Here is a 143,195-nt window from a genome sequence, read left to right as displayed (position 1 = left end):
ACGCACGCGTCCCATGCTGAGCTCCAAGGTGGTGCTGAATATTCTCTTTTTTAGAACCACTGAAAATGGCACAGGAAACTCCAGCCTCAAAGTTTGCATCTCCCCAGAGCAGCCCGTCTTACAACTTTCTCAAGGACAAGGGAGAACCGGTGAAGGAGTGTCGGCAAAGCAGCCTGCGAGTGACTTGTTTCTGACAGCAAGGAGGGGAGCAAGCGGGCACTCCTCGGCATCAGCGAGCATATGCTGCACTAGGTTAAGACTAGGTTGATCAGCCATTGATCACACCGTTGCTATCTCCACATGGCAAAGTGGGTGGGCAGGTCACAGGTCAACACATGCTGTCACTCATGCCCCTGACAATCAGACCAGCTCAGATTCAACACACCCCAAGAGACATTTCTAAGTATGTCCAAGACGGGGGGTATGGGCAAAACCCTACAGCTCCACACACAAAAAGCCAGCAAGGTAGATCTGCCCTGGGAAGGTAACAACTCGCAGCATCTGAGGGGAGAAGGTGTAAAGGAAATGCCATGCTGGTGGAGGGTGGCTCGTGGCCCTGGTCTGAAAGGGTCACTGTCAGGGAGATGATGGGAGCCGGGGTCCAAGCCAGTTCAGTTCTTGGCCTGTCTGCTAAGGTGGACAGCAAGGGGGCTCCCTCCAACAAGATCCTCTCATGAGGGTGCATTTTGTGAGGCAAGCGTCTGCCTAGCAGGAACTGCACTGAGACCCACCAACTCATTTCACTGGGAATGAGTGGCCTCAAGGTGAACGCTCCTGAGCCCCCCATTCCCGATCTCTGCTCCTGTTTCACCACTTAGGGGATGCCTACATCGCATTCCAAGGTGTGATTGAAGCACGTGTAGACGTACCCAAACTGGCTTTGATCTAGCCAGCATGAGTACCAATAGCAGTAAAGCCACAGCAGCATGGGCTAGCTACCCATACGCATACCCTGGGTCCCTGGTGGGCTTGTACAGCCCGTGCTGCAGTCCATGCTGCCGCAGCTTCACTGCTCTTGATACCCGAGCTAGCCAGACTACATCTACACATGCTGCAATCACACCTCTGATTGGAGTGCAGACTTAGTCTGGGATTATTCAAAGTGGGACCGTGGGGCTTATTCCTTAGATTACAACTCTGTTGCTTCGAGAGGCAAATGTTTAATCTTCACTCTCAGTGAAACCTCAGCCAGGTAAGAAATGACATTTCTGTTACCCCTCTGTGTGATGCAGAGAAAAGAATGACCCAAATGCTCTCCCTTAAAAAGAGGGGTGGGGAGAGAGAGAGACAGAAATCATGAGCTATAATGCCGGGCAGAGATTCCATGCTAGAGATGCCTGGCTCATCACTAGAGTAAACAGGATGTCAGTGGGATAATGCATGGGGAATAGGAATGTCTGTCTGAGAGGCTACTTTTCCCTGTTCTGCCTCTCACTTTCCTTTCTTCCTCTCGCTCTTTTTCTTTCCCTTTCTCTCCTGTTCTTTGTCCCACATTCTCTCCCTCCCTGAGCCCTCCTCTCCTGCTTTAAAGCATTCATTGGCGCATTCCCTCTAGAATGTCATTTATTTTAAACACCTGAACAGAGCCCTTCCTCTGTGTCACAAATCCGTGAGCCTTTTCTTTTCCTTTTGTATGGCCTCACCTGCTACTGAACTCATCAAACCCGTTAGAACAGAGATGAACCTAGCGAGATGCCACCTCTCCCACCAAGGCTGATGCAGGTATTTCCCTTGTCGCTGCCCTGCCTTTGTTTCCTTTAGGGTTTCTCTCCCTGCCATGCCAGCCTCAGCCATTCATGTGCCATGGTACTAGCACCTCGCAGATCTTTCCCCACTGTTCCTCCCCCACCCGCTTCCCATCTTCTCCTGGAGGGAGCCAGGATGCTAAAGGCCTTTCCTTCTCCCATGCCCCAATTCCAACCAGGGTTCACGTTTTGGGGTTACTGTCTCCCCAATGCAGTGACGTGGCTGATCAGAGGGTAGCAGAGCTCACATCCCTGACTCCTTGGGTTCCAGGCCCTTGCTCACCCCACCCAGATCACCCGGGAGACACTTTGTATAAACATGACCCTCTCAAGGCAGAGGGGGAGAGACCTCCACGGTGGGTCCCAGAGAACAAGCCAGCAAATCACTCATGCCACCACTCACTTAGGAGACAGAAGTGTCAGTTCTTCACCTCCGTAGGCAGCACATGTATCTGCCCACACTGGAAATCTATGCACCAGGGAAGCTGGGGAGGGAAATAGGGACACAGCTTTTAAGTGCACTGCAGTACAGGAGAGCAGGACAGTGTTTCAGGGGCATGGAGCGGGAAGGAGACTGTCTCTCCTAAACAGAGAAGCCGGCATGCTTGGCAATGCTTGAGTCCAGATCTGCCCCTCCTGAATCTGGGGTCTCCCATGGCTTAGCTACAAGTCCACAGGGGATATTTATCTCTGTGCCCCATTCCACAAAGGACTCTGGAGACAATAATCCACCAGTCAATGAGCCCGGCTACCACAACGCAAACCCTCACTGGATCATCGACAACACATTATTTTTGTATTTACACATTTGTGAGCAGATTTCTTGGGTCACAGAAGAAAACAAACAGAGATCAAATCCCAGCCCCAGAGGAGGCAGCCAGAAGGCCTTCTGAACCCCTTAACTGGGAGGGGCAGGGGAGACATCACATGGGCATCTGCAGTAGCACAGGGGACCTATTTGTGACTCAACCCTTCACGCGTCATTGGCCATCAAAGTTATTAGATTTTCAGTCAACAACCAATGCAGAGATTCACAATTTCTTCTTTTACAGTACAGTGCTCTACTCCTGTCTCACCTCCTTCAGCATTCCCTGCCCCTGCCCCCAGCTCCCTCAATGATCACAACTTTCAAGCAGTGTCGGGGTTCGTTGTGAAGCTGGAAGGGGGACAAGCTCGAGGGGACCCAACGGCAGTGTTTGACGGGATGAGGGCCCCACTGAGAACCAATCAGCAGCGCCTTTTCACCCTCCCCCATCACGCAAGCACAAAGGGAGAGCACGAGGCACTGGGAAATGATCAAAGGAAAAGCTGTACTCACTTTATGCAGAGTACTGCCAGCATATGGAACTCACTGCTGCAGGAGGCCACCGGGGCAGGCAGTCTGGCCGGGAGTTTATAAGGGGAGGTTGTAATGCTCTGTAATAGTATCTACTCCCTCTGGTAAGGGATGCTGGAACCTAGCACTTGAGGGTAGAAGCCTGTGGGGCTCAGTAAGGATTTTCCCCTGGCTGCATTAGTGGGGAGTGGGGGGAGAGTGGGAGGGGTTCACTGTCCTCTGAAGGACCAGAGCTGGTTCTTGCTAGACTTGGTCCTCTGGACTACATGAGTCAGTGGCTTGCTCCAAGATGGTGACTCCACTATTACCAGGAGAACTTCAGCACTACCCCAGCGTCCGCTGGCAGGGACTGTTCAGATCTGAGGGTTTCAGGTACTTGGACTTACTCGACAGGGCTTCTGAGGAGAGCTGCACAGTCCCACCTCTTCCAATTCCCCACCCTCCAACTCCAGTTGCCATGGTGATGTTACTGACAATTTCAATGCATAAACCCAAATTTACATTTTAATGGGACACAATTAGAATGCTGCGATAAACGAGTCTTCCTTTCTAAAAGGTAACACACACACACACACACCAGATCACAGAAATATGCCATGCAACTGAGCACCACACATACATACTCACATCCATCTTTGGGTCACCTAAGTTTGGAAGTTGCTTCCCGTTCAGTTCCCCCTCACTGAAAGTTGTACGCCTTCCTGACAGTAAAAGATAGCACCATAACACAGTTCTGCAGTGCACCCAGGGCAAGCTGTATGCATGCCCTCTCAGGGTCTTGTCATGCTGTGCACCCCCACTATCCATCATGGTCCGGCCACTCCGTGAGCTTCCTCACTCCAATGCTGCAGCTTGGTTCACCCATGGCATGAACTTCCTCCCCTGCTGCCCCGCCACAGCTCACCATGGCATGGATTTCCTCCTTGCGGCTCCCATCATGGCTTAGCCATGGCGTGAGCTTCCTCACCGCCCCAGTGGAATGGCACGGCTCAGCCACAGCGTGAGCTTCCTTCTCCGGGTGCATCCAAATGGTCTAATCATGGTGCACTTTATCACCCACGTGCCCATCACGGCTCCGACACAGCATAAAGTTCCTCAACCACCCAGCACCCAACTCACAGCATGAGCTCCCCCTCCCCCAGAACATGCCCCAGCTCAGCCGCAAAGTGCACTTCCAGCCCAGCATCAAATTCACACCAGGAGATCCCTCACCTCTGTGCCCCACAAGGAGCTAGACATGTGGAATGATCCTCTGCAAACTGTGAGCTTCCTAACACTACCACTCCCTGCTCGGACACTCGGTGGCCCAATTTATTGTCACTGGGTTCCCCTGAACTGCTGGGACGAGGAAGAGACACTGGGTAGTGATCACCAGATGTTTTCAGCAGTGGGGCAAGTAGTTAAGAAAGAGCAGGATGAGGTGAGAAAAAGCACACATCTCCACAGCACCTCCATTTACTTCTGCAGTAGGAAAAAAAACCCCACTGTATAAAACACTGTATAAAATAGAAAAGAGGAAAATGAATTTCTCCTGCCCTTGGTGCAAACTAAATTCAAAGCAGGCAGGTGGCTGGAGTGAAAAGACAGAGAGAGAGAGAGAAATAAATTAAAAATAAAAAAAATGGGAGAGAGACAGAAAGGGAGGAAAACAAACAAGTGAATCATAAAGGCTGCAAACCGCCTGGAAATTTCATTTGGCTTTTCAATTGGAAAGTGACAGGACGCCTAGGTGGGCGAGGGAGATCGAATCGGAGAGAGGAGAGAATGCCCAGGCTGAGAAAGGGATGGCCCAGAACACAAGTGCAGCCTCATCCACCCCCATGGTGAACCCCAACATCTGCAAAACCTCCTCCCCACCTCACCCGCAAGGGACGGCAGGAAGGAGGAGGGTGGATGGTAACCAGTGTGCAAGCTGGCTATTCGTGCCTGGCTGGGATGTCCCAGCAAAGCCCTCGACACTAGCTGACCTGTTAACTATTCCCCTGAGAGGCAAGTGCCACAGCCAGGCAATGCTGGAAGGAAACAGCTTGTTTAGTGGGCACAGGGAAGGAGCAGAACAACCCGGCGGGGGGGGGAGGCTGGGACTCAGCAAGAGTGAAATATTCAGGATTTTGTTAGCCCAAAGAGATGCCCAAGCAAGGCAAGACACCCACAACAGGCACGGGGGGCGCTGTGCCAATGGGGTGTTAAACGCGGGTGCCTGGGTGGCCCAGACAAGGCCCTGCTGTGAGGAAGCTCATGCTGCTCAGCTGGCACTGATGGGGCATCGCTGCAAGGAGCTGTTTCTGTTTATATGCCACACGCACGCACACGCTGAGTAGATGAAGCATTCGCAGCTCCCCAGCCCAGGACACTTTCCCTCTGGATCCGTGCCCTCTCCCTTATTCCTACAGAACTCTTCCCAAAAGGCTCATAAACCATTTCAACCACTGTCCTACCAGTTGCAGCTCTCTGTCTGCCCAAGGCGCCTGACCGTTTGCTAAACGGCAATGCCCACTCTGCCAATTAGCTCTGCATCGTCGGCTCTAGACGGCCCCGCAGGGCTCATCCCGCCGCCGCCTCCTCTGTGCCGGCTGCTCTCCCCTTCCCCTTGACACTCATTACAATCCCCAAAGCGATGCTGTCGTGTGTCCCCCTTCCCGAGCCCCTCAACTCAGGCCCGCTTGGAAGGGGTGAGAGGCTCTGGACCCTGTCCCCAGAGCAGTCTAGTCTCGGGTTTGTCTGTGTCAACAAAGCACTAGTGCAGACCATTTAGGGACGTTTCCATGGCAGCACGGCTTACCGAGGGGAGAGTCTTAAGCAGCTGCAGGTTCCCCCTAGGTAAGGTTTCAAGTGTTACCCATCTGGGCTGTGCAGAGACAGCCTCCCTCCACCACCTGCCCAGCTGCTGACCCCATTCAACGCCTCTGCCCTCCTTCATTTGCTGGAATCCGGCATTAACTGTGCCGCACTGTGACAGAGCGAACGTTAATGCGCCCTGGCACTTGATCAAGCAGAGTCGTATTCTGTCTCCCACCTGGCACTCTCCCAGAACTGCGCAGCCCAGCACAAGTGACAGGAGCAGCCGCAACCCTGGGATCTGCAGGGCACAGGAACTTTGATGGTGCTCTTCCCCAGTCACGTGGGCCGGCCAAGACACAGGTGGCCACCACAGAGTGCTGGAGGTTCACTTCCCACCCCTTCCATACCTCTCTCCTTCCTTGATGTACACACATGCACACACATACAGCCACATGCAAACAGATACATGTGCAGACAAGACACACGCACACCCTCAGATATACACGCGGACACCAACAACCCCTCAGACTCCACCCAGGGCCGTGTACAAAGTCAACACTGACGCACACTGAGGTCCATGCAAAGCCATACATTCTGATCCACACCCCTATCAATGTGCAAACACATGGGCACGGAGACTCTACTCCTAAGCAAGCATGTTCCTTCACACACAGGCTAGGTCTATACTGTCTATGATCTGGGGTGTGACTGCAGCTCAAGCAGACAGACTGGAGCTAGCTTTCGTCTAGCTAGCTTGGGTATTGAAGCGGGGAAGCCACCGCAACATGCACTTCAGCTTGGGCTAGCCCTGCGAGTAATTACCCAGGGCCTTGCAGGGACTCATAGAGCCCAGGCTGAAAGGTCCACTGCTGTGGCTTCACTGCTCTGGTACATGAGCTAGCTAGATTACAGCTAGTTAGCTAGCTCAGGTATGTCTCCGCAAGCTGAGACTGTGGTATAGACCTAGCCACACTGGAGCTTGCTTGTGCTCTTACACTGCTGTAAATCAGGACAAAGACAACCGAGATGGATGGAGTTACGCTTAGTGAGATAAGGACTAGGCTCACGATCCCTCGCTGGGTTGGTGGTTTTGTGAACATCTCTCTCTTTCCTTTGTTCCTGGCTTCCAAGGGAACAAACCAGCAACAGAATCACATTAGCCCCCATGTGACCACTTTCATTCTCCAAGTCTCCTGCCAGAACAGCGTATTGCTGATTCACAGCTTCTTGGTCATCCTATTTCTGCCCCTACAGCATGGCCAACAGGCGCTTGGAGCTGGAGATCCCTCTGAGCAGGGGAAAGTGGCCATGGGGGTCCATCTCCAATCTGGGGCAGAGGGAAACAAAACGAGGGATGTGTAGAGACAGGGAACTCAAGGTTAGAACAAGAGGCATCCCAGTCAGAGAGGGCAAGGGCAGAGACAGCATCTCCACTCTCCTACTTCCCTTCTGCAGAACCTATCCGTCTTTCCTTTATGTAGGAAGAGAGAAGGTCAGAGTGTGCCACAGGGCAGTAACACACTGCTAAGGATGGGGGAGGGGAAGAAAGACACAGAGGGAAAGCAAGAGAAAGAGAGGCAAGGCTGGCCTTAGGATCTGTGACGATTCCAGCTGCTGGAAGGGTAGACCAAGTGATGAATTTTCTCCTTCTCCAGTTCAGATACCAGAGGAGAAAGGTCAGGCCAGGCTGTGAGCTGCAGAATGAATGCAAGATCCCAGCTCACTCCCTTCCCCTCAAAAAAAGCAAGAGACTCCAAGCAGTTTGTGCTGAAGGCCAACCCCAGTGGAAGGAACGAGAGGCAGAGAGATGACAGATCAGGAGAGAGGGAATCAGAAAAGGATAAAGGGGCAGGGCGATGTAGAGAGATGGACAGAGAGAGGGGATGAAGAATGGAGAGAATGAAAAACACAAAGGGAAGGAAAAGGAATGGCAAAAACAGATAGGCAGGGAGGTTACACACTGTGTTCGGGAACTGGGAAGTGAGACATACAGATGTGGGGTACGCCACGTATCTGCACCGGCTTCTGCCCCTCATTGCAGGCAGCCCATTGTCCGTTTAATTGGATGTCCTCCTTAGTGTGCGCGCACAACAGACTCTAAATGGGTGTTTGGGTCCGCGTGCTTGATCTCGCTAATCACACTGTTGGTTTGGTAATGGAGACAGAGCACAATGTTTATGACTTGGCTCCGTTTCCAGCTAATGATTCCAGAAATGCAGCAGGATAGGAGAGTAGTTTGCACAGATCAGGCCCAACTCTCCCAAGCACGGACATGCCCCACTCATCCCGCAGTTCTTCTGCTCCCGTCCCAGCACTCTGCCCTAGCACTAGGGCTCCCTGGAGGTCTCACAAAGCCCGGGAGAGCGGGGCAATGCACTGCTGCCTTTTGCAATAGGTGTAGCATGCTGTATGTGTGTGTGGGAGGGGCGATCCATGTGAGTCCACTGTACAGAGATGGGAGCAGTAATCCAGGGCTGAGTGCTAGCTAGGGACTCCAGGCAGGAACTGATATTGTAGTTGGTATGCAATGGGCACTGCTGAGAGGAAGCTCGCACCATCGCACTCCAGGGCGGGCACTGCTGAGAGGAAGCTGGTGCTGCAGGGGTGCTGGCTGGTTCAAGACCCCGCTGGCCATCAGACAATATTCTGAGGTGTTTACAAAAGGCAGGATCTGGTCACAGGAAACCACAGGCAGCCAAGATCACATGCCTCCCTCCCTGCAATGCCTTATTGACGACACACGCAACACCGAGGTGGAAGGAGCAAAATCCAGAAGAGGCCAACCCTGCTCCTGCTCTCCCCCTCCATTCCCAGCAAGACCCTGGCTTGAGGTGGGCCCTCCGCTCTAAGCGCAGCAGCCCGGCTCACCTGAAAATCCTGCCTCACAGCGACATCTAGTGATGAAGGGGTAGCAGCTCCACACACAAGTCCAGCTCAAAAGTTTCCAGCTTGGGGTTTTTCTCCCCACTTTAATCCATCATTTCTTTCTTCACCTTCAGAGAAAACAGATGGGGGAAGTTACAGCTCCCGACAGCCAGCTTCAGCTGTCCCTAGCGAGGAGAATAAGGCAGCAGGGGGGGCATTATTGGGACGAATTAGCTCAGATCTCCAGCATCCGAACCCTTGTCCAGGACAACGCTACCCATGGAGCCAACAGGGATCTTAACTGCCAGGGGCTGACAAATGATACTCCCTTGTTACACCCCTTGGGCAAGCCTGTCAGTGAGCCATGGGACAATCTCAGTGGGTGGGGCTGGGGTAAACATCACCCCTAAGCATACAGCCCTGCCTCCCCCTTCAACCCCATGACCCAGAGAGTCTCCCCCAGTGCTACTGACTGTTGTCTTTTTGGCAGGGGCACAGCTGGTCTGCTACCCTGCCCTCCCGCAGGGCTTAAAGTGTAGGGGGGGAGCTGCAAGGGGCCCCAGACCTGGCAATAATTGAGTGGGCCTCAGGGGCTGAAACAATTTGTATAGTGAGGGTGTGGAGAGCCGTTGAACCAAACTGTAAACCCTGGATATGATGGAAACCACTTCAAGCCAGACGGGGTGGCAGCTCTCCCAGCACCCCTAGTCCCAGCACCTAAGGGTGGGTTGCTGCTGAGGGGTGCACTTGAAGCACTGTCTTAGCAAAACTGCTGATCCCAGGTTATGCTAAACCCCCACTTCATTCAGACCACTGTAAGCACTGCCGGCCCCTCTGCAGCGCATGCAGGGGAAGGCCTGTCCCCACCCTGCAGCTACCTCCAGGGCCATCTTCACTGGGCTGGAGGGGACTCCCCTCGCACCCCCAACTGATTGTCTCCAGGCAGCTCTCCCGAGTGCCAAGCCTGGCAGGGGGAGACATGACCCCCCTTCAGTCACTGCAGCAGCACTATGGGGAGGACAGGCCACTGCCAGCACTGCACTAGCTCCACCCCACTTGTACCAGCTCTGCTCTGCACTGAAACAGCTGGGACCTCAGCAAGGAGAAGGGTCTGGGGCAGCCAGAGATGGGAGCAATGGCTGCCCCCTCACACCCTGCTCTGCACAGTGGCCCCTAGAGGTCGAAGAGCAGCATTGGAGCTGCAGCAGCTTCACGACTGCAAACCCCTGGACTTGTTTGTAAAGGCTAGTCTAGTCCAGGCCTATGGAGCATCCAAATGGGCACAGGGGCTAGGAACTAGCTACAGAGCCTGCAACTGGTTTGAAAGTGGTGCAATAACTGACAATAACAATAACTGACCTCGCACCATTTAAGAAAAGCACGTGTAGAGCATATTACTCAGCCCTACCATAGCACATTTCATCTCTACATGTCAAAGCACTCTCCATAAGAAGATAAGGATCATTATCTCCATTAAGATAAAGCCATCCCTGAGCCGACCAGACTCTGGTTCTATTATCAGAAGCCAAGTAATCCCAAAGCTAAGTGCCAGGGCAGGCTTTCAGCAAATTTCTCTTGCAAAAGAATCTACCATTAAATGCAGTCAGTCCCCTCTCTGGAAGTCCCTGCTTTCTCTGGCACTCATCAGCATGTCCCCAACCCAGAACACTTTCAGAGGTGAGTCTGTCTCAGACTGTGACAGCATTGTCCAGAGTCCTGAACAAGAGAATGTGGAAAGCCAGGGAAATAAAGTCAAACAAATTAAAGGAAAGAAGGAGAAGGTTAAGTCAAAAGTCGCAGATGAGTGGAAGGAAACGGGCCAAATCCAAAGCCAAAGAGACTAGTCAAAAGGGAAAGGGCAAGCCTAAAGCCAGAGGGAAGAAAAGGAGAAAGGACAGTCTGAAATCCAAAGAAGAAAGAAGGCCAAGGCCTAGAAGGTAAAGGGTAAAATCCTGACCCCACTGAAGTCAATGGCTAAACTCCTGTTGACTTCAGTGCGGTCAGGATTTCACCCAAAGAAAAGAAGTTCAGGGTGTTAACAGAGATCCAGACGACTAGGAGGCAGAATAACCACCTCAGCAAGATTCAAGCAGTCTGCCCAGTTACCCATTAAAGTGAAAAAAGTTAGGCCTCCTTGGGCTTTTCAATACTGATAAGTGTTTCTGAAGTTCAGAGTTTGAGATGCTCTGGAAGGCACTTTCAGAGTGAAGTCTAGAGGTTCCATTACACTTGGAAGTAGTGCTGACTCTGTATCACTTCTGGGATATTACTGACACAGCACTTAGCTCTGGTGTAACTATGCAGGACCTTTCTGTGCTCCCAGTATCTACCAACACCGCAGCACTTAGAGAGAGAGAATGATCCTGAGTTCAAGGCCAGTGCTGTAAACCACATGAGCACTGGCTTCTGTTCCTAACTCTGTCACCAACACCCTGGATGAGTCGCTTAATCTCTGTTCCTCCTCAAATGGGGATAAAAATACTCCCTTACTCCTACCCTTGCTCTCTTCAGACTGCACGCTCTTCAGGGCAGGGACTGTCTTTTATTACATGTATGTACAGCATCCGGCACCATAGGAAACTGATTTAATCTTAACCTGAGCCACAGAGATTTGTAGAAGCAATTATATAAGTGACATGCAGACTCAGTGGCTTGGTACAGAATGGGTAGCATGTAGTGCAGGTGGTAAAATAGAAATGAAGTAAAACAAAATAGAAATGAAGTAAAACAAAATAATCCAAACCAGAATAAAAGGTTTTCTGACCAGCAGAACTCCCTGTGCCCTAGATGTGTTCATGAACACGAACCAAAGAATTGACTGGCATTTGTTCATATTCAGGGGAGGAAAGCTCATTTTTCAAATACGTGTCACACAGTTAAAAGGCCAGAATGCCTGTACACTTGGAGAATAGCAACGCAGTGATCCATAGCTCTTTGGAGGTAGAGTGACTTCAGCACAAACTGCTTCGGGTTGGCAAATACACCTAAATATTAATAAGGGCAGAGTTGGCTGTAGGCTCATAAAGCCACGTTATTCCAATGGAATGGCGTAATACTGTAGTTAATGAAATGGTGCTGCTATTTAAAGCAAAGCATATTTCATATTCTGCACATAATGTACCAGTGCCTATTGTAAGTACCTATTACATATTGATTTAAACATCCATGTCTCTCATTTTCCAAAGAACAGGTTTCAGAGTAACAGCCGTGTTAGTCTGTATTCGCAAAAAGAAAAGGAGTACTTGTGGCACCTTAGAGACTAACCAATTTATTTGAGCATAAGCTTTCGTGAGCTACAGCTCACTTCATCGGATGCATACTGTGGAAATTGTAGAAGATCTTTTTATATACACACAAAGCTCACAAAAGCTTATGCTCAAATAAATTGGTTAGTCTCTAAGGTGCCACAAGTACTCCTTTTCTTTTTCCAAAGAACAAATGTCAATATACCCACCAGTATTGCCAACCCCATTTATTCAAAACTCATGAGTCGAGCCTTCAAAACACCATAAGATTGGCTTTAAACAATTAATTTTAAAAAATAATAAATTGCAGGGTCTTTTTATTTGCCTTTGTTTTTTCACTTGGGCCACATCTGCTTTTCTCCACAACCATTAGGGCTAGAAACTGACTTTTTAAAAAAAATGAAAGCTGAGATTCTCATGTAATCATCTAACTCCAGGGGCTGGGGCTTTAACAAAAACACCAAAATATCATGAGACCTGCTATAAAATTATGGGAGTTAGCAACATTGACACCCTGCTATACAGTTAAAAACCTATGTTGGGTGAAAGTTACTAAAAAGATGCTTACTATAAATGGAACAGAATCACATAGAGGGCACAGGCAGCATAATAGGAAAATTCTCAAATGCCTTCCAAGACCTAGATTAACTGGATGGAAAGTACCACATTAAGATAGACAAATCTGAAATTTCAGTAATCTATCCAGGAAGGAAACTTTCCATTTGCCCTCAGAAATGAAGCAGAAAATTAACCTGATAACATGGAAAAGCTGGGAACTATTGGAAAGTTAGAGCAACCTATCCGGTGGGACAATTCCAACCTTGCAACTGAAAGAGCCAAATAAAGTATGGATGTGCTGTCAAGGTTCCTTCCCCACTCTGAACTCTAGGGTGCAGATGTGGGGACCTGCATGAAAGACCCCCTAAGTTTATTCTTACCAACTTAGGTTAAAAACTTCTCCAAGGTACATACTTTGCCTTGTCCTTGAACAGTATGCTGCCACCACCAAGCGTTTTAAACAAAGAACAGGGAAAGAGACCACTTGGAGACATCTTCCCCCAAAATATTCCCCCCCCCCAACAAGCCCTACACCCCCTTTCCTAGGAAAGGCTTAATAATAATCCTCACCAATTGGTACAGAGGAACACAGACCTAAACCCTTGGATCTTAAGAACAATGAAAAATCAATCAGGCTCTTAAAAGAAGAATTTTAATTAAAGAAAAGGTAAAAGAATCACCTCTGTAAAATCAGGATGGTAAATACCTTACAGGGTAATCAGATGCAAAACATAGAGAATCCCTCTAGGCAAAACCTTAAGTTACAGAAAGACACAAAAACAGGAGGAATATACATTCCATTCAGCACAACTTATTTTATCAGCCATTTAAACAAAACAGAATCTAACACATATCTAACTAGATTGCTTCAAAAACTCTTTACAGGAGTTCTGACCTGCATTCCTGCTCTGGTCCCGGCAAAAGCATCACACAGACAGAGAGAACCTTTGTTTCATCCCCCCCGCCAGCTTTGAAAAGACAGTCTCAGTATGAGATGCAGGACATGCATTTTTTGCTGTAAAGTTAGATGAGTCGAGCTATAAACTAGTGACTTATTTGGAAGTTGTACATTTAAATGAGTACCATTCTGTTTTCATTCCACCCCAGAAGCATTTCAAAGAGCAATTGCACAGACTTTTGAAAGGTTGACAAAGTGCTGAATTATACTGGATGAAATTCTAATATGAGCTGGGGAACGTAAAGAACATAATTAAATACTGAGCAATTTTTGTAAATACCAAGACAAAGAGACCTAACACCAAACTTTAAAAAGTAAACTGCTGGTCCAACAGAAACTATCTACTATCTAACTATCTAAACTGTACAAAGGTGGCTTAACTGCTGATTTGGATAAAACAAAATAACAGTTCCAATACAGGCACCACAGAGAACTAAGGCATACATTTTTGTCAGTGCGGGCGAGTAATCATCAGAACATACTCCTGAGGGCAGTGGTGGATTCTCAATCTCTTGATGTCCTCAGATCGAGACTGGATGCCTTTCTGGAAGATATGTTTTAGTCAAATACAAATTATTGGGCTCAATACAGGGGTAACTGGGTGAAATTCTATGGCCTGTGATCAGACTAGATGATCTAAGGGTCCCTTGTGGTCTTAAAATCTATGACTCTGTGGGTACATCTACACTGCAATAAAAAACAGCGGCACTGAGTCTTAGAGTCAGGGTCAATTGACTTGGGCTTATGGGGTTTGGGCTGCGGGGCTAAAACTTGCAGTGCAGACGTTCGGGGCTTGGGCTGGAGCCCAGGCTCTGACACTCAACCTCCTAACAGGGCTTCAGTCCCTGGCTCCAGCCCAAGCCCAAATGCCTATAATGTAATGTTTAGCTCCACAGTCCGAACCCTGTGAGCTCGTCAGCTGATCTTGGCCAGCCGCAGCTGTGCTGCAGGCCTTTTATTGCAGTGCAGATGTACCCTATGAATGAACAGTGATTTAAGGGGATGATAAACAAGCAAAATGAATTTAAAATGTACAGATGATCAATACACTTTTAAGGGAACTGCTGAAAAAATTATATTACTTGGCATTTGGGAAAATAGACAAAAACTGGATTCCTCGAGGAACAGAAAAGGTCATGAGAAAATCTGTGTCAGTGAGTGCAGAAGCATGACAGGAACCATTGTAGAATCATTACAGACACCAGCATTGCTAAGGCTGACAAGTCCAGGCACCTATGAAGGGAAGTCAGAATACAGTCAAGAGGAACTTTAACAGTCATGCCTGGAGAAAAATCTCCCAGACACTAACAGGACTGAAATACACTACAATGAATTAATGACACGACTTTGGAAAATGTTACATCTACTGACCATGCTGATAGCTTACTTCTATGTTGTTTTAGGGGGATTTAAAGATAGATCTCACATGGGGCTGACTGTGCTAATGGGAAGCCTCTCAGCATGCCCATTATGTTCTAAAAAGTTCGAGAAGTATAATGAAAGTGCTGTGCCTTCTTTTCAGCCAGGCTGACTCCTGAATGCTCATTACACAAGCCATAACAGTGGGAACAATGCTCTCAGCCTCTGGTGGTTCAGAGAAGAAAAGTGGAAGTGCTTTGCATTGCTCACTAGGGCTTTGTCTACAGTAGCACTTTTGTTAGTAAAATATTTTTGCCATGAAAAATAATGGAAGCAAACTTCAAGTGTATCTTTTTTTCCCCATTGGGCCTTAAGAGCACACTTGTCAAGGGAGCATAAACCCCTCCCCTTCTTCTCTCATGTCATCTTGTTGCGTTAGCATTGGCTAAAATCAAATAATTCTGTGACCACCTATTCAAATGATGACTGAACTTAGAAGACAATAACATTGTCTCTGTCAGGGGGGTAATATAAATAAGTAAAATACTAACGAATAATAAATGTAATTTTTGACCAGGTTAAATTCTGTGCCTCAGGAGTCAGACTGGGATGGTTTTGGGGCTTGATCTGGAAAATCACGATACCAGGGTATTATTTTTGTTTTACTTATTATTTCCCCTGTGGCAGCACCTACAGGCCTCTAGCCCCATTGTGATGGCTATATACAAAGAAATCAGCCATGGCCCCTGCCCTGAAGAGTTTGCAATCCCAGTATGAGACTCGCGGGGTAGGAGAGACAAGGTGGGTGAGGGAATATCTTTTATTGGCCCAACTTGGGCAGGTGAGCGAGACAGGCAGAGCTGGCAGGAGAAGCGCCAGGTAAGGATGCTGTGACTGAGATCAGGGCCCGCATGGTGCAGCCAGGCGCAGAGAGGCTCCCAGGGAGCCCCAATCCCGAGCAGGGGTCACCTGCGTGCAGCAGGCTGCTCCCCCCACAAAGCTGGGGGCGGGGGAAGGAGAACCCGGGGTGGCATCTCGGTGGGGGGAGCGGGGTTTCCTGCCCTTGGGCCTCCCCTCACGCTGCTGTGGGGGGAGGGGGCAGCCACCGCCCCGCGCTCTCCCTCCCCAGAACCACTGTGAGAGCCTCCCCTCCACCCACCAGGGGCCCAGCGCGCCCTCCGCGCATGTGCGGGACGGGCGGGGCGGGGAGTGCCGATGACTGTCCCGAGCGCCTGTGCCCGAGCCGCTAGCGGAAGTGGCGTGCCAGAAGACCGGAAGTGTGGCGAGGCTGAAGTAGGAGGCGGTGTATCCTCAGGCTGGAAGTGTGGCCGGGCTGCTGGCGGAAGCGGCGCGGCGGAGGACCGGAAGTGTGGCGGGGCTGCCGGCGGAAGCGGCGCGGCGGAGGACCGGAAGTGTGGCAGGGCCGAAGGAGGAGGCGGCGCATCCGTAGGCGGAAGGCGGCTCCACGTGGGGAGAATGTCGGCTTCCCTGCTGAGGAAGGGGCTGGAGCTGCTGGAGACGGAGACGACGGCGGGTGAGTGGGCGGGTGGGGCCAGGCCTGAGCGGGGCTCAGATCCGTCACCTGCGCGGTCACGTTAACGTCTCTCTCCCCGTCCCCGCAGGGCACCAGCCCGGGCTCAGCAGCCCCCAGCAGCGGCCGCGCACAGCCCCGAAGAGGAGGAAGGCGGCTCGGGGGCCTGGCAGGAACAAGACCACGGCCAAGGGCAAAGTCACCAAGTCGGCGATAGGTGACGGAGACCCTCCCCGCCGCCACTACCCCTTGCTGGTGGGAGGGGGCTGGGCACAGAAACCGGGGACTAACTGGAGGAGAACCCGCTGTTCTGAAACACCCCGGCCCCGGGGCCCCGAGGAGCCGGGGGGGGGGGTGCTATCACCCCAGACCATCTTGGAGTAGGAGGGCAGCTCTCTCGGGGCTGCCAGCTTTGTGGGGGGAGCAGCCTGTTGCATGCAGGTGACCCTACCTCCTAGGCCTGCTTGCTCGTGACTGGGGCTCCATAGGAACCTCTTTATGCCTGGCTGCACCACGGGGGCCCTGATCACAATCCTATCCTGGTTACCTTGTGTGTCTCCTGCTGGATATCCTGTCCCCATGACTCCTCAAACAAAGTTTTGATGCACAGGGAGACACCCCCCAGCAATAGTGTCATAGCCTGGCTGCGATACCCCCATCTGGCTCCCTGTACTCGTCAGCTAGTTGTTATACAGTACACACTTACAGAGATGTTTTGTTGCTCTCTGCCCTTTACCAGAGGAGTATCGGAAGCACCAGGCTGTGGATCACTTAAAGAAGAACTTGCAGTACATGACGAAGGGCCGATTCACTGTGGACAAAACCATCACGCAGCAGGCAAGGGAGTCCTGTTTTTGTTCCCTAGAATACCGCAAAAGGGGAAGTGGCTCCCACGAGTCATTCACCTTGGAGACTGGTGAACACCTGAGGCACGGGTCAATGCTAAAAATGAGTTTGGGTGGTAGCTAATGTTGGCCTTAGTATTTTTGGGTGTGTTTACAAAATAACTTACTGCACTACCACCCTGAGGTCCCAAAATGATCTATAATGATCACACAACTATGCCCAGGGCCAGCCTTAGGATTTCTGGGGAGATCCAGCAAGATGATTTTATAAGGCCTCTTTCCCAAAACATAACTAATTGTACAGAAAAATGTGCATTTTGGGTTATCCAATAGAATCTTCTGTTTTATAAGTGCAGTCAATAATTCTGGGTTATTTTCATTTTTCTCCCCTTAATAATAGAATTCAGGGTAGTTGGCAACATTAATATAATCATGTAACCTTACTCTCTGCATTAAAATTTACCTCTCTCTGACCCATTTCTTCCCCACAGTCCTTTTCCCCTTATTCAAACCTGTATTTCATTGTGTGTCTACAGTCATAGAATCATAGAATATCAGGGTTGGAAGGGACCTCAGGAGGTCATCTAGTCCAACCCCCTGCTCAAAGCAGGACCAATCCCCAATTAAATCCCCAGTCCTCCATATCTCTCTTTAATAAAACCAATGAGTGTATGTCAAGTTGACAATTTTAAAAAAAGTTAATAATTCCAGTTGCTACATGTGGTGCCCCTTGTGTTTTTTGTTGTTTGTTTTTTATTTTGTTTTCCTATCACTTAAAATGTTTCTTTCCCCTGTTGATTTTTAAAGACCCATACAACTGGGGAAGCTAATGAAACCGACTACTGTCTGTCAGGTGTAAAAAGTAAACTGGGGGAAAAAGGAAATGTTTTGCTCTGTTTCCTTTATATCTGCATGACAGGTTTGGAAAAAGTACAAACGTGTATTAAGTAGCTGGCATTTATTTAATAGCTCAGCATATATAGTGTCATATGTACTAGTCACACAACTCCCCTACAGAGGGAGGTGGTATCCCCATGTTCCAGAGGGAGAAACTAAGGCTTTACCAAAGCTGTGCAGGGCATTGGTGTCGGAGCCAGGTTGAGAACACAGAACTAACTTTCTCTGTCCTGTGCATAGCCCACTAGACCATGCTTCCCCCTCTCCCTGTTGAGTTGTCCTAGACACTACAATGACTGCTCAGCAGGGAAACCTGTTCTGCTGTGAGCAGCTCGCCAGTAACTGAGAAGCAGTTCCCAGCACCTTGGGTAGTACTTCCCACCTGCCTGGGAATATGTTTTGTTGTTTGTCTTCAGATAAATGCCTGTGGGTTTCAACGAAACCAAAAGCAAGAGAACTAAGCAGTCGAAAGGGATGCTGTAAATCTCCCGTTCTTCTTAACAAAGTTTGTGATAAGCTTTCAGCCCTAGCAGTTGGTTTTGGCTTCAAGGCCCTCAGCAGCAAAAGAGCTGAGACCATCTTTGACATTAGTCCCAAAAACCCAAGTGGAGTCTGCTGCTGCCCCAAACACAAGCTTTTGTTAACCCTAGTAAACATCTGTCTTAATTCTCTGCATTGCCAGGACTGGAATAGCAGGGGATTACTGGCACAGTAGTTTATACTGTGTCTGGGGCTGGATTAGCAAAGGCTGTAATAATCTTTCCTTCCTATTATTTGAAGGTTCTCAACCAGAATAGGGGCAGGAAATCTAGAGACCGCCCCCCAAAGAAGCCAAAGAAGAAATCTGAAGGCACTGTCTTCACGGAGGAAGACTTCCAGAAGTTTGAGAGAGAATACTTTGGGCGAGCTGGAGCAGTGTGATGAGAACTCTTGCAGCTCCAGGCTTTCCAAAACTGAGTGTTCAGAGCATGGGACTGACTGTGTCCTCCTGTTTGGGATGGGAGACCAGGGGAGTGGGATGATACCTCTTGCCAGCATATGTTTAGATGTCACGTCCAATGCAAGACTTCACACACATGTACAGAATTTGTTAGTTACTAGCATGGGATGTGATGCTGTAGACTCAAAAGCATCCAGGGAGATCATGTTGTTAGGGTGCATCATGGGTCTACTGCCCACTTCCAGCCAGCACGTCACTCATGTTCTCCTGGAGTAGAGCAGACTCTTCATTCAAGCCAGATGCAAATTCTGCTCCTCTGAGACAGGATCCTTCTGTCCATCTGTTTTGGAAAAGACAGCTTAAAGTGGCAGGTTTCATTACGGGAAACACAGGAGACTATTTAGAGCTGAATTGTGGAGCAGCCGGAACAAATTATCAGAAAAAGGAAGGATGCTCTAGGAAGGAGAAGATGTGAGTACTATTCAAACCTCTGTTTAGGTTATGATCTCCATCAGGCAAGGACCTTCACTTTTTTCTCCTTGTGTAATGCCATGTAGGCTTATGGTGCTTGAACAGTAGTCACTATGGCAGAGAATGTACTTGCGTACCTCTGTGGTAGAATAATTATTCCAATAGGGTGGGGTTGGCAGAGGTGAAACAGGTCATTCAGGCACAATTCTTTTTAGACTGTTTTAGGGCTGTGTGAAAGGTCTCTGTGCTCCATGTTAATATATGGATATTTTCTACTTTCCTTCATTGGACTGCTGAGTGGAAGTGAAATAACCCTTCTGTACTGGACTCCTCCCAGCCTTCGCTCCCACAAATCTCCTTATACAGCTGGTAGTTTACACTCAAGCCCATTAAATCAGGGTACTAAACACATGGGGGTAGTGTTGCTGCATAGTACAGCTGGCCCTAGTATTAACCCACATATCAGCTCCTCTGTCCCAAACCTGCTAAGTGTGGCTATCTGTCACTTCCCCTGAGAATACCCACCCCTCCCTGCCTTGCAAACACCAGCTGGTGAAGGTGAAGGCAGTTTACTGTTGAGAACTTTTGGCTGGTGATTGTGATGCTGGGTCAAGAGAGGCAATTCTCTCCTACCCAAATACTAATGCTAAATGCTTTGGATGTTGTAACATGTAGTTTGGCCAGCAGATGGGGAAGTTGTCCATTGTGCAACCCCTATACAATGTGTTTCTGGAGGGTTGGTGGCTACTTTGCCATCTGTTATACTCCCCAGAAAGTAGGACCTTTGTTCTCCACTTGAAAACAAAGGGGTAAAAAGAATGAGTGTCCCCTCCCCTCCCTCCCCCTCAAAAAAAGTAGCCCAAATATTAATTATGTGAATCATTGCCTCTGTGTAAAATAGGCTGGCTGAGCTTCAATGTCGAGCAGCCCTGTACACTCTCTTCCTTTCATTCTCATTGCAATCCCCAAATTTGTTCCTGTTGCTCCTCTTTCCTCACTGGTGTGTTCTACACCCACTTACCTGCAATACACAGTGACCAGATGGAGAGTGGGGGAGGATTTCTCAGAAATGCAAGGTTTGGGAAGCCAAGATATTATTGAAACAGGAAGCTGTAGTGACCAAATACAGCTAATTCTGGGTATTAGTGTTCCTTATTGTACATGTTGCTTGGAACTTCTTGTGTAAGAGGATGGAAAGGGGATTTCTCAATTACTCATTTCTCTCTTCTGCAGACAGACTAGAGCAGTGCAAAGACCAGTTCCCTTCTTTTGTACATGTTCTTGGTGCAGAAACAGAAAAATGTATATGGCAATGAGTAGCTTTTCCTGGTGGTTTTTTTTTAACTGTACTTTGAATTTGTTTCCAGTTGGCTAGAGTAAGTTTAGAGAGAGCCATTTTTCGTTTGCCATCTTGTTTAAAATAAAGGTGTCATACATACTGTGGTGGTGGTGGTGCTGCTCTGTAAGGTATGCATATGTATGTTGCCATGGTTACTGGGGTGTTTACTGTATGAAGATTGGTTTAATAGGGGCTGGAAGGAAAAACAAGCAGGAAGTGAAAGAACACCTTGAAATAAGCCACCCTTCCATAGGGCTGAGTCCCCTGAGGGGATGCAGCTACTCTGGGCTGGAGGCAGTGGCACTGTCTCAGGTTAGGAAGGAAGGCTGGGGGTCAAGGGGGCTTAAAAATTAGGCCTGGGCAGCCCTCTACCCCTCAGCAAGCAAACCCTTAACTATTTGGGCATGGTCCCGTCACAGCCCAGATCTGTGAGGGCTTTAGAGGATTTCCTTTCCAGCCAACTTGCAAAACTAGCTTTGTCCAGAGGGGCCCAAGTCTGAGAATGAAGAACAAGAAGTTGGGCAGTTTAAAAAGGGGCTTCCTCACAAGAGAGGAGGTGGTTGGGTAGGGGCACCAGACTGACCCAGGTACCCATGGGGGAGGCTGAAGAAGTTAGGTTTTCTTAGGCTGCTACTGGGAGACCGGAAAGTGATATGCAGGGAGACAGCTGTTTTTTGAAGTCCTCTAAATTATTTGTTCCTACTGTTAACCTTCTTAACAACAATACTTTAGTTTTATTTGGTCAGTGTGTATGCTGCTGGTCACAGACTCCAGAAGGAAAGAACCATATGAGCTGAATCCAGTTGGACCTGCTGGGTAAGAACAGGTGATCCACTCCTAGACCTGGCCCTGTGTGAGAACTGTGGAATTGCTCCCCAGGAGAGGTGAAGTCACAAGGCCTGACACCTGAGGGAGTACACTCAGACCAGGAAGAGAACAGACGTGTAGCTAGCCCTGTAACCATGAGACATGCTAAGAACAATTTAAACATGTATTTACACATTCCAACTAATTCTGCTGTTTCTGCCTGTATTAACTTATCTCGATCCTACAACAAGTGTGAAGGCCTCTTCAGGCTTGCTTCTGTCCATCAAGTGGAAGAGCATAGCCCAGCCACGTGTGATGCTTGGACTGAGCAGGCCAGTGAGTCCTCTTCCCCATCCCTACAAGCCACTGCTCACTAAATATAAGCTGAAGGAACAGCATTTTGGACAGAGGAGTGTAGAACCACAGCAGACTTCATAATATAAAATATATTCAATGTGCAAATGCTAGTGAATGACCATTGTGGGGCATTGAGAAAGCGGGGTTAGAAGAGCCTCTTGCTTCACTCAGCCATCACCTACAGGCCAAGCTGTGCCCCACAAGAAATAGGGAGGAAGGCTTTTAGTGTGCAAGGAGTGGCCTGGGTGCTTTTACTTTTACATAGCTCCTATTTCCCCTTGGCTTCCATTGACAGAAGCTCTTCAGCCTGGAAGAGCTGATCCTGTCAGAGTGCATTCGGTTTTAGCTGTGTGCTCCCACACTTGATTTCTTCCTACTGCTGTGGGGTGAGTACTGAGTTGGATGAGCTCACTGTGGCTAGACTCTGGGCTCTGGTCCCAGATCTGCACCACTGGCTGAGTATGCTGCAGCAGAAAATAAAGATAGCTAAAGCTAGGGGGTTGCCATCTTATGTATAACTTTTCCCCCCCACAGGGAGGAGAAAGGCAGCAGCATCTCTAATATAAATGTAAATAACATGTGAGTCTGGTAGTGGTCTACTTCTGGCAGAGGAATTACAGGGCAAAGCATCCCTGGGAGTTTAGTATTGGACTAGCCCAGGGGTGGGCAAACTTTCTGGCCCAAGGGCCACATCAGGGTTGTGAAACTGTATGGAGGGCTGGGTAGGGAAGGCTGGGCCTCCCCAAACAGCCTGGCCCCCCAAACAGCCTGGCCCCCACCCCCTATCTACCCCCTGACTGCCCCCCTCAGAACCCTTGACCCATCCAAACCCCCCCTGCCCCTTGTCCCCTGACCACCCCCTCCCAGGACCCCCCTGCTCCCTGTCCACACCCTTGCCCCATGACAGGCCTCCCTGGGACTCTCATGCCTATCCAACCCCTCCTTTTCCCCCCCCCTCCAACCTTCCTCCACCCTACCCAACTGCTCCCTATCCCCTGATTGCCTCCCAGGACCTACTGCCCCTTATCCAACCCACTCCCTGCCCCCTTACCATGCTGCTCAGAGCAGCAGGAGCTCGCAGCCAGCTATGCTGGCAGAATGGTGACGTGAGGCTGCGGGGGAGCAGGGACTGCAGGGGAGGGGCTGTGGGCTAGCCTCCCCAGGGCCAGGCAGGACAGTCCCACGGGCAATAGTTTGCCCACCTCTGGGCTAGCCTATTATGAATCGGGTCCATAAAGCCAGGGTGTGGCTGACACTCCTCCTACAACACGAATGGAAAGCAAACTGGTAGAGTCAATGTTGACATGCACTCAGAGTTAATACAAGCTTTGTTGGTACAAAAGAGGAAGCATATACTAGATCCAAGGACCCGCCCCACACTGGAAGTTGAATTTAGAGAGTGCCTCTAAGCCCTGGTCTACACTAGGACTTTAGGTCGAATTTAGCAGCGTTAAATCGATTTAAACCTGCACCCGTCCACACAATGAACCCCTTTATTTCGACTTAAAAGGCTCTTAAAATCGATTTCCTTACTCCACCCCTGACAAGTGGATTAGCGCTTAAATTTGGGGTACTGTGGACACAATTCGATGGTATTGGCCTCCGGGAGCTATCCCAGAGTGCTCCATTCTGACCGCTCTGGACAGCACTCTCAACTCAGATGCACTGGCCAGGTAGACAGGAAAAGAACCGCGAACTTTTGAATCTCATTTCCTGTTTGGCCAGCGTGGCAAGCTGCAGGTGACCATGCAGAGCTCATCAGCACAGGTGACCATGATGGAGTCCCAGAATCGCAAAAGAGCTCCAGCATGGACCGAACGGGAGGTACGGGATCTGATCGCTGTTTGGGGAGAGGAATCCGTGCTATCAGAACTCCGTTCCAGTTTTCGAAATGCCAAAACCTTTGTCAAAATCTCCCAGGGCATGAAGGACAGAGGCCATAACAGGGACCCGAAGCAGTGCCGCGTGAAACTGAAGGAGCTGAGGCAAGCCTACCAGAAAACCAGAGAGGCGAACAGCCGCTCTGGGTCAGAGCCCCAAACATGCCGCTTCTATGATGAGCTGCATGCCATTTTAGGGGGTTCAGCCACCACTACCCCAGCCGTGTTGTTTGACTCCTTCAATGGAGATGGAGGCAATACGGAAGTAGGTTTTGGGGACGAAGAAGATGAGGAGGAGGAGGAGGTTGTAGATAGCTCACAGCAAGCAAGCGGAGAAACCGGTTTTCCCGACAGCCAGGAACTGTTTCTCACCCTAGACCTGGAGCCAGTACCCCCCGAACCCACCCAAGGCTGCCTCCTGGACCCAGCAGGTGGAGAAGGGACCTCTGGTGAGTGTATCTTTCAAAATGCTATACATGGTTTAAAAGCAAGCATGTGAAAGGATTACTTTGCCCTGGCATTTGCGGTTCTCCTAGATGTAGTCCTAAAGCCTTTGCAAAAGGTTTCTGGGGAGGGCAGCCTTATTTCGTCCTTCATGGTAGGACACTTTACCACTCCAGGCCAGTAACTCGTACTCGGGAATCACTGTAGAACAAAGCATTGCAGTGTATGTTTGCTGGCATTCAACCAAAATCCGTTCTTTATCTCTGTGTTATCCTCAGGAGAGTGAGATATAATTCATGGTCACCTGGTTGAAATAGAGTGCTTTTCTTCAGGGGACACTCAGAGGAGCCCATTCCTGCTGGGCTGTTTGCCTGTGGCTAAACAGAAATGTTCCCCGCTGTTAGCCACAGGGAGGGGGGAAGGTTGAGGGGGTAGTCATGCGGTGGGAGGAGGCAAAATACGACCTTGTAACGAAAGCACATGTGCTATGTATGTAATGTTAACAGCAAGGTTTACCCTGAAAGAGTGTAGCCACTGTTTTATAAAATGTCTTTTTAAATACCGCTGTCCCTTTTTTTTCTCCACCAGCTGCATGTGTTTCAATGATCACAGGATCTTCTCCTTCCCAGAGGCTAGTGAAGCTTAGAAAGAAAAAAAAACGCACTCGCGATGAAATGTTCTCCGAGCTCATGCTGTCCTCCCACACTGACAGAGCACAGACGAATGCGTGGAGGCAAATAATGTCAGAGTGCAGGAAAGCACAAAATGACCGGGAGGAGAAGTGGCGGGCTGAAGAGAGTAAGTGGCGGGCTGAAGAGAGGGCTGAAGCTCAAATGTGGCGGCAGCGTGATGAGAGGAGGCAGGATTCAATGCTGAGGCTGCTGGAGGACCAAACCAGTATGCTCCAGTGTATGGTTGAGCTGCAGCAAAGGCAGCTGGAGCACAGACTGCCACTGCTGCCCCTCTGTAACCAACCGCCCTCCTCCCCAAGTTCCATAGCCTCCACACCCAGACGCCCAAGAATGCGGTGGGGGGGGCCTCCGGCCAACCAGCCACTCCACCACAGAGGATTGCCCCAAAAAAAGAAGGCTGTCATTCAATAAATTTTAAAGTTGTAAACTTTTAAAGTGCAGTGTGGCATTTTCCTTCCCTCCTCCACCACCCCTCCTGGGATACCTGGGTAGTCATCTCCCTATTTGTGTGATGAATGAATAACAAATGAATGACTGTGAAGCAGTAATGATGTTATTGCCTCTGCAAGCGGTGATTAAAGGGAGGAGGGGAGGGTGGTTAGCTTACAGGGAAGGAGAGTGAACCAAGGGGCAGGGGGGGTTCACCGAGGAGAAACAAACAGAACTTTCACACCGTAGCCTGGCCAGTCATGAAACTGGTTTTCAAACCTTCTCTGATGCGTACCGCGCCCTCCTGTGCTCTTCTAACCGCCCTGGTGTCTGGCTGCGTGTAACCAGCAGCTAGGCGATTTGCCTCAACCTCCCACCCCGCCATAAACGTCTCCCCCTTACTCTCACAGATATTGTGGAGCACACAGCAAGCAGTAATAACAGTGGGAATATTGGTTTCGCTGAGGTCTAAGCGAGTCAGTAAACTGCGCCAGCGCACCTTTAAACGTCCAAATGCACATTCTACCACCATTCTGTACTTGCTCAGCCTGTAGTTGAACAGCTCCTGACTACTGTCCAGGCTGCCTGTGTACGGCTTCATGAGCCGTGGCATTAAGGGGTAGGCTGGGTCCCCAAGGATACATATAGGCATTTCAACATCCCCAACAGTTTTTTTTCTGGTCTGGGAATAAAGTCCCTTCCTGCAGCTTTTGAAACAGACCAGAGTTCCTGAAGATGCGAGCATCATGCACCTTTCCCGGCCATCCCACGTTGATGTTGGTGAAACGTCCCTTGTGATCCACCAGAGCTTGCAGCACTATAGAAAAGTACCCCTTGCGGTTTATGTACTCGGCGGCTTGGTGCTCCGGTGTCAAGATAGGGATATGGGTTCCGTCTATGGCCCCACCACAGTTAGGGAATCCCATTGCAGCAAAGCCATCCACTATGACCTGCACATTTCCCAGGGTCACTACCCTTGATATCAGCAGATCTTTGATTGCGTGAGCTACTTGCATCACAGCAGCCCCCACAGTAGATTTGCCAACTCCAAATTGATTCCCAACTGACCGGTAGCTGTCTGGCATTGCAAGCTTCCACAGGGCTATTGCCACTCGCTTCTCAACTGTGAGGGCTGCTCTCATCTTGGTATTCATGCGCTTCAGGGCAGGGGAAAGCAAGTCACAAAGTTCCATGAAAGTGCCCCTACGCATGCGAAAGTTTCGCAGCCACTGGGAATCGTCCCAGACCTGCAACACTATGCGGTCCCACCAGTCTGTGCTTGGTTCCTGAGCCCAGAATCGGCGTTCCACAGCATGAACCTGCCCCATTAGCACCATGATGCATGCATTGTCATGGCCCATGCTTTCAGAGAAATGTGTCCATGTCCTGATCACTCACGGGACCGCGCTGACGTCGCCTCCTCGCCCGGTATCGCGTTGCCATGTTCTGGTGCTGCATATACTGCTGGATAATGCGTGTGGTGGTTAATGTGCTCCTAATTGCCAAAATGAGCTCAGCAGCCTCCATGCTTGCCTTGGTATGGCGTCCGCACAGAAAAAAGGCGCGGAACGATTGTCTGCCCTTGCTCTGATGGAGGGAGGGGCGACTGACGACACGGCTTACAGGGTTGGCTTCAGGGAGCTAAAATCAACAAAGGGTGTGCCTGTACATCAAGGAGTATTTCAGGCAGGACTGCACGGAGGGTTCCAATAAGAAATGGTGCACCTAAGTTATCGTTGTTATTGGAACAAGGAGGTTAGCCTGGCCTCTGATTGATACATGGCTAGATTTACCTCGCTGCACCTTCTCTGTGAGTGACTGCAGTGTGATCTAGACAGGGGAGGAGGCAAATGAGTACAAAACAAATCTGGTCTATTTCTTGTTCTGACCCACTCCATCTATCTTTTACATCTTTGGCTGGCAGCAGACGGTGCAGAAGGACTGCATGCCATCCTCATCTCTTGCCTGCCTGGCAGAAGATGGTACAGTATGACTGCTAGCAATCCTCATCTCTTGCCTGCCTGGCAGAAGATGGTACAGTACGACTGCTAGCAGTCCATATCGCCTGCCCGCTCACCATAAGACGGTTCAATAGGACTGACTGCAGGACTAAAGAGAATGACCTGGTCAAGTCACTCCAAATTTAGTCCCTGCGCCCATGTCTGCCCAGGCGCTCCCAGCCGACGTGGCCAGGAGCACCTCGGACACGATGAGGACGACTACCAATCGTATTGCACCGTCTGCTGCCAGAAGGCAATGGGTTGCTGCTACTGTGCAGCAAAGCCGTACCGCGTCTGCCAGCACCCAGGAGATATAGGGTGACGGTTACCTGAGCGGGCTCCATGCTTGCCGTGGTATGGCGTCTGCACAGGTAACTCATGAAAAAAGGCGCGAAATGATTGTCTGCCCTTGCTTTCACGGAGGGAGGGAGGGAACGGGGGCCTGACGACACGTACCCAGAACCACCCGCGACAATGTTTTAGCCCCATCAGAGTGCTCCATTGTGACTGCTCTGGACAGCACTCTCAGATGCCCGATTGTTTGCCATTGCTCTGACGCTGGGAGGGGCGCTTACGGGGTTGGCTTCAGGGAGCTAAAATCAACAAAGGGGGTGGCTTTACATCAAGGAGTATTTCAGGCAGGACTTCACGGAGGGTTCCAATAAGAAATGGTGCACCTACGTTATTGTCCTTATTGGAACAAGGTGGTTAGCCTGGCCTCTGATTGATACATGGCTAGATTTACCTCGCTGCACCTTCTCTGTAAGTGACTGCAGTGTGATCTAGAAGAATGAGTCCCCTAGACAGGGGAGGGGAGGAGGCAAATGAGTACAAAACAAATCTGGTCTATTTCTTGTTTTGATCCACTCCATCTATCTTTTACATCTTTGGCTGGCAGCAGACGGTGCAGAAGGACTGCATGCCATCCTCATCTCTTGCCTGCCTGGCAGAAGATGGTACAGTATGACTGCTAGCAATCCTCATCTCTTGCCTGCCTGGCAGAAGATGGTACAGTACGACTGCTAGCAGTCCATATCGCCTGCCCGCTCACCATAAGACGGTTCAATAGGACTGACTGCAGGACTAAAGAGAATGACCTGGTCAAGTCACTCCAAATTTAGTCCCTGCGCCCATGTCTGCCCAGGCGCTCCTGATCGACCTCACAGAGGCGACCAGGAGCACCTCGGACATGACGATGACGGCTACCAGTCGTACTGTACCGTCTGCTGCTACAAGGCAAGGGGTTGCTGCTACTGTGTAGCAATGCCGTACCGCGTCTGCCAGCACCCAGGAGACATAGGGTGACGGTTACCTGAGCGGGCTCCATTCTTGCCGTGCCATGGCGTCTGCACAGGTAACTCAGGAAAAAAGGTGTGAAATGATTGTCTGCCCTTGCTTTCACGGGGGGAGGGAGGGAACGGGGGCCTGACGATATGTACCCAGAACCACCCGCGACAATGTTTTAGCCCCATCAGGCATTGGGATCTCAACCCAGAATTCCAATGGGCAGCGGAGACTGCGGGAACTGTGAGATAGCTACCCACAGTGCAACGCTCCGGAAGTCGACGCTTGCCTCGGTACTGTGGAAGCGCTCCGCCGAGTTAATGCACTTAGAGCATTTTCTGTGGGGACACACACACTCGAATATATAAAACCGATTTCTAAAAAAACGACTTCTATAAATTCGACCTAATTTCGTAGTGTAGACATACCCTAAGTGGCTCTCTACTGAAAGTATGATGCAGAAGGAGAGAGGAGGTCTCCAAGGTAGCCAGAACCCAGACACCTTTAATGGCTAAAAAATTGGCACAAATTGGAAAATAGTTACTCTGTACATATTCAATGCAGATGTTACCAGGTCTGGAGGATTAAGTGATATGGGAAAAATAAAAGGAATGAGGTTTATTCTCTCTGGAAGATAAATGTTGCCCCCAAAAAGGCTTTCAGAGTTAAAGAAGTTGATAATCAGTAGCAGAATTGTTACATAGGGGTTAGGGGAAAGGAGGGACAGTCTCGAAAGGAAGGTGGTGAGGGGAAACCAGGAATTTAGGCAGAACCAAATCACATAGTGGAATAAGACACCAGGAAACACAAGAGAGGCAAAGGATCTGTTTGCTCAAGAGGCACCTTGACTGCTTTCTGGAGAGTAGACTGAAGGTTGTGCTGGGATGAGAGAGGGGGAAGGGGTTGGGCTGCCAGGCTATGGCTTTTGCCTGAAATAGTCTGACCAGAATATCCTGCCTTATCCTGCTGGTTAATGCAGTTCAATGGCACTAAGAGGGAGTGCTCATCTCCCAAAGGGCAGTCTGTCCTTGCTGCTATTTCTGGGCTTCTTGCCAAGAGAGGTTAATCGGATTTTATCACCCTGACTTTCACTCTGCAAAGCTGCAGTGGGGATTCGGGCTTGCACACGAGGTACAGGAGTGCAGCTGTTTTCTCAGGACAGCAAAGGAGACGGATGGCTTCTTTAGGGGTGGTTTGCTTTTCTATTCGTATTTACAGAGAACTAGTACAAGCACCTGGATCTAAAAATAGATTGAAGAGGAAGTTATCGGCACGCAACAGTAGCAGAAATAAAGTGGTGGGAAAGAGGGCACACATGGTCAGAACAGCTTTGCAGAAGACTGCAGCCTGCCTGTATTGTCACAAAAATAAAGGGAAGGGTAGCCACCTTTCTGTATACAGTGCTGTAAAATCCCTCCCGGCCAGAGGCAAAATCCTTTCACTTTTAAAGGGTTAAGAAGCTAAGGTAACCTCACTGATACCTGACCCAAAATGACCAATGAGGGGACAAGATACTTTCAAATCTGAAAGGGGGGAAAAAGGCTTTTACCTATCTGTGTGATGCTTTTGCTGGGAACAGATCAAGGATGCAAGTTCTCCAACTCCTGTAACGTTAGTAAGTAATTTAGCTAAAAAATGTGTTAGGTTTTCTTTGTTTGGCTTGTAAATTCGCTGTGCTGGAGGAAATGTGTATTCCTGTTTTTGTGTCTTTTTGTAATGTAAGGTTTTGCCTGGAGGGATTCTCTATGTTTTGAATCTGACTGCCTGTAAAATTATCTTCCATTCTGATCTTACAGAGTTATTCTCTTATCTTTTTTTGTTCTTCTAATAAAGTTCTGGTTTTTTTTTTTTTTTAGAGAATCTGATTTGGGTTTTTTGGGTCTTAAAAATCCAAGGCTGGTCTGTGCTCATCTTGTTTATTCTCACACCTCCCCAGGAAAGGGGGTGTAGGGCTTGGGGGGATATTTGGGGGGGAAGACGTCTCCAAATGGGCTCTTTCCCTGGTCTTTGTCTAAGACGCTTGGTGGGGGCAGCATACGGTTCAAGGCCAAGGCAAAGTTTGTGCCTTGGAGAAGTTTTTAACCTAAGCTGGTAAGAATAAGCGTAGGGGGTCTTGCATGCAGGTCCCCACACCAGTACCCCAGAGTTCAGAGTGGGGGAGGGACCCTGATACGAGTTATATATATGAACACATGACTTATACTCAGCCAATAGAACAGGAGTGGAATATGCTGGGATGCATCATGCCTAGCTTGAGGCGCATGAGGAGAGTTGTGTGAAGCCTGCATCTGCCCACACTGTACCTCCCTTGAGTCAGCTGTGCCATTACCACCCCCCCCCCCACACACACACACACACCCTCGCTGAAACCCAGAAATACTCAAAGCCAGCACACACACACACACACACACCCAGAATTCAAAATGGTCTTAATTAAACTGCCAACTATATGCAGGGACTGGTAGTCTCAGAGTGCAACAGATAAAGTGTATTTAACTTGCTCCATTTCCCTACTTCTCTCTATTGCTGGGCAGAGGAACTGCCCTTTTTGTAAACAGAGAAGAACCAATTTAAACAAGTATGATCTGAGATAAGGCGATGAGACAAAATGTCATGAATCCTGACAAAATATAAAACAAATTAGCACATGAAGAGCTATCAGTTGTCCAGTCGGTCTCTAAGGAAGTCTAAGACTACATCTTCCTCCCCTTTTAAAAATGGTTTTCTTCCTTTGGCTCATCACAGAATGGTATTCACTGTGCATACAAATAGTGCAAAGAAAGGGATTAAAGGAAAGTTTCTCTAGCAGAGGGGGTATAACAATTCAATGGCTGGAAGTTGAAGCTAGATGAATTCAGAATGGAAATAAGGCATACATTTTTAACAGTGAGAGTTATTAAAGATTGGAACAATATACCCAAGGTTGTGGTAGATTCTCCATCACTGATAATTTGTAAATCAAGATTGGATATTCTTCTAAAAGATCTGCTCTAGGAATTATTTTGGGGAAGTTCTATGGCCGGTGTTATTCAAGAGGTCAGACTAGATGATCATAATATACTCCTCGGGGAATACTGCAACAAAACTTTAAAATTCTGCACATATTTTAAAATTCTGCACATTTTATTTGCCAAAACACAATATAATCACGGCAGTTTCAATTTTGGCAATTTATTTCAAAATACCTGTCAGCAAGTATGTCTAACAATACAGCCAACAAAAAAAGATTCAGGAAATGTTTTTTGACAAATAGATTCCTTACTAGGCATATTAATACAGAACTTGATGTATCTTTGTTAACAGTTATCTTCTCTTTCAGTGAAATTAAATATTTAATTTAAACAAAGTCATTATACAAACATATTGTAATGACCTGGCCTAAGAGGGCACTAGCATTCTTAAGTACTGTTTTGTGTGTTTGTCATGTGTTGTCCAAGTTCAAGCTTGTGTGTGTATCGTAAGGTTTTTGGATCATGCCACTAGCGGAAATGGAGTTGGTGAGTTAGCAATAGTTTAGTTGTAGGATAGTGGATGGTTAGCATGGGGGAAGGGAGACCCAGGGTAGAGTGTGTGTGTGTGGGGGGGGGGGGGGTTATGTTTTGTCAGCCAAAACCCCTTTGTCTCCGGAGGTGGTATGCACACCCCTGTGCCAGGCGCAGGTGGGAACGCTGGGTGTGTGTGCGCACGCAGTGATAGGTGGGTTCAGGCTGGCAGGGAATATAAAAGGGAGGGTCACAAACACAAGTCACGACCAATTTAATTTAACAGTACCCTATAAGGTTTTTACATTGAGCCTCGCTGCTCACACAGCCAAAGTGCTCATGTGTGCGCAAAGACACTATGTGTATATGTAACTAATAATTTGAAACAAGCAAAACTGGAAAAAGGAAGCATTTTGGTGGAAATCTCAAAATCTGCATGAAAAATAAAATTCTCCAGGAAACATTAATTCTGCATTACACAGAGGTGCAGAATTCCAGCAGGAGTAAAAAAGTGTCCCTTCTGGCCCTGGAATTTATGAAAATTACAATGGAAGAATAAAGTTTCCAATCTACAGATACTGTTTAAAAGCATGACTAAATGACTAAGAATTATTTATTGAAAGTTACATATGTAATTGAAATATGGGCCCATGAGGCAGCCTTAGCATCAGTTTGATGACCTGTCTGAAGACAAGATGATCAAAGCTGCAGTCAGACACAGAAAGCAGCAGGGTTTTTTTCCCCCCACACCTCTTTTAAAGTAAAAGTAGTTTTCCTGAAAGAAGCAGGGGGAGAAATAGAAATTACTTTAAAAGAGCTGTGGAAGTGTTGTGCTGTTCCCTGTTTGTCTGCAGCTCTGATCTCCCTACCCCTGGATGATTGTATTTCAGTGGTAGGAGATTGGGATGTTTGTATTCTATCTGGGTTCTTGTATTACACTCATCCTTTTGAGTAAAACATCTAGTTTTGCTCTAGGAGAGTGCTATGGGAACACAGAAGGTTTATTCACATGCCATGACAGAGTTTGACTCCCTCTCTTTGGTGGGTTTACTCTAAGGAAGGTGAAACAAAAACATTTTACAGACCAACTTACCAGCTAATGTGTTTTCTGTGGCTCAGTTGAGATTGTGCAGACTTTGGATCTTCCCTTGCTCTGAGACAAGATACTGACTAGTCGGCATCCAGGATTTTCCCACTCATTGGGGCTCCTTCTGCTTCTCCAGTTTGAGTCCCTATCTGAAGAAAATGTATTAGCCTGGTCTACCTCCCAGAGGAGAGTCTCTCATCAAAGCCTGCCAGCATGGCGATCTGTGTGGTCTCCATCGAGCCATGGAAAGAAAATTAGAAGGTAAAATTGGGAGTAGGATTTATCTTTCAGTGGCTTGGCTGACACAGCAGTGGCTGGGCTCTGTATAACTGTACACCCTATAGAAAGACACCCAAGGAAGGGAGGTAAGAGAGTTGCTGAAGGAGAAGAGGAAGCTGCTGGCTGCGGGAGGAGGGAGAAAGAGAACCTGACCCCTTCTGAGTGCAGAGCTTTTCACATGGAAACCCTACCCTAAGCAACTGTACTCAAGGGCAGTGAACCTAGCCAATAGTGTCTAGTGAAAGAGTACAGGAAACACCAGGTGGCAGCTATGGACGCTTCCCGTCTCTGGCCTAGGAGGTAACTCCAGTGTCATGGACTCTAAGTCTCACTGGCAGGGAACTTTTGTGGCCTCATAAGCCTCCTGGTTACCAGACCTGATCCACTTGACCAGGATGTATCTGAACATGATGAGGTCTTTCCCCAAACCCTGGAAGAGATGGAAATGGGGGATCCATTTCACCTGAAGGCTTCTCGTCTGTCTAATTACCCTTGAGGGCCCTGCTGAGGCCCAAGGTGTGCCAGGCATTTTCCTTCCTGGGTCAGGACAAGACAGATACTTTGGTGCATGGATCAGATGAGAGGAGGATTGGACTTTTGGCAAAAACAAGAACACATGCAAAGGACATCTTGGTCATTAGGGAATATCAAATAGGGAAGACTACAGGCAAGTGCAGGTAGCTCTTCCATTCTGTTCTTCTCCCCAGAGTTATTGTTACTCAGGAACTTTCAGGATGAGGGACTGCAGAGCTGTGAAGCGGAGAGGTTTGTATAATCTGAGAACAAGTATTAGATTCCTCAAAGACACTGGGCAGCTAACTGAAGAGTGGACTTCAGTAATACTGATACCAGATAAGAGGATCTCTTGATCCCCAAACAGACTCCTGAACACAGTGGCAAGAACCCTGAGCAGGGTCAGAGACTAGGCCTTTGATAGAAACCTTCTTCAGGAAATCAAAGATGGCTGTCACTCTGGTCCATCTAGCTGGGGGGGGCGGGGAAACCCTCTTTCCTGCATCATCTGGAACAGAACCATCCACACAATAGACAACAAAAGATGTCATCATTTTTGCTGTCGGTACAGCAGTGTCTGGACCACCCTATCAAAAATGTACAACTCCTTTAAGAGCGTCTTACTGCAAACCAGGCCGAGAAATGTGAGTGTCAGGGCCTGAGAACATTACTGGGCCCTGCTGACAAAGGTCTTAGCCTAGGAACAGAGGACTTCTAATCTCTTGGAAAAGCATCAGCAGGTCCATGTAGCAAGCCTGCCAGTCTCAGGCAACTAGGATTAAGGGAGTCCTTACGACAAGCAGGAAACCTCCATATGAGCACTGGGAAGAGGGAAAGCACATGCCAAGAGGAACATTCCAAGGAAAAGCAAACATGGACTAGACTAGTATTGCTAGTCTGGGTACCTGCTGCCAAAAAAGCGAACATTTGTTGGTAAGAGGGCAATTACAGCAAGGATTCCCCATTTCTTAGAATGGGTAGACTAGTGGGGAATTCTGTAAAACACATCACCAACCCATGCCCAAACAAGCGTTCCAAACTTTCTTGAGACTCTTTTAGAGGAATCTAGGGCTCAGCTTTCTAAGTGAGATTGCCTCTCCCCTCTACTGAAATGTGGGCAACTGGAAAAGTCACACAAACTTGAAGAATCACTAGCTAATCGGAGATCTTTTTACTAAGAAGGTTATGCTTGGGACCTAAATAAGTCTCTAGATCAGGGGTGGTCAAACTTTTTGGCCCAAGGGCCACATCTAGGAATGGAAATGGTATGGCGGGCCATGAATACTCACAACATTGGGGTTGGGGTGCAAGAGGGGGTGAGGGCTCTGGTTGGGGGTGTGGGCTCTGGGGTGGCACCAAAAATGAGTTCAGGGTGCAGGAGGGGGCTCCAGGCTGGGGTGCAGGGGAGTTGAGGGCTCCAGCTGGGGGTGCAGATGAGGAGTCTGGGGTGTAGAAGGGTGCTCCAGGCTGGGACTGAGGGGTTCAGAGGGCCAGAAGGGGATCAGGACTGGGGCAGGAGGTAGGGGTGCGGAAAGGGGTGCAGGCACCAGCTGGGGGTGTGGGCTCTGGGGTGGGGCTGAGGAGTTTGGGGTGCAGGAAGGTGCTCCGGGCTGGGATCGAGAAATCCGGAGGGCGGGAGAGGGATCAGGGCTGGGGCAGGGTTTTGGGGCATGGGGAAAGGCTCCAGACGGTGCTTACATCAAGCAGCTCCCGGAAGCAGCGGCATGTCCCTTCTCTGGCTCCTATGCAGAGGCGCAGCCAGGCAGCTCTGTGCATTGCCCTGTCCGCAGGCATCGCTCCTTTAGCTCCCATTGGCTGCCGTTCCCGGGGTAGGGGCAGCATGCAAAACAGAACCCCCTGGCTGCCCCTGCGCATAGAAGCTGGAGAAGGGCCATGCTGCTGCTTCCGGGAGCCACATGGAGTGGTCCAAGACCCTGCTCCCCGCCTGGAGCACTGGAGCAGGGCAAGCCCCAGACCCTGCTCCTCAGTGGAAGCTCAAGGGCCGTAGTTTGCCCACGCCAGCTCTAGACAGTGAAAAAGTCCCCAAGTAAATCCCTAGGTGGCCTTTTAAAGTCTTTTTAGGTAACTCCTGGAGGTCAAAGGCTCCTGGTAAGATAAAGCAGCCAGGGAGTACCCACTGACCCACTCACAGGACAAAAAGAAACGGAGTACTTGTGGCACCTTAGAGACTAACCAATTTATTTGAGCATAAGCTTTTGTGAGCTACAGCTCACTTCATCCACTGAATGCATCCGATGAAGTGAGCTGTAGCTCACAAAAGCTTATGCTCAAATAAATCAGTTAGTCTCTAAGGTGCCACAAGTCCTCCTTTTCTTTTTGCGAATACAGACTAACACGGCTGCTACTCTGAAACTCACAGGACAGAGAACACAAGGGTGGTTGTGATGGGGTTGGTGTCCCTGTCCCTCAAACTGTCCTTTACCTTGAGTTGGTAAGACCTAAGGGCTAAAATCGAGAGGGTAACTCTGATTCTCAGGGCAGTGGGGCCTAGTGGCCAAAGCCAATAGAATTACCCTGGTACGCAGGGAGGTGAGGCCTAGCATCCAGAGTTAATATAGTTATCCTGATTGGCAGGGCAATGAGATCTAGTGGCTGGAGTCAAAGGGGTTCACCTTGATTCACAGGGCAGCACAGCCTAGCAGCCAGAGTCAATGGAGCTGCCTTGAATCGCAGGGCAGTATGGCCTACTGACGAGACTCGATGGGCCACCACCTGGGGAAGGTGTTGCAGCAGGCATAGGGGGACCCAGGCCCACCCTGCTCCAGCTGGTCCCAGCCCAGGACCCCAACAGTACGGTTAGTGTGTCGTTCCCCGCCCCCCTCCCAGGCCACTTCCTACCATACCTTTTGGAGCTGTAGTTGAGGTCTCGGTGCTATTTGCTGCATGCATTTACAAGTGACTCGGATCCCTCTTGGACATCCACAGGCACTTGGGTGTCAGTCTGGGTCTCCGTGGCTCCAGCTTCCACAGTCAGGAGGGTTCCAGCTGTTCCCAGGCTGGAGCCAGTAAGGAGGGTGGGTCCTTCCTCCCCAGCGATCCACCCAGACTGAGCTGAGCTGCATCTGGAGCATGCCCAGCAGGAACATGGCTTCCTCAGCTCAGTGAAAAGTTAATCCTACCCCATCACATAGCCCTAGACACCTCTCTAAAGAAGCAAAGATGGCTGGTTTTGTGTATCAAGGGCCCCAGATGGGAAGCGGTGATCTAGAAGTAAAAGTTCTGTAAGTTTTAGAAGTTCCCTCCACACACATTTACTAATGCTTTTTCATGAACATAGGTTACAGCAAAATTTTGTTCATGAAGTGGGTCACTTCTTGTATATTTAATTGCTTGTGAATTTTAGGCTAATATAAGGATTCATTTTTCTTTTCACCCACTCTAGGAAATCATCTAAGTTGTACCAGCCATGCACTGGAAAGTATAAATTTAAATTTGGTTTGAGGGCTCTCCCACCCCTCTCCTTCTCAAAGAAATTTACCATTCAGTCTACCCATTCCAATCTGAGGTAAGCCTCCACCGTAGGCCTTCTTGAAAAATACTAGAAGCAATTATGGCGTAAAGATTCCACTTGAAAAGGGCATGAACAGATATACCTAAAACATAGACAGTACCAAGTAATGCCATCCTCTAGGTTTCCCCAAAGTTTACTGTGAGATTTTAAGCTTTTCAGGGCATGGACTGTCTTGTTGCTGTGCCTAGTACGTAGTCATAAAACCTTTTATTCTGCATAAAGACCAGTAATTTTAACTATGTTTTGGTTTAAATGCAGCAGGAATTGCTGGGCCAGCAATACAGTATGGTAGCTTTCATATGAACATAATTTTTGGCAGCCAATTACCAATCTGGAATTTAGCCAGAACACTTTACTGCCATCCCTCTTGAAGAGTACCACAGGTTGTTTAAAATTAGCTCTAAGAGTTTAAATAAGTTTAAAAGTGGTTTGAAAGGGATCATTCAAGCTCAAAAGCTAATTCAGTATTCAAGTATGTCATGAAGGCAAAATTAGCAGGTAGTAAATGCCCATGACAAAAATGCTGTAAACCAGTGCTTCCTTAACTTTTCACAGTCCCATCTCTCCCCCAACCCCTCCTGCCCACCCCACTCCTGGGTGGGGCTCAACAGGGGTAAGGGGAACCAAGGCTGGGGATAGATCTGGGTCCAGGAGTGGATCCACAGCTGGAGCAGAGCTGGGGGTGGAGTGGGGCTGGGTGGCACTCCCACTCTTCCCACATGGGCTGGCCCAGGCCCGAATGTTCCTCCGCATCCCCGTTTGGGGACCTCTGCTGTAGCCAGGGTGTTCATCACAAGAAACAGGAAGCAGGGAGCAAAAGCACTATCCTGCTATTTTTGTTACACTATGAAGTGGATACAACTGCTTCTATGACCACAGTAAAAAAAATGGGTAAGAATCCTACTGCCAATGTAGTAAAAGTTGTACAGTAGAACCCGAGTTACAAACATTAGTTACAAACTGACCAGTCAACCATACACCCCATTTGGAACCAGAGGTTCACAATCAGAAGTTCAGTTACAACTTCCATTCCTGAAGTATTTGTAATTCAGGTTCTACTGTCCATCCAGTCAGACTCAAACCAGTATTTTCCATTTTAGCCTTTCAGTCAAGTGGGACAGAATTCATCTCCATGCCTCTACCAGGACTTGTTTTCCAGTTTAATCCCCTCCCCCCATATGCAATTTGTATCCACAGCTATATGCTAATACAACAGAAAAGTAGAGTAACCACCATTTAAGCTACTGCCAATGATTAGTGATTCCTCAAATGCCAGTAACAGAAAATACACCACAGCTGTTCTGAATACAAACATTTGAGTGTTTTCAGTTGACTAGCATGAAGATTAATCACGGTCACATCAGTGACAGCCTGATGAATATGTATAAATCAACTTCACTTCTGATCAGTCTAATTTAGCTTAAATTGGGGCTTTAGAAATGGACATGTCTAAAGCTATTCCAAGTAGTAACAGATCCCCTTAATTCCAAAAATAAATGTATCAAGTTGTGCTATTTTAAATGGATAGCATCAACTTGGAAAATCACTTGTCTGCAAGTTTTATAGCTAGTACACCTCTAAATAGGAGACTAAGTTAGGGGAACCACATTTTCTGTTGCTACAAAAGCAAACATGAAAAGAAAAAGTGTACTAGTTTCAAGAAAGTGCTTTTTTTTATGTTCACCTTGCCCCTTTAAGGACCTAGTAAGTACATTTTTCAGATACTTCAACATTGCAGTTGTGTTCTAGCTCTCATGAGGCTTCCTGTATGACAGCTATTGTGTCACGTGCACCGATTCAGGGCAGACATAAGTCACAAGTAAATGGATCAACCTAGTAGATTAAGAGCCAAAGCTTGAAAACAGTGCCAAGCAGTGAAGTGCATTTGGAAATCTACAGCATGCTGGGTCTTCCTCCAAACCCCTATCCCAGTTTGCTTGCAGTCTCCAAATTCTACTCCAGTAGCAGGGCAGCTCATTTATTTTAAACATGGTCTCCATTCCATTAGCTAGGGAGTCTAAGAGGCTACCAAACTCTTGCTTATAGACAGCCAGAGACTGTAGTGAGAAAAAATGATCCATTCATTCAAGTGCACCCCTCCCTGACACACAAAAACCCAACTTACTATTAAATAATTTATTAGGCAATAATACACAACTTTTAGCATCAAGCTCTTATGTACATGCACTTAGAACTTCTACCGACTACCCTACTCGGGGACTTTGGCTCTTTTGCCCTTGGCCTTGCGGACCTCTTCAATCAAATCTTTCAAATACTGGATTTCTTTGCTCAGGGAATCGGCCTTCTCCTTCAATGCCTCATTCTTCTGCTCTAGCTCCTGGCACTCCCCAGACAGGGCCTCCTGTTCTGCCCTCTTCTTCTGCCGGTAACGTGTGGCAGCTGTCTTATTCTGCTCCATCTTCTTCAGTTTTTTATCAGCTCTTTTTTCTCCCTTCACCTTTGCTGACACTACCTTCTCAGCAGGATGATCATATGGTTTGGACCGCACTGAATCACAAATGGGGTCTGTGGGAAACTGACTATCATTGAGAGATTCTACAGAGGTGGTTGGACTTTGTTGGGGGGTCCCCAGATAAGACTCTGGGCTCATGCATATTCCACTATCATCTGAGTGGGCTTCCTCCTCTTTCTCCAACTTGGGGAACACCACCACAAATGTGGTGGCTTCTGCCTTTCTGTCTCCTTCCAGTACATCAACTTCACTGCCTAGATCTAAACTAAAAGATTGGTCTGGAGTGGAATTCAGGGATCCTGGGGAGAGGGGAAGAGACAAAAGGAGAGTGAGTGAGGCCACCTGATCTACTCCAATTGGAGATTCAGGGTGATGGATGATTGGGTCAGTTATCAGTGGAGGTTCTTTGTCGTGAATTTCCTGGGTAGGAGGGTCTAATAGATCACACGTGTCTTCCAACGTGGCCATGAGCTCGTCTGGAGAGACGGTGGCTTCCAAATCATCCATTCCTAACAGGGCATCAAAGTCAAATTCCTTCAGATCCATCTTCTCCACCATCCAATCCATGCCTGAGAAGGCATCCTCTGCAACATACAGAAACTTAATTACCATAAAAGAACAACAGTCACTCTCAATCAACTCAAGCCTTCTGAAAAAACTCAGGATGCAAAATATTTTGCTTATTTTTTTCCTCCATCCATCCCCTTGTTGCTAAACTTTCACATGCAAATTTATCAAATCTAATACTTGCAACATTCTTCTGCCATCACTTTCATATGTTCTGCACAGTAGAGGGCTGCTTATGCCTAATTTTTAGGCCTCACCCAGACTGGACCCAAGCCCACCTGACTGGGGGGGGTCAAATTGTTCTCTGACCTAACCCCAAGCCAGCACCACCACTGCTTCATGCCCATGGGGTCAGCTCTCATATATGTGCCCCTTGGGTTGGCACAACAGTACATCAATCATCAGCTTCGTGGCTCTGCTCCTGCCATCCACTAGCATGAGAGACTCTTTGGCATGCACACTCACTGTGCTGTGGACTGAGGTTTCTGGCAGGACAAGAGGCTGCACCAACCTGACTCCAAGAGGGTCTGGTTGTTTTCCCACCTGATACTTGTCATTTGTTCTGGGATGAGTTGCAGGGCTCTACCATACAGGACAAAATAACCCTGATAGTGACTTATGACATTCCACTTTTCTCTGGCTCCTCCAATCTCTACATAGAATTGAAGTGTTTGGGGAGAGACTTCTAAGAGGTAAGTGAAAGCAAATGACAGCAACATTCTCGTATCTTGTGGGACTCTTCCCCAAAGTATAGGCTTCTGAACCATATGTGGAACATGGAGGGAGATGCTCGATTCTAAACAGACACTGCTGTTTCATCATTTAAACAGCTCACTGGTTAATTATAACAATGGCAGAATGTTAAGTGATATGCAAACATTTAATGCTAGGACACTAGATGGGAATACTCCCTAGTCTAAACTGATCCAAATTAATATATTTCCTTTGTGAATAAAGTAATGCATTACCCTGGCTGTTATCTGTGTTTTTGCCCAAACTATCCACAGCCAGCCAATTGGAGGAGACTGCCTTAGCCTTGTCGCTGGAGAACCCATGCGAACGGAGGGGCTTGGCCACCTCCAGGTAGTCATCTAGAAGTCCTAGGCTTTCCTCAGCCACCGAAGACAACTGGTTGAAGGGGGGCAGTAAATCCCCCAACGGCATCTCGTTGTTCAAGAGGCTCATCCTGGTGATGTTTTAATGCTTTTTTGTCAAAGAGTGAAGATGAGTAGGTGTCTTTGTCAATTACAGCAATGCTGCTGTGAGGTGGTTTGAAAAACCTGGAGCAAAGATAAAAGATGATTTGTTATATAGCAGAAACAGCCATTTGTGTTTGATTTGACTTAAATACTGACTGTTCTCCACTGGTGTAGAAATGTCACTTTCAACAAAACAAAAACATTCCACTATCAAAACCAGGTTATGGAACACTAAGCTGACTGGGGTTGCCTCCCTTTTCAGGATCTCACTTTTCCTGTCAGGCACATTCTTTGCACTTTGACCCCGTCCAAGCCTATCTCAGAATTCTATCCCCACAACAGGGCCATATGGTAACACCTAACATGGTGCTTATTAAGTCTTAACAAAAGGGCCACTCAAGTTTCCTCGTGACCAAATATGGTCATAGCTACTGTCCATATGCCCCACCCACCACTCTGCGGTGACTCATGCGCAGCAGGACTCTTGCGCCGAAGCCAAGCTGCAGCCATTTCATGTTCCTGCTCCTGGGCCTCTCTCCCCACCCTATACATAGGCGGCCATTTTGTGCCTCCTGCCACGTTTCCACTGGGGCTACTCCCGGCAGCTGCTGGCATCCAAGAGCCGAGAGGCGTTGAACAGCTCGGACTCCCGGCCAGTGGCCAGGGGAGGAGAGCGCTTACTGCGCAGCTCGGAAGAGGACACTTCAGGACAACATGGGCTGCCGCCTGGAAACTCAACCAGGGCTTACAGAATCGTGGGGCAGCTGGGCGAGAGGCTGAACGAGCAGCCTGCCCCGTCCGTGGCTGCGGCCATAGCACTGCTCCCGAGACCCGAGCCCTGGGGACCCGCGCAGCTCCAGAGGCTCGGCGTGGAGAGGCGGCGAGAGACAGAGTTCAGGGCTCCAGAACCATGTGCCGACCCCCCCCCCCCACCGGATGGAGCGCTCCAGCCCTGGCTACGCGAAATAGTTTCTCCCTGGGCTAAGAGGAATTCACCCCCCCACCCCCTCAATATGGTATTTCCCAGTAACGCGCTCACTCCCTAACAGGGAATGGAAACGCGCAATGGAACGTTCAGAACGTCTCGAGCGGACCATTCCTCTCCCTCCGCCCCCCTTCGCGAGAGACCAACTCCCTCGCTACGGACTACACCATTCTCAGCCCTCCCTCCCCACCGGGGGAAAAACCATTCGCCAACATAGGGGAGACCTTCTCAGCGCCTTATCCCCTCCCCCGCTCGGCCAGATCATGCCCGGTGGGGGACCGGGGGCCCTGCCCCCACCCCCGTACTCACGCCATGGTTGCAGACGCCGGGGATGGGCCGAGGACGCCGCTGCTGTTGCTGCGCCCGCTGCACTGGCCGATGCCGCTGCTGGCCCTGCCGCCGTTACCAAGCCATGGCGGCGGCAGCGAGGCTCCTCCGGGTCAAGCGAGTCCTAGCTGCGCCCACGCCCTCAACCACCCAGAGCCCTAAACAGACAGAGAGACAATGAGAGGGCGCGTCCCGCGCTCCCCCCTTATATAGCTGCCGCCTGTCTTCCTCCACAAAATGAGACCCGGTAACACTGTATCCTTCCGCCACATTCACCGCGCGCTCAAAATTGCCTGGACGATTCGAAGGGCTCTGTGCCCAGCTACCGTCCCCTGCCTGGCTAAAGGCACCGCGAATCTTGGTCTCGCACACGGCAGAGGTCGGGTCTAGCGAACACTCGGCAGAAGGATCACAGGGACTATTTTATCCCACTCTAACACTGTACCTTATTGACTAGGCGTGACGTCACGCACAGACAGGGGCGGGGCCTCACAGCGCCACCGGCTGAGCCAGGCCAAAGACGGGCTCCGAGCTCAGCAAGGCACAGGGAATACCACGTGGTCTTGTAAACCGCTGATTGGCTGATATCGCGCGTTCACGTATGCTGCGGGCTACCATTGGTTAGGGCAAGAGAAAGACGCAAACGGCGGGAGCCGCAGCTCGGAGAGGGGCTGCGCCTCGGCGCTGAATGGCGGGGTGGGCAGAGCCAGGGGGCCTGTGTGGAGAGCCCGGGTGCTGCAACGTGCGCGGCCCGGACAGCCTTGCCAGCCCCGCCCCCACTGCCCCTCCCGCCGCCATGCCCCCCCACTGCCCTTCCCTACGCTGTGCCAGCCCCCCACCATGCCAGCCCCGCCCCCACCGTGCCTGCCCCACTGCCCCCGCCATGCCAGCTCTTCCCCCCACTGCCCCTCCGCCTGCTGTGCCAGCCCCGCCCCCACCGTGCCTGCCCCACTGCCCCCGCCATGCCAGCTCTTCCCCCCACTGCCCCTCCGCCTGCTGTGCCAGCCCCCCACCATGCCAGCTCTACCCCCGCGGTGCCAACTCCCACCATGCCTGCCCCTCCCCCTGCCATGCCAGCTCTGCCACCCCACTGCGGTGCCAACCCCCCACCATGCCTGCTCTTCCCCCTCCACTGCCCTTCCCCCTGTGGTGCCATCACTGCCCCTGCTCTCCCCCTGCAATACCAGCCCTGCCCACTCCCCTCACTCCCCTACTGTCCTCCCTGCTGTGCCAGCCCTGCCCCCCCAGCACCCTCCCTCTGCTGTGCCAGCTCCATCCCCACTGCTCCTCACCTACTGTCTTCTCCCGGCTGTGCCAGCCCTGCCCCACTCTGCCCCTCTCCTGGCTGTGCCAGCCCTGCCCCCAGCATCCTCCCTCTGCTGTGCCAGCCCTGCCCCAATGCCCCTTCCCTCATTGTGCCAGCCCTGCCTCCCACTGCCCCCTCCCTGCTATTTCATCGCTGTCCCCAGTGCCCCCCTGCTCTCCCAGTCCCTCCCCCCACGTGCCAGCCTTAGTCTCAGCACCACCCCACTTTCCCTTGACCCCTCTCTCTTCAGTGCCAGCCCTGCCTCCACTTTCCCTTGCTCCCCCAGCCATGCCAGCCTTGCCCCACAGTACCCTTGTTGCCCCTCTCCCCACTGTGCCTCTCGCTTCCCCTGGGCTGTCCCCTCCTCCTGCTGTGCCAGCCTTGCCCTCCAGTGCACTGTGCTCTTCCATGGCCCCTCCCCCTGCCATGCTAGCTTTGCCCCCCTCTTTCCCTTGCTCCCCCATGGCTCCTCCCCCAAGCTGTGCCAGCCCTGCTTCCCCCCCCCCCCAACCTTCCCTTGCTGACTCAGGTGTATTCAGTTATAATTAGATGTTTTTGCATAAGGCCAACCTTAGAAACTCAGCCAGGGCTCTGGCAGTCAAGCTGGTTTTTTGGCTGCTCAGGCATCATTATCAGGAATAAAGGTTTTGCAGGACAAACTTGTGCCCTCAGCTACTTCTGGCAGCAGCCATATCCTCTTCAAGTTATGGCCTTAGCAACATGTGTGGAACCTAATGGCCGTCATTGGGTTTGCACAGCTGTAACACACTGGAAATTAGCAAACAATTTTACGATAACCCACAAGGACAAATGCAGTCCAGCTCCCACCTTCAGCCCTGCAGAGCCAGCAGAAGAGCAAGAAAGCAGTACAACCTAATCATCATTAAAGTCAGCATAAATTACTCTGAATGCACAATAGGAACAGCTCTGCTGAATGGAAAGGTACCATGTATACAAGGGATTTTTTTTCTTTTAAAAGCAAAATAACATTTTGAGTCATTGGAGGGGAGAATGCACTCCATCTCAGAAGACATCACAATAACAGTTCAGTGATCCATGACGACTGTTCTGAAAAATGCGTCAAGGAGCTAACTGAGCTTCAGTACAGAGAACTGAGGAGAGACACTGGCTTTCAAAGAAGCCAAACGGGATTGGATGGGTAGGTGGGTGGACATCAGTGCAGCATGGGGATTGGCTGAGGGGAAGGCTTTGACATCCCCCAACCTCGACTGCCTCCCCCTCCCTTACCCCTTTTAAGTAAAAATAAAAAGGTGATTGTAAAGCTGTCATTATAGCTAAATCAATGGAAAGTAAATACTTAGCGTACCCTTCCTCTTGAAAAGATAATTATGGATTTCCATGAGTCACTGTACATCTGAGCAAAAATCATATAAGCAGACATGAAATGCGCAAGAAGGAACTTCACCCAGATTGGCCTGTTTTTTTATCTGCCTGGTCTTCTCTGTGCATGAAATTTGTACTGGTGAAAGGTTCCAGAGAGAAATCTTCCATCTCTCCCCAGCCAAAAAAAACAAAAACAAAAAAACCCCGAAAACCCCAGCCCTTGGTTAACTTCAAGGTTATTTCCCAGTTTCCTAAATGACTGTAATACATCATCATTTATTAGATACTTGTATAAATAAGATATCATACAGAGTTCCATGTTAATTGTTAAACCACCCATTTGCCTTTGCACAGAATTTGCTGAACATTTCTCCTTGGTGGAGACAATTCATATCAGACCAAAAAAAAATTTCCCCTTTAAGTAAAAATCCTGTGGTTGCTTCTTCATTGATGTGAGAATGAAAACAATGTTTTCTAAACTGAGAAATGCAAGAGTCTTTTCTCACCGTTAACTCAAAAACCTCAGAACAGAGACTTCCTAGGAGGTATGTGGCTTGTATGCAGTGCAGTCAAGCCTGGTAAGTTTGGGAGAAATCATTTTTATGATAAAAAAGGTTTATACAATTATAAACAATTAAATAATTGATGTGCATCGTCAGTGAATACCTGCTAAAATGTGAACAGCTGGCTGCAGTGTTCTTGACTAAGTGTTACTGTGAAGGGTACCTTAGAAATGCAGAGATAAAACAAAAAGAAAAGGAGTACTTGTGGCACCTTAGAGACTAACCAATTTATTTGAGGATGAGCTTTCGTGCTACAGCTCACGAAAGCTCATCCTCAAATAAATTGGTTAGTCTCTAAGGTGCCACAAGTACTCCTTTTCTTTTTGCGAATACAGACTAACACGGCTGTTACTCTGAAACCAGAGATAAAACATGCACCTACAATACATGAACCCCTAAGAGGATTCAAAAGGCCCCAGGGTCTACTCTTGTGGAATTCACTGCCGGACAGAGGCCATGTGACATCAGAGCAGGGAGAACTGCCCCGCCTTCTTTAGCAGCCTACCAGGGTGAGGGGCTGCTGCTACATACATGAAGGAAAATGTTAAGATATGTTCACACACTCTCTTTACTATTTTACTAAAGCCCACAATTTTCTACAAATGCTAGGCTCTATGTTAAAGTGTTTGGTTTTTTATCTTTTCCCTAGGGAGAGATTTGGGGCAGAGATTATCTTTTTGTTCTGTGTTTGCACAGCGCAGAGCAGGTCAGTGACTGGAGCTCCAAGATGCTACACTAACACAAATCATAATAAATAATGACAAGAATGTGAAGTGATGTGCTGCCCCTTTGATAACAACATTGCAGAAAACTCTCTGGCCAAACCATAGCAACAACTGGGAAGTCACCCCTCACATTCCATTCACCTCACTGCAAAGCCTGCATTGGCAATTTAAATAACATTACAAAGTGAAACAGTGGTTTCTTTTTTCTTTAAACAAATACACACACAGTAAAAATGCCAAACGCCACTCCTGTCATTCATTTAAATATACAAACATCAGGAAGTGAGAGTTAATGCTTCCATAGTAACCTTAACACACACACACTGTACAGGCTGTATATACATACAATGTCCAGGGTCTGCATGGGGTGAGGTGCCAGCCCTGCCTCCCACTGCCCCCTCCCTGCTATTTCATCGCTGTCCCCAGTGCCCCCCTGCTCTCCCAGTCCCTCCCCCCACGTGCCAGCCTTGCTCTCAGCACCACCCCGCTTTCCCTTGACCCCTCTCTCTTCAGTGCCAGCCCTGCCTCCACTTTCCCTTGCTCCCCCAGCCATGCCATTATTTATTATGTGGAAACTGGGTGTGCCACAAAGAAGGGCGGTGGGAAGCACATCTTCTTTCCTCCACCCCCTAGAAACAAAATTTACGTATCTAGCTCAAGACTTCTCTTTTCTGGAGCACTGTCCTAAGGGCAGCCGCAGCAAGGGAGAATGGTTGGCAGTGCAGCTCGGTTAGTAGGGAGCGTAGAGAGGGCAGGGAAGGAGGAAGTGGCGGAACCAATGTGGAGACTCAGGCCCAGATCTTCAAAGGGGGTGAGACACCTAGCTCTCAATTATTTCAGTGGGTGCTAGGCATCTAAATCCCTTTTAGGTTTGGGCCCCACAGCCCCCAAGCAGAGGGCTTTGTGTGACCCTAAGAATCCCTCAGTGCCAACTGGCAAAGGGTTCACTGTCATGTAATAGCAACTGCTATCAAGCCTGACAAACTCACTACATTTAATACATTGCTGTTACAGTATTTATCGATAAAGAATGTAATGTAGGATGTCAAATGAAAGCTTATATCGGGGTGGTAGTCATAAGCTTTGTGAGATGTATGTACGGGCATTATTCAAGAAGCTCTATGTATGTATTAAACTATGTAACTATGTTTAAACTATGTAGCCAGGTAGGGTAGATAAACAAGTTTTTCCCAGGACAAAAGAATGTTGATTTACCTGCCTGCCTAGGTCTCTGATGTAAATCCAGCATTGTGTAAATCAACACAAAGCAAGCTTCCTTTGCTTACTAAGTCAACAGGAAAAACACATTAACAGGAGAATGAGAAAGACAGTGTGACCTCAGCACACCGAAGAACAAATAGTAGGGGAGAAGAACTTCATCTGGGGATACACTTCAAAGGGGTACAGTTCAAAAGTTGTCTGGATTATAAAAAGGAGGAAAAGAAAGTTCTTACTGGTGCATCACTGAAGGAGCAAAAAGGCCTGCACTTTTCATATCCATGAAACCTGGATTCTGGCTATGTGGTTGGTGATGCTTGGAGAATGCTTTAGATGCTTTAACTTGGACCAAGATTTTAGCCTGCTAAAGTTATGTTCAGTCTCACAGAAACATGTTATACTTTTGTTTTATTTGTCACCATCTCTGTTTCTATTATCTTTACTCAGTATCACTTGAATCTCTATCTTTGTTAATAAACTTCTCTTTCTTTTATCGTAAATGTGAATCAAGTAAGCGGGTGTGTACACTATTTCTCTGGAGGCAGCTGACTTGGTAATTACTGATAGTGTCCAGTGAAAAGGGCTGAATACCACAGGCAACCAGGCTTGTCAAGGGGGCTCAGAGACCGGGGTGCACCAAGAGTTACCTGCAAGGCAAAGCAAAGGCTGGTAAATTCCTGAGAAGTTTGTCTGGGGTGGCTAACAGACTGGGGAGACAGGCTAGCCCGGGCAGAGGGGTAACAAGTTCTGAGAGCCCCAAGGAAGTGTCATTGTGGTCTGCTGCAGATGCCCCAGTATTATTTTGGATCCATGGGGAATCTGCCAAGTGTGTCTGGGGGCAGATCTGGCAGCATTTTTTGCTTGGAGAGGGCAAATCTTGCCCCCCCCCCCAGGGCAAACTAGGGGATATCCAGGAGGGGATCCACCTCCTGAAGGAGGAAATAATGTGTTTAGCACTCCTTAGTCTAGGCAGTGCCAATAGAAGTTCTGCCAATGTAAGGCTTGCTGAAAGGGGATCTGAAAGCACTTTTACACTAAATTTGACATTAGCTGGAAATCTCTTTCCCAATTTCTAGGGAAACTACCATAAAACAAGATAGGTCAAGCCAAATCCTCTTAATGCTCAGTTGTCATCAATTCCTAACCTGACACTCAATATGAACATTCAGAGTCTAAGATATCAGATGTATCTTTTCTTCTGAAATCTTAGTCAACCCTCATGGTTTGCTTTGCAGGATCAGGACTTCCCATCTTATCTTTAGATTGATTAGTAAATATATATAATTAAGAATCAAACCACATACATTATGATTTTATCATCTACAAATAAATAAAAGTTAGCCACAAGCTGCAACTATATAATTTTGGATTAATTCACTGTATTTGCTATACCCATAAATTATTTCATAAATCATCCATTGCTTAACCACCCACTCACTGCCCTACATTTCCCATTTCTGTTATGTAAATATCATTTCAATATTAAATATTGAATCTGTAAATTACATTTACAGATTAAAGTTCAATTCTTATAGAGAAAGGGGAAACAATCCTGGTCGTCCATCTAAATTTTTCCATACTGAACTGATCTGGATGTGCCACACGTCCATTGATAACCCACAATCTATAAAACAGTTAGTTTTCCGTATCAGCCATTTGGTAACCAACTGGCACAAGCAAAAAGTTCTGCAGGTTTCTTAGTGGGAAGGGTCTTTCAACATTACACATCTTGCCCACACATGAGTCTCCCTAGCAAAGCCACAATTGGCAGCAAATAACATTTAGCAAATGAGGGGTTTTGTATTTTCCTAGCCTTCAATTTCCTTCTTTTGGCAGAAACAAATGGAATTGTATTTCCTTGCAATGACTGAGAGTCCAAAATAACTCAAACATGCTGAGGAGGTGAAAAGGTACATCACACAAACCAACACCCTGCGAGCCTGAACAATTAAGTTAATAGATTACAAGGGCAAAAGGGACCATTGTGGTCATCTTCTAGTCTGACCCCCAGTACAACGCAGGCCATAGAACTTCCCTCAGGTAATTCCTTCTGAACTATAGCAGATCTTTTAGAACAAAATCCAATCTTGATTTTAAAATTGCCAGTGATGGAGAATCTACCATGACCCTCGGTAAATTGTTCCAGTGGGTAGTTACCCTCACTCTTACCCTCATGCCTTATTTCCAGTCTAAATATGTCTAGCTTCAACTGCCTGCCACTGGATCATATCATACCTTTGTCTGCTAGATTGAAGAGCCCATGATCAAATATTTGTTCCCCATGTAGGTGTTGACAGGCTGTAACCAAGTTACCCCTTAACCTTCTCTTTGTTAACCTAACAAGATTGAGCTCCTTGAGTCTAACACTATTTCTAATCCTATAATTACTCTCATGGCTCTTTTCTGAACCTTCTCCAATTTATCAACATCCTTCTTGACTTGTGGGCACCAGAACTGGACACGGTATTCCAGCTGTGGTCGCACCAGTGCCAAATACAGAGGTGAAATAACCTTTCTGCTCCTACTAAAAATTCCCCTTTATGCATCCCAGGATCCCATTAGCCTTTTTGGCCACAGCGTCCTGGGAACTCATGTTCAGCTGACTATCTACCATGACCCTCAATTCTTTTTCAGGATCACTTGTAGGAGTGGGATTTTATATTTGTATTTCAGGTTTAATAATGTAGTAATGTATGACTTAATTTCATCCCGCCAGCCACCCTTTTTGAATAGCAGAAAGGAATGACCCTCTGGGGCACTGGTAGAAATGCATCTGACAGACTGCCAGTGACTGTACTGATGTTAAGGCAGGGACAGACCAGAACAATCCTTATGACTGATTATGGTCACCCTTTTGTTTTAGGACAAGATTCTAAGAGGTCCAGATCCATACCCTAGTCGTGGGCACCCTGGGCGCATGGGACCCCCACAATGAGCTGGTACTGAGAGCTTGCGGAGTCAGTCGACGCTACACCCGGCTCATGAGACAGCTAATCGTGTCCGACACCATCAGGTGGTCCAGAGACATCTACACGGAACACATCACAGGACACCAACAGTACCAGGTCGAGTAATCGAGAACACCACCCAGGGAAATAACCCATTTCCTTCCCTGATGACCAAGGGACGCACCCCACCCATGTACTTATTCTCTTCACCAGTACTGGCTTGGACTCTTAATACATTCCATGGGTGGCGTACCCGAGCCCATTTATCCACTGACGCTTTAAAAACTCCCACACCTCAATCTGTATCTATGCTAGTTATGTGGTATGTACCTCGTGAACTTTGTAACCGATACTTGCAATCCCCCATAACCCAAGCCCAACCCCAGACGTACAGTACCTTCCCTCTTAGCTTGTGTAAATTTGATTTTAAACATTAACTTTAATAAAAATTTGCTATAAGGTCTTGCTTCTTGTATGCATTGCAAACTAAGTTGTGTAAGTAACCATATAATCCTTTCCAAAATGAATACCTTTGAAGGTCTCTGTAAAAGACTGTGTGAATGAGGAATGTATACCTCAGGCAAAGATAAGGTGTGAAGGCCATTGTTATAGCCAGATGGTCAAGGAAGGAGGAGTGAAGAGACTTAACACCAGAGAACCATCAACGCACATCCATGATTGAGGAAGGGCAGATTGACAACTCTGAGGTGGAGGCTGGCATGCCTAAAGACAGGACAATTGATTAAATCGAAACCAGGACAGAATGACCATCTCAGAGGTGTTTTGGAATGTTAACATCAAAAGATAACACCAATTAAGGAGTAACCGGTCACAAACTGACACTGCAAAATCCATAGACTTCAACAGAGAAAAAAAAGACTATAAGAACAGGGTGCTTGGCCATGGGACTTTGGGTTCATCTTGCCACAACTCCAGGAGCATCGGATCGCAACCGACAGAGCCCGGCTCCCCTCTGCGACCAATCTGGCTGTCCACTAGATTCATCCAAACTCTGGACTGGTAACTATAAACATCATTTGGGGGGGGGGGGGATGTGGGTGTGTGCTGCTGTATTCTCAATAAATGCGGCATATTGCCTTTTTCTCTGAAAAAGATCCTGTGTGCTTCTTATAAGCATAACCTGCTGCTTCCCAGGATAGAGTCCCCCATCCCGTAACGATGGCCTACATTCTTTGTTCCTAGATGTGTACATTTACATTTAACTGTATTAAAATACATGTTGTCTGCTTGTGCCCAGCTTACCAAGTGATCCAGATTGCTCTGCATTGGTGACCTGTCCTCTGCATTATTTATCACTCCCCCAATCTTTGTCAGCTGCAAACTTTTTCAGTGATCATTTTATGTTTTCTTCTAGGTCATTGGTAAAAATATTAAATCATCTAGGGCCAAGAACTGATCCCTGCAGGACACCTCTAGAAAAACTCCCACTTGATGATGATTCCCTGTTTACAATTACATTTTGCAACCTACCAGTTAGCCAGTTTTGAATCCATTTTACATGTGCTGTTAATTTTGTATAGTTCAATGTTTTTAACTGAAGTGTCATTTCAGTCCAAAAGCATGGTTAAGCTGCATGCTGTATTGTTACAACCACCACCTGATTTACTGCTTTCACCATGTCCTATCACAGGGCCTCAGTTAGTATTGATAATGTCAACAAGCAGGAGCCTAAAAATAATAATAAATATGTAGTTCGGATAACATGAAGGTGGTTCCTGCATCTGAAGTAATAATTAGATCCTGGGTTAAACAAGAGGTTATATTATTGCCTCAAGAGGTTGAAGGCAATAATATAAGGCTAGGGTGCCATTACTACCAAACTGTGCCGACGTGCTGCTCCTAATGGCCATTGCTCCCCCTTCATTTAAATGGAAGGAGGAGCCAGTGATTAAGCATTCCAAATCTTGAGGCAGTGTGCTCCTGCAGATTGTCATGGGACACCCAGGGAATCATGGGTTGCTAATTTCTCACCTTTTTTCAGGTGCCCTTGGTCTGTTTTTTTTTTAATCCACTGGGGTGGCAGTATTGTTGTTGCCAGTGTAAGTCCTGATCCTGCAAGGTGCTCAGCACCATGGGTGCCACGGGCAGGCAGCACCTTGTAGAATTGGACCCATTGAAATCAGGGGGCTAGCAGGACGAGTACTACGGCCTACTCACCCCTTCAGAGGGGTGAAGAATCTACCAGTGCCAGGGGATGTGAAGATTGATAGGCGGGGAATGAAGTGGCAGACAAGAGCGTAAAACTGGCCTGAAGTCAACAGGGATTATGAATAACTACAGTTTTAAAAACCATACCAATTGTGCCACTTTCAGCCCCAGCAATCTATTTGTACTCTGAAGGCTCTTCATCAAGAACATGGCTAGAATTTAATTTTAAAGGGAAACTTAGGTTAGCAATACTTCATTACGTGGGTCCGTGATACTGAACCAGTCTATCTGACTTTTGGGTTTTAGAGTAATTTTAAATGTTAAAAACTGCCCTCTGCACTAGTATTTCAGAAGAATTAAGACAGTGCTTAATTTGTGCCAGGGCTTGCCAGGGCTGAGCCCCGGCACAGCTAGGCTTGGCAGTTCATAGCCCTGGCACCTCTGGGCTTGTCACATCCGTTATGAAAGTACAAAAATTGCTTGAGTTCCAGCACCTCTTTCATTACAAATTAAGCACTGGACTAAGTGCATGAGAAGTTTAAATTTTGTAAACCAAGCCATTTTTTTCAGTCTTGATTCTGATTAGACACTTCCTACATAAAGGAGAACCATTCCAAATGTTCACTGCCCTACTGCTTCACTTCATCAATTTGTTTCAAACCTTTGAAATTTTTTAAAGATTGATGTTGCATTATAAAGATTTTATTAGCACGGTTGGAATGTTCACCTAACTCACTTCTGGCTATGTCACTTGTGAGTACTGCAGATCATCTCAGATGAATGGTAATAAAACCTTTACATCCTGCCAGCTTTGATTCTGCATACGCCATATATGTTTTAGAAAAACTATTCTAAGACCATTTTAAAATGTCATTGGGATTGTTTCTTGTCTCCCTGTAGCTCTAGAGTCAGGAGCCTTCATTATCATAAGCCCAGCTGAACAGGGCTGAGAGATATTTCAGTAAAAGTAAAACATCTCTAATATAATGGTTGGTCCCTAAAAAAGCCTTTAAGGGCCTTTTCAGAGCTACATCTGAGTGCTGGGTTCCATGGGAAAAGAACGCAAATCTCCCATCTGTCGACCTTTAAAACCAGGAAATATTAGTTGTAATATCCTGACATTTTAAGATCTTGAAAATATTTTCCTGCCCATCCTGAGATCCTTGAATCTTGCCCGTCACCACAGGCCAGGATAATATTGGGAGGAAAATTGCCCATTTGAGAGAGGAAGGATGGTTCAGTGGTTAGAGCACTGGCCTAGGACGTGGGTTCAATTCCCAGCTCTGCCATGACCTTGGGTAAGTCATTTAGCCTCTCTAGGTACATCTACTTTGCAATAAAAAAATCTGTGGCACCGAGTCTGAGCCTGGGTTAACTGACAGGCTCGCAGGGCTCAAGGCTCAAAACTGCAGCATAGACACTCAGGCTGGAGCCCAGACTCTGAGACCTACCCACCTCTCGGGGTTCCAGAGACCAGGCTCCAGCCTGAGCCCGAACATCTACATTGCAATTTTTAGCCCCAGGAGCCTGAGTCAGCTAACCTGCACCAGCCATGGCTGTGCTGCAGGTCTTTTATTGCAACGTTGACATACCATTTCTGCCTCAGTTCCCCCTCTGTAAAACAGGGATAATATTTCTTCCTTACCTCACAGGGTTGTTGTGAAAATGAATACATTAAAGAGTGTGAAGCGCTTTGGAATCTACTGATGAAAAACGCTAAGAAATAAGCATGATTAATATTTCAAGAGGAAACACTGCTCCAGTGGACTGATTTTTTTTAAAAGGTAGCTGCCTTGGGGCTGGGGATGTGCTTGTAAATCCTGGAGAAAGAGATTAGCAGACAGAGGGAAAATGAGGTGGTCAAATGTGTACAACAAACATTTATCACATGGCTATCATCATCGCTATAGGTCAGGTACATGTCTCCTCTTGCTTAACACTAAGCTATAGAATGGTGAAGCCAAAATTAAAAAAGTAAGTTTGGTTCCATTTCACTGTGAGGCCATAGCTACGTGCCCATCATCTACAGAATACGGACAGTTTCTCCCAAAATTTTCTTTCCCACAACCACCCACCTGAGTTCCTCCTACAGGAGAAACCCCACCTCTAAGGATGAGAGTCCAGTCTTCATGGCCCATTCAGTCCTTGGCCTCTCCCGTGAGACTGTCAGCAATGTCTGGTAGTGTCAATGATGTGGTTTTTGTAATGTGAGCAAAGATCCCAGCAGGAATGGGATTGAGATACCCAACAATTCATTATGTTGAATCATATTAAAGAAGTTCTGTATTAAAATCACAAATGAGTTTGATTCCCCATAGTTTAAATTCCAGGGTATTACTAATTAAGAGGTCTCTTGGTTTTTGGTGCTGTTTCTCTCCCTCTCTGTGTGAAACTTGCAAGCTGCTATTGTGTTAGTACATTCTAAGACAGAGTCTGTTCTCAAAGCAATTCTTTGTAACAACAACTACACACAGAGAGAGAGACTCAAAGTAATACTCTGTAACAACAGAAACAGCACCCAGAGACTCCCCGCCCTTTTGTTGTATTCATCTCGCTTTGTTATCAATTGTGATTAAAACAGAGATAGAGGATGTATGTGGATGGATGCTTGGTGTGGATAATAACTGAATGATCATGGAAGTGCCAGTCTAAGAATCCAGTGTCCATCACCTGAAGAAGGCGTCAAGTGGAAATAACCAGAGGACCCCCAGAGGGCAGACTGGAATCCACCCAACAGTCTCAAGGATGGGAGAACCAAAGAACAAGATAACATCTGGCAGCACAGAGCCATCAGGAATGTGCCATCTGCTGACTGATTCAGCAACAGCATGATGAAGCAATTCCAATAGACTGGCATAGGAAGAAATTCCTATAAAAATGGACTCTAGAAGGTGAGAACTTTGAGGTCTGATTCTGCAAACCAACCTCCAGGAGCATCAGACGAGCATCTGACAAGGCCCTGTTCCCTCCTCATGTCCAGGCCACCTGGCCAGTGGCTTGGCATGAACAACTCTAAAGCTGATAACTATGATAACTACCTTGCAGAACCTGTGTGTGTATGAATGAATGTGTGAATAAATATGAAATTGAATGGAATGTTAAAGCTATAACTAACTGCTTACTATGATTCTTTCTGTAGTCACAATAAATGTGGCATTTTGCCTTTTCCCCTTTAAAAAGATCCTGCTGGTTTTTATTTTATTGGTATAACAATTTCACATAGATACTCAAAGTTTCCAATAGTAATAATCTTCCAGCACAACTGAGCTAAACTGGAATCTAAGACCTGAAACTGAAATACTCTGTGTCCGATTCCTCCACTCCACATATCCTCCTAATTGATTTAGGGTATGTCTACACAGGGATTACAAAAGCCTGTGGCTGGCCTGGGTCAGCTGACATGGGCTTGTGGGTCTCGGGCTCCGGATTGAAAAATTGCTGTGTGGACATTTGGGGGAGGGTCCCTGAGCCCAGGCTTCAGCCTGAGCCTGAACATCTACACAGCAATTTTTAGCCCTGCAGCCTGAGTCCCATGAGTCCAACTCAGCTGACTCAGGCCAGCCACAGCCATGCTGCAGGTCATTTATCCTGGTGTAGTCGTTGAAAGCACAGTTCGTACCACTTGCGTCTAAGCAATTCAAAAGCAAAATTTAAATCATTAAACCATTAAGCCAGTTAAACTCTCAAGACTCTACTTGAGCATGCGGAAGCTTGAACTAGTACAAAAAATAGCTACTCGCCTCTTAAATAGGGCAGCCCAGTATGATGAACCCAGCTCCTTTGCTCCGTATTCTGCACTAGCAACTTGCCCATTTTGGGGTGTGATTCAAGGTGTTTATTATCCACAAAACTCTCAGTGGCCCACTCATTCTATGCTCCACTGCAGCAGCAGCAGCTTCTTCCCACCATGAAGTTGTCTTCAAGGCTGAACTCCAGGGGGCAAGCTGCAAGTCATTTCTGATGGAAGACCCCTGGCTTTGACATTTTCTCCTGGAGATTCACCAGAGCTCAATTCTGGTAAGTTTGGGGAATCTGAAAAGACACACACACTCTGATTTTTTTTGATTGGGTGTATAGCCAAAGAGAATGTATCCCACCAATCAGAGAGTGTAATACTAACTGATCTGAGCCAGTTGTTGGCAACTGTTTTTTAATCTTTGCAATATATTGAGCGATCACAGAGAGAGCGAGCATCTCGCTTTGAGCAGTTCACCTTTCTGGGGACTGACTTACTGCTTGGGAAAGTGTGGAAGGCAATGTCTCACACTGCTTATGAAGCAAGTCCAGCACATTCATAGATACTAAGGTCAGAAGGGACCACTATGATCAGCCAGTCTGACCCCCTGCACAACGCAGGCCACAGAACTTCACCCACCCACTCCTGTGAAAAACCTCTCACCTATGTCTGAGCTACTGAAGTCCTCAAATCGTGGTTTAAAGACTTCAAGGAGCAGAGAATCCTCCAGCAACTGACCTGTGCCCCATGCTACAGAGGAAGGCGAAAAACCTCCAGGGCCTCTTCCAATCTGCCCTGGAGGAAAATTCCTTCCCGACCCCAAATATGGCGATCAGCTAAACCCTGAGCATAGGGGCAAGATTCACCAGCCAGATACTATAGAAAATTCTTTCCTGGGGATGAGGGCAGGGACACAATTGCCTTTCCTACACTCAGCAAGGAAACTGTTGCTGGGACACTGGATTGCATGAACTGATTCCATCTCTTATCCTTCCAACAGTGCAGCTAGCACATCCACATCCATGTTACAACCGCTGAAGCAGTGCAGTCAGAGATTCTGAAAGCAATCATCCTCTGGTGCCCAGTCCCAAAAAAGCAGGGCTTGTGGGCAATTACCAAATACAAAGCACTGCATTGTGGGATGAGTTGGAGGAGTGGTTCAATTGGTGTAACGATGATGCTCGTGACTTCCTGTCCAGGCTGGGAAGAAGTCATTGTAGACTGCACCAGCTCAGCAGAACCTGAGCTAGAGACTTTCTCCCAGCTACTGCAGCCAATTACTACAAAAAATGCTGGGACAGCTGTTATGCCAGGATGCTAGATGTTAAATTCCAAAAATGTGGCAAGCTTCACGCTTTCAAGGCCAGTGTGCTTGAGCGTCACATCAGAAGCAGACTTCATTGGGGCAGGCTGCACAAACAAACTGCTTCTATAAAAGCACCAGGCAGCCCCAAATGAAGGCTTGCTCTTGCTCATTCTCTTTCGTTCACTGAAACTAGGCTGCCAAGAAACCCAAGCAAACTGGGAAACCTTTACAATTGCAACTCCCTTTTTAATATCTGTTTAAAAAAAAACCTACTAACCATAAAAAAAAAACTAGTATTCCTTTCCCTCAAGAAAACTAAGCTCTTAATCACAGGTGCCTCTAATGAGGTGTGAAGCTTATGGAGCAGTTTCTGTACCTTGCTGCAGGGTCCCAGAATTAGGTTGATGGGAGATTGGTATAATCTGTCAAAAGATGGCATCTTTTCATGTCCAACACTCCAATAGTCACATGAGTCAGTGGCAAGAGGTCTTCCCTACTGTGCCAGCATGACCCTTAGCTAGATTGCATCTGGCAGGGGGAAGAATACGAGAGAAGTGGCATGTAGAGAGAAAGAAGTCAGTGAGGAAGGGTGCATGTCAGAACTGGAAAGTTAAGATCAAAAGAGAGAAAGCCCTTGAAGCACGTGAAACCACATTAAACAGAAGCAGATGTGCCCATGCAGGGGCATGAGCTTTCACTGCCACTTCAGAGAAACTGGAGGAGACATGACTCCCTAAGGAGGAGTCCTTCTCAGTTGACTCATGTATGCAGGCTGCCAGGGGCAATAACGTTGCAATGCATTGATCATTGCTCTCTCATGGCCAATTGAACATAAGAACGCCCATACTGGGTCAGACCAAAGGTCCATCTAGCCCAGTGTCCTGTCTTCTGACAGTGGCCAATGCCAGGTACTTCAGAGGGAATGAACAGAACAGGTAATCATCAATGATCCATCCCCTGTTGCCCATTCCCAGCTTCTGGCAAACAGAGGCTAGGGACACCATCCCTGCCCATCCTGGCTAATAGCCATTGATGGACCTATCCTCTATGAATTTGTCCAGTTCTTTTTTGAACCCTGTTATAATCTTGGCCTTCACAACATCCTCTGGCAAAGAGTTCCACAGGTTGACTGTGCATTGTGTGAAGAAATACTTCCTTTTGTTTGTTTTAAACCTGCTGCCTATTCATTTCATTTGGTGACCCCAAGTTCTTGTGTCAGATGTTCTTGTGTTTGCAGATGGCTGACATTCTGAGATAGAAGAGTGGCAGGTGGAACTGCAAATCAGTGAGGGGCAAGAGACCCTTATCTTAACCACATTAAGACCCTTCAAGGCAAGTGCTAGAGAAATGCTAGATTTTATAATAACTATTGTCTATAAAATGGGTGCTTCAGGCAAGTCTTCCCCTGCCCTGGCACTGGGAATGAACAGAGAAAGGAGGCAAGACATTGGCTACACATGTATCAGAGATAGCCAACATTCTGTGGAAAGTTATTTTATTTCAGTATTTCCACACACTCTGTCACAGATCATGCACTAGTCCTTCCCCCTTCCAATCCACAATATCACAGCCTGGGAGATATGGGGGCATATCAACCGCCCACTTCATAACATGGGCACCCAGGCTCTGTGACACCAGGGGCCACACCAGCAGGTTGCCAAGAGGCAAAGGGCAGTCTTTTTACATAATTGCTTTTAATTTTAAAAATCTTCAAATAACTTAAAAGATTTAACGATTGAGCTCAATGGCAGTAAAAACCTGCAGTTGAGCTAGTTGGTCCTCACGCTGAAGTTACAGGGAACACAAAGAATCTTATATGTGACCCCAGCAATAGCAACACACACCAAGGCATTCCCAGAGCCAAGAGTGCAGAACAACAGACTTGGGTTCTGATCCTGTTACAATCATTTGTCTCCATGGGCTGCCCTTCCTTCCTTGAACTGGGGAAGTAGCCATGAGCTGCAATATTCACATTTTATTCTGGGCATCCTTGTTCTGTATTTTAATTTCATATAGAAAGTAGCCCATGAATGGGTAAGTCTCAGAAGCGCTCCTGGCTATTACTCTCCTCTCAATACAACTAGATTTTTTACTGAATTTTAACACTGATAGATGCCAGCTTGACAACTCTTACAAATGGATGCAGATGAGTGTCAACTTCCAGCACACTGGCCTCCCCCTCTTCCCCCACATCCTTCATGCCTCAGCCCTGACCTGATCTAACTACTCTCTGTGGAGCACATGGTCAACTCAAGCTCTGTGACCCATTATATCTTTGGCCTATGCTGAGACTGCCAACAATGGGGCGATTGTTGTCAGTTGTGGTAGCTGCCTGCACGATGAGAGCACCTGGCTCCCTAGGAACCAAGCTGAGGCCACATCCTTGCAACTAGATCAGTGGGGAAAAAGTTTTACATTTCAGAATTGAACAGATGAAGTGATGAAAGTGACTGAAGTGAAATGGAACAAAGTCTTGCAGGAGAGAGAAAAAGAAAGACAGCTTCAATCTCCATTTGATACATAAATTCAACTTTGGAGCAACAAGAAATTGTCATAAAAACATTAATCATTAGGTTGCCAGAAAGAAACAAAGGGCTCGCTTACAGTGTCTATATAAAGATAGGGATTTGACAAGAACAGGGAAGATTTCCAAAGCCAAACCAGACACTGGTTTCCCCCTATTCTTGTCTCACCCTTTTTTGTAGGGTTTTGATAATTCCTGACCATGCTATTACTCAATTATGTCAAGGCCATTGTATTGGAGTCGGCACCAAGTGAGGGGGGTGAGAACACTGCAGAGATGAATGCACAGAGGGAATCCATCCATCCCCAGATATTTTAATAGCTTTGTTGACCTTAAAGTAACTAGAGGGAGGGTGAGTTTCTCAGTCCTCCAAGGGACTCAAAGTCTCACCTGTTTGTGTTCATGGCAGGAAGACTGATACTGGAAGGACAGCGAGAACAAGAAAGGAAAAGGGGTAAACTCCACGAACATGAGCGAGAAACAACCAACACCACACCCAACACTGACTGCTGCAAAAGTTAAAAATAAAATAACACAAAGTCAATTTGTTAACTCTTTGGAGACTACAGATTTTATATAACACACAGCTTTCCGAGCTTTTGGCTAGCAGCCTAGAAAGTAGCAGTCGTCTAGGGGTTAAAAATTTAAAATGTAACATTGCATTTATCACTGAATACTGTCGGACAAACTGGTTAGACTGGACTGACTGCCTGAGAAAACCTGTCCTAGGATAAATGCACATCCCTAGGAATCATCTTACCAGCACCGTCTTTAATTAGAAAATATGGCCTAAGTCTCTCTGCTGGGACTCCACCCCTGAGATTTACATCACAAGTCCCTGCACCACCTTTAAGAGGGAAATAAAATAAGGTCTCAGATCTCTTCTCCTGAGTCTCCAAAATTGCAATTCATCTCCTCAGCTTTTGTGTTGCTTTTAAATAGAAAGGCTGGGTATTAAAAATAGGAAAAGGAGACAACTCCAAAACTGCACGCACACAGAATAGTAGTACTTGTCATTCAAGACAGACAGAGCCCCACCATTGTCAGAGGGTGGCAGCAGGAACGAAGCTGTGTAGTCCCAAGCAGATAGGTGCTCCATGCCTGCAATGCAGGAGATATAGCTGTGTGCCTGGCCACTCCCTCAAAGCTGTATAATCATCTGGAGGCAGGCAGGGAAGGACAGCAGAGAAAGAACAGCACAAAATGGCAGTGGAAGTTGAAATACTGCAGAAATCCACCCACAGCAAGACCAAACAGAGGACATGTGAATTATGTGCCCCACTGTCCCAATGACTTTACACTGCAAACAGTACAAGTTTAACCTGTGGGAACACAGAAGGGGAGATCTACCTCAGCTCTCCCCTTCCTTCCCCTCCTCTCAAAACAGAGATACATACCCTTCATCTCCTGTTCCCAGTAACTCATTCCTAGATGGCTACTAGGCACTAATACTGCACTTAGTATGTATGGGCCAGATCCTCAGCTGGTGTAATTCAGTGTGGCTTCATCAACTTCAGTGCATCTTCACCAATTTACACCAGATGACAATCTGATCCATGTGTGTCTATTGCAAACCCTTCTGTTGTATAAACCTGCTTCCACTTATTACTGAGAGTAAAAAACCACAATGGCATGAGAGAGATGCTATAAGAGGGAAACTTAGAAAATAGGCCCTATATTCGGCCTCTTACTCTGCACATCTGAGGTCCCACCTTGACTATTCTTGATTTCTAAGGCAATTCCACCAGGAACACCCAATGGATCTTGCTAGCCAGGAATGGCAAACCCCACTCCCTCCTCAGCCTCATGAGGGCGGGATGTACATGCAAACGGTTTCTTCCCAGGTTCAGTGGGACCAGCACATACTTGAAGTGGTGGTGCACCTTTGACTGATCACATACACCCAACATACCAAGGATGAGACTGCTGTTGGACTCCACACTGGCAGAAACGTCAGCCATGTGCATATTTCTCCTGCAAGCCTTACACCCCTAAATACTGCCTGTACAATCATCATGCAGAGTTCACTCTGTAATACAATCACTGCTATACATAGTCCTATTAAAAAATCCCAGTTGGGCTGCTATGCACTTCTGGGTCTGAGTGGGAGAGAGAGGAAAGGAAAACAATAAGGTATGTGAAACAGAAGGAAACACATGACGGGGGGGAAGTCAGACAGTGGAAAAAAATACTAGATGTCAACAATAAGTTTGCTCAAATTGACACTGGATTCACTGGCCCAGTTCCACCCACTCTAACAAGGAAGTGAAGGGGTTCACTCCCTGCAGCAATTAGCATAGGGAAAAGAGGGCACAGTGTTTTGGTAGAAGGTTGGAACACCTGCAGCAGGCCTTAAGAACAAACACTGCTCAGTGATTCCCCTCCATCCCCCCAGTCAATAGATAACAGCTGGGACAGAGAACAGTGGAACTGGACCAGTAGCACCAAGAAATCCAGCGGGAGCACCAACTTCACAGCAGGAAGTATGGATGGCCTAAAGAAAAAGGTTGTGGGGTTTGTTTTGTTTTGTTTTGGGGGGGTAGAGGGGGGGAGGGGTGCGGTAACATTTAGTAAGAGTCAAACAAAGTCCATCTTGGCCAGACAACCCCAACATCATTCTCCCATGTAAAGTCCCATTACGTCTGCAGCAAGACCTGTGGCTCTGAGAGGGAGCTGTAGAGGGTGTAGCCCAACTCATCCACTTCTTCAGGGGTGAGCTCTGAAAACAAGTTCACCTTGGGATTCAGAGCACTGGGTAAGACACCAGCCTCCAAGTAGCCAATCAGGCCCTTCAGTGCCTGCAGGAAGCGGTCAGCTAGCACATCTTGGGACCAGTCAGACTCCTCTTGGGCCAGGTGCAGGATGACATTGGTGAGCTGGCTGGCAGTGAGGCGGCCCAGTGCTGGGTTTGACTTGCACACAGCTTTGAGAATCTTGAGGCACAAGCAACGGCAGCCAGAATCGCCTTGGTCCAGGGCCCGCAAGCGAGCTGTCTCCGCTGGCCGCAAGCTCAGTCGCCACAGATTGTCATACTGGGCCAATCGGTGGGGTTTGGCCACCAGGTTGGTGTCACCCAGTGCCAGGGATGGTAGGAAGTCAATAAGAAGGTGCCGCTCTGGCTCATACTGGACTTCCAATGTCAGGGTCTCTGGGGGCGCTGCCGGACGGATCACATAGTCCAGTAGAGACCCAATGGCTGGCCAATTGATGGAGCCTGCTACTACTTTCTCAAAGGTGTCTGCCACAGCCTTGGGGGAGAGGTAGCCCCCCACCACACAGCGGTCCCAGTAGCTGCTCCCACGGGGGAAGTATTCTGGGTTTTCCCGACGTACCAGGCAGAAGCCAGGGATGTTCATGATGGTGTCCTCACCTGGAATGCATGACCACAGGTTCTGCTCCAAGACCAGAGGCACAATGAGCTGAATGTGATCAGCTGTCACTACCTGTCAGAAGAGGGGAAAAAAGGGCGAGAGATAACAGTTGAACCTGCTGGGATAAAGCTACCTATCTGCTCACCACACATCTTCCTTCAAATGGGAATCCAAGAGGCTCTTTCTAAGTGGGACTCTCTGCCTTCCTTTCATCAGGAAACATGCAGAGGGATCATTCTTCATAATCCAGGGGAAAACTGCAGGGCATATTGAAATTTGGTATTTATTCAGCGTTTGCCTGAAAGATCTTTATGCACCTTATGAACTCAAATGGATATACCAACTACAAAACGGATTGTTTCACATACCACTACATTGAATCCACCTCTTGGGTATGATGTGGCAGTTGTTTCAGCATACAGCAACATTACACAACAGTTTGGGACACCAACTGGAGAATAACTGACAAACTGCAGGGAGAGCTTAAGTTGTCAAATCTGAATCATCCCACAATAGAATCTGGCGCAGGTGCTACAGTCAATCTCCCATTCTCTTAAGGTGTGCTGGGATCTTTAATGATCATATGTGATTAAAACCTCAGATTTAAGTTGCATCCGACATGCAGCACTCCATCCAGGAGCATCGATTCAGTGCTGCCTCAGAAGTGACTCACTCACTGTAGCCTGTAGCCATTTTTGCATCAAAGTGATCTACAACAGAGCTTGCTCTCCAGTTCAACTCTGCCATGTGTTAACAAAACAAACACAAAAAAGTAGGAAAGGCTTACAGGAATATACAAGAGTTCCGAGGGAAGCAACACATTTGGAGGAGGACGTGCAAGGCAAGTGCTGTGGGGAAGGATAGAGAAAAATGGAGATGTGGCAGAGGCAGAGCAGGAAAATACAAAGGGGGCAGAGAAAGAAGGAACTGGGACAGTCAGACAGGAAAAAATGAAGGCAGTAAAGGGCAGATGTTCTACAGACACAGCCAGAACTGCCTGTCTGTTTTGCAAAAACAGACAGGCAAATATATTACCAGGAAATGCGGCATCGGAAGGCTTTTTAAACAGGAATGCTGTACTGAAGCAGCACAGCCAGCAGGCAAGCCTGAAATACCTCTACCCAGTCACCCTGCAGCATAATGGCTACCACACTCCAATGAGTTACCTGCAGATCATCGTACAGGCTGCCACTGAGGTACATGTCACGCAGGGGCATGTCTGGCAGCTTGGCACGTAGGAAGCTACGCAGTTCAGCGCAGATATCTACAGCTGCCTGCTTGGCCCGGGCCTGCTCTTCTGCAGGGATAGCCACTTTCCTCCGGTAGTAGGCAAAGAGTTTTTCTTGCAGGGACAGGCGGAGGTGCGACTTCTTCAATTCTACTTGGCTCCTCTTGGCAGACGGTTTGGGCTTTGCAGGTAGGAACGCATCTGCCAGGCAAGAGAGAGAAATCCCATAATCCCCAACATTTCATTGCTAAACGTTTGACAGAAATAACTTGGTGGCGCTGAAGTGCAGCCCCCTCCAGGATGGAATTTAGCAGTCATTTTGCAGGCTTTATTATGAGTATCATAGTAGGAGAAAGTTGTGAATAATTTCAACAATGACTACTAAAGGAATTAGGTGGGCAGACAGTAAGTTCCCTGAGTTGGAATTTAACCAGGACAATGAGACTAACACCCCATATCTTGCAAAAAAGAAATTATGTTGATGACTGTAAGTGGGCAGCGCCGGTTAAATTTTATCCAAAAGACAGCAGCCCTTGCAGCACAAGTGCCTCTAACATGATGCAGGAACAATGAACGGACAGAGTACACCTCCCTGAATCACCAGCACCTGAGTTTTTCCTGAAGGGCTCCTACAATGTACTGACTAAGCCCAATGCAGTTTAGCTTGTGAGATCTGATGCAGTTACAGTAATTTAAGGTGGTATGTCTGCCGGGGCTGTATTACCATCATAGATCAGGAGGCAGGCCAGAGCAGGTGGGTAAGCAGGAAGACCTAAGAGACGCTGCAGGTCAAGGGCTTGTATTGTTTCTTGGGAAAGAGAGAAGATTTCCCAAGGATCTCTCTCCCAGACCTTCCATCTGACAGCTAGACCTGAACAGATACCTTCTCAGATCTCATTGATACAACACCTCTTCATACTGAAGCACTTCTCTCTGGTTGAAGCAGCCCTCCCAGCACCAGGGGAAATAATGTACCCCTTCCTCAGGCAGTATTCAAGGAGATAATTTTAAGAGCTGCTGTAATGCCTTTATTCAGCTCCTAGAGAACTACCGCACCTTTGGGGGATGACAGAGCCCATTTAATGACTTCAGATGACATAATTCAGCTCTTGACTTAGATGCCTTGGTCATTAAGCTTCTTGCTGCTCCCTCAGTAGCAAATGCCAAAGCCATCCTGGAGTTGGCCTGCTTGCGGAAACAGATTTGGACACCAGGTAAACTTCTGTGCCAAGTTATTATTTTGCAGATTCTACATTAAAAACTGGTGATCCTTAGAGGTTGGTTAAAGATCTCAATTTTACCTGGAGAGGGGGTAACAGGATTGAAAGGGCAGCTGCTATAATGTTGAAGGTATCACACTGCTTATTACCTGCGTCTAAAGCTGAAGGGTCAGTGGGGAGGGTCTGTAGGGAACGGCTTAGGTTTGTCTTCATATCCTGGTTCAGTAAACGTGATGAGGACCCCAGCCAGTTTGGCTCCTCCCAGCTTCTCTTTCCTGACTGACTCAAGCGGGTGGGGCTGCTGGGAGCACTGATTGCCCGGTCATACATCTGAAATGGCATCACAGGGACGCAAGAAGTTACGTTTGTTAAGTGCCCCATCCATTAGGAAGCAACCAGCCCATAGCCCTTCATTGGGTCCTTCCCATCCCCACATTCCTCAGTGTTCATCTCTCTACCCCTCACCTTGTTACCTTCACTATCTCCGTTCTAATGTTCCATGCCCCTCCTCCACACAAGCACATCTTCCTTCCCCTCAGACTTCCCCTCCTCACACTTACTCGTTTGACAGCCAGAGTGGCAATGCCCAGCATGGCAGCTCCGCCCACACCCAACACGAGCCGGGCATTGGATAGCACAAAATCGATGGCTGTGCCAATGCCGTTGTCATCCTTCTTCCCCTTGCGCTCTCCAGCACCTGCCATCTCACCTTGAGAGGAGAGAACAGATTTGTCAGAAAGCTGTACCCCACCAATCTAAACCTCCATCTCCCCAGTCCATTGCTCACTGTTCTTTGGAAGTTAGGATTTCCCACAATGAATCAGATGTAGTCCATCTATTTCTGTATTTTGCCTCCTGCCACATTGGCTTAGACCATGTCTAGTCAGTTATCTTGCCTCCGACAATGGCCAATGTCAGACTCTCCAGAGAAAGGAAATAAAACCCCTTTAATGTCCCTAATTACATGGTATTATAGTCACAGGGAAATCTTCTTCAACTCCAGCTCTCAGTTTATGACCTGAAGCATGATGATTAACAGGTCCTGACATTTCGCCTGGGTCATTGCGGAGGCTTTACACATAAATGTAGTAACCCTCACTCTAGTACTAGCACCTGCAACGCTGCAGCACAGAATGCTGTCCTGGGGAGACAGCAAATGAGAGGGCAGCAAAAGCTGAGGAAGGGGCTCAGAATCCACCCAGAGGGGTAGTGGGGGAGCAGTGGAAATAAAGCTGTTAGAGAAGAAGAATCTAGATGCTGAGGTAGCAAGTGAACTGGAGTCTGGGTAGGAGGTGAGGTGATAAAATAAAAGAACCAGAGAATAAAAGTAGGGGACTGAGAACGAGGAAAGAAGGAAAATAGGAAAGGTTTCAGGTCAGGAGAAGCAGAAAAATACACAGACCTGGGCATGTGAGCAGGCACTGTTAGAGAAGGGAAGTAGAAGGAAATACAGTCTACAGACTTACCAGAGAGAGTGTATCAAGGGGGAAAAAAACTGAAAGGAAATATAAGTGGTGAAAAATGGAATTGATCAAAAAATTTTTAGATGAAAACAGATCCTGAAAACAGTAAATATGACTCCCACCCACAAAGGACCTAAATTATATTAACAGAGGCAATGACTGTTTGAGCATCTATTGAAGGAATAGGACTGAAAGGTGCCCAATAGATAAGTAAGAGCCCTCTAGGTGAAGAAACCCTGCTTGTGGATAAACTCGATGAAAAGAGATACAGCCACAGGAACACCAAATTTAAGAGTACTCCAATCCAATGGGAAGCAAGAGTGGAGCTGGACCTGCAGCCAAGGAGAGGAAAAGTTGATTCTTCCCTGAAGCGACACTGTATATTGTTAAATAATCTCTTGTTCTTCTTAATAACAATGTATTTGGTACTAACTGCATAGAGTAAGGAAGAATAACATGTACAAGTTCCCAAAGGTTAATGAGATGGTAACACAGTTTGTTATTACAAGTAGTCTTTGGTAACGTTCTATATTATTTAAGTTCCTTGTACAATTTTGGGGTTCTCCCCTATAAAATTATAAAAATTTAAAATGATTCCTTTTGTCTTGGTTTGCCTCTGCCTCTCCTCACAGTTAGCATAGTCTAGCTGGATCACCACATAACTATCTAACGCTTTTTTTTAAAATCTCTCTAACATATTTGCCTCAGTTATGTCTTGCAATAGTGATTTCTACATGTTAATTATATGTTAAACCATATTACCTTTTATGTCTTTTCCCTTTAATCAGCTGAATACTGTACTAGGGGAAAAAGAAAAGGAGTATTGTGGCACCTTAGAGATTAACAAATTTATCTGAGCATAAACTTCTGTGAGCTACAGCTCACTTCATTGGATGCATTCAGCGTTTTCCACGAATGCATCTGATGAAGTGAGCTGTAGCTTACGAAAGCTTATGCTCAAATAAATTTGTTAATCTCTAAGGTGCCACAAGTCCTCCTTTTCTTTTTGCGGATACAGACTAACATGGCTGCTACTCTGAAACCTGTACTAGGGGACTGGCCCCTATGCCATTTAATCTCCTTTCCAAACTAGAGAGTCCTAGTCCCCTTCTATAGGATTGCATCTAATTGCAGAAACTACAATCTAGTTGTCCATAGGGGCGAAAAAAAACAAACCAGAATTATTCTAGTGGTGTGCAAGAACAAAGGAACTGCTGTACAAGATAACACCCAAGGCCTAGTATCCCTTCTCTGACAGTGGTTAGTACCAGATACTTCAGAGGAAAATGCAAGAAGCCCCATAATGAGCAATTATGGATTAGCCTGCTCATAGGGGAAGTTTCTTCCTAATCTCTGGGAGTTTACACCCTAAAGCATGAGGGTTTATCATTTATACAAAGATCACATGCAATGTAACTATAAATGTTCTCATTCAGGGATTCTCAAACTTCACTGAGCCTGCCTGAGCCCACTCCGCCCGGGTGGGGGGTCCAAAGCCCCACCACCCTGGACCAAAGCCAAAGGACTTCAGCCCCAGGCACGGGGCCTGTAACCTGAGTCCTAAACCCAAGGCTGAAGCCCTTGGGCTGTAGCTTTGGCCCCAGGTGGTGGGGTCGGGCTCCAGCCCCAGGCCATAGCAAGTCTAAGCCAGCCCTGGTGACCCCATTAAAATAGGGTCCCAACCCACTTTGGGGTCCTAACCCACAGTTTGAGAACCACTGTTCTCATTCATATGCACGTGTAATTTTGAATCCTACTAAATTATTGGCTTCAGTAGTATATAATGGCAATGAGTTCCACTGCTTAATTATGTGTACAAAAAGTATTTTCTTTAATCACTTTAAAACTTGCTATTTTTCAGATTCATCAAGGATGTAGCTGCACTAGGGAACTTTTCAAAACTATTTTAAAGCCAGTTCTGCTATACTGACTTTAGAACTGGCTAAAGGCACACTATTCACCATGTTTTAGGCAGTTTATAATGGCTACACTTGTTTTTCTGAACCAGTTCCCAAAATCACTTAAAATTCCAAGAACTCAAGAAGGATGGTCTCTGAGCTGAGGAGTTTGCAGTTGCATTACTTTTAGTCACTATACAGAAGATGTAGCAGCTGTCCACAGTGGTACCACTAAAACAGTGGTTCTCAACCAGTAAATAGTCTGGGAATGAAGGCCCTGGGGCAGAACTGTAACTAGGCATTCTAGTGCCCAGGGGAAGCAAGCATATTTGCACCCCCTACCAGAGGTGATGTGGGAGGGGACCACGTGGGGTCATATTCCCCCACCTCCCAGATTTTTTGGTTGCCCGCTGGTAGACAAGCTGGGTAGCCCACTGAGGTGAGTTGGGATAGAGGTGGTACACCTCCCCCGAGATCTGCTGTGCAGGGCTGGCCCAAGCTGCCCTCACAGCTTTGTTCCCTGGGCAGCTGCACCACTCGCCCAGCTCTTGCTATGGCCCTGCCCTGGGGTGGTTTTGGTCGTATCCTAACCCTGGGGGAGGCTGGATCCTGCCAAGCACTTGCCCCACAGTGGCGTCTGCTACTGTGGGGCTGTCTGGGCGTGGCTCTCCGATCTGGCCATTGCAAACTCCAGGGTTGCAGTCCTGCTCAGGTTTAGCCCCATGACGCCAGCTGAACCAAATTTGTATGAGTTGCATTGTGACCTGGCTCATGTGATTGCAGTACAATTCACTCAAATTTGGCCTAATCAGTCTTCCGTCATGACAGCTGGGCCAAACCTGAGTGGCACTGGGAACCCAGAGGTTGCAGTGCCTAGAGCAGGGAGGTGAGCCCAACCAGCCCTGTACGACGGGAACCACAGAAGCTGCCACATGACCCTTTGAAACATTCCGACGACATAATTTTGAGTCCCTACTCATGGGTTGAGAAACCCTGCAATAAAACAAACAAAAAACAACAAAAAGCATACTATGTGGCTGCGAATGACCTACCTAAGGCTTAATGCATCTGTGAGGGGAACACCGGAGTACTGCTTGTACAGATGGATATTCAGGCACCCTCTGGACTTTCTTCTTCACATTTGTGGTGGGCAGAAGATATTAACCATCTGTCCAGGAAGATTAACGGTTTTGGAAGGAGAAAAGAAGGAAGCGGGATAAGAGCAGGGGGAGGCAAAGACTCTAAACCAACCCTCCCAGTCTATTGTTCAGGAAGGCCTGTCCCTTCTCCAGTTGTCTTTCTCGGTCTTCAAGCCGCTCCAGCTGCTGGTTCTTGCGGAACTCACGCCGGATCGAGGCGAGGTAGAAATCACGGTCGGTGTAGCATAGACCACGGCCCTGGCGCAGCAGAGCGCGATAGAGGTTCAGCACTGCCTCACGGGACCACGCTGCCATGGGGGACAGATGCAGGAGAAGGCAAACTGAAGAAAAATGGATGAGTGAAAGTCAACATTTGTTTCCCAGTTGCATTTCGCCGTCTCCCCCGTGCAAGTCTCCCTGATACTTTCTTCACAAGCGACTGGGAAAGGGGAACCCAAGGGGATGGATTTCCATCGGGGAAAGAGCAGGAAACTTAGTGCAGAGGAAAAGATCCCTACTGGGGGGCAGAGAACAACCTCACTCTATCTGCCAGCAAAGCAGAAAGAGGCAACAACACAAAACAGAGACACTGTAAACCCCCCCTAAGCACGACACTAAACCCCCCCGGCCCCACCGAGACTCCCTGGATCAGCTCCGCCAGCGCCTGCCTCCGCCCGGGCTTCCCCTGCCAGGCGCTGCACGGAAGCCACCTGCTGGGGCGGGGGAGACCCCGCGCGGGCGGAACCCTCTGCGGGCTGAGGAAGGGCCCCGGGGAGCAGCGCAGGGCGGGATCCCTGAGGGGGAACAAGACGCTGGAAAGCGGTTTGGGGGCAGGAGGGGTCCGGGCTCGCTGCAGGGCGACCCCCGACGGGGCGTGGGGAGGGGCCTCGCCCGGGACCCCGCTCACCCGGGAAGCGGGAGCTGTTTCTCAGTCCCTCGACTCTCGCCCACCCCGCAGCCTCCCTCCCGGCACGGCTTCCCCGGGGTCACCCAGCAACATGGCCGCTTCGCTTCCGGGGCGCGACCCCGAGCGGCCAACCAGCGAGAGCGAGCGGGAGCATAGATGGTACACGCGGGGAGGGCGAACTTCCGCTCATCGCGGCGCGAGGCGGGGAAGGGCGCTCAGGGCTGCCCCCATCCGGCCGGTGGTGCTGTACGCAGCGCGAGTGGGGGCAGCTTGGTCCCTCCTCGCTTGCCCCCCCCTCCCCTCCCCTCCGGCGGCGGGACGTGGCAGAGCCCAGACCTGTCCTGAGTGGCGTGACACGTCACTGGCGCGTGGGCGAGCCCCAGCGGGGAGCCCCAGCGGGAAGCCCCGCGCGCCTCCCTGCAGCTCTCCCTGGGCTGAGCGGGCCTGCCAGGCTCGGGTGCAGGCCTTCTTGTCACTTCCCCTCTCTTCCTATGCATTCATTCGTGTGTCCGACTCGGCAATGGAAGAGCGCCAGTCCAGTTCTCGGCCTGCCCTGTGTAAACAAACAGACTCATTCTTTACCCTCAGATCCAATCAGGTGGAACAAGAGATGCCTTCGCAAATTCTTAAGATTCAGATCCTTTATCGTTTGGTGTTGGGTGGGGTGCGGGCGGTAAATTTGCATCGGGATTTTGAGGTTAAGGAAGGGAGTGTTTGTTGTGTTGCTTAAGGTGACAGCAAAAGGTCAACGGTTTTTTTTTTTTGTTGTTTTTTTGTCTGTTCCGCCCTGAAATTATTCTTGGGCAAGTCCCAGTTTGTGTGCAATACTTGCTTTCAAAACCGCAGCTGGACGGTTGCTGTTGAAGTCTTCTTCTAGCTTGTGTTAAAGTGCGGTTCTGCTCTGAAAAGTGACTTTGTACAAATTGTGGGAGAGGGCTCCATGTTTATTGTCTCTCTTTGGGTCCAATACAAATATATGCTCAGTGTACAATAAAAAAGATTTATTTAAATTGCCTTTGCCCCCCCTTTTTCCCTTATTTTGAATATATAAAGGAAGCCTGAAAGATTATTTGCTTCCTTTCTTTTAATTTTTTTCTTGCTTTTTTAAATATTAGAAATACCAGTAACTAAGTCAGGGTTGGTTTGTTTGTTTTCACTGGAGAACTTCTGGGGGTTCTCAGTAGGGTGACCAGATAGCACAGGGGTGGCCAACCTGTGGTTCCGGAGCCCCATGTGGGGGTTGGGGAGGGGGAGGGATAGCTCAGTGGTTTGAGCATTGGCCTGCTAAACCCAGCCTTGTGGGCTCAATCCTTGAGGAGGCCATTTAGGGATCTGGGGCAAAAATTGGGGATTGGTCCTGCTTTGAGCAGGGGGTTGGACTAGATACCTCCTGAGGTCCCTTCCAACCCTGATATTCTGTGATTCTTCAGGTCCCTTCCAACCCTGATATTCTGTGATTCTTCAGAAGTTAATATGCAGCTCCTTGTGTAGGCACCGACTCCTATGGAGCTACAGGTGCCAACTTTCCAATGGGCCAGGGGGTACTCACTGCTCAACCCCAGGTTCTGCCACAGGCCCTGCCCCCACTCCACCCCTTCCTGCTCCCTCCCCTGAGACTGCCATGCCCTTGCTCCTCCTCCTGCATGCCATGAAACAGCTGATCGGGGTGCAGGGAGGGAAGGGGAGGTGCTGATCGGTGGGGCTGCCAGTGGGTAGGAGGCGCTGGGAGTTGGGGGGGTGCTCTTGGGGAGCTGCTAACTTATTACTGTCACTCTTTGGCAATGTACATTGGTAAAGTGTGGCTCCTTCTCAAGCTCAGGTTGGCCACCCCTGAGATAGCAACTGTGAAAATATGGCATGGGGGTGGGGGGTAATAGGCGCCTATATAAGAAAAAGACCCCAAAAATGGGACTGTTCCTTTACAAACGGGACATCTGGTTACCCTAGTTCTCAGAAATGCTTATTGTGAACTCTCAAACCTTAACTGAAAGGCTAGGAGTGTTGACACTTTTACAAAATAATCCTTTCAGCTAAATGTTTGTTAGGCATTAGAGGTAAATATGTGTAATTTTAAACTGTCTGACTTTAAAACCATTCCCCCTCTCAGCCTGTTATATTTTGTAATGTCAGAACTTCTCTAGTTCTCCAGGTACCTACAGCTCTGTCTACATTAGGGAAATTTGACAAGCCATTGCTAGCACTGATTCAGCTCCACCGGTGTTAGCAATGTTGGGAGCTCTAGCGTCCTTGAGCCACTAGCTGCCATTACTGTTTTAAGCACTATGTTGATTAGACCTGCTCATCAAGTGAGAGCCACAATTAACAGCTCTCTCTGTAGTTCTGTCTAGAAACATACTTCCCATTTAAACCTTCCCATTGAACAAAACACTCAATTTTGGAATGTTTTTCTTGAAATGCTTCTAGGATATTCCTATACTTTACATATACAAATACCAGTACAGAAAATATGGCTTCATATTCAACAGCAACCCTAGACTGGCTACACCAAAATGCTGCTCTAGTGTAGATGAGGCTCCAGAGTTCATGTCCCAAATGGCTTTTTGTATTCCTTTCACACAGATTGCTTTTGAAAGCAGAGCACTCTCTACCCCTGTACAATAGGAAAAGTTAAACAAAAAAGTTGTCAACAATCTTTTCCATCTCTCTAAATGCATGCAAATACCATTGCTGGTGATAGTCTCTAAATCTGTTATTAATTTCTAGAGCCCTGTGTGGATACAAAATTTGTAACCGCATTTGATCTGCAATCTGCAAAAATGATCTGCGTATATGCACGGATTTGCAGGGCTCTATTAATTTCTCCCTCTCTGTTCAACATGCTGTCTTCCATGTGAATGGGCAAGGTCAACCAAAAACCTAATGACTCCCCACATAATCTAGTCAACTCTTTTTCTTAAAGAGGTTTCAAAAATCTTGACCATTTATAAAAAAAAAAAATTAATTCCACTTCATTAATAAACATCTTACTAAGCTGTGCCCTTGTAAAAAAGCAAGGAGGTATACATTTGAAGAACCCAGGCTAATTGATTAATCCTCCCAGCTTTTTAAATAGTAGCGTAAATTTATATTTAAAGTACATTTTTTCAACAAGTCCTAATGTACTAGCTCAGTGGTTCCCAAACTTGTTCCGCCGCTTGTGCAGGGAAAGCCCCTGGTGGGCCGGGCTGGTTTATTTACCTGCCACATCCGCAGGTTCGGCCGATTGCGGCTCCCAGTGGCCGCGGTTTGCCGCTCCAGGCCAATGGGAGTTGCTGGAAGCAGCGCGGGCCAAGCGATGTACTGGCCGCTGCTTCCAGCAGCTCCCATTGGTCTGGAGCAGCGAACCGTGGCCACTGGGAGCCCCCCGCCAAACCTGCGGACTCAGCAGGTAAACAAACCATCCCGGCCCCCAGGGGCTTTCCCTGCACAAGTGGCGGAACAAGTTTGGGAACCACTGAGCTAGCTAATGTGTATGGCCCCAAATAAACAAACCACTTACACATGTTTTTAACTGTAAGCAGATGAGTGCTCCCATTGCTGTTCAACAAAGCATTTAAGGACACTGGTGGTATTTAAGCACATGCTTACAGGTAGGCATGTGTTTGAGTGCTAGGGATGGGATTACTTATGTGCTTTTAAACATGTGCATAAGGCCTTGATTCAGCAAAGCACGTAAGCACTTTCTTAAGTCTCATTGACTTCAGTAGGCCTTAAGCATGTATTTAAGTACTTTGCTGAAGTGGGACCTATGTGCACCACTGCCCTGTACTGAATATAGGCCTGGGCAAGTAAGTGAGAGTGTTCTCTGTGTGATTTCAGGTTGTCCTTTATTGGCTGGCTCACCATGGAGATGAATTTGAAAAGGTGACTCATGGAAAGTCTCTTCTAGCTCACAAGGTAGAGGCCTGTGCTTTTTGGAGCAGCAGGTCTTAAGTTGTATTTTAGGGATTGTTAAAACTCTGTTCTCTAAACATAATTAAAACCATATAATTAAAAAATAAGTCATAATACATCCAGATAATGTTCTTAAAGTAATAGAACATAAAATGGCATAAGGTTATAATAAAATATCTTATACTAGAGGTAATAAAAATATACAAGAGAACTTTTAACCCAATCAAATCTAATTCATCAAACTGTCATGCTAAATTTCCATTAGCCTAAAAAATTATACTGTACATTTGTCTCTTTTTCTTTTCCCCTGTTAAGGTGGGAAGATTGCTGGACCTCATGGTCATCATTTACTTTAAGTTCAATCCATATTAAGATTTATAAATAACAGGATAGAAGATAATGTTGAAAATTTAATCAATACTATGCTCACTGTGGTTACTCTGCCTCTGAATGGAGATAGCAGGAATAGAAAGTGTTCAGATATGGACAGTGAAAATGCTCAGATATATGAAAAAATTTCCACAGGAGGAGAAATTGAAAAAATTGAGACTGTTTGTAGAGAAGAGACAAATAAGAGGGGAGATGACAGAGGTATGCAGAATGATTAATGGTATAAAGAAGGTAAATTATGTGCACATAGTAATCCTCTCTCAACAAGGAGACATCACTGAAACTAGAAAGCAACCTGATAAAAGGGAATACAGTTTTACAAAAGGCATAATTAGCTTATTTGGTTCTATTCAATGTCTTCATAAATGATTTGAATAATGGCACTGAGAGAACACTTAAAGTTTGTGGACAATACTAAGCTGGGAGGGGTTGCAAGCATTGTGGAGGACAGGACTAGAATTCAAAATGATCCTGACAAACTGGAGAAATGGTCTGGAATAAACAGGATTAAAATCAATAAGGACAAATGCAAAATACTACACTTAAGAAGGAATACTCAGTCACACAAACAGGAAAAGACAGCCTAGGAAGGACTACTGCAGAAAAGGATCTGGAGGTGATAGTGGACCACAAACTAAGTATGAATCACAATGTAATACTGTTGGGGGTGGGGGAAAGTAAACATCATTTTGGGATGTATTAGCACAGTTGTTCTCAAATTTTTGTACTGGTGACCCCTTTCACAAAGCATGGCTCTGAGGGCGACCCCCCCCCCACCTTGTAAATTAAAAAAACTGTTTTATATATTTAATACCATTATAAATGCTGGATGCAAAGCGGGCTTTGGGGTGGAGGCTGACAGCTCGTGACCCCCATGTAATAACTTCACGACCCCCTGAGGGGTCCCGACCCCCAGGTTGAGAACCCTTGTATTAGCAGGAGTGTTGTAAGCAAGACACAAGAAATAATTCCTCCACTCTACTCAGCACAAATGAGGCCAGAGTTGGAATATTGTGTCCAGTTCTGGGCACCACACTTCAGGAAAGATGTGGACAAACTGGAGAAAGTCCAGAGGAGAGCAACAAAAATTACTAAAGGTCTAGAAAACATGACCTACAAGGAAGGATTAAAAAATTGGGTTTGTTTAGTCCAGAGAAAAAAAAACACAGTGGGGAGGCTGTTATAACATAACATAAAAGGCTGTTATAAAAAGGAGGGTGATAAATTGTGCTCCTTATCCGCTGAGGACAGGACAAGAAGCAATGGGCTTAAATTGAAACAAAGATTATTTAGGTTAGACATTAGGAAAAACTTCCTAATTGTAAGGGTAGTTGAGCACTCTGGAACTAATTGCCTAGGGAGATTGTAGAATCTCTGTCATAAATTTTTAAGAACAGCTAAGACAAACACCTATCGGGTAGTCTAGAGAATATTTAGTCCCGCCTTAGTGCAGGGGACCTACTGAGGTCCGTTCCAGTCCTACATTTCTATGATTCTATAATTAACCTGTGAAACTCACTGCCAAAAGATATGGATATGGCCAAGAGTGTAGTAGGATTCTAACTGGGATTGGACATTGATATTGGATAATGAGAACGTCCACAGTTACATTACATAGGATTAAAAAAATCATAATAGATATAAACTCTTATACTTCTGGGAATAAGCTAAACCGCTCGCTGGTTCTTGCTCACATGCTCAGGCTCTAACTGATCACCATATGTGGGGTCGAGAAGCAATTTCCCCCCAGGTTAGATTGGCAGGGACCTTGAGGGTTTTTCACCTTCCTCTGCAGCAGTGTGGGTGCAGGTCACTTGCCAGGATTATCTGGGTATATCTCACATAATCATTTCCCTGCCTTTATGGGGGGCTCAGGCACTGGTGCACCTGGCTGTCTGCCTGTGACACATAATAGTCTAGTCTCTTGTGGGCTGTAATACTTTGGCCTAATTTCAGTTGTCGGGTTTAGTGTGCAAGAGCTGGGTGGTGTGGGTGGCTCCTGATATACGGGTCAGAATGGATGATCTGGTGGTCCCTTCTGGTCTTAAACTCTATGGCACTATGGGCTTGTTCACACTTACATTTTATAGCGCTCTAACTCACTGGCTCAGGGGGGTGAAAAATCACCCCCCCTAAGCGCAGCAAGTCTGAGCGCTTTAAAGCGCTGGTGTGGACAGGCTCCGAGTGCTGGGAGCCGAGCTCCCAGTGCTCGGCGCTAATCCCCTTGTGGAGATGGATTACCAGGAGGGCTGGGAGAGCTCTCTCCCAGCGCGTGCGTGCGACCACACTCGCACTTCAAAGCGCTGGTGCGGGAGCATTCCCGCGGCAGTGCTTTGAAGTTTCCAGTGTAGACATACCCTATGACTGAGAAGAGATAGACAGAAACTTCCACTATGGGGAGGCTATTCCATCATTGTTCACGATGGGATTTCTTGCACCTACATCTGAAGCATTGGGTGCTGGCCGCCATCAGAAAGGGAGGTTTGGACCAGGTGGACAATTGTTCTGATCTGGCTTGGCAATTCCTATGTCTACCATGTCTTCATCATTAATCTTAGAGAGCAATATAGCCATAATTTATTCCATCAAGCACAAGTGCGCGTGTGTATACACAAATACATATAAAATACATGGAAGGTTAGTTTTTAATCTGAGAGAAGCGATGCACTTCAGTAGAGAAGCTTACATATTTTTGTCTGTAATAATCGAATTAAATGGATCATCTCTTTAACGCCTATCCTGTCTGTTTTTCAGTACACCATGGATTTTTACCAAAACTAGAGAGTTTAGGACAACTATAAAAAAGTCATCAAACTATATTCACTCCAGCACTGATTGGTTATCTAAATTGCTATCTTTCACGTACACCCAAAGCCCCTTTCTCAGGCTGTCAGTATATTTCAAAACAAGGATGCTAGAGTCTTGAATACAGTTATGTAAGTGATCAATCTGACAGCCACATAATGTCTTTTTTCTAGGGTCCTAAGTTCTATCCATGCTCTTAACCATGAAGTAATTGGGCCACATTCTCTGCTGGGGTAATGGGCACAGCTTTGTTGAAACCAGTGGAGCAGTGCCCATTTACACCAGCAGATAATTTGGCCCTTGTGTCAATAGCATGATATATATACAGTTGAGAAGCACATAATCTCTCTGTATCTCTCCATGCAAATGGCCAGAGTTTCAAATAAGCTAGTGAAATCTCTACTTGCTTTACCAGAGTAATCACACACGGCTCAAATCTGCAAGGTGACAAGTGCCTTTGCCCTGATCCACCAAAGCACTTAAGTCCATGCCTAACTTTAAGCATGTGGGTGGTCCCACTGATCACCTTCCACTATCAATCCTTAGAATAACTTGCTTAGTAGAAAATAAAGAGTTCCATTTGGCCATAGAATGGAGTTGTCACAGGGCAGAGGAAAACCTTAATGGTCAAGACCTGAATTGCAACTTGTAAAGCTTCCCAGAGCTTTTGACCAGAAGCAGACCCTCCTATAATCAGCTAAACTATTTACTAACTTTAAGCATATGAAACTACTGATGTTCTTTACTCTTGAGAATGTATTTAATACTTATCTACAGACCTGGAGTTGAGGGAAATTCATATCCCCAAAGAAATGTCTAAAGGACCAAGATCAAGAATAGATAAGTGATATATTTATGGTAACAATTGATCAAAAAGAGAAGGTAAGAGGCAAAAAATGTGGAATAATGAATAATACTTTGTACCTTCATAGCATTTTTCCCATCTACAGCTACGTTTAATGGCTTTACAGATTTGGTGGCCTTTTAGAGATTCATTAATATCTTTTGTTCATTTATCTTGTTTAAATCAAACAAACAACTTTGCAACCTCCAGATTGTACATAGGCCAATCTTGTGTTCCTGTCTGTATGATCATCCTTGTCTTCCCCTTCCTCCTCTGTTTTGTTCTACACTTACCCTATACCATCTACTCTCTTCAGATTGTTAAATCTTTGAGGCAAGTCTGTTCTGGTGGAGACCCGCTGCAGATATGGGCATGGATCAGGGAGCGTTTTACACCATCTCCAACTGATTTTTAAGGACTGGGAAGAATTTGCCAGATACCACCAGAACCACACCACTTTCCAAGGCTCAGGCACAGGGCAAGCCCATTCCAGCGCAACCTGTCCTTCATAATGAAAAGAGAACTTGGCTCTGCACAGCTTCTCCAGGATCGCTTGGGTTACTCTACTGGGCAGGTCTCATCCCCTGCCTGAGATAATCTGGACCAGGCTCCCTTTCTAAGGACAGTAGAGGCTGTCACCTGTCCCTTGGGAATGAGCCTCACCTATCCCAGGGTCAAAACACCCTGGTCAATTGCTGAGCACCTGGAACCTTTCTCATCTTTAGAATTTGAAGTTCTCATCTGAATATTTGCTTCTGCCACCAAGATCTGCAGCTGCAGGGGCTCTGTCTGGGGCCACACCTTAGTCTTCTGGACCCCAGGCGGTGGCCCTTCTACTCATCCTGCCATAGCCCCTGCAGCTTTCATTGTCAGCAACGGCCAGGTGTGCGCCTGACACTCTGCACCATCCATTTTTAAGGCTAGCTGATTTGGCAGGTGGGCTGGTGGATTGCAATGGATGTCTAAGAACACTGTACTTCTAGCTATATCAACCAACAGCTTCTCTGGGGGCTGATGAGCATCAGCATTGCAGTAGAGCCAGTCATGGAGTTAAAAAAAAAAAATCTTGAGTCCAGATCCCACCGCGCAGAAATCATGGTTGCTCCCAAAATCCTGAGATTTTTAAACGAATATTCTATTGTGGTTTTTGTTGGTCTGTCTTTTGCTTTCTGAACTCTTCCTGCTCATTGCGCGCATGCGTGTGTGGCCCACTCTCCCTAGTGCGTTAGAGGTGACGGGCCCCTGCTGCAGGCACGCTTGCCCCCATCTCTCCTCTGCCTAGCAGTGAATTCTGCTCCCAACCTTCAAAGCCATCCTGTCCCCCACAGTCCACATATCAGTTCTACCCCCTCATCAGGTTTGCCCATCCCTCCCCCCTCCTGCATCTGCCCAGCCCCCTCCCCCCACCATCATTTCTGCCAGCCTAGCCCCCACCCACCCCTTATCCCGCATCAGTTCAGGCTCCCCAGCCCCACCTCTGCTCCTCCTGAGATTCTTCACCCCCACTCTCCCAGGCCTGGGGCAGGGGCAACAGCAGCAGGGTCCCCTTGTCCTCTGCCAGACTGGGGGGCCAGCTTCTCAGTGGGGATGTTGCAGGGAGGGAAGGGTGAGGTGCAGAGGAGCAGGAAGAGGAGGGAACAGAGCCAACCCCAGCTGCTGAGCTCTTTTTGCTTCCCCTCCTTTGCTGTGAAAATGGAGTCAGGTGGCTGCGGGAAGTGGTAGGAAGCTGTGCCTGCAACTGGCCGCTGTACCCCAGGAGGTGGGAAGGTGGAGCGGGCAGACAATGAGAGGGGTACTCCCCCAGCACAGCTGAAATTCGCAAGAGGCCTGAAACCTCTCTGTCATCTCCAGGCTGGCTCCTGCCCTGGATGAAAGCCTGTTGCTCACAGAAAAAGCAAGAAAGCCATAGGATGGATCTGCTCGATGCTTAATAGGTTACTCCTGGGGGAATTCTGCACCACTGCTCAAAGCAGGATTTTGCAGAAATTAACGTGTGTGCAGAATTTCCTTTCCCCCACAGAAATGGGCTGCGGAGCTGCTAGCCACCATTAGGGGATGTTGGACACAGCAGAGCCCAGCTTGCATATAGATGACACTGCCGGGGCGGGGAGGGGGGGGAGGGAGAGGGACATAGAGGGTTCCTGACACCTGCAGTTCCCAGCATGCCTGAGGGAAGGAGAGGGGGGCACATAGGAAACTCCATGCAAGCCTGGGAGTGAGCATCAGGCTGTTTCTCCCTCTGGATCCCTGGGCTTCTGGAGGGAGGGCATGCAGGTATCTGGGCCAGGGGGGCTCTGCAGCTGGGCTCTGGGGGAAGAGGGGGGTGGGTATCTGGGCCATGAGGGCCCCATGGCTGGGCTCTGGGGAGGAAAGGGGGGCAGAGAAACAGGAACTGGGTGGTCGTAAGGGTTTCTTTAACTCTCTACTCCTGGGGGAAATTTTGTGCGTGTCTGTATTGTTACAGCCATACTTGCTGACAGGTATTTTGAAATAAATTACCAAAGCAGTTGAAACTGGTGTGATTATGTAGTGCTATTCTGACAAATAAAACTTGCAGAATTTTAAAATGTGCACAAAAAAAGTTTTTATTTTTTTGGTGCAGAATCCCCCCAGGAGTTATAGGTCCCTCCGACCACTGACCTGTGTACTGGGGGCGGTGTGTCTATGCTACAGGGATGGAGCGGCTGTCATGTGCGTGCTACAATTGCTCCTTATTGGTTGGAATACATCAGCCCTGAGTGTGTCACACTTTGTGTAGCAGTTCCTGCAACTGGATGAGCTAGCGAAGCCCCTCTTTCAGGTACGGGCTGTCCCGAGGTGAACAGGGGTTGGGGACCCATTGCCCTGGGTGAAGGAAATATATCAGACCTACCCTTTTACAGCCATTCCCTCAAAGGGTTGCAAGGCCTGATTAAGGGAGGAGGGGCTTCTAGCCCTATAGACGTTTATGGGGCCTTGGGCTATCACTACATAACGTTCAGTGTTTAAAAGGACACTGCTAGCCAACAATATTATTACAGACGTGACAGAAATCCTGGCTCACAGTTGCCAGAAATCATCCATGGGATTATGCCTACACTGCACTGGACTCCGTTGGGTGAAATATATCCGACTTGCTCAGTGGGGTGCATGAACTCCCTCTGTTGGCTGAGCTAGAGTGGTTGCTCCTTTAAGTCACTGGGTAGAATATTGCGTCTGCATTCAAAGGTTCGGGTGTTAAAGCTCCCAAGCGGTCCACGGTTACTCAGGAATGGCAGAGGTATGCCACAGCCGGAGGCAGCACCCTCTTTGCCTCTTTTCCATGGGTTCCTGACCATGTGGGATGAAATAAAGGCAGCTACAAACACCATCTGGTTCCCCTTCATACTCTGTAAATTTTTTATTATTATTTTTATCATCTCCTTTTAAAGTATCCCTTTAAGGGTGAAATGAAATCCAACCATTTACAGAGAAAATGATTTCAGAATGTACATTTGATTCATCCTTACAAAAATTGTTACTGGTGTTTATAAATTACAGGGTTGTTGGGTTTTTTGGCAAGTCCACGCATTCTTTTGCCAAAAGAGGGCACTCCAGGCAACACCACAAGTCAGTTTCCTGGGTACCATCAGTCCCATGGGAATGCCAGTGCATTGCTCCATGGAGGATACTGCTTGATCATTCCTGCAGGAATGAGAATGGACAGTGGTTTGAATTCTCAGTTTGGCTTTTGGCCTTTAATTCCTCCTTTCTATATCATTGGTTGCAGCTCTGATATTCCCAGTGTATGTGTACTCTCCTCCCTTTTCTTGGCATTTGGGGGTAAAACCCCTCCCATTTTTTTCCAGCCCACATTTATACTCCTCTATTTTCACATTAAGGGTGAGCTCCTCCAACTTCTCAGAGAGACTGAAGGTTGGGGTTTGGGTTTTTTTTTGAGCTCTGAACACAAAGACTAAGGGATTTGGGGTCCCTTCCCCTTCTGCCCCCTCCTCCCCAGTTTTAGGTCTGTAAATCCAGGATGACCTTTCCCTTGCCCACTGCCTTCCTAACCAGTGTTTACTAACAGGACCAGGAATGCCCAGCTCCAGGCTCCTCACAGTGCAGATCTGCAGCAGCCATGAAAGTTAATGAAGAAAGGGGGTGACAAAGGGACATAAGGTGGGATGGTTCCAGGGTGTGAGAAGAAGCTATGGTCTCAGGAGGATACCTTGCTTGAGGATAACTGGGGAAAATGCTGCTCTGAGCTCCCCCAGCCTTGCCACATTAATGGGATGAATCAGAGCTTCTTCATTTGCCCACGCTCAGCGTATAAATGATATGTTGCGGTGTGTCCCCCAGTTGGAGGCAAACAGGAGTTCTAGGGAATACCTCAGCCCCAGGGACATACTGCAAATATTGGAGGAAAGAGCACTAAGTAGAGAACTGTGATGTTTTCCTTTTCATAATAAACACAGAGCCATAAAAACAATCCCATCCTTTGTCTCTTGTTCCCCTAGGGATATCATACTCAATCTGGCTCTGAGCATCACCAAGGTTTTCCACAAGCTCCACTGATGGGATAGGGAGAAGCACCTTCAAGCTAGTCTGTCCCGTAAGGGGGACCCACCTGCTCCAACACCATGTCCTCATCCTCGCTTATTAATAACCTGGAAATAGCCCGCCTCTCAGGATTTAATGTGGGTAGATGGGAGGAGAGAGCCTTGAAAACTACAAAGGAGCAGGGGACATTAACACAACAGACTGAAACAGACACACAGCAGAGTGTAAGCCCCAGAAATTGCAGAGGCTGCCTTATCCGTGGTTCAAATTAAGAAGGGTAGTGAGGGGTTAAAGGTGAAAAGACACTTAACCATAAGCGAAGCAGCAGCTGTCAAAGAAGAGTTTGTTGGCAAAGGAGGAAGTGAGCTGTACTACTCATTCTCAGTTATGATTGCTGCAACAAATAGCACATAACCCAGCTGTGATCTCTTCCTAGCCGTTCCCTCTTGTCATTAACCATGCCCCAGATATATTCCATTGCATAGACTCCATTGCAACATCTTCAGTGCCAGATCAAGACACGATCAAATTGGTATTGCTCATACCAATGGTTTGTGGGAATGAGGGCTCTGGAGCAATCCTTATCATCACACCCATTTCTCCCTTGCCACAATTTGAGACCCTGCACTTTTGTGTTGTTCCTTGTTCAAGCTTAATCTCTGTCTTCCTCCTACAGGCACCCATCCAGCCATCTGATCAAATTACATATATAACCTCTGCTTCCCATTCCTTCAGGGCCTGGCTGGGGTGGACTGCTGGCCTGAGAAATCAACCAGCAAGAGCTAGTTCCCCAAAATCCCACCCAGCAGCCTGCAAGGGACGATGAAAGTGGAAGATGATAAATCCACAAGAGGTCAATTTCTCTAAACCCAATCGGGAGAGGATTAACCACGCAAGGTAAATACCATAAATATAAACTGGTTTGGCTTTAAACTGAACAATTACAAAAATAATTCATATGAAGAGTAAAACTGAACACGTTTCTCCTGAAAGTCCCTCAACACAGAAGCCTGTTTCAAGTTTCATTTCTAACTAACTAGTGAGGAGGGGGACTCTGGAACAGCTTGCCCTCTCGGAGTCCCCAAAGGAGCTCAATTCGTACCCAGTTATAGTGGGATCTGTTCCTCATGCCTGGCGGGCAGGGGAGGGGCTGTTAGAGAAGAGGGAAATGAAAGCAAGAGAGGGAAGAGGGCCAGTGAGGAAGTAAGGGAGGGAAGGGGAACGAGCAGACTATATCTCTGTACTAGATCAGGCCTAGCTACTGCAGCAATAGGTGCATTAGAAATTCACAACAGGAAACTGCAAAACCCCAGACAAGGCAAGCACGCCCTGCAGTGCAATGCAAACCCCAGAGAGCCCAGAGAGTGGAAGAGGGGAGGGGCAAATGGGGAAAAGGTGCTCTGCCAGGGGAGGTGGTACAGTACTGTGGATGTATTGTGGTCGGCTTGGTCCCACATCGCTTCCTATCCAGAAAGATTGCTGGCATTAACCGGATGTCCTCAGTCCACCCCAGGCTAGTGGCTAGGACTGTGCTGCAAGGAAGGGACTCAAGTTCTAGCTATATGGTGCCTGCCATCAAGGTAGCTGAGCACCTCCCAGCATTATGGAGTTTGCAGACAAAGATATATATATAGCGTGTGTCTCTCTCCCCTCCAGTCAGCAGGGACTGGACTTTGGGTTGTTTTGTTGTTCCTGTGGAAAGGCGGAGTCAAAGCAGAGGGTCTGAGGGCAGGTTCTGGGCTCTCACTATTTCTTCAAGAATGAAAGAAAATGAGCAATGTGTGGGCACCTTTGTACCTCTCCGCAGTATCCTGCACCAGGCCCTTGTACTGATGCACCGTGCTCTCCCTCTGCCTCCACCTGGGCCTGTAGTACTGCCCAGCTGTGCTATGCCCACTGCTGCAAAGACCTTCTCCTCTAACGTATGCCCCTCCTTTTGCAATCACCTTCCAGTTCTTGTAAGTCACGAGAGTTCCTTCACCATAGTCATGAACTCTCTGTGGCCGATGGGCCTGTAGACCTTGCCCTGTGAGGTACCACCCCTCGGCCTGAACCACGCCTCCTTCACACCCTAGCTGATGGGTCATGCCTCTGACGCTCAGCCACAGCTTTCTCCCAGGGGTGAGGGTGGAAAGTTCACCTTCTCCTATTCCATGTGCCAGCCTTGAATGATCTCATGGAGCAGACTGTAGTGGGTGATGGTAGCAGTTGGGTATAAAGCAAACTGATGCTTAGCCTCTTTTGAGCAGGTGTCATGGGGACTAGGAGTGAGATAGGATTAAACATAGCTCAGATCTGTCAAGAACCAAGGGGTTCCAATCTTGGTGCATTATGTCATTCTATCTACTTTGGACCCACAGCTGCTTGAAAAAAGGAATTCAGTTAGTTCAAAGTGCTACAGGAATAGATTCCAAGGTGATAAGAACCTTAGAAATACTTACAGGATCAGGAGGAAGCCACGACCTGAGAACTGAGCCCTAGGACCTGTCACTTTCCCCCAGACAGATGGAGGAGGGAGCATACAGGGAAAAGAGAGTAGCAGAAATGGGAATCCAGGCAAAAAACCAAGGGTGGTGAGCCCTGATGGTCAGGGTGATTTACACTCCCATTGGCAAAGAAAGCCCCCTCTCTTCAGCACGGCTGGCCTGGCTGGCGGGGGATCATTCCTTATAGGGAACATTCCCTTTTCTCCCCCATGCTTATTCCAAACAAGGGGGTGTGGAATCATGCTTCCATCATTTCTCTCTTTAGCGTACTCTCTCAGCTGGAAGAATAACATAGGTTCCCACTGTACTTCACCCTGCTACATGCTACAGATCGGGCTCCACACACACTACAGAGCTATTTGCTCAAACTAGGAGAGGGGGAAGGTGGCTGTCGCCCCAAAGAACCAAGACAGCCGAGGAAAGAAGCAAGCCCTGTCATTAAAAACCCAGTGCAGGGACAACAGGGACGGAGAGCTTAGCTCGCTGGCTGCGATTGGTTCGGCTCCTAAATCCAGTACTGTCACTTCCCCTCCTCACTGCATGACTCTCCACACAGTCCAGACAAGGAGTCTGGCTCACGCATCCTCCCAGCCACAAGGCGGCAGCGTTCCAGAAGTAATCCCCCAGCTGATTCTCCCTGTCCCTGGGGTGGGTGCTGTGCCTGGATGCAGCCTGTATCCCACTGGCCCCAACACCCAGGCTAGGCTCTAGGGGGTTGCGATTTCCCCTTCCCCTCCCTTTTACTCCAGGGAGAAGAGGATTAACCGGCATTTGTGGAGTATTCTTATACTGGGGAGGGAGGCTCCCTGCCACAGATACTGCCAGCAGCTCCTCCCTAAGGTTGTCCCTATTCTTACCCCCCTATCCAGAGCTGGTTCTGAACAGGCCCATTTATGGAGCACTGGCACGCTGAGCCTACAGCTTCCTGGCCTCCCCCTATACCCAGCAGGCTTGTAGAGGGTTCCCTGAATATCCTTAACCCCGAAGTAGATAGCAGAGCTTCTGAATCCTGCCACGCTCCTACCTCTCTCTCACACACACACGCACTCTGCCACAGACCTGCCAAATCCATGCACATTAACACTCGTGCACACACTAATCCACACACTTGTGAACACAACACACAATCAACCTAGTGAAGACCCCTGCAGCTTGCTCCCCTGATGAAAGCAGGTTGCCGGGACACAGCCTGAGGCTTTGTGGGCAGAGCTAAGGTGTGGGGTGCAGAGCGACAGTGAGGTGGGGGTAGGGAAGGAGTACAAGCACTTGTGTTCCACCCCTCTTCTCTTATCTGCAAGCTCCAGGACTGGCAGCACGTCAGACAAAGAGGGGAGCCCATCAGAGACGCATTGACATGAGGTTGGTAGGGAGAGGCTGTATTTTAAAGACTACCGAGGTAAAAAAATAAATGCCTATAGAGATGCTTTTGCACATGTACACACAAACTCATATGAACACACGTGACACACACATCCACTCACATGCACATGACCATACATTCGCCCGCCCACTCACATGCTCATTGACAAGTCCAGATGCACATGTGCATGCAACCTGTTCCACGGTGGGAGCAGCTGCTCCCTCCACCCTCCCTTATATAGGAAAATCTGCCCCCTGGATAAGATCTCCCCACCCTGCAGGCGAGGTTGAAGGGGTGCGCCACAGCCTTTTTGCCTTCTACAGGGCCAGTTCCCATTTCCTCTTCTTCCCTCTGGCTCTCATTAGCATGACTGGGAATCCCACCCCAAGTCTCACTCCCGGAAGGGCAGAGAATGCAGAGAAACTACGCACCTTGGCTGGAAACAAAATGAAAAAGGAAAATAAAAGACACACCTCACTTTTCCCCTTTGCGCTGACGTTCCCATTTCCCATGCAAGTCCCGCTCCCGCCACCCAGCCCCTTCCGCCCTCCGGTAGGGATTCTCCAGCAGGTAGTGGAATCGCTGGTAGTTCTGTAGCAGGTACTTTGGGGCATACATTTGTTCCTTGGGGTCAGCAGGGGGGTACTCCTGGGTGTTGCCGTCGAACCAGCCACCAGTCCGGATCAGTTCCCGGATGTAGTTGAGGTCCCGCTTGTCCTCATAGTCGCCCCAGCGGGGGAAGTCCCCGTTCTGGGCTGACACCAGTTTGAAGTAGATACCCTCTGGGGTGAAGCACCAGGAGCAGTGCCAGCCAGCAAAATGGAGGGGGCTGCCCAGTGACCACTGCACCAGGATGTGGCCTGTGCTGTTCTCGTACTGCCGGAAGCCGGGCATGGTGTAGTACTCTCTGCGGCGGAGGCGGATCCCGTCCGTGGCATAGACAGCATGCAACATCCCCACTGTGCAGCCAGAAACCACCTCCAGAGTGCCGGGCTGCTTCCAGAAGAAGCCATAGAGGGACTTGCGCATGTGGAAGGCGAAAGGCTCTGTCCAGCCATCGTAGAGCTTGAGGAACAGCACGCCGTCGCGGGCCGGGATCTCATCCGCGTCATCGATGATGAAGACATCATCCAGGCGCAGGTTGCGTAGGCGGGAGGTGCCGTCCCGTGTCAGGAAGGTGCGCAGGTAGTCATCGGCAATCCAGCCGTCCTGGCGCCCGCCGGGAGGGAAATGGTCAAGGAAGACGTAGAGCACCTTGTGGCGGATGTAGTCGAAGGAGCCATTGAGGAGCATCTCACGGAACTTTAGCGGGCGCGGCTCGCCATAAGCCGTGAAGTTCGACTCGCAGACTATGAAGGCATCCACTACATCACCCAGCTCATGGAAACGGGCGTCCAGGAGGTCGAACTCATGGTTGATGTTGATGGCATTGATGACCCGCCGGGGTACCTCACGTGGTGCCAGCCGATCCTTGGTGGGCAGGTTTGAGTACTGGACCACAGTGGGAACCCCACAGCTAGGGCCATGCCAGCCAGCCAGGCACACGCACTCCACCCACTTGCGCCGCTTTGTGCCGCTGGTGCTCAGCGGCTTGCGAGCTGGGTGCCCCGAAGCAGCGCCATCTTCTCTTTCGTCCGTTCGGCCCGCTGGTGGCTTCTCCAACATCCTGGTGCCTGGCTTGAAGCAGACGCCGCCAGCTTTGGTATGGACAAAATATTCTGACGTGTCTTCCTGCAGTACAAACTCAGCTTTGTGCAGCTCCTCGCTGGCCCTGCTGGGTGGTAGGGGCTGAAGCAGGGGTGAATGGGAGTACAGCGGCGTACGGAGAAACTCCGGCCCTCCTGGCTCAGGGCTGACCTGCGGAGTGACAGGCGCATTGTTCCAGAAGAAGCTGTAGACAAGGTTGGGGCTGAGCGAAGCCAGCTCCCGGGGAAAAGTGACGTAAGAGAGGGCCTTGAGGAAGTGCAGGAAGGAGATGAGGCAGAGACCAGCCATGCACAGAGTCAGAAAGAGCTTGTGGCGTCTCATCTTCATCCTGAGGAAAAGCCAAAGAGAAAAGTAACATTCAGTTATTAGTTGGCTGCAAAAGGTTCCTGGACCACCGAGGAAAAGAATATTGTGTGAAGCCTAGGATATAACCAGAGCGAGGTCCAAACTCAGATAGAATAGGCTCCAGTTGGAATCTTTCCCTCAAATCTAATCCAAACCAATTCCCTCCCTCCCATTCTCACTAGGCCTGCCACCTTTGCTGAGTTCCCTCTTGGTGTTCAGAAAATCTGACCTCTCCAGGCCTGGGCACTGTCTTTAGACCTGATATATTCTAGAACATGCCATTAGTGTCCAGGTAAGGGGATGGGAAGTATAGTAGAATTCTGGGCACCTCTGATCCAATGAAGTCTCCAAGCTTAGCAGATTTAATTAGAGCAGATGGCAAGGTGGGGACAAAATACAGAGAGCTCACTCATATGGTATATCACCAAAAGGTTAGGGGACTGCTGGAAGGGGGAGCTAGAGAGTGGTTGGGATGAGGGGCAAGGAGAATAGAAGGTAGAGGCTGAAAAGAAGACGTGATTGGAGTGGAGTGTATGGGAGAAGGGGCCATAAAAACATTTAGCTAATAATCTCAATTTCTGGGGTATGGGAGATACCTGAATCCCCAAAACCATTTGGAGGATCATCCACAACATATGTCCTAAAGAAATCCTCTCACTCCCAGGAAAAGCTACTCAATGCTGAGCAGGGAGAGTCTCAAAAATTATTCTGGCCTCACCTTTTCTCTCCCGTCCATCTAAAGTCCATTGGGCTACTGGACTGTTACTCAACTGCTTTGCCTTCCATCCCCTACGTGTTAGGGGCTGAACATGTTGCCTCTGGACCAAGGTGTCATAAATATAAAGGGAAGGCTAACCACCTTTAAATCCCTCCTGGCCAGAGGAAAAACCCTTTCACCTGTAAAGGGTTAAGAAGCTAAGATAACCTCGCTGGCACCTGACCAAAATGACCAATGAGGAAACAAGATACTTTCAAAGCTGGAGGGGGGCGGAAAAACAAAGGGTCCTCTCTGAGTGTGTGATGCTTTTGCTGGGACCAGAGCAGGAATGCAGGTCAGAACTCCTGTAAAGAGTTAGTAAGCAATCTGGTTAGATATGCGTTAGATTCTGTTTTGTTTAAATGGCTGATAAAATAAGTTGTGCTGAATGGAATGTATATTCCTGTTTTTGTGTCTTTTTGTAACTTAAGGTTTTGCCTAGAGGGATTCTCTATGTTTTGAATCTGACTACTCTGTCCCTTCCTGATTTTACAGAGGTTTTTCTTTTACTTTTCTTTAATTAAAATTCTCTTTTAAGAACCTGATTGCTTTTTCATTGTTCTTAAGATCCAAGGGTCTGGGTCTGCGTTCACCTATGCAAATTGGTGAGGATTTTTATCAAGCCTTTCCCAGGAAAGGGGGTGTAGTGCTTGGGGGGATATTTTTTGGGGGGAGACGTTTCCAAGTGGGCACTTCCCCTTTTTTTTTTGTTAGACACTTTGGTGGTGGCAGCATAAGGTCCAGGGACAAAAGGTAAAACAGTTTGTACCTTGGGGAAGTTTTAACCTAAGTTGGTAAAAATAAGCTTAGGGGGTCTTTCATGCAGGTCCCAATATCTGTACCCTAGAGTTCAGAGTGGGGAAGGAAGCTTGACACAAGGCAATGTAAAAATAAAAACAGCTATCACAGCTAGAACCATCGTGTCAAGGTGATGGGTCCAAGAGACTAAAAGACAGACCACAAAGGAACCTTGAAGTGCTCACTCCCTCTCTCCAGGCAATAGAAAATATGTTGTCCATCCCATTTATCCAGCTGCTAGTCTCCCCGTCTAAGAGTGGGACAGGAGAGCTGTTGTCAGATGGGAAAGTAGTAAGGAGCAAAATCCAGACAAAAGATATGAGCTCCCACCTCTCCTCCATCCCTACCCCACCATTCCACACAGGAAAAGGCATTCACTCTTGCGAGGGCCTGGTCTACAGTGTGTGTGGGGGAAATCGATCTAAGTTATGCAACTTCAGCTACGTGAATAATGTAGCTGAAGTTGATGTACTTAGATCTACTTACCGTGGTGTCTTCACTGTGGTAAGTTGATAGCTGATGCTTCCCCATCCACTCCAGCTGTGCCTCTCGCCCTGGTGGAGTACCAGAGTCGACGGGAGAGCGCTCAGCAGTCGATTTATCGTGCCTAGACTAGACTAGACGTGATAAATCGAACTGCGCTGGATCGATTACTGCCCGTTGATCCAGCCGGTAACGTAGACATGTCCTATCCCCAAGGGTCAGCAGGTTTGGGGGGGGCTGGGAACATGGGCCAGGAGCAGACCACCTGCCATCATGATAAAGGGACTGGACCCCTCGTTACAGCATGAAATTCTATGCAAAAGCACATACCCCACTAGATGAACACCAGGGTGGGACTGGGGGTGGAGGAGGGATCGCCTCTACCTCTGAAACTCAGGCTCTAAGGAAAACAAAACCAAACCATCTACAAAAACTTCAACTCACACAAAGGTGAACAGACAAGCTGGAGCATTACTGTAAACCGCCACAAGCACATCATCTTGCTGCTCCAATGTTTACACTGGCTCCTCCTTGGAATACTGAGTGCAATTAAATCTCTGTGTCTAAGCAGTGAAAGCCCTACCTGAGACCACCACGTGAGAGAGCACCTCTTCCCCTGCCACAGCTACATGAACCAGTGAGACTCACCCAATCGTGCAGAAGACTGCCCTAGACTATGGAAGGCACTTCTGCTAGAGGCAAGAAGGAGCACTGATCTTACTGCAGTCAGGGTCAAATGCAAAGTCCAGAGTTCCACTACTACGGCAACGAGGAACACAAAATACATAGACTGAAGCTGAGGCGGAAGGAAGGAAGGAGAGGAGGGCGTGCACCTAGGTTGGAATAAAAGTTTTAGGTGGCTATTTCATTGACTGTGTTATCTTATATGTCAGTATTTAAATGGATCTGGACCCTTTATGGTCCCTCAGAGCAGACAGCTGTCTTATTCCATATATTTAGGTGGATTCCCCCCAGCCCCTACCCCTCAGAGCCTATATCAAGCAAGCCCTATGGGGTTTTCAGGAGCCCCCCCAAGACTTCAAATCCCCCACTCCTAACAGTACATCTTCAGTCTCCAAGAATGATCCTGGGATACTCCTTGAGTATTCACACCTCAAACAGTTGTGACTGGCACTATGTTCGCTACCATTCTCAAAACTCACAGAGCAGTTCAGAATTTTCATCCATCTGTCCCGCATGTGCTGGGCAAGGAAGTTAAAGAGCCTGGTGTATTTATTAAGGGCCTCACCAGGCTGTGAAGCAGATATGAGCAGACACTGTATCACTGCATAGTAAAACCATGCGAAGACAAAAAGAAGTGCAGTTATTTTGCCTCACAGGACAAAGAGTATCTGCATCAAGATGCCAGCTTACTAAGGTTCTAGGGGTTGTCAGGGAAAGAAGAAGGGCTCTGATCCAGTTTGTTTATGTTTGTGAAGCATTCAGTTGATCATTAACTTCAAAGATCTTTGAGGCGGAATGATTTACGGCCATGCACAAATATCATTACAGACACAGGAAGCCTGAGTGGGGGGAGGGTGTGCAGGATTAAGAACACTTCAGAAGACAGAAGTGTTAAGACAGAAATCATCATATCATATTGCCCTTATAGAAATCCCTGGTATGCCCAAATCTTGAATACTGCGTGCACATGTGGTCGCCCCATCTCAAAAAAATATATATATATTGGAATTGGGAAAGGTTCAGAAAAGGGCAACAAAAATTATTAGGGGTATGGAACGGCTTCCGTATGAGGAGAGATTAATAAGACTGGGACTTTTCAGCTTGGAAAAGAGACGACTAAGGGGGTATATGACAGAGGTCTATAAAATCATGACTGGTGTGGGGAAAGTAAGTAAGGAAGTGTTATTTACTCCTTCTCATAACACAAGAGCTAAGGGTCACCAAATGAAAGTAATAGGCAGCAGGTTTAAAACAAACAAAAGGAAGTATTTTTTCACACAACGCACAGTCAACCTGTGGAACTCCTTGCCAGAGGATTTTGTGAAGGCCAAGACTGTAACAGAGTTAAAAAAAGAAGTAGATAAATTCATGGAGGATAGGTCCATCAATGGCTATTAGCCAGGATGGGCAGGGATAGTGTCCCTAGCTTCTGTTTACTAGAAGCTGGAAATGGGTGACAAGGAATGGATCACTTGATGATTACCTGTGCTGTTCATTTTCTCTGGGGCACCTGGCATTGGCCACTGTCAGAAGACAGGATATTGGGCTAGATGGACCTTTGGTCTGACCCAGTATGGCTGTTCTTACGTTCTTAAGAGTTCCAAAATCTGACACAATTGTCCTGATTCTGCTCTTGCTTGCACTGGTTTGACACCAGTAGAATTCCATTGGGCCAAATCCTCAGCTGGTGTAAATCAGCCTAGCTCATGGAGTTTGACCCCATTAGCACCAGTGAAATTCCTCCTGCTGTATTGTCAATGCTTGTGATTTTATTGCGATTCTTCAATATTTGGTGTATTTCTTAGAGCTTCAGCTCATGGAGCCCTGGAACCCACAAGAATCTCATTTTTAAAAAAAAAATAAAAGTTAAGTTTTTAGACCTCAGGTTTTTGTTTTGTTTTGTTTTTTTGGGAGGGGGGAGGGAAGAGAGGAAACTGGCAAACCGGAACCCTAGAAGCTCAAAACCAGAAGAAATCCCCCCACTCCCAAATTATTATTTTTAATACCTCATGATTTTCTAGGCCTGACATGATTTATACAGCTCCTGGCTGACATTGGTGCAAGAAGAGAATCAGGCTGACAGTATCCCACATGAGGGGTTAATTACGCAAGGCTTGAAAAATGTACCCAACATCCACTAGCCCAGTGGTTTTCAACCTTTTTTCATTTCCTGACCCCTAAAAAATTTCCAAGAGTGGTGTGGACCCCTTTGGAAATCTTAGGCATAGTCTGCAGGCCCCCAGGGGTCCATGGACCACAGGTTGAAAACCACTGACCTCGCCCAAGGACTTAGCCTGCTCCTCAGGCTCAAATGCACTGATTTCCCAAGCCACAGACCCGCCTGTCCAATCTCCTATTGGCCAGGCAACTCCCACTGCCTGGACCCAAAGAGCCTATTCTCCTGCTGGATGAACTGTGTGTCATCAATTAATGGTAACCCCCCACCCCCACACACAAATAAATCAATGCTGCACCAATAGGTCAGTGCTGGGAATCCCCAGCCCTCTGCTCAAAAAATCCATGTATACTTGCCTCATGCACAGAGCTCTCTGCTGAGGTGGGGGCAGGTTGCCAGAAATGGAGGAGCGGATTAAGGAGCAGGGCGGCCCCAGCCTGCCTGAATACCTGTGCATGCCAACTCAGTAGGGGGCCCCTGCTCACACCAGCACACCAAGCAAAAGGCACTGTATGGGTGTGTGGATGGGTGGGGCACACTTCTGACCTCTGCTGAAGGGGTGCTGCTAGTAGTAGGCCCTGTCCCCACACAGAGCCCTCTGCTGGGGTGGTGGAGATCTCCAGGGCCTAGGGTTGCCAGGAACAACCAGTTGAAAAGGGACTCTGGTGGCTCCAGTCAGCACCACCGACTGGGTCATTAAAAGTCCGGTCGGTGGCGCAGCAGGGCTAAGGCAGGCGCCCTGCCTGCCCTTGCTTTGTGCAGCTCCCATCTCCCTGCAGCCCCTAGGCGCAGGGGCCAGGGAGGCTCCGTGCACCGGCCCCTCCCCAAGCATCGGCTCCACAGCTCCCATTGGCCGGGAACCACAAGGATGGCACCTGCAGGCAAGGGCAGCATGCTGGTCACCCCTGCATCTAGGGGGCCACAGGGACATTCTGGCTGCTTCATTCTGGCCCCTGCACCCCAACCTCCTGCCCCAGCCCTGAGCCCCCTCCCTGAACCCGCATCCCAACCCCCCTCCCACACCTCAACCCCCTGCCCCAGCCCTGAGCCCTGTCCCATACCCAAACTCTATCCCAGAGCCCGAACCCCTCACACCCTCCTGCACTCTGAACCCCTCGGCTCCAGCCCGGAGCTCCCACCTGCATCCCAAACCCCTCATTCCCGGCCCCACCCTAGAGCCCACACCCCCAGCTGGAGCCCTTGCCCCGGCCTGGTGAAAGTGAGTGAGGGTGGGGGGACAGTGAATGATTGGGGGGGGTGGAGGGGATGGAGTGACCGAGAGGCGGGGCTTCAGAGAAGGGGTGGGGCAGGGGCAGGGCCTCGGGGAAGGGGCGGGACAGAAGCAGGGCGAGGGTGTTTAGTTTTGTGCAATTAGAAAGTTGACAACCCTACCAGGGCCCCCTGCTCTAGAGAGTGGCACCCCCATCAGGCCACCCTATGGCCAACAGTACCAGCGTCCCATTCTCTCTCTCCTCCCATCAGTGGAAGCACTGGAGTGGTCTTATAGGAAGCCATTCTGCTTTGCTTACATTTGGAAGGTTTCCTTTAGGCTAGATGTTTTTAAAATGAAAACATAGGTACTATAGCAGTGGATGGGACATAGCCAAGAAACATACCTACTTGTCCTGGATGAGTAGATTTTTCAAGCCCTGTAATTATGGAGTGACAGGGTGATAGGCTTATGCACGGAATGAGGAGGGTTATTCAGAGCCTTTCATCTATACGACACCAGTTAAACTCTGGCTCTAGGTCTGGGAAAAAAGTGAGCCTTTGGCTTCTAGGTTACTGGCTCCAGTCTAGCCCCAGGTCAGTAGAACCTACAGTTAGGAAGGAACTTGTCCTACAGGTAGATCAAACTACATAATAATGCAGTACAAGGTCTCTGTGGAAGCACAAGACTACACCTCCTCCTGCTCAGTATCAAAGGCAGAATACTGAATTAGATGGACCTTTGGCATAATCCCTGTGGCAATTCCTATGTTCTTATCCAGCTGCTGTTGGTTGGTCTGTGTGATGCTTGTTATGAATTTCATTCCAGTTCCTACTGGGTAAGTACTCCCACCACAGCTGGCCTGCCTGGTGGTAGGCTCAGTAAACAGACCAAGGTTTGAATAGCTCATGGAAACTAGCTGACCTTCCCGGATACAGGCTTTCAGAAATTAAAGTGTATTTTGCTCCCTAAAATTGCATACTTGAATTTCCTCTCCAGCTCTCCTATGTCCGCAAGTCTCAGCCAATGTACTCCGATTTTGACCTGTAACACTCACTGCTATTCCAGTCCTGAGACCCCCCCATAGCTCTGCCAGGGCACACAGCCACTGTCAGCAGCTTTGTTAGCCCAATCTTAACCTGCAGTACCCTCTTCTCTTCCAGCCCTGACATTTCCTGTAAGACAATTTTTCCTGCTCATCTTTGCCTTTTGTTGGGATCCTGGTGCTGAGAACTGTCAAACTCATTTCCCGAAACATCTCTAAAGGAGGCAAATTGAGAAGTGCAGATATGCCAGTATGAAAACCCCTCCCCCAAATCAACTCCATCCTCACATACCAGGGATTCCTCTGACTGGGAGTGGAGAAGCCTCTTTGCCCTTGGTGGGCTGAGACCAAAAATGTCTGTGCTCTTTTCCTTTCCCTTTCCTCAGGTCAGCTTTGAAGTGTGAGATACACCTCGGAATTGCAGCTAAGGCCACAGGTCATAAGGTGAGGAGGACATTTCTCCCCACCCTTCCTATTCAAAACACCTTGTGCATGGTAGAAATTTGAAAGGGAAATATCTAATAATCTACTAGGGACAGGTTCTCAGGTTCCTGCACAGAACACCAGCTAGCTGCTCCTCACAAAGCAATGATCAGTTACCAGGGACACTGGAACACAGAGCCTCCTCTCCCCTGACAATTTTTTGGGAGTGAACTTGACTCGGTAGGGACTGGCAACGGCACCCAGCAAACAAAGAACACAGCTGGTTAAACCAGGTAGAAAGGTTACATTTGTTCTGAAAGTTAGGTGGGGAGAGAGGTCTGAGTAACTACTTGAGACATCACAGCAGCATCTCCCAGCCCATCCTCCAATCCCCAGCAGCAGAACAAGGGGTTTGTTTTCTTTTAAGAGGGGGCCTCAAGGATGTTTCCATGCCTGAGGTCCCAGGGATAAGCCTGGACCTATAGCCAGCGTCCTCTGCAGTAACGAACAGCTGGGAGTGTGGTGCACCCGCAACATCCCCAGTTGCTTGCTACATTTTACTGTGCCCTGGGAAATATCAAATGATCAGTTGATTTATGTCATCCTGGAATCACATCCTGGATCACAAGGAAGAAAAATGCACAAAGTTTATGGGCTGGCAATTCACCAGATTTTGCTCTGAAGGTCACTGGGAAGAGGAGGCAGAACATGCAGCCAGGTGTATGATACCCCTAATCTTGGCACCAACAGCCCTAGTGCACATCCACTCACCCACATGTCCCCCAGACACTTAAACAGCAGCTCACAAACTGGAACAAGTTCAGAGACTTTGCCCAGAATCTATTCCATGGAGCACAGAAATCCAATTCAGCATTTTCTTCCCCGTCCTGGGCAGGCTAAATGTTGAGTCCATACCAGGTGGACACAAATCTAGAACAGGTTCTCCTCATCTCAGGCACTGCACCCAGAGTCCATTCAGGGGACAAAGAGAGAATAATGGCATTTGCACACACAGGGTCTCAAAGCACTTTCAAACCCTGAATAAACTGTGCCCCAGAAAACATCTTTTTAAGTAGGCAAGGAATATAAAAGGAATCTCTTCAGAGCAACTGAAAGGAAGCCATCACTAGGGTGGACAACTACAGTTTGATAGGCCATGGCAGCACTACACGCTATTTTAGAACAGGAAGTGAAGAATACACTATCAAATTGAAATTGCAGGGGAAAAAATGTAAGGAAACAGAATGTAATTGTCCCAGTACAAACTTATTCAGGACACTATATTCAACACTCTTGCTCTTATGAAAAATGCCATGATATCTTTAATGACTATGTGTGGCTAGGACCCTAGCAGGGACATTCTGGGGGGGATCACAGTACAAGGCTGCACACAGATTCTGATCAGGTTCCCCTTCATTCAGGGACTGAATTGAAAGTCCATCTATGACTCTCCTGGCTGGTGACAATAAGCAAAGAGCAACTGTTTTCCACTGCTAATGGAAACTATCAAAGCCTCCTTCAAGGCAACAAACCTCATGTCATTCATCCTCCCTGCAACTTTGACACCTCTGACCTCAAAGTGTCACTGACTCACTCCCAACATGAGACACCTGGAGCAGACAGTGCAGCATTCAACTATCTGATTTTCCCTAGTTACAATGAACACCATCACCAGGATGTCACAAGAAATCAGCACCTGGGTGAAAAATAACTGTCTTACATTGGTCATAGGCAAGCCTGAGGTGATGCTGTCTGGAAGGGGAGAAACTCTTCGAAGATGCTGTCCTCCCCGTCCACTGAAGGCAGCTGCCTTCCGTTTGTCAAACTAGTGAGAGCATGGGGTTCTATTCATCACCAAGCCTAGACAACCAAGTAGTCGCAGTGGTGACAAAATGCCTTCTTCCACCTGCATCTTACTAGGAAACTCCACTCCTCCCTCCTGGACGAGGATCTGACCACAGCGACATGTGTTGATCTCCTCCAGACTAGATTACTGTATCTTGCTGTATATCGGGACTAAGATAGATGCAATGCAGAGACTCCATCTTGTATACAATATGTCTGCCAGCCTTCCTCAATGGGATGAGCTTCTGTGAGCACATCACCTCTGTATTCTAGCCGCTCCACCGTCTCCCAGTTGATTTCTATTGTCTTTTTAAAAAAGTCTTGGCCATGATCTTCAAAGTCATGAGTGGGTCAGGAGTCAGCTACTTTAGCAACCACCTCCCCATCCAGGATCCAGCAAGATAGTTGTATTACTCTGGGACAATGCAGCTCCCAACACCCAGTACAAAACACTGGAGATAAAGCAGTCTTGGTAGAACTGGAGGTTGAGGGGCTGTGGAATGATCTTCTAGAGGTCATCAGTCTAACCCTGAGTGTGACCAACTTCAGCGTTCATTACAAGTCCCTTCTCTTTGATAACTACACTTAATCTTATAACTAGGTTAAAACTAATAATAGTGATATTAGTATTATGTAATTCTCCAAGCAGATTGTCTTTTAAACCAGGGCTGTAGAAGAGCAGAAAACTCAATACAAATCCACTGGGGACCTTGCTATGCAGATTTAATTTACCTGGGAAGCATTTAGACACCACAGTGATACATTGATGGGTGCTATGGAAAACCTTAAAATGGATTTTAAAGCCCCACTGGAATCAAATAAGGTTCTTCTCTTTATTTGTCATGTACTAAGATAAGGAAAGGCCCCCTTTTGTGTTTGAAAGTGGCACAAAGCAAGTTGGTCATAACTATTTCTCAGTTTTCATGCTCCCTTATTGCCAATATGAGACCTTCCCAACCTCTCAGACAAATCCCCCATCCACAGTAGCTTTCCCCTTACAGATAGTGGAAGTGTGGATTAGACATAAAGTCTGGGTCTTAATTGGCAGAGAGAAACGTATAAGACATAGGTGTAAGCAGATCCACTGTGCTCCTGTATAACTCCTCACCTCTCCCCAAACAAACCTTAGTTTTCTTGCTTGGTTCTCTCTGATCATCCAAGAGCAAGAAGCCAGTACTCTAATTCCATCTTCCCACAGTCTTTCCCATTCCCACCTTCTGCCTCTCCCTCTACCAACACCTGAAGTCCTAGAAAAAAAAGAGTCTGAATGACCATCTAGAATGGGCTCCCCCAACCCAAGTCAGTGTCTGCTCATGACATCCGGTTCCCATGAGGATGGTTATTATGCCACAGAAGAGGCTGACATCACGTACAGAAAAAAGCAAGCAAACTCAAAGACACCTGGCTCCAGTTTCCAATGAAAAATTATTATTATAGTTACTTATTATGTGTCTTCCGTACTGGTTAAAGTAGATCACCAAAGGAGGAGAAGCTTGCCACTTTGTTTTTATTTTGGGACAAGTGCTGGCAGGACGTAGTGAAGTTCCACTGTATCCTGCTGGGTGATGAGAGAAGGCACAGAAGAGAATGGGGACAACTGAATAAACGTAGCTGAAAGGAGTCCACAGCCCCAAAAAGGCCCCAAAGCTACCCAAAGTGTGCGTGCATGTAGGTGTGCTGCATAGGGAAACAACTGATGTGCTCCTAACCACCCTCGAGGGGTTGCAGAGGGAATGGGCAGGCCCATTTTCTTTCCCCTGGATTCTGGCTAGGAAAGTGAGGCGGCATCTCCTTTCCTCCCCTCCAGGGGAGGGAGGGCTGAAGGTGGCAGACTTTCCCTCCTCCCCACCCCATCTGCAGGGAACAAGGAACCAGCAAGGAGAAGGAGCATCCTGTGGACCAGGAGTGAAGCAGATAGGTGACTCCCATCTTGATTGACACCCCGACCATTGTGCGCTGGTGCTGCTCCACGGGCTCAGAGTCCCAAGTCATAAACCCAGACACCAGCTGCTCCTGGTGCTCTCACTTCAGATTCTCTCGCCGGATGAGTCCTCATTTCCAGGGGTGTTGGAACAATTTGTACAGTGGGGGGGTGCTGAGAGCCACTGAACCAAACTGTAAACCCTGGATATGATGGAAACCACTTCAAGAGCCAGGGGGTGCAACAGCACCCCTAGTTCCAGCCCCTATGCTCATTTCCCCAGCCAGTAAAGAGGCAGGAGGAGGGGGAGCTCACTGACTTCCCAGGACCTGTCCTTCTGCTGTTAGCAGAGGAAGGGGAGCAGCACTTCTACACACTCCCGCTGACTTTAACGCCAGTATTCTGGGACTATACACAGTATACTAGGCAGTGTTCAAACACCTCTCTGAAGACCTTACAGTCTGACATGATAAGCCACATACAAAGGGTGCAGAAGCGGGGCAAGATACACAGGGAGAAGAGATACCTTGTGTCTTTAAAACAAAGACATTGTGTTCAGAAGTGGCTGCTGATTTAGGGTGCTTCCATTTTGGGATGTCCAACTTGAGATACTGTGAAGGTATCAAGGATGCCATTCCTCTGGGGTCAGAGGCTTGCAGCTGGCTGATTAGCCACACCCACTGCACCTGAGAGAGAACTGGAACTTAATTAGCTGACCCTTATAAAAGAGGGCAGTAGAAAGGGGTGGGGGTATTGCAACCTCCTCCAGAAAGCTGAGGTGCCAGGGGCCATGCTCATGGACCACTACTAGGACTAGAGCTACTGCAGAGAAGGATTGCTCCAGAAACCAAATAGACAGGAGGGAGACTGTGTGAAGTCCTTGATTGCTGAGGCTCTGAGGAAAGAGCCAGGAAATTTTGGTTACTGATGTGAGGAACAGACTTGGGGAAGGGACTACTTGGCCTGCACAGATTGAGAGAAGAGCCTGCAAGATTTTGATCTTCTTATTACGAAGCCTTAAAATAAAACAACTAATCGTGCTGGAAACCACTTCCCTTCCTTCCTTGAAAAAGCTCAGGCAGAACTAACCTAAGGAGTCAGCTGACTCAGCAAGAACAAAACCTGGGTTTTGACAGTTCCCAATTCTTTTACAGCTACCTAGGGCCTGATTTTCAGAGATGCTGAGCACCCACAACTCCAGTTGAGGTCCATGTGAGCTACAGGTGCTCTGAAAAATCAGCACAAGGGATCACAAGTTGGACACACACTAACTGAGGTACTCAAAATCAGGGGCCATTTTTGAAGATCGTGGGCTAAATAAACATCACCAATTTTCAAATGGCCCTAATGTTAGCTAGTGAACTTCTTGTGGGCATCCTGGAGGAAGTGGGTCTCAATGTGGGATGTGGAAGAGAAAAGGGCAGTGGCTTTACAGGGCCGTTCAGGGATGGCGTTCCAGGCAGAAGATGCTGCATGGAAGAAGGCAAAACACTGATTCTGAGCGAAGCAGAGAAATGGACAGTTGAGAGTGGTATAGCAGGCAGAGCAAAGGGGTTGTTGGATGACTCAGTGAGAAACAGGGATGGATATGTCGTAAAGACTCTCAATGCCATAGAGAGTCCAAAAGGTACTGGTAATCATTTGGATCTACTGTAAATCTCCGGTACTTCCAGTGGCCTAGGTGGATGGCTATTTGGAAGTCTTCATCCTGTAAGAATCAAGAGGCCACAAACTAGTCCTGAGCCTGAAGCAATGGAATAATGGAGGCAAGAGTTCCCATCCTGACTCAAAGCACCTCTATGTATTTGTTCAGCCTCCTCTGGCCTAGGCTAGGACAAAGGCTCCTTGTCTCCTTCAGGATAAGGACATATCAAGAGCAGAAACCTCTTGATTTGCTCTCTTGAGGAATCTCTTCCATCGCTCCTACTTGGAGCAAGAAGGCCATTTTGTTCTATAATGGCTCTTGTGAGAAGGATCCTTGAAGAGGGACAGGGAAGCGGGGAGGGTAAGGAAAGGAATAGGATAGCGTAACCATGGGTGGTGATGTCTGGTACGTTCACGGCATACACATCGGGAAGTTAGATAAAAACATAAATACTTTTGCTGGAAAGTTGTAGCGTAACACTATTTTATTACTTAGAATTCGGAATAACATACAAGAACCCCCAAACCAGAGAGACACAAGGCAGGATGCTCCCTAAAGTAGAGAGGCACAACTTACCCCACCTTACTCTTGGCTGACTCTCTGCACACCCACTCTGATTGCACGTTTCCCTATAAAGCCTCATAGCCTGCGAGCAGGACCAGGAAAATCTTTACGATTTAAAGTGACAGCTTGAAATTTGTACACAGTTTTCAACATACCAGTGTCTAGCACCCATTTGTCATTGTAATCTCTGACCATGCCCAGTGGGAGGGGCAAGGTGATTCCCAAAGATAAGCTCTGAGATGGTTTTAGCGTGGCTCTCAACACCGCCATTAAATCTGCTGCCTCTGAGAGGAAGCCTGGGGAGGGATGGAGGAGGAGGGTGACATGTACCTCCTGGTATAACAGGGCTACTTTCTGGATGGCTATTCCAGTTGACAACTGTGGGAATAAGATGGTTGTCTTTGTCTTTGCAGGGACTGGTACCAGACGTGCTTGTGGTACGGCACCGGAGTGTAGATCTTTAAAGAGCCTAGCATTGCCCTTGAATCCTGGAGGGAACAGAACACCTTGTCCATTCAGCTGCTGAAGAGCTTTATGTCCTCAAAGGGTAGGTCCTCCATTGTTACCTGGACTTCTATTAGAATCCCAGATGCCTGTAATCAGGAGGACCAGTGCATTGTGACTGCCATAGTCATGGATCGAGTGGTGATATCAGACTTGTTCATTGCTACCTGTAGCCCTGTTTTCACTTTCATCTCCCCCCTCCTGCCCCAGATCCTATCTCTTAGGTCCTTCCTGCAGTCCTGGAGGAACCTTATAGGAAGGGGTCACCCTCTCTTACATCAGAAAACTGTGTTCCTCAAACAGGTCCTGCTTCTATGGTGCAGAATTGGACGGAGGCTGGCGAGTAAGACTTTGGCCCAAAAGGTCCAGTGTTTTGGGGTTATCATCTTTTGGAGTCCCCTTAGTAGCCCTGGTCTTATCCTGGACTGCAGATACCACAAGTGACCGCAGTGTCGGGTGCACATAAAAATTAGAAGCCCTTGGGAGGGACTTGATAGCACTGTTCTATTCGCTTTGAAGCAGTCAGGAACGAGGCTGGGTTGTGCCATGATCCAATATGCCTCACTGATCAGTAGGGCAATTCTTGTTAGCAGTGAGGATGTTGAGACGCTTGTGCATATTTTTCTTGGCTCACTGCTGTCTCCCAGTCCAAGGTTTCAGCTATTCTTGAAAGCAGGTCTTGGGAGGCTCTGAAGTCACCGATGGCCAGTGTTGGGATCAAGACAATGGCCTCATCCAGAGAGGAGGAGACTTTCCAGAGTCGCCTCCGCTCCCTCACAGGGGGGCTCATCTGATTCTGGTTGGGGGGGCTACTAGGCATTGATTCCAATGGTGATATAAACCACCTTCCTTTCCCTGGCACCTGCCATGGGCTCCACTCTGAGATCCGTAGGAAGGTGGGCCCAGTAAGTCCACTATGGTAAATTATACAGGTATTGGTTAGATTGTGGTTGGCCCATCCACTGCCAGTCACGTATAGGGCCCAGTACAGGGCACCTCCAGACCTCCCCTTACGTACCATTTTGGTCTAATGGAGAGGATTCCCTGCTTGCAGTTGGGAAGAAGGACTGGCTTGAAGATGGCGAGGAGAAGTTCATCTCCAGGAATAGGGGTACCACTAGTTGTGGGTTTGGGGCTGATCTTGCCAGTGCCGGTGTTGGTTCTGGTGCCAAAAGGAGGGGTGAAAGCAGCTTCCCAAAGTTGTATCTTGGTCTGGGGAAGGGTTCAATGGTTGGCACTGGTACCGGGGCTGGTCTCGGTATCAACTCTGGTGCTGGCACTGTGGTCTCCCAAGCCTCTTTCGCAGCCAGTGCCTTGCTCCTGTCCTTTGACTATGAGGATTTGGAGGACTTGCCTTTGGAAAATTGCTTCAGGCCCTCCTTGTGGGGTATGCACACTGCACACTCTGAACTGCGTTCATGCACAGTGGGGCTCTGTCACTCAGTGCTTGAAGGGGATAGCGCGTGTGCCAGGTCTCCTTGCTCCAGAGTCAGACCAGTGCGCTCAACACGGAGGCTGTGTACCACTGTTACCTGGGTGATTGGCACCCAGGATCCTGGCGCCAATACCAGCAGTCTTGTCACCCTTTCAGATTTCTTCCTCCTGCTGGAACCAGAGGCATGGTGGCCATTTACTGGGGTGCATGCTGTAACTAGCCTCCTCAACTCTGGTTTGGAGGATGTCTTTTCTGGGATCAGACACTATCTTCATGGATTGCTCTGAGATGTAATTTGAGCCACATCTCTCTGTTTTGGGGTGTGGGATGAGAAGGAGCAGCAGACAGAGCAATTGTTGGGGTTACATCCTTCCACCAGGCAGAACAGACATTTGCTGTGCCCATCAATTCCAGGCATAAGACTGTCACACAATGGGCAGCATTTAAGCCTTGTGGGTTTAGAGTCTGCATGCCAGTGACTGGTGTGACGTGTCTTGACCTGCTGTGGAGGGTGGGTGGGGGGACATACAGGGGGTGGACAAGGGGGCTCCTCTACTTTTCCTTGGATGTTCCACACAAAAAAAGAAGGAGCAATGAATAAATGAGTAATAAGAAATTGATGAGCGATTTCTTCACAAAAAGGTTAAGTTTGAAGCTCAAGGAACAGCAGCAGGTTGGACAGTCCAGGTTGCCTCTCATTGCCACAGACGCTAAGTGGTAACTGAAGGAGGGTTGCAGCTACTCTGACCTTTAGGCCCTCACACTGAAGCAAGAGTAGGCATAGGGCTCCTAATGGACATTGCCATTCAAAATGACTCCGCTCTCACACCCAGGAAGCACAGTATGGAATCCATACGGACACATACTTGAAGAAGCAGCTCAGATACCAGGGTGATGGGCATAGCATGGAAACCTAGACAGAGAGAAGCAGGATTGCCTCCAGCTGCCATAGTTTTTTTGGAGGTGCTGTCAGTTGCTTTTTCATCTATCAGATAAAAGATCTCTAAGGAGGGAAATAATAAAACCTCCAAGACAATTCAAATAAATAAATACATACATACAATCAAGAGAGGCCATGAAATAAAAAGGAATACTGGTGGGATTAGAGCAGCCAAGGAAAGGAGAGGCTGGCCCTCCAACCCCGGCCCCGTCCATCACTGCCCCACTTGAGGCTTGGCAGCATACTCACGTTCCCACAGTAGCCAATCTATTACTGCTTGGAATAAATTTCCCAGCCGCCGCCTCCTCCTTTTTCTCTCTCTCTCTTTCAGTCCTCAGGAGTCCTGTTTGGCAGCCTACAGATCCCCCTCCTCTGCTGTAAATGTCTAGCAATCAGCCAATCTGATGCAAAAAGCATTACCCCCTTCTTCATGGGAAAGAGAGAAACCTGACTCCATGCTGAGACATTTCCTCTAGGGTTCTGTCAGTCTCTCTCTCTCAAGCCCCCCTCTGCCTCTCTCCCTCTCTCTTTTTCAGAAGCTACCTCCAGCACAGAGAGTGCTATTCCTTCCGGAAAGGGTTGTGTGTGTTCATGGAAATTTTACTTGGACCAAGAACAGGCCTTATTTATTTTTCCTTTGTTCTCCATTTCCCCTTTCAGGGTTTAAACAAAACCCTGACAATGTAATCCCAGCCGCACTATTATGTAATTTCACTTATTTATTACTTTTGGAAAGAAATACAGTAGGAAGAGCTCCTTGGTATCTTATCTTGAAATGTCCCAGGCTGGCACTAGAATGACAAATGAAGGCTCGGTTAGAGTGTCATGGGCTCTGCAGACCTAGTCTTGCTCTGGTTTGCAGGCATTTCTTATTGACAAGGCCCCTGCTAACCAAGCCTTTGGGTTGCAGTGCCATACCCCTAAAAATAAGGTCCCTATTGAGCAGATCTCCAGTGGCTGGTCCACACTGGTGATAAACATATGGTATCCTGAAAAGGGGCAGTTTTCCAGTATGAAAAAAACAAGCCTAACATACTTAATTCAAAAAGAAAAGGAGTACTTGTGGCACCTTAGAGACTAACAAATTTATCTGAGCATAAGCTTTCGTGAGCTACAGCTCACTTCATCGGATGCATTCAGTGGAAAATACAGCGGGGAGATTTATATACATAGAGAACATGAAACAATGGGTGTTACCATACACACTGTAACGAGAGTGATCACTTAAGATGAGCTATTACCAGCAGGAGAGCGGGGGGGGGGGGAGGAGGAGGGAAAACCTTTTGTACTATTTTCGACGTCTCCGACTCAAGGAATATTTCCAACACACCTCTGAACAACATACTAACCCACAGAGACCCTCCTACCAAGACTGCAAAAAGAAGGATTCTGGGTGCACTCCTCCTGAAGGTTGAAACAACAGACTGGACTTCTACATAGAGTGCTTCCGCCGACGTGCACGGGCTGAAATTGTGGAAAAGCAGCATCACTTGCCCCATAACCTCAGCCATGCAGAACGCAATGCCATCCACAGCCTCAGAAACAACTCTGACATCATAATCAAAAAGGCTGACAAAGGAGGTGCTGTCGTCATCATGAATACGTCGGAATATAAACAAGAGGCTGCTCGGCAGCTCTCCAGCACCACTTTCTACAAGCCATTACCCTCTGATCCCACTGAGAGTTACCAAAAGAAACTACAACATTTGCTCAAGAAACTCCCTGAAAAAGCACAAGAACAAATCTGCACAGACACACCCCTGGAACCCCGACCTGCGGTATTCTATCTGCTACCCAAGATCCATAAACCTGGAAATCCTGGGCGCCCCATCATCTTAGGCATTGGCACCCTGATAGCAGGATTGTCTAGCTATGCAGACTCCCTCCTCCGGCCCTACGCTACCAGCACTCCCAGCTACCTTCGAGACACCACTGACTTCCTGAGGAAACTACAATCCATCGGTGATCTTCCTGAAAACACCATCCTCGCCACTATAGATGTAGAAGTCCTCTACACCAACATTCCACACAAAGATGGACTACAAGCTGACAGGAATAGTATCCCCAATAATGTCACGGCAAACCTGGTGGCTGAACTTTGTGACTTTGTCCTCACCCGTAACTATTTCACATTTGGGGACAATGTATACCTTCAAATCAGCGGCACTGCTATGGGTACCCGCATGGCCCCACAGTATGCCAACATTTTTATGGCTGACTTAGAACAACGCTTCCTCAGCTCTCGTCCCCTAATGCCCCTACTCTACTTGCACTACATTGATGACATCTTCATCATCTGGACCCATGGAAAAGAAGCCCTTGAGGAATTCCACCATGATTTCAACAATTTCCGCCCCACCATCAACCTCAGCCTGGACCAGTCCACACAAGAGATCCACTTCCTGGACACTACGGTGCTCATAAGCGATGGTCACATAAACACCACCCTATACCAGAAACCTACTGACCGCTATTCCTACCTACATGCCTCCAGCTTTCACCCAGACCACACCACAGGATCTATTGTCTACAGCCAAGCTCTACGATACAACCGCATTTGCTCCAACCCCTCAGAAAGAGACAAACTCCTACAAGATCTCTATCAAGCATTCTTACAACTACAATACTCACCTGCTGAAGTGAAAAAACAGATTGACAGAGCCAGGAGAGTATCCAGAAGTCACCTACTACAGGACAGGCCCAAAAAAGAAAATAACAGAACGCCACTAGCCATCACCTTCAGCCCTCATCTAAAACCTCTCCAACGCATCATCAAGGATCTACAACTTATCCTGAAGGACGACCCATCACTCTCACAGATCTTGGGAGACAGGCCAGTCCTTGCTTACAGACAGCCCCCCAACCTGAAACAAATACTCACTAGCAACCACACAACAGAACCACTAACCCAGGAACCTATCCTTGCAACAAAGCCCGTTGCCAACTGTGTCCACATATCTATTCAGGGGACACCATAGGGCCTAATCACATCAGCCACACTATCAAAGGCTCGTTCACCTGCACATCTACCAATGTGATATATGCCATCATGTGCCAGCAATGCCCCTCTGCCATGTACATTGGTCAAATTGGACAGTCTCTACGTAAAAGAATAAATGGACACAAATCAGACGTCAAGAATTATAACATTCAAAAACCAGTCAGAGAACACTTCAATCTCTCTGGTCACTCGATTACAGACCTAAAAGTGGCAATTCTTCAACAAAAAAACTTCAAAAACAGACTCCAATGAGAGACTGCTGAATTGGAATTAATTTGCAAACTGGATACAATTAACTTAGGCTTGAATAGAAACTGGGAGTGGTCATTACACAAAATAAAACTATTCCCCCCCCTTTCCCTGTTCCTCAGACGTTCTTGTCAAGTGCTGGAAATGGCCCACCTTGATTATCACTTCAAAAGTCCCCCGCCTTGCTGGTAATAGCTCACCTTACCTGATCACTCTCCTTACAGTGTGTATGGTAACACCCTGTTCACTGGGAACACGAATGAAACTTCCCCCAGTCATTTCATACAGGCCACTGAGCAAATCTGAGAACTTTCAGACACTACCTGTGTGGTTTGCTGTGTTGGTCCCAGAATATTAGAGACACAAGGTGAGTGAGGGCCAGTTAAAAGATATTCTGTGTCACTGACTTAGATTCTACCAGAGAAAGAGATGACTCTAAAGTCTGCTGTATCATGAAGGTAAACTGCCTAGGGAGGTTGTGGAATCTCCATCACTGGAGATTTTTAAGAGCACGCTGGACAAACACCTGTCAGGGATGGTCTAGATAATACTTAGCCCTGCCCCGAGTGCAGGGAACTGGACTAGATGACCTCTCAAGTTCCCTTCCAGTTCTACGATTCTATGAACTGCCAAGGCAGGAAACACTCTGGTGGGCCAGCAACTGCTTTCAGGATGGTGAACTTATTCGTACCCTGGCCTTGAACTAGCAATCAGAATTTTTAAGATAGCCACTCTTGCATCCCCCCACAATTGGAGCCCAAATCTGGCCTATGGCAACCTCCCTCTGTTAGGGGTTAGAAGGGAATTTAGTCTCTATATATCCTATCCCAAGCTTCATCCCACCCTGCTATTACATACACACAGCTCCAACAATAGAGCTTCCCACCCCATCCATCCCTAGCCCTGAGGGATTTGAATCATGGACTTTCCCTGCATGGGATGAAACTCACTCTAGTCCAAAATTCTGAATTTTCTATATTTAGTCCTGGACCAGTGCGAGGAGGAAGGAAAAAGAGTGGCACTGCCAGACCAAGGAACCAATGAGGGTTTGTGATCTCTCACAAAGCACCAAAGCTACAAACTAACCCAACACAGCTGAAAAACACAGAGGCCAGCTTTCATTCTCAGTACTACGTGTGTAGCTAGCCCTGATGGACTGGAGCTATTGGACCTTTACAGTTCTATATTTCTGATGACCAGCTTGGTTCCTCCCTCTGCCCCCCACCCCCCATCAGCTTTTAAATGTTGTAAACATGTTCATCTCTAACTCCAGCCATTTGTGAGATCTCAGCTACTGAAGCCCGAGCGGAAATGAAGTGAAGGAAGAAGAAAACCAAACCCAAGAGGGTAATGAAGTGTGTGTGCGCACGCAAGTTTGTACGACTGCTGAACGATAACGGCCTGACATCCTTGGAAACTGAAGTCTCCTCTCTATAACACCAGTAGAGCACAAGCAGTGCAATCTGCATTCACATTGCCTAGCTAGTGTGCCTTGTCCTGTGCTGGGTGGCCACCTGCAGGGGTAAGAAGGTAATTCTGCTTGCCTGGCTCATCCTCTGCTGCCATGGCCCATGCGGGGGTTCCCCACCAACTAGTTGTAATGGTGATATTTGTGATGTGGACTCCTGTTCACTGGGAACACGACTGAAATTTCCCCCAGTCATTTCATACAGGCCACTGAGCAAATCTGAGAACTTTCAGACACTACCTGTGTGGTTTGCTGTGTTGGTCCCAGAATATTAGAGACACAAGGTGAGTGAGGGCCAGTTAAAAGATATTCTGTGTCACTGACTTAGATTCTACCAGAGAAAGAGATGACTCTAAAGTCTGCTGTATCATGAAGGTAAACTGCCTAGGGAGGTTGTGGAATCTCCATCACTGGAGATTTTTAAGAGCACGCTGGACAAACACCTGTCAGGGATGGTCTAGATAATACTTAGCCCTGCCCCGAGTGCAGGGAACTGGACTAGATGACCTCTCAAGTTCCCTTCCAGTTCTACGATTCTATGAACTGCCAAGGCAGGAAACACTCTGGTGGGCCAGCAACTGCTTTCAGGATGGTGAACTTATTCGTACCCTGGCCTTGAACTAGCAATCAGAATTTTTAAGATAGCCACTCTTGCATCCCCCCACAATTGGAGCCCAAATCTGGCCTATGGCAACCTCCCTCTGTTAGGGGTTAGAAGGGAATTTAGTCTCTATATATCCTATCCCAAGCTTCATCCCGCCCTGCTATTACATACACACAGCTCCAACAATGGAGCCTCCCACCCCATCCATCCCTAGTCCCCAGAATACTTTGCAGCACAGCATGCCTGAGCTAGGATAGGAGTCCTGGGTGTGATCTGCTGGAGAGTTCTTTCAATGTTTTCGCTGCTGCAGAGACAGATAGGAATACAAGCACAGCTTCCTCATCACTGAGCAATAATTTCCTGTGCTGGATGGAAGCTACCTCCAGCACTTACAGGAAACTAGAAGACTGTTCCATAGCACAACTGCACTATGAATTATTCAGAAGGCTGTTAAATTATGCAGAAGCAATCCCATCATTCCCCGGGCCATGCTGAATGCAGGTGCCGTCACTCATAGCTCCAGAAGCTGCTGTTAGACAAGGATTCAAGACCACATTTCTGCATATGGATTGTATGTATCTGAGCATGCACAGACAAATCTACAGTCATGCAGCAAACAGCAGGAGGATGACAGAGGTGGGAAACTTCTCCCCAGCCCCAAAATGCTCAGAGAATCTCAATATTAACCCCTGGGGTTTAGGGAGCAGATAGTGTCTCCTTGGAGCCAGGTGTGATGGCATCTCTTTTTCTTATCTGCACACCTGCACGAAGCAGTAGGGGAGCTAGCAGGAGGTCCCAGTTCGTTTGGCCCTGGCACAGGGAGAATGAAAGGAGGAGGCAGTTGGAACATGAAGGGGTTGGCTGGACATATTCATATTGGAGGCAATGGAGAGGCAGAGCAGCATGCGGAGAGAGCAGGGAGGACGGTCTGAAGGCAGGAGGTGTGTCTTCTACCCCCCTCCCTGCAGCAAACCCCCACCTTACAGAAATGCATACATCCTGGGGAAATGTTGGGCAGGGACAAGGAAATGTTCTCTCAAGCAATAGGGTCATTAAATAACCAAGCATGATCCACAATGTTCCCTTCAAGGCACACAGGTATCAAGGCTTATCCTAAAAGGGAAGGATTAGATGCCTGACACCCTCAATGTTTTCATTCTTTCTCATTGTGAGCTCCTTGAGGGCAGGATGTAGGTTTCTTCTTACTCTGTGCAGCACCAAGCACACAGTCATTACCACAAATGCTATGCTCAGCCTCCCTTCAAAGAGCTGCCCTTGCTGGAAACCAAACTGCCAGAGGATCCAAGACTCCTCCACCCCAAAACACTCAGTCTCTATGAACTACTTCCTCTCACCTGCTGCCCAGCTGGATGCCTCACTGGTGGTGGCTGTGGGAGAGAAACAGAAAGCACTGCCCTAACCTTCTCTCCTGCCTCTGAACAATGCAGCATAACTTCAGCTCCTCTCTCAAAGGGAGTGGCATCCAAAAGGGGGTCTCCTTTTCATTCTTCTCTCTCAGGCCTGCTGTCTCTCTCGCTTGCAGCTCAATTCCAATAGCTTTAATGCCACAACAAGGTACCAGAATGTGGCTAGAGTCAACACAACAGGTGTCTGTGTATAGATCACTGGTTTCACAGAAGCAAGAGAGTTTTTGAAGCATGACTAATTTGCATTTTTTCCTCTATGCATCTCAAGTTTGCTTGCTGAGGTTTACAAAACTGCCATTATGAAAAGAAAAAGTCTACTTAAAGTTACACCACAACCCCAAATACATTCAGGGTTCTGATTCCAACCCCACTAGTCCTGGCCTATCCTGTAGGGATTTACATAATTAGAAAAAATAGCACTGATGGGGAAGCCAATATGGGGGAACAGATCTGGTGATAGATGAGGGGAGGGCGGGACTGGGGGCTGGAATCTTGATCTGGTAAAACAGTTCAGAATCAACACAGCGGCACCAATCATGCAGGTGTCTTCTGGGCCACTGACGAAACCATTCATGAGGAAGCAGTCAGGACCAGGGAGTTCTATTCCTCACTCTGCTACCAACACTACGTGGGAGAGACTTTAGGCAAGTCACTACCTCTCTGTGCCTCAGTTTCCTCTGTTGTAAAATAGGGATAACACAATTGTCTCACAGGACTTATTTCCCTTAATTAATCAGAGGGAGGTGAGTATCTTAGTTAATGAGGCTAAATCAGTTAATGCTTGGTAAAGCCCTTTGAGATCATGAGGTGAAACTTGCCAGAGAAGTGCTAAGTATTGTGATGATTATTACAAAGGACACCTGGGTACTTCCCCAGTCACCTTTGCCCCCTGGACAATCACCCCTCCCCACATCCAACCAAAGCTAGTAAGACAAGCGCTATCCTCCCAGCCTGGGGGCTGCTGCAGAAAGAAGGAAGGTGCTCAAATACTACAGTGATGGGTAACAGAGAAAATCCTAGACAGACAGACAGATACAGGGCTGGGTACTCCTTAGCCCAGAGCCAGCCAAGGAAGCAAGCAACTGATTAATTGGGCTCCCCATACTGCTGAGCACAGGAGGTCAGTGTCTTTGTGTGCAGAGTCAGCTGCCTCAGCAGGAAGTCCTGCATCAGTGGCTGATCCCACCCTGGGTTGGGGTGGCTGTTTAGTGCATTACCCAGATGCAACAAACCCCTCCCCACCCACAGAGAAACTGATTTTCCTCATGCTGATTTCCTCTGCCTGCCCAAGGCTATATGCTTCAGTGGGGAGACATCAAAGGAAAAGCCAGGACTAGAGTGCTGTGCCTCCTCCTGGGGGGGTACTCAATTGGGCAAGTGTCTGGGCAAAATTATCCCCTTTGCTTCAGGGCTGGGGAGGGGGCGTTGCAGCCAAAGAGGCACCTGTTGCTCTCAGGAAAGGCTTGAGGGAAACAAAGGGTTAGCATTGCAAAGTGGTATCGGGGAGTCTGATGAGATCTGTGGAGTCAAGGTCCTGTTTCCTGAGAGCTGCAGCCAGAGTCCAATGGGAGGGGAGGGGCAGAAATCCAGTTCTATCTTCTCAGGGAGTGTATCACTACACCACAATTCCAATACAAACCCATCTCCTTCTGCCATAGGGAGGGGGGCCGTCACAGCTCTGTCAACCACTGCTCTTCTGGTCCTGGGCCGCTACACAGCTCTTCCAATGCACCACAATCCTGCCCTCCAGCAACCACTGCTCTTCTAGTCCTGGGCCGCTACACAGCTCTGCCAATGCACCACAATCCTGCCCTCCAGCAACCACTGCTCTTCTAGTCCTGGGCTGCTACACAGCTCTGCCAATGCACCACAATCCTGCCCTCCAGCAACCACTGCTCTTCTAGTCCTGGGCCGCTACACAGCTCTGCCAATGCACCACAATCCTGCCCTCCAGCAACCACTGCTCTTCTAGTCCTGGGCCGCTACACAGCTCTGCCAATGCACCACAATCCTGTCCTCCAGCAACCACTGCTCTTCTAGTCCTGGGCTGCTACACAGCTCTGCCAATGCACCACAATCCCGGCCTGCAGCACCTCCTCCTACAGGCACTCTCATGCTGCTCTCTATCAATGCACCACAACCCTAACCTGGAACGCTGCCCGTGGTTCCTGTGTAACCCCTCCCTGCCGTTCTGTCAGCGTTCCTCAGCACTGCCTGCTGGTCCCATCCTGAAGGGGACTCCTTCCCCACCCCACGCTGAACGGTTCTGTCAGTGCCACCAGCCTCCAAAGTGAATGCAAGATGGAAAACATTTAGCACACACCTGCATAGGTAGCTGCATTGCACCTCTCCCCCCCCCCCCCCCGCACATTCCCTGACTTCAGAATAACCCTCTCATTGCTAGATGCACCCTGCTGAGCCTCCAGCCATCCGGAGACTGCACCCTGTGAGCAGGATGAATAGTGCCAGGGATGGGGTAAGGGGCCAGCCAAGCTGGGGGTGGAGAGGGGCTCGCCTATCTCCCCTCCATGCAGTGACCTCAGGAAGCTCGAAATGTAGACAGGCCCTTTGAGGTACCTGGACTGATTCAGAGAAATGACCCAGGTTCTTGCGCCAGTTGGTAACTCCCTATCTTCCCCTCCGCTTCCTGCCCTGGAGTTAATGTCAGCTGTACCAGTCTTCTTCAGCACTACCTCCTCCTCCTCCTCCAGCCACATCCCTTTCTGATTGGGTCATAGATTCCAACAATGTACAAAGGGCTCATTTCAGAGCAAATAACCCTATCTCCAATCTAACCAGCCCTGGTGAATGCTGGCACGAGCTCCCTCACCCTGCCCACCACCACCACGCTCCCCTCCCTCCCTCTCTCCGCTCTGATGTGCGGGAGAAGACAGACATCATTTGGGGAGGGGAGGAGGGAAAGTGCATTTATCTTAAAGCTGGTATTCTCAGAATAGCAAGAAATCCAGGCACAGGGTGCTGAGAACCCTGACCCAATGCAGAGTTTGTTGCCTGGCTAACAAATTAATGCAGGAGTGGGAGAGAGAAAGAGAGAGAGTGTGTACCCGTGTGTGCTTCACACACTGCCTATGCACAACTACACCTTTACACGCAATCGTGAACACGTGCCGTATGCTCAGCCACACAGAGACACCACATGGGCTTGCAGACTTAAACTGTACATACAAATGCACACCCTGAACATGAAAACACACAGTAAATGCATGCATTATTGGACACTCCCAGTCTTTGCCCATACATACCTGCCCCCGGCCCGCAATACACACCCAGACATGCACAAAGGCACAATGCATGCACCCACTACACAAACAGGCACAAGTGCTCACAAAGACACAATACCACACACGCACAATGAACTCAACCTCACATGTACACTGTCCGCACAAGTGACCAGTCCAGTCACACTCACCCATGCACACCTGGCTAATAATAGGTGTCCACTGACTCTGCAGCCGCAGGGAAGATTCAGTTCCACAGGGATCTTCAGCAGAAGTGCCATAAAGTTGGTGTAGTTTTCAAAGTCCTGTGCAGGGCACGAGGGCCCCCATTTCAAAACTCCTGGCAGACCCCAAATGACTGTGGGCCTGCCCTGACACACACCCCGCCCCTCCTCCCCAGTTTAGACCAACTCTTCTTGATTGCATTGCTCAGAAAGTCTGTTCATACAGCACAGGGAACTATTTCTTCTTCCAATCTTACTGACGTTTGCTGTGAGGAAGAGGCCATGGCTCAGCTTTGAAACTGCAGTCAAAATGGCTCAAAGTGTTCCGGACAGCAGACTTGGGCAGGCTTCAAGAGCATCATGGACCAAAGGCACTGTGTGTCTCCAGACACGTCAGAGGCAGCAGCTCAGTCACCACATTAGGAACCGGCCTTCAGGCATTCATCTGCCCCCTCTCCACAACCCCAGGTCAGGATATTTCACCTCTGTTGACGATGGGCATTCTGTCTCCAGAAGGGTCTCTTGTACATCCAAAGGATTAACACCCAGCTATGCAGGTACAGCAGAGCATCCTTGCAGGAGGGAACCTCACACCTGCAGCTGATTTCTTGTCACTACTGCAGAACCATCTCAGGGTGGAGAGGCAGGACCAAAGATTGGAGCAGGAGTTCTGTGATGCCCAGCCGTTAGACTCAAGGTTTCATTCCCTGTCCGTTGTTTATAAGGACAGGGACTACTTCAGTGACTAAAGGATGTTTGTAAGGATGTAAAGGAGGGGAAAATCAGGGGATTCCCAGAAACAGACCCAGAGGACTGCTTTTGTCCAATCCTGGTTTAAAAACATGTCCCCCACACTCACTATTTTCTGTTTCAGGAGTGGGGACTCTGGAGGTGCGCTCTTGAGTGAGGTTTCCGTTGCCTTGAGCTCCCCTCACAGGCTGTGCTTCTCAGCTGGCTTGAGCTCTAATTTTGGGTCCTAGGTTACCTTGAGCTCTGCTCTTAGAAGCTGGTAGTGACTCAAGCTCCATCCACAGAGAATTACAAGTGATTTTTCTTGGGGGATGGGAGAGGTGCTCAGAATTGACTCAAGCACCAGGTTTGAGGGAGGGACCCAGATAACACGAATTCTTGTCTTGGGGGGGGGGGGGGATGGGAGTGGGAGTTCCAGCTAAGGTGACTTCAGCTCCATTACTGGGGGTGCGGGTTTGTGATGACTCAAGCTCTGCAGGCCAGGGTGGGAGTCTGTAGCAACTGGAGATTTGCTCGCATGACTGGGTGGTTCCTGGTGATTCAAGCGGTGCTCCTCGCGGCAGTAGTGGTGGGCGTTTGGGGTGATTTGAATTCACGCTCTGGTGGTGGGGTTTGCTGGTGACCGGAGTGCCATTCTCTGAAGGGGTGTCTCAGTGACCAAAGCTTTGCCCTTTTGGGGGTCAGTTTTCCTGCTGACCCAAGCTCTGCTCACATGGGTGAGGTCCTGGTAACCTGAGTTCTGCTCTGGGAGATGTGGAAGGACTTTCTGGTGACCCAAGTTCTGCTCTCGAGCGTTGTCACCAGACATCCCTTGATAAAAACACAGGCTGACAGAGCTCAGTACTGTCTCCATCCCTCCTGCTTTGCCTCTCTTTCTGTCTCTCTCTCATCTCTGCGAGCTGTCTAAGCAGGTCTGCAGCTGCAGCACACACTCTGTCCCCCCCCATCACCTTTGTCACGCTTGTGTGGAGAAACAGATCTCGCGATGGCAAAATTGCACACACACACACACACACACACTGCTTTAGAACAAATATAGAGATATTTATAGCTAACAACTCCCTAGGAATTACCAGCAGCCCTACAGAATTGGGGAGGGATGCAGAGCCCACGTCCCTTTGTGCCCAGCCCTTGATGGGGGATTATATCAATCTGACATGGGGACTGAAGGGAGACGATGTCTGATTATCTGTATTTTATATTCCTTCCCAGCCCCCGTGCAGATACTCCTTTTCCTCCCTATAGAATGCTGCAGGGCTGGCACACGTATACAGTCAGTACCCTCCTGGCACGGAGAGCGCGGGCAGCAGATGGGCCTCCTGCTGCAAAATGACTGGGTTGCAGGCTCCCCTCCTCGCTTGGTGTGGCTCAGGCTGTGTTTTGCGGGGGTGGCAGAGAGATGGCTAGGGGAGTTGTGACATATTCTTCTGCCTCCCCAGGACCGACACTTTGTTGTGTGGGAAGCTGGGATGATCGGGTGTTTGAAGGGGAAGCATCTCTCTCCCTGGCAGCCTATATAAGACATTATCACCGTACATTCTTGCAGACACAGGTTGCTTTGCGTCTATGGATGCTTGGGGAGGGGGGAGCTGAGATTTCCTCCTTCCCCTTGCAGAAGCTACAGCTGTTCTTGGGGTAGGGGCTGTAGGCCACACACATAAAGGGAAAGAAAATGAAAGACTCATAGGGGAGCCAGAGGGATTTTAAAACCCTCCCCTCCACCCTGCGACTCCTGCAGGGGTAGTGAGGAGGGAGCAGGGATGCTGAAAGGAGGAGCTGGCCCAATTTGGACAGAGAGGAGGCCAGTAACCTCTCAGCCCCCATGTGAACAAACAACTTCCCAGCCCCTTTTCCCCCTGCTCTAAATTGCTCATTTTTTCAAGATCAGCCCTTTAAACTTTCCCCCCAGCTCCTGGCAACACATACACACACGTGGGGGGGGGAAGGGGCAGATTGGGGGTGGGTGCAGGGGGCCAGAGGGGATGCAGGAGGTCAGGAGGAGAGAGAGGGGGGAAAGGAGAGATGAGAGGAGCAGGGAAGAGGGTAAGGAGGGAAGGGATGACAGAGGGGGAACAGGGGAGTGGGCAGGATGGGGAAGGAGAGGGATGTAGGAGAAGGTGACAGGGCAGATGAGGAGAGGGAAAGAGGGAGGACGGATGCTGGGCAAAGGGGAGAGGAGAGGGCAGCTAGGAGAGGGAGGGGGAGGATAGTGGGCATGGGAAGGAGAGGCGATGGGAAGCCGGGGGAGGTTAGGCAAGTTGGGGGGTGGGGGAGAGTCGGGGGGGGGGCGTCTCTCTCACTCACCCATCGCCCCCCTTTGCTGGCTCTCAGCAGCGGCGGCGGCTCTTCGGCTTCCTGGGCCCCCGGCGGGGAGATGCTGAGATCTGCGGCAGCCTCTCGCCCCATCCCTGGTTCCAGCAGCCGCCCCCCGGCATGGCTCAGCCCCGGCCTCCAGCCCCCCCCCCACACACCCCCCCCCGCCCGCGCCCCCTCTCTCGCTGCCTGCGATCGCGGCTACCCGCCACCCCCAGCGGCAGCCGCCGCCGCTTCCCTGTGCAGGGGGCAGCCCAGGAAGAGCAGGAGGACGCGCGGCTGGGGCTGGGGGGCGGGGGGGCGGCGCTGGTTGGGGCGGGGGAAGCTGAGCGGGGACGGGAGAGCAGAGGGAGCCAGCGGCGGCCAGCCAAGAAAATAAAATGGATGATAAATAAATAATAATAATAATAACACCCCTCCCCCCCCCGCCCCCTGAATCAGCCCTGCGGCCACAGGGAGGGATCCGAGCCCTGGTGCGCCGCAGAGATCAGCCTGGGGACAGCGCCTCTCCTTCCCTCTGCTGGCAACATTTGGCAGGTCTGCGGCAAGTCGTTCATGTGTGTGGCAGCAGCGCCCCTGCCCGCGGGGCTCCCGGTCCCCGGCTCCGGCACCAAAAGCACCAGCCAACCCGCCTCCCCACCCGGCCGCCGCCCCAGAGGGGGTGAAGACCGGAGCGGGGCGGCGGAGGTGGAGTGAAGTCACCTAGGCACGGCCATCACCAGCGCACGCGGCCCTCGAGCTGGGGGGCCGCGGGGGGGGGGGGCGGGAGGTGGAGATTAAAACTACAGGTAGCGGCAGCTCCTTGTGGGGGCGGGCTTTGCGTGTGAACAAAGCCCGCCCACCCCCAGCAATGGGAGAGAGCTTTGCGGTGTCTCTCCCCCCTTCTCCCTCTGCAATGGAAGGGAATACAAAGGAATGCCTTGTGCTTGGAGCTGGGAGGGGTGGGAGGAGGAGACTGATGGGTGGGCTTTGGGGAGTGTCTTAAATGAGCAGCCCTTGGTACAAGCCGAGGGAATACACCCAGCACAACCCCCAGGAAGAGCGGTTGGGGCGATGGGGGCAGCCGCTGTCTCAGGGCACCTGCCTGGACCGGGAATATACTATAGGGAACCATCTGGTGCTGGCAGGGGGCGAGGAAGGGGTGGGAAATGACCTGGTAGGGCTTCATCAGCTCTAAATGCAGTGAGTTTGTATTACTTGTTTTGCAGTAGCACTACAAGGCCCAGGCAGGAATCAGGGTTGCACAGTGCTAGGCATTGTGCAGATAAACAATGAAAAGAGAGTCCTTGCCCCCCCCCCCCCCAAAGGAGTTGTTCACCTAAGTAGAATCCATGAAAGGCAGATCACTCGGAATCCAAACAAGCCAACAATTTTCCATGCAGTATAATAATACTCTCTGCTTTTAAGGCATCCTCCTTTCATAGACCCCTAATGAATTAGGTCTCTGTAAGGAGGTTATTGTTATCATATACTGGATTATTATTTCCATTTTACAGAGGGGTAAGATGAAACATAAGCTAAGTGACTTGGCCCACGGTAAACAACAAGCTTATGACAAATAGAACCTGCTGTGCTGACTTGCAGTCTTGTGACTTAAAAGTGGAAAGAGAAAGGAGAATCTTGTGTTTATCTCTTTTCTTCCTTGTCATGGTGACTTTTTTGGGAGGGGGAGGGGGAGGGGGAGACCCAAAAAAGCAGAAATGTAAGAATAGAATCTTGCCTCTTGCAACTGAAAAATAGTTAAAGGTCAGGTGAAAGTGAACTTTGGAGAAAACAAGGGCACATTCGTCCTCTACCGTTTTACAGTACTTTAGATAAACAGTACCTGAAAAATAAAACAAGGCACTAATGTCAAACACCCTCCTTATTGTTAAGGGGGTGGGGGGAAGAGAAAGTGTTTGGGGGGGAAAAAAGAAAAAAAAAGAAGAAAGCGGGAGAGACAAGGCTGAATTTGGTGAACTACCTGCTCCTGTTTTCTTGGGAAGTTACTAAATAGATAAAAAGACCCATGAGCCAGTTTTGTTCTGATGATAAATAAGACAGGCTTTTTATGGAACATCCTTCATACCCAGCATCACAAAATGCTTCCCAGAGAAATGCAGTTAGGAGCCAGAGATTTAAAGGCAAGATCTAGAGAGTCTCAGATTGCAGATAGATAAAGGGACAATATACAGTGAAAGGGTGACAACCTCACCCACCTGGCTGTGGTGATTACAGTAAACAGATACAAAAGAAACTTAGTTAAAGATGTCTTTAAAGTGTTACAAAAGAGAAAGGGAGAAAGTGATCTCCAGGAATTAGAACTGCATTTAGGTAATATTTATGATTATATATAATTGAATATAATATTATTTAGGTAATACTGTGGCAGAATACAATGCCATATTGACACAAATCTTCCAGAATATTAAAACACTTAATCACAAAGTGGATGAACTGAAAAACAAAGAGCCTTTGCTTAGAGGGAATACTTGAAGCGGGGGAGGGGGAAAAAAAAGAAAAAGCCTTAAAAACCCTCCATCTGGAAATATGCTGCTTCGTGTTAAGTGAATTGGTGCTGCTGAAAGGTGTTGGGTTGACAGGTCTTGTGGCTGGAATCTCTGGGTGAGACCCTCAAGCAATGGTGGTAAACTGATATAATTTTATTGACGGAGGATTTGGTCCTTCATGCACAGCACTGATACGTCATGGGTAGCAGGAGTGCAAACTTTCAACACACATGGACTCTGAGCTCAGAGCTTCAGTCTTTGGCTTGGAGGAATCACCTCCTCTAGGAAGACAGAGGGGAGTCAGTTTTCATGGTCCTTTCATTCAATCCTCGATTGCTCTTTTGCTAAAGAGTGATACCAGTTAGTCCTGCTCATGTTGGTGATTTCAGCTATGCAAATATAAATCCCAGTAGGAATGGACAGAGAGCACAAATTCATTTCACATAGGCCAGTGAATGCCCATCAGGTGGTGGCATTCATGAATTACTATTAACTTGGGGATAGACTGCAACAGACAACCTGCAGGTGTAAGGCTCTGTGTCCCGTCCCCAATCCTCAGAGCCATCCAACCTCAAACTTTTCTGTGATGGATGGCTGTGATTGGTGGTGGGAAAAATTGATGGATCCCATCAGTAGGACATAAATGAAGTGACGCCTTGACACTCATGCTCGCATGACAGCGGCATCAGAAACAGATTGATAGAGCCAGAAGAGTTCCCAGAAGTCACCTACTACAGGACAGGCCTAACAAAGAAAATAACAGAACGCCACTACCCATAACCTTCAGCCCCCAACTAAAACCCCTCCAACGCAACGCAAGGATCTACAACCTATCCTGAAGGATGACCCAACACTCTCACAAATCTTGGGAGACAGGCCAGTCCTTGCCTACAGACAGCCCCGCAACCTGAAGCAAATACTCACCAACAACCACATACCACACAACAGAACCACTAACCCAGGAACCTATCCTTGCAACAAAGCCCGTTGCCAACTGTGCCCACATATCTATTCAGGGGACACCATCACAGGGCCTAATAACATCAGCCACACTATCAGAGGCTCGTTCACCTGCACATCCACCAATGTGATATATGCCATCATGTGCCAGCAATGCCCCTCTGCCATTTACATTGGTCAAACTGGACAGTCTCTACGTAAAAGAATAAATGGACACAAATCAGATGTCAAGAATTATAACATTCGTAAACCAGTCGGAAAACACTTCAATCTCTCTGGTCACGCAATTACAGACATGAAGGTCGCTATCTTACAACAAAAAAAACTTCAAATCCAGACTCCAGCGAGAAACTGCTGAATTGGAATTCATTTGCAAATTGGATACTATTAATTTAGGCTTAAATAGAGACTGGGAGTGGCTAAGTCATTATGCAAGGTAGCCTATTTCCCCCTGTTTTTTCCAACCCCCTCCCCAGACGTTCTGGTTAAACTTGGATTTAAACTTAGAGAGTGGTCAGTTTGGATGAGCTATTGCCAGCAGGAGAGTGAGTTCGTGTGTGTGTGTGTTTCCGGGGGCGGAGGGGGGGTGAGAAAGCCTAGATTTGTGCTGGAAATGGCCCACCTTGATTATCATGCACATTGTAGGGAGAGTGGTCACTTTGGATAAGCTATTACCAGCAGGAGAGTGAGTTTGTGTGTGTGGTTTTTGGAGGGGGGTGAGGGGGTGAGAGAACCTGGATTTGTGCAGGAAATGGCCCACCTTGATTATCACACACATTGTGAAGAGAGTGGTCACTTTGGATGGGCTATTACCAGCAGGAGAGTGAGTTTGGCGGGGGGGGGGGCGGAGGGTGAGAAAATCTGGATTTGTGCTGGAAATGACCCAACTTGATGATCACTTTAGATAAGCTATTACCAGCAGGACAGTGGGGTGGGAGGAGGTATTGTTTCATGGTCTCTGTGTGTATATAATGTCTTCTGCAGTTTCCACGGTATGCATCCGATGAAGTGAGCTGTAGCTCACGAAAGCTCATGCTCAAATAAATTGGTTAGTCTCTAAGGTGCCACAAGTACTCCTTTTCTTATTGCGAAGACAGACTAACACGGCTGTTACTCTGAAACCTGTTTTGGAGATGTGTGCATGCAGAACCCTATCCTCTGACTGGCTGAAGATCAACAATGTACAGAACAAGACTACTTTCCAGACTACAAACTTTTATGGACATTAAAGCCAGCCACAACATTTGAGACAGAAATATATCCTATTGCATTCGGAAAGGCTGTGGGTGGGGTGGGTGGTTCAGGTGTTTGTTTAAAATCTCCTGAAGGGAGAAAAGACTTTGAGCCAGATTCTGTTACCTTTAACTCACATTCAGCAGGACCTTACTCAGAAATTCATGTGGTCCCAGGCTCCTAGTAATCATCCTCATGGGCTCCCTTTTCCCATCATTCCCTCATAGTCACTAGACTATCTCTCTATTGTACTTACCTGGTCCCCATTACCAGAGCATCTGAGTGCCTCACAATCTGCATACGTTTATCCCCACAATACCCCCGTGCTACTATCCCTGTTTTACATATGGGGGACTACAGCACAGAGAATCTACATGGCTTGTTGAAGGTTGTAGTAGGAAGAGAGCCTGAGACAAAAGCCACAGAGGCCTGGTATAAGGCAGGACCTGCTCACAGAATCTGGCAAAAACAGGGTTGATATTGCAGAAATACACATTTCTAAGAAGTGCTAAGCACAGAGTACTCACGCAAACACATCCCGACATCAAGTGGTACCAGAACATCCCAATATTAAGGATGGTACAAAACATTCCTCAAGGATAACAGGAACACACTGACCCCTTCTAAAAGATAAGGTCAGGATGACCGTTCGTAATAGAGATGTTCTGATCAACATGTTCAAGGTGATGGGTGATAACTAGCCACGTCAGGTGCAGTAACTAACTATGTCAGAGGCAGTACGTAACTTGTTTATATCAGGATATAAAGAGGTATCTCAGAGGGGGTATCTTTGTCTAGCCGGGGGGGGAAAGGAAAATCCCGCCATTCACTGAGCGGTGTCCATTGTCACTGGCATACATGTCTTAGTAACCTCGTAGAGTCTTCCAGGTGCTATTACCGTGGTTTGTTGACAATAAACCTGACCAGGCACCTTTGCACCTTAACAGATCTTGTGGTCATTGGACAGTTTACTTGAGGTCTGCTGTGCAGGCTGTCTGTGCGGAGCTGGGACAGCACACAGGGAGAACGAACACACACACACACACACATATATATATATGCAGCCAAACATCTAACTTCACCGGTGACCCCCGACTACTGATCTGGTAAGTAAGCAAGCTGTCCTCTTTTGGAAACGCAATGTAACATGACAGAAATCCATGAGCTAGGGAACCCCCTTAACCCCTCCCTGCAAATCCCCACAAAAAACAAACTGGTAAAAAAATTAAGTTACATAGTAACTACAAATTGGGTAAACAAATTCCCTGGTAATACTAGTCACACTTTGGGGTCAGTTCGTGCCAGATTCTGTGAGCAGGTCCTGCCTCATACCAGACCTCTGTGGCTTATGTCTCAGGCTCTCTTCCTACTACAGTCAGGAAGTCAGTAGTAGAGGAGAGAATTACAGCCAAGTCTCAGGCTAGTAATCTTATCACTGCACAATCCTCTCTCTCAAGATTTCCCCCTGTGCTTTACAGACCTTAGTCACAGATATGGACTTTTCATTTTGACTGAGTGCTACAGATCAGATGTGTCTCTTAAGCCATAAGAATGGCCATACTGGGTCAGACCAAAGGTCCATCTAGCCTAGTATCCTGTCTTCTGAGAGTGGCCAATGCCAGGTGCCCCAGAGGGAATGAACAGAACAGATAATCATCAAGTGATCCATTCCTTGTCGCCCATCTCCAGCTTCTAGTAAATAGAGGCTAGGAACACCATCCCTGCCCATCCTGGCTAATAGCCATTGATGGGCCTTTCTTCTTTTAACCCTTTTATAGTCTTGGTCTTCACAAAATCCTCTGGCAAGGAGTTCCACAGGTAGACTGTGCGTTGTGTGAAAAAATACTTCCTTTTGTGTTTGTTTTAAATCTGCTGCCTATTCATTTAATTTGGTGACCCCCCCTAGTTCTTATATTATGGGAAGGAGTAAATAACACTTCCTTATTTACTTTCTCCACACCAGTCATGATTTTATAGACCTTAATCATATCCCCCCTTAGTCGTCTCTTTTCCAAGCTGAAAAGTCCCAGTCTTATTAATCTCACTTCATACGGAAGCCGTTTCATACTCCTAATAGTTTTTGTTGCCCTTTTCTGAACCTTTCCCAATTCCAATATATCTTTTTTGAGATGGGGTGACCACATCTGCATGCAGTATTCAAGCTGTGGGCATATCAGGGCTTTATATAGAGGCAGTATGATATTTTCTGTCTTATCTATCCCTTTCTTAATTATTCCCAACATTCTGTTTGCTTTTTTGACTCCTGCTGCACATTGAGTGGATGTTTTCAGAGAACTATCCACATTGAATTTCATCTGCCATTTTGTTGCCCAGTCACTCTGTTTTGTGAGATACTTTGGAGTTCTTTGCAGTCTGCTTGGTATTTAACTATTTTGAGTAATTTTGTATCATCTGCAAATTTTGCCACCTCACTGTTTACCCCTTTTTCCAGATCATTTATGAATATGTTGAATTGGAGTGATCACAGTGCAGACCCTTGAGGGACACCACTATTTACCTCTCTCCATTCTGAAAACTGACCATTTATTCCTACCCTTTGTTTCTTTTTAGTTAACCAGTTACCAATTCATGAAAGGACCTTCCCTCTTATCCCATGACAACCCCCATCTGCCCCTCCCCAGAGAGCAGAAGTTGATTTTCTTTGGGCTTGTCTACATTACCTGCCGGATCGACGGGCAGAGATCGATCCAGTGGGGGTCAATTTATCGTGTCTAATATAGACACGATAAATTGACCACCGATCACTCTAGCGTCAACTCCAGTACTCCACCTCTACGAGAAATACAAGGGGAATCGACGGGAGAGTGACACACCGCAGTAAGTAGATCTAAGTATGTCAACTTCAGCTACGTTATTCACCTAGCTGAAGTTGCATAACTTAGATCGATATCCACCCCCACCCCAGTGTAGACAAGCCTGTTCATCTTGAACACACTGAGTAACAGCATAGCTAAATAAGGCAAATTCCTGACAGAAGTTTAAACAAGCATTCATCAGGTCTGCATCATTCTTTCAGGGCCTTTCTCTCTCTCCTGTTGTTAGCACTGTAGCATTTTGGAGCCCCACCATCACTAGACATTGTCCATCTCTTCATCAATGAGAGACCCCCTGCCTGGTGCAAGTCTTTGAATATTAATTTGCTTTTTTATATTAGTTGTGGAGTCTGAGAGCCAATTCTGTGGCCCCACTCAGTTCCTTTCGTGCTGCCAGAAGGATACAAAAGTGATAGAATGGGGAATGGCCTGATGGTGTAGACCTCACTGTTTCCATGGCATAGCCTCTTCTCCTGCCACCATTCCCCCCATGTAGGAGACATTTGAGAATGTTACTGAAGCACACTGAACCCTAGTGATCAAAAGCGAATACTGCCGGTACAAGTTAGAGCAGCTTTGACACTCCCTCCAAAGATCAAGAGTGGAGAGTCACCTAACCCTCCTGTGACACAAAGACTCCCTGGTAAAGGGTTCCCTGTTCTTTGCAAACACCTCTTGTCTCAGATTGGACAAACTCACTACACCAAACACATGTATTGCGGGGTATTTATCCATAATGGGTAACATGTAAGATATCTACAAAAAGCTCATAACTTATCAAGACTCATTATCATTGAGAGATGTATGGATGGGTAATAGTTAAGAAATAATGTAACTATATGGAAAGTGTGCTTTGTGGACTTGGAGTAGTCACCAGGAGCTAATATGTCTCGATGATGGCCCATTCAAGTAGGAGGGAGTTGTCACGCCATACTGGTTAGCCCGTGATGCAAGCAAGGCTCCATAACCTAGCCTTGCTCTTTCCCAAGACTTTCAATGGAAAACCATCAGAGACAATTGCAAACATTCAAAAAAATAAGGAACATTATAACAGACAGAGACTCACCCTGCCTATGAGTAAAGACAAAATACTGTTTCAACATAATGGAGAGGGGAAAGAATCTGGATTAATTCACTGAGGAAACATTTTGTGGAGCAGGGGGTGCTTTTTGTGAAAGTTTGGATCCTGGTTGCTCTAAAGCCAGCCAACTCCGCAACAGTCTGAACTTGGAAGGGAAAACCTACTTTATGAGATAGGAAAGGTAATAATAATATGTGTAGGCCCTAGTTCACATTTTATGATTTTGTTTTGTATTGTAACCCTTTGTTTCCATCATTCTCTCGTTTCTAGTAGAATCTCTATCCAGTTTAAATTAACCTTCTTTTGTTTTATTGCAAGTGCTGTGCCTGCTACAGGAGTGGTGGTTTACGGTAAAACGAAATAATTGGGGTACACTGCTTCTTTGGTGGCAGAGACTCTGCCAGCGTCAGGGGCTGACTAGCACAGGGGAACGATTCACAGGGTCTCAGGGGCTGGGGTGCACCTAGCGTTAAACTGCACGGCGAAGACAGGGCTGGCATAGCCCAGATTAGAGTGCTCGAGTGGCTAATAGGCTGATTGTATTAGGGAGCAAACACCCAGGTACCAAAAGCAAGGATCCCTCATCTTGGAGGCAGGGGGTAACAAGGTGACTCACAGAGAACTGTCACACCTCCCCCTCCTCAAGGGTGCTGAGTGCGGTTTTGTACCCCCATGGAGCTGGCCCCTATATTTTATTTGCACAGAGCTCATGCCTATGCAGGTCCCTTAACTTGGGAAGTGGAATAATCCACCCTTCCCTGTAAAATGGCTATTGCACTACCTAACATAATACCAGCCCCTCGTAACGGGGTGTCTGGCTAAGCCCTGGGTCCCCCAGAGCTAGAATCTTGAAGTGGGATAACTCATTCATTGGGGGCTTCTGAGGTCAGTTAAAATCCCAAAGCTGGACTTCCACCATTGACCTTGCTGTTGATGCTCACCAAAAGGTCATCAGTTTTTCTTCTGGGATTTCAGCCATTTTAATGCCCTTTTGAGCGAGAGTCTTGAAACAAATCCCGCTTTGAGCTAGGACTTCAAAATCTGATGCACTTATCCATTAGGAACTGCTCATTACAGTGAAGAAAACAGCAACCAACTGGCATCTCCCTCACCAGACTAACAGCTTATGCAAACAATATTAATTTCTTCTGCATTTGATATGCGGCCTCAAAGATGAATAAATTAAGGTCATGGGAGATCACCAGTTCTTTTTATCAGAAAATTGGAAGGTAAAAAAAGTGCACCACAGGTGCTGATGTTAGCATTTAATAAAAGCCTCATAGACTAAGGTCGACAGGGATCATCATGATCACCTAGTGTGACCTTCGGCACACTGCAGGCCACAGAACCTCACCCAACCACTCCTGTAATAGACCACAACCTCTAGCTGAGTTACTGAAGTCCTCAAAAACTTCAAGTTACAGAGGATCCACCATTTACAATAGTTTAAATGTGTAAGTGACCTGTGCCCCATGCTGTAGAGGAAGGTGAAAGCTCCCAGGGGGTTTTAAGCCTCTTTAAAATTACATTGTTGTAAAATAATTTACAACCTAGCCTGGTCAAAATGAGGATTGTGTGCATATTCCTAGTCCGCTCCCACTAAGGGGCTGTTGGCTGGCTCTCTCTTTCAGTCACAGTCTTAAAGGTAAAGGTAAAGTAAGGGATCTGCTTATGTCATTTTACTGAATTATTCTGCGCTATATTAAATCCGATTTTTTCAGCAGCACCAAGTATCTGTCCTGGCTCTTCCAGTTTATCTGCCTGTGTGGTCTCTTCTGGCTCCTCCTGCCTATCAGCCCCCCCGTTCAGCCATCTGGTTTCAAAAGCTAATTCAGCACTAATGAGGCTCCATGCTCAGGACAGTGCCAAGCACTCGGGGAAATGCCTTATCATAGGGGCAGGTTGATGCGGAGTTGACAAACTGGCCATTGGAGTTGTTTGCATTGTGCTACGTGGTCTTGAGGTTTTGGATTCTTTCCCTGCACGGAGTCTCCTCCTCTGTCAGCCTCTTGGAGATGTTCTCCAAGGGGTTGATTGTGGGTTGTACATCTCTCCAAATTGTGGGCCTTAGTGATTTCACACTGGAGGTCCACCAGAATGTGGGTGTAAGCCTCTGGCCAGCTAGCTGGGATGAGGAACTCCTGGACTGCCTCTCTGCTCAAGCGCTGTGGAGAAATGGAGCATGCCGCATGGACTGTGGGGTTTAGAGGTCGAGCCAATGTATATAAACTGGTAGGTGACTTCTAGTGTAGAAGAAGAGAGTTGATATAAGGGTAGGAAAATACAGTCCTGGGGAATTATGGGAAGGCTTTGGAGGACTAGCAGCACTTGAGTTAACTAGCCTGCAGCCACACTGCAAATTGGGGAGAGTTAAAGCCTGAGTTAAAGCAGAACCCAAGCTCTAATTTATAGCCTTAGCTGAATCAGCTAGTCCAGGCTTAAAGCACCACCAAACCACAGATGAGAGGGTTTTGTGTGTGGAGGGAGGTGAGGTAGAGATAAACCAGGGATCGGGTCTTGCAGTGAAGATATACACTTATAGAGTTAAAATGATCACCACCAGACTGGGGACATTGGCAGGGACCTTGGGCATCTCCCGCCTTCCTCTGAACCACTGAGCACACATTGCCTGTTAGGACCATGTGGATTTATCTCAGATGATTGATTGTCTGCAATGGCATGGGAAGCAGGGCGGGTGCTGGGGGCCCTCTATCCCTGTCTTGCACTCATAGGACTGCCATCAATGGAAGAGCCTTGTTAGATTATCTAGTAATTCTCCCTCTCTGGCCATTACAAAAAGTGTTCCCTTTCGACATGTTTTCCAATGCTTTGTTTTACGTATCTCCAACAACTTCCTTTAAGAACCTATTCCACAGCCTAGATCTCCCGGACAGGAAGGCTGTCCTGATATACAACTCAAAATTTCCTTTCCACAATATTAACCCATTACTCCTAGCTCTAGCACCCTTGATCCATCCCAAACGCCTCCTCTCTCTCCTTGGGGATACTTGCAGACCGTTGTTTAACCAAACTGTGTATCAGAAATGGGCTAAATTCATTTGTTTATTCTTTGGCCTGGTCCCCACATAAAGTGGCACCAGTTCAACTAAAGGTGTGATTTTAAACTGATTTAGCTAAACAGTGTTTAGCTAAACACTTTGTGTGCAGCTACACTTAAATTGATTTAAGCCTGATATCAGTCATGCTTGCACCTGCAACAAACATAAGAGTGTCCACACATGGGTTTGCACTGGTGTAGCTAAATCAGTTTTTAAGTCAATTTAAATTAAACCAGTGCAAGTTGTGCGTATAGACAAACCCTTTGATAGCATCCCAAGGAATGGTTCTCAGGATTGGATGAGCAATCTTAATAACTAAGGTTCTCCTGCCTGAGATTTGGAGTCAACTAGCAGCGGACGTAAATGAAGCCTGAAACGTCTTGGATGTATAAGAAACTGGGAAGAAACATAGCACCTGAGGCAAGGCACTGGTGAGGGTGAGTGGGGGAGACCAACACAGACCTCTCCCATGAAAAAAAATAAAAATAAAATGAAACAGAGCAAAAAAATAGCTTATGAGCTGCCGGATTCATGCAATAATGTCTGCTACAAAGAGTTGATTTACCAGCGTCTTTCCTCACCTGGGTAGAGGAGAGGATGCCTGGAGGACCAGAAGCCAGGAGGGCATCCAAAAGAGCCTATGGTCCCAGAACAGCAGGGGCCTGAAAGCCAAGGGATTGAGACAAGTGTAGCCTGTCCTTCCATCCAAAAGACTCTAAAACACAGCAGTGCAAATGCAAACAGCTGAAGAGCTGGCTGGCTTGTGCAGCGATGTCCAATGTAGGCCATTGAAGTTAATGGAAAACTCCCATTGACTTCACTGGGCTTTGGATCAGGCCTTCAGAGGAGGTGCGGATGTTTTGCCTGACCTCTTAATACTTTTGCAGTCTCATTGACCAGGCTTCTCTGTCTTTCATTCCACCCAGCTCCAACCATCCACCGGGGTGGCTGACCTTGAAGCTTGTTATCTGTTCATCTTTGACAGATCCAAATACTTTATAAACTGCAGGAATCTTGAAGGGACTGCATCCAAATCAACAATTCATCCCATTACTGCTACAGTAGAACCTCAGAGTTACGAGCACCCCGGGAATGGAGGTTGTTTGTAACTCGGAAATATTCATAATTCTGAACAAAACATTGTGGCTGTTCTTTCCAAAGTTTACAACTGAACATTGACTTAATACAGCTTTGAAACTTTATTATGCAGAAGAAAAATGCTGCTTTCCCTTTGTTTTTTTAGTAGCTTACATTTAGCACAGCACTGTACTGTATTTGCATTTTTTCTTTTTTGGTCTTTGCTGTTGCCTGATTGGAAATTCCAGTTGCAAATGAGGTGTGTGGTTGACTGGTCAGTTCGTAACTGAGGTTCTTCTGTACATTTAGCTTTTTTAATGTGCCTTCTTTTTTTAGCCCCTTATTCTCTGTTGGACACAGAGCTCATGGACTCTGACTGGAATCATTCATTTGTATAGGCTTGGATAAGAAAGCTGTAGTGGGGACTGACTCGAGGGCCATAAGTAGAGGAGAATAACAAAGCAGTAATGTGCTGAGCTGGGAGGGACGGTATCTAGAGAGGGTGCCATCGGGACTGGTGCAAGGTCCCATGGTGTTTATATGTTAATTAATAATCTGGAAGTGGGAAGAAAGAGCTCATTAACGATACTCACAAATGATGCTAAATTGGAAACACATAGAGAAGTAATACAAAAGGGACTGAAAGCAACCAGGAAAGGGGCAAGAGATTCAATTTGGAAAAAGGGGGAAATGATTTGTGTTTCTAAAGACATACGTAAATGAATAGGTACGATAAGAAAGACACCTACAGGCAGATATACAAGCAGGTAGAGCAAAGGTATAAAAGAAAATACTACAGATTAATGAAATACATAACAATTTTGTGAGTGTGCATTATGGTAACATCTCGTGGGCCCAACTGGGTTCAAGGTTGCATTGTGCTAGGTGCTGTATATAGTAAGAGACTGTCCTTACCTCAAAGAGTTTATAGTCTGAATAGGCAAAGGATGGGTGAGAGGAAGGATTATTATCCCTGCTTTACTGATGAGGCACTGAAAAATGTAGGGACTTTCCTACAGTTACACAGAGGTGGGGGCTGGTGGCTCATCTGGGTGCAGCACAGTGTAACTTTAGCTCAGGGCCATTCCTATTTGTCTTTGCTCCTTGCATGTTATGAATAGATATTAGCTGGAGCTCAGTGGTCTCCAAACTGGTCTTGGAACCGTCTGAGTCAAGCTGGGATTTGTTCCCTTGTTCATGTATTTTCTTTAGTCCTACAATGAAAACGTTGCTTTCTTTCATGAGCCATACAGAATATGTTGGTGCATTTCTTTGCAGCTGTTAATACTCAAAAAAGTGTTATCTGCCATTGACCTGAGGATTAAGAGGAGTATCTCCCACAATATAACAAGGCAGGGTTTCTAACAGAATAACAGGTTCTGAGAGCTGTCAGTATGTACCAGCGGAATGTTTGGCTCTCTGCACAGGCCCCGAAATTGAGGTGTGTTTACAACAGTTACATAATGAGGTGTTACCCAGGGAAGCAAGCTTGTTTGTTTTAATCACACTTTTTTCTGCCTTTAGTCTCCAATGTCCCAGTTCCGAGCTGCAGCTAAACTGAGTTCATAGACTCAGGGGCGGGGGAGAAGAGGGAAGAACGAGAAGGTGGCTGTATGCCAGCTTTGTAGCAGCTTGAATTTTGGTGACATCTGGGGAGAGCGGGGGTGGGGGAGAGGAGATCAGTCCAGTCCCCGCTCTGATCTACAGTAGCCCAAAGGCTACGTTAATGTCCTTTCAGCCGCAACTGGTCACAAAGCACTGGCAGCCAAAACCAGAGGGAGCACTGAGGTGCGCCAGTCCCCTGCCCTTCACCAGGGCTGCCAGGGGTGTGGCAAATAGCCATTCTTCCAGCTCTGGGCGTCCTGAGAACCCCTCTCCTCTGTGCTAGCGAGACTCCCAGGTGGCTGGTTCCAAGGCCCCTTTGGGACAGCAAAGCCAACCGAAAGGGGCTGCAGCGCAACCTACAACGGAGGCAAAGTGCTTTTGATTTCTGGGCACTCGGGCTGCACTGAGGTACAATTAAGGAAGCAGGTGTCTGTCGCTCCAGACCCAAAAGATTGTGGCATTTTAAGTGCGTAAGCAGGGCCTTGTTTGACAGCCGATTGCTGGCTCTTGCTAACAGCATGTTTCCAACAGGTTTTGGAAGCGAGTCCTGACTTGCCAAAGTCAGGGCACTGCCTCAGTCTGTCCTGGATGAACCCCCATGTTGCAGGTGACTGAGCACTCATGTGTTTGCTTATTTGCGTACAGGCATTTCAGTAACAGACACCATTGCAGCACTGGATATAATTAGCAGTTTGGGTTTTTTTGTTTTTTTAAATACACAGAGCACTTGACAGAACCCACAGGAAGCCATAGCCTAGCCTCAAAGAATGTCCAGACTTGGGCCTGATGCCGGAAGACTACCAGGCACCGTCCTTGCCCCCATGAAAGGTCCAACTGTCTTCTGCGCAATTAGCCTGGTAATAAGTGTCTGCAGGACCTTAATTTTAGACATGACAAGTAAATGCAACAAACAAAAGGCAGGGGAGGAGCTGAGATAATATGGTGATGAGGACTATATGAATACCTAGTGAGACCGGGTGTGTGTGTGTGTGTGTGTGAGTGGGTGTGTGTGTGTGTGAAGAAAGCAAACTGCACAAAACCGAGATCCTGTGTTCACTCAATCCAAGTGCATGGATATTGTGAGGGTGCCATTAAAAGTGGTCCTATACCACTGACTCTGGTTTTGTGGACATCATGGAAGAAGTGCATATTCAGGGGGAGTGTGAAGGGGACAGTGTTCCATCATCATCCGATTGGGTCTCACATTTGTCAGGCCTCCTTGTGGGTATTTGCTGACTGAGGGCTGCTGGCAGAGAACTTGAAAAGCATTCCAATGCTAATTTAAATAAATGAATGACTCAGCATGGTTTGCCTTGGAGAAGGGCATTTTAGCCAGCCATTGAAGCATCAAATACCTCAGGGATTCTTAATTTGCAGAGCTATTTTCTTTTCCCTTTCAGGTGCTTCTTCTTTTAAGCCTCTTTCCTTTGATGTAGCCAGAGTCTCTCACAGGTACTGTAAATCAAGGTATATTTGATGCATTTCCTCCAGTTTGAAGAGCTCTCAGGGACATGTGTTTAAAAGGGTGTTTTTCTGACATTTATTGCTGCCGCTGTTACTGATCAGCGTGCAAAGGGACATTATGGTGGTCTGACTTTTTTTTTTTTTTTTGGGTACCCATTGGGATGACAAATCCTCACTCTTGGAAGCACATTCCAAGTAGCCAGGTGGGAGCAGATGTGCTGGAGCAGAGAGAAAGAATCCTCCTTCTACCTCAAACAGCAGCTGCAGAGTTACTCTGTGGAAGCTAGCTACTCTGCATCTTGGCAGCTGGCGTCATCTCTTCAGCCCCTTATTTGGCCACCAGAGGATGGAGGATCTTGCATGTGTCCAATACACCATAGATACCTTAAGGACAAAAGGAGCTCAGGCCTGCAGGAACTGCTTTTACATTCACAGTGATCACAGACTGTACTGGGGTTGGGGGAGGAATGGATAGATCATAGAATCATAGAATCATAGAATATCAGGGTTGGAAGGGACCCCAGAAGGTCATCTAGTCCAACCCCCTGCTCAAAGCAGGACCAATTCCCAGTTAAATCATCCCAGCCAGGGCTTTGTCAAGCCTGACCTTAAAAACCTCTAAGGAAGGAGATTCTACCACCTCCCTAGGTAACTCATTCCAGTGTTTCACCACCCTCTTAGTGAAAAAGTTTTTCCTAATATCCAATCTAAACCTCCCCCACTGCAACTTGAGACCATTACTCCTTGTTCTGTCATCTGCTACCATTGAGAACTATCATCTGCAGCTATCATCTGCAGCCTCCCCACCCCACACCTTTCCTGTCACCTGACTCCCCTCACACATAGTGCCAAAAAACATCATCAATAGCAATTACAGGGCTGCAAAGTTCAAATGTTCCAGAGGGACAGTGCTGCCCACTTTTGTCATGCTTGGTGTTTTTCTTAAACCCCCAGTGCCTGGAGTCATGTGATTCTGAGACTCAGCTTTCATTTGTTTAAAAATAGACGTTTTGATCCCTCATGGGTGCAGAGAGAAAGCTTGAACACAGGACCGGTGTGCACCCCTCTCCTCCGCAAAGGCCCAGAAATAAGAAAGCAATTATAAAATTAATTGTGTTTATTTTTAAGCCCACGATTTGTATGCCAATCTCATGATTTGAGGCCTGAACGCTTGGGGTTGATAATAGTGCAGTGAACGTCACAGTCTACTAAAAAACACAGGAAAGTCCTTGGACACGGGCCTAGGAATGTCTGTCTTTCTGGGAAACGCTTAATCAAGGCATCGAGACTCAGCAGGTCACAAACTCAGAGCTTTCTTGATGCGACTAGAACTCATGTTAACTCTTTCCTTGTTCTACTTCCTTCCTATGTTCAGCCTTTCTGGTTCCTGGCCTATATTTAAAAGGTGTTAATCGTCAGAGCAGGGACCAGGATTTCATTTTAATCTCTGTGTAATAACAACAACAAAAGATATGGTGCTACATACATAGTTAATAGCAAACATCATCTGTGAGGCAGCAGAGTATTTACAAGAGTTCCTAAAGTCCTGGCCCAGAATGCACTAGATTCAGTGTGAAGCCTAGGATGGATGCTCTGGAAGCAGTCTCTTCTTTGGTTGGTGGCTATCTAGGGATACTAAATGCTTTGGTAACTTTTTATAAAATGTCCTTTTAAGCTAAAGGGGGAGGCGTATGTAGTATAAAGGGCTTGGGTAGCATCCTTTTACATAGCTCTACTAGAGGGTGGCTCACAGTGGTCTAAATTTCAGAAACCAGACAGAGCAGCAGTGTTGAGATGTTTAGTAAACATGGTTTATATCCTAATGGGCCCCTGTGGTTCCTTCCTATTTCATATATGGCCCAAAAGGCAGAAGACACACCAGAGGCTCCAAGTTCTCAGCCGAACAGTAGGGAATGTCCTAAGGACCTCGTACATGCAATTCAGTCACTCTCCTAGACTCTCTCTCTCATTTAAAGCAATCTCACCAGTTATTGGTAACAAGAAGAGATCAAACCTTTTAAGAGACGGTATTGTTAAGTTGCCAATTATGTTAATGGAGGACATTGAGGGAAATGTAAATCCTAGGAAAGAACAATGTTAAGGGGACTGGGCCTTTGAGGGGATGTCTATGCGGCAGTGAAACACCCCCCCCCCCCCCGGCTGGCCTGTGCCAGCTGACTTGGTTTGTGGCGCTGTTTAATTGGGGTGCAGATGTTCAGGCTCGGGCTGCAGCCCGGGCTCTAGAACCCTGTGAGGTTGGAGGGTCCCAGAGCTCAAACTGCAGCCTAAACTGTGTCTACATGGCAATTAAACCAACCCTTAGCCAGAGCAGCTGGCACGGGCCAACCGCGGCTGTCTAGTTGCAGTGTAGACATACCTGGAGAGAACTTAAAAGATGGTACGGGAGTAGTATGTAGGAAGGATACAGAGGTGGATATACGCTGTTAGTCACTACGAACAATTCTACTAGCACATGATAATATGTAACATTGTTCATAGGTTAGTGGGACCAATAAAGTTATCAGTGTGCACTACAAATGGCTTCCTTATCACAAAGCTCTTAAGAGGAAGCTCCAGGAGCTTTGATTACCATGCCCCAGAATACACTGGCCACCAAACTTGTCCCTCCAAGTGCCATGCCAGCATATCCTATTCCTTTGAAGGTGCTGGACACAGCAAGACAAGCTGTTACTCTTGCTGCTCTGTTACACTGGAAGCTCTTAAGATGCTGACCCCCAACCCCCTAAGCAGTGCTCCAGTCCTTAAAAAAAAAAAAAAAAGTGTAGTACCAGAATCCACTGCTGGTAAGTGAAAATACCGGGAGTACCAGAATGTGGAGACAGCTTTCTCAAGACAGTGCTGGAACAGGGTTTTCCAGCATTCCCACAGACTCAAGTCCCACCCATTGGTCTCTACTGTTAGGTTTTTCCTTTCACTGAATAAATGTGTTTCAGATTATTTACCCCTGACATTCATTAACTTTACAAAGCTGAATTCAAATTTGTGGTTTCCTACTTATCTTTAGCACATCTTTGACTCCCAACTCCTTGCAACTGTGGGGCCTGTTCTCATTTCCATTGAAGACAGTGGCAAAACTCCTATAGGTTTCAGAGTAGCAGCCGTGTTAGTCTGTATTCGCAAAAAGAAAAGGAGTACTTGTCTCGAAGGTGCCACAAGTACTCCTTTTCTTTTTGCGAAAACTCCTATAGGAGCAGCTCCTCCATAGTAAAGAACAGTCAGCAGCTCAGACAGGCACTTAAGCTGTCCTGGAGCACAGGTGATGTAACTTGTGGCTTTAAAATATTTTGTCACACACTAAGTGAACAGGCTTGTCTGCGATTAAATCTACCAAGGAGGGGAGGAGACAGGAAACATGTGGGTGGTTTGTGAGTGTTTATGTCTGCAGCTCAGTTTCCAGGAGTTCTTCACTGCTCTTACTCCAAGCAGAGTAACCAAAAGGTACAGTTTTCCCCTCCATTTCAGTATCCTTGTAAGTAACAGCCAGTCACCTACCCTCACACATGTGATCAGAAGCACACCAGTGGGCAATTCAGCCATATAAGGCACCGGAGTTTGACTATCCTAATTCCACACTAGTGTGCAAACAGCTCAAGGGGAACTCTGTTGAAATCTTGAATCAGACTGCCTGCTACCGTAACCACACAGCTGCTTAATAAGGTATCTTTATTTTCCCTGTTAATACAGAAACAAGTAAGCAGCATACTTAGTAATAGCAGTGATTGGAAACTGGCATTTCCATTATGCAGGAATCCCTGTTCTGTGTGGCAACTGAGAACTCTTGAATGAACTAGTGATGGGAACAGTAAGGAAACAGACTCAGTGAACAGGACACATTGGCTTTTTAAAGCAATGATTTAACTACCTGGTTCAAAAAAATGTCCTTTCCCAAAGCCTCATGCTGCTGATATGCTTGCTCCTCATTTTATTTATCAGCTGCACTTCTATTTTAAGTATTGGAAGTGATTTCTCTTCAATGGTAGGAAAGTATTTATCATTTCACCTGCAGCCAAGTAGGACCTGGAAAAGAATGCTATAGCTGATGGGAGGGTCAGTTGGAGCCAGTTCTAAACTGGTTGTTCTGCCTCAGTGCTCAGCAGAGCTTGCTGTGTCCTTTCAGAAATGGAGATTTTGCTTCTGTGCATATGTCTGATCTGCATAGTTCACTGCATTCTAGAGCAGCATTCAGTGATCATTCAGATAGAACAGACAAGAAAGAGCTCTGCCCAAAGTGGTCCATTTATACAGACCAACAGAATTGTGTCTTTTGGTAACAGACTTATTGAATGTTCAAGTTAAACACCCCACAACCATGGCAATATTTGCTCACTGTGTTAGTGGTTTGGATCACCACAAGAACATTTGTTTAGATGTTTTTGTTATTGGTTCTAGTATCAAAATGTGTAGCCATGGAAATTAATGATTACCAGACACCAGGGTCCCATAGGTCTCCCCTTCTGTGAGTAAAGCTTTGGAATGATTAGGAGGGGTCTCTTCTGCCTGCTGTCCTGGCAATGGAAGTGGCTTATGGGCACACTACACTGGAGATTTGGTGGCCTGGGAGGTCATATTAGAAAGCTGTTCCTCACTCAACTTGCTCAAGGGGCACATTAGTCAGGGACCTGATTCTTGGTTACTGCTCTTGAAAGGAGATCCAGAAGCTGAAGTTTCCCTGTTGTGCACAACCATTGCGACCCAGCTCTTGTACAATGGGCTATGCAGCCAACCAGCCCCCACCTTGTTTGTGCTCTGCTCTCACCTGCCCATCCCACTCCTTACAAGTGAGCCGGAGAAAGAGGGACCTGCCTGCTGGACTTTGCTCTTCACAGCCCCTTCCCCTTGGTCTCCTCCCGAGAAAGCAGATTTACAGGACTCTCCCTTCTAAACAGCTCCCTTCTTTCTGCATTGGCTAACTGAGTCTTGGCTAATTTGTACAGCTAGGGGATGTGGGGGGAGGGAGGCCCTATTTAAAGGGAAGGACTTATTTGCTTCTAGTCTAGTTCTAGCAGAGTCGACTTGTTGATAGGTGGACTATAATGCAGTGACTGTTTAGTCACACCAGTTCCGATTCTTCACTGCCGTGTGTGATATGGCAGCGTTTAAACCCCCAGTGTGCTCACTGGGAGGATAATTACACAAGAGGCAGAGCAGTGAAGAATCAGGCCCTCAGCCTTTTCCAGGGTGGAGTTTTGGGTCAGTTTTTGACATGGTAACTTCAGTTTCTGCTGTTTATGTTTTTAAATTGCTCAGGAACCTAGAAATCCATGAGGCACATGATATACATGGTGCAGCAGATATGGCAAATGCCTACAATACCCTTGGAAGACCTTGTTGTGTTCAGTTTGTATTATTGTGAGCCAGGACATATGTAACCTCTGTAGAGGGAGATGTGACAGATGTAGGACCAGGACATCCAAAAGACTATAAATTAAAGCAAATTCCTCAACTCCAGTTATGCAAAACCCCTGCCTTTTGAAACTATGCCCTGCTGACTGAGTCACTGGCTGCTGATTACTTGTTGCAGAAGGCCCAGATCAAAGGCCCAAGCTAATTCTGGATCAAAGGTGGATACACACTTGTAACCACAGGGAAAACCCAGCTGTGGGACTTGAAGACCAAAACTCTGCAGAGCCTAAGGTTGGAGCTGGGGTGACGTCTGGTAAGCTTGTTAGTGTGTGGAGGTTCTTTATGGTTTTCATAGGTTTTCTCTATAATATTTTCACCTTAAGAATAAATGTGCTTTCCTAGAAGGAGTTTGTGGTAACTTATAACTGTTAGTAATACACTGGCCATAGCCCTTGGAGAGAAAGCAGAGCGCAGATGCTGGCCTTTTTGGGCAGTCTGGCTTGCTGGGGATATCACAGCGTAAGCAGGGAAATATGCAGCCTTAAAATCCCTGGTCAGGCAGGAGTAATATGTGGGTCTTCATCCAAGAAAGGTAATGCGTGGGAGCCAGACGCCTAAAGTGGGTGCCCTTGGTGGATCACTGAGGGGGAATACAGTCCAGTTGCCCTGAAACCGTGACACATGGAGCAATGTTAGAGGACCATCCCTTCTTGTGGTTTACCTCTTTGAACTTCTCCAAATGCTGGATGAAACTTGGAGCTTCCCAAGGCAGAGGTGGATTAAGGCCATAAACAGACTGGCTGATTTGAGCCTCATGCTTTGAGAGGACCTCCAGATTTTGGAAAATAGCTCTCTTCCCTTACCCACCAGGGTGGTCCATGCAGTCTGAATCCAAACCTGTTCTGAGCTATATTCTGCACTTTAGGGAATGGCCAGACCATTTAGTTACTGGGCTCATTCCCATCTGATTTTATGATAGTTTCTTACACTTAACCCCACCCCACCCCAAGAGCTCAGAGTAACTGTAGAAGACTCTCACCAGTTGGTGCACTCCCTTGTGGCAGGGCATGATGTTGCAGGACCTTCTCATCAGTCACCTCCACTGGACAGCCAGTCAGGCTTGCTGGTGGTCAAGTTATTCTGGTGATCTGGGCCTCTGGCCAGCTCACATTCAGGCTCACCCCTTCCAGGGTAAACCAGGAATCCAACAAAATGATAGTCCCCTGCCCTCACACTAGACCTTCAGCGTGACTCAAGAGTCAGTAGTCTTCACCCCTTGTATCAAGGGTTTCTGCACCACCTTCCTCAGTAGGCCCTAGGGCAGTGGGTGTCAACCTATATACCATTCTGGGCTGCATATGCGGCCTACAATATGTTATGTGGGGTGCATCCAATACTACCTGTATGGCCCTGATGTCACATGAACTGCAGCTGTGTGCTGATTGGGCCACAAGCAGCCCAAGGCCACAGGTTGAGAACCACTCCTTTAGGGGAACCAACACTCTCCTTCTATTCTAGAGTCCAGTCCAGGGACCCTCTAGCAAGCACACTAAGATGGTCTACTCAGACACCTTGTTTTTATCCCTGGATCGCTTCCTCCCTGGCCCGATTTCAGAGCTCTTGCTGGACTCAGCAGGTCTCTCAGTTGGCCTCTTGTCTAGGCCTATTGCAAAGAGCTTCCTAACACCTTACTACCACCT

At 47.9% G+C, this 143,195-nt stretch overlaps 5 protein-coding genes across 10 annotated transcripts; 1 reads left to right on the top strand and 4 right to left on the bottom strand.

Annotated features, from left to right (window-relative positions):
- Positions 1 to 15,586: 15,586 nt before the first annotated feature.
- On the top strand, positions 15,587 to 19,268 carry RPS19BP1 (ribosomal protein S19 binding protein 1; the record flags this gene model as incomplete). Its single annotated transcript, XM_084632315.1, is given in 6 exon segments — positions 15,587 to 15,634; positions 16,163 to 16,240; positions 16,243 to 16,381; positions 16,470 to 16,595; positions 17,118 to 17,215; positions 18,901 to 19,268. Coding segments are annotated over 6 exon segments (630 nt in total). The 3' UTR covers positions 19,042 to 19,268.
- A 20,509-nt stretch (positions 19,269 to 39,777) lies between these two features.
- Positions 39,778 to 43,401, bottom strand: ATF4 (activating transcription factor 4). Its single transcript, XM_084649266.1, has 3 exons — positions 43,190 to 43,401; positions 41,665 to 41,976; positions 39,778 to 40,713 (listed from the first exon to the last, which is right to left on the bottom strand). The coding sequence occupies exons 2-3, from the start codon at positions 41,879 to 41,881 to the stop codon at positions 39,866 to 39,868; spliced, it is 1,065 nt and encodes a 354-aa protein (XP_084505392.1). The 5' UTR covers positions 41,882 to 41,976; positions 43,190 to 43,401; the 3' UTR covers positions 39,778 to 39,865.
- A 16,599-nt stretch (positions 43,402 to 60,000) lies between these two features.
- MIEF1 (mitochondrial elongation factor 1) lies at positions 60,001 to 71,417 on the bottom strand. Its single transcript, XM_084649058.1, has 5 exons — positions 71,279 to 71,417; positions 67,426 to 67,574; positions 67,015 to 67,195; positions 65,584 to 65,846; positions 60,001 to 64,489 (listed from the first exon to the last, which is right to left on the bottom strand). Exons 2-5 carry the CDS (start codon positions 67,567 to 67,569, stop codon positions 63,683 to 63,685), a joined length of 1,395 nt encoding a protein of 464 aa, XP_084505184.1. The 5' UTR covers positions 67,570 to 67,574; positions 71,279 to 71,417; the 3' UTR covers positions 60,001 to 63,682.
- A 42-nt stretch (positions 71,418 to 71,459) lies between these two features.
- MIURF (mitochondrial elongation factor 1 upstream open reading frame) lies at positions 71,460 to 72,385 on the bottom strand. Its single transcript, XM_084649067.1, has 2 exons — positions 72,273 to 72,385; positions 71,460 to 71,706 (listed from the first exon to the last, which is right to left on the bottom strand). Exon 2 carries the CDS (start codon positions 71,678 to 71,680, stop codon positions 71,468 to 71,470), a length of 213 nt encoding a protein of 70 aa, XP_084505193.1. The 5' UTR covers positions 71,681 to 71,706; positions 72,273 to 72,385; the 3' UTR covers positions 71,460 to 71,467.
- Positions 72,386 to 83,559: 11,174 nt separating this feature from the next.
- On the bottom strand, positions 83,560 to 120,453 carry MGAT3 (beta-1,4-mannosyl-glycoprotein 4-beta-N-acetylglucosaminyltransferase). 6 transcript variants are annotated; one of them, XM_084620056.1, is made up of 2 exons: positions 120,321 to 120,453; positions 83,560 to 90,607 (listed from the first exon to the last, which is right to left on the bottom strand). In XM_084620056.1, exon 2 carries the CDS (start codon positions 90,604 to 90,606, stop codon positions 89,047 to 89,049), a length of 1,560 nt encoding a protein of 519 aa, XP_084476182.1. In that variant the 5' UTR covers position 90,607; positions 120,321 to 120,453; the 3' UTR covers positions 83,560 to 89,046. The 6 variants fall into 6 exon arrangements, with proteins under 6 accessions (XP_084476182.1, XP_084476185.1, XP_084476184.1 ...); XM_084620059.1 differs by lacking the exon at positions 120,321 to 120,453 and adding an exon at positions 117,234 to 117,293; XM_084620058.1 differs by lacking the exon at positions 120,321 to 120,453 and adding an exon at positions 93,311 to 93,674.
- Between the last annotated feature and the right edge of the window lie 22,742 nt (positions 120,454 to 143,195).

The sequence above is a fragment of the Lepidochelys olivacea genome (assembly GCF_965140295.1).
Source record: "Lepidochelys olivacea isolate rLepOli2 genome assembly, chromosome: 1".
In the NCBI taxonomy this organism is placed as follows: domain Eukaryota; kingdom Metazoa; phylum Chordata; order Testudines; family Cheloniidae; genus Lepidochelys; species Lepidochelys olivacea.
This window is presented reverse-complemented; position numbering and strand designations above follow the sequence as displayed.

Excerpts from the sequence above, each read along its gene's own strand:
- ATF4 (XM_084649266.1), bottom strand. The coding sequence starts at position 41,881 with ATGAGCCTCTTGAACAACGAGATGCCGTTGGGGGATTTACTGCCCCCC. Across the intron at positions 40,714-41,664 it reads AAACACAGATAACAGCCAGG|AGGATGCCTTCTCAGGCATG; the intron begins GTAATGCATTAC and ends TGTATGTTGCAG.
- MIURF (XM_084649067.1), bottom strand. The coding sequence starts at position 71,680 with ATGGCAGCGTGGTCCCGTGAGGCAGTGCTGAACCTCTATCGCGCTCTG.
- MIEF1 (XM_084649058.1), bottom strand. The coding sequence starts at position 67,569 with ATGGCAGGTGCTGGAGAGCGCAAGGGGAAGAAGGATGACAACGGCATT. Across the intron at positions 67,196-67,425 it reads CCACTCTGGCTGTCAAACGA|ATGTATGACCGGGCAATCAG; the intron begins GTAAGTGTGAGG and ends ATGCCATTTCAG. Across the intron at positions 65,847-67,014 it reads CCCTTCAGCTTTAGACGCAG|ATGCGTTCCTACCTGCAAAG; the intron begins GTAATAAGCAGT and ends CTTGCCTGGCAG.
- MGAT3 (XM_084620056.1), bottom strand. The coding sequence starts at position 90,606 with ATGAAGATGAGACGCCACAAGCTCTTTCTGACTCTGTGCATGGCTGGT.